The 132,536-nt window shown below is 40.8% G+C and overlaps 5 protein-coding genes across 13 annotated transcripts in view; 1 reads left to right on the top strand and 4 right to left on the bottom strand.

The window, feature by feature from the left end:
- Nucleotides 1-9,593, bottom strand: part of hmbox1b (homeobox containing 1 b) — a 21,407-nt gene extending 11,814 nt beyond the window's left edge. For 2 of the 4 annotated variants that reach the window (XM_015028369.1, XM_015028372.1), the window contains exons 1-2: nt 9,280-9,593; nt 4,237-4,923 (exon numbers count right to left, since the gene is read on the bottom strand). In XM_015028369.1, the coding sequence (XP_014883855.1) occupies nt 4,237-4,913 (677 nt within the window). In that variant the 5' untranslated portion in view covers nt 4,914-4,923; nt 9,280-9,593. Of the gene's footprint in view, nt 1-4,236; nt 4,927-9,279 lie in introns of all 4 variants that reach the window. The other 2 variants (XM_015028371.1, XM_015028370.1) reach the window with 2 other exon arrangements.
- Nucleotides 9,594-11,455: 1,862 nt separating this feature from the next.
- On the top strand, nt 11,456-94,332 carry disp1 (dispatched homolog 1 (Drosophila)). 4 transcript variants are annotated; one of them, XM_015028361.1, is made up of 14 exons: nt 11,456-11,788; nt 13,416-13,513; nt 13,657-13,795; nt 37,980-38,052; nt 65,512-65,575; nt 69,906-70,595; nt 84,859-84,888; nt 85,253-85,376; nt 86,007-86,134; nt 87,488-87,582; nt 88,604-88,701; nt 88,799-90,388; nt 91,369-91,632; nt 91,725-94,332. In XM_015028361.1, exons 4-14 carry the CDS (start codon nt 38,022-38,024, stop codon nt 93,477-93,479), a joined length of 4,869 nt encoding a protein of 1,622 aa, XP_014883847.1. In that variant the 5' UTR covers nt 11,456-11,788; nt 13,416-13,513; nt 13,657-13,795; nt 37,980-38,021; the 3' UTR covers nt 93,480-94,332. The 4 variants fall into 4 exon arrangements, with proteins under 4 accessions (XP_014883847.1, XP_014883846.1, XP_014883848.1 ...); XM_015028360.1 differs by lacking the exon at nt 13,657-13,795; XM_015028362.1 differs by lacking the exons at nt 11,456-11,788; nt 13,416-13,513; nt 13,657-13,795; nt 65,512-65,575 and adding exons at nt 60,901-60,964; nt 61,481-61,552 and having other exon boundaries at nt 37,978-38,052.
- Nucleotides 94,333-99,637: 5,305 nt separating this feature from the next.
- LOC106944991 (toll-like receptor 5) lies at nt 99,638-107,198 on the bottom strand. Of its 3 annotated transcripts, XM_015028358.1 has the most exons (7): nt 106,594-107,196; nt 106,158-106,221; nt 105,235-105,294; nt 101,980-104,257; nt 101,300-101,388; nt 100,333-100,598; nt 99,638-100,207 (listed from the first exon to the last, which is right to left on the bottom strand). In XM_015028358.1, exons 3-6 carry the CDS (start codon nt 105,280-105,282, stop codon nt 100,335-100,337), a joined length of 2,679 nt encoding a protein of 892 aa, XP_014883844.1. In that variant the 5' UTR covers nt 105,283-105,294; nt 106,158-106,221; nt 106,594-107,196; the 3' UTR covers nt 99,638-100,207; nt 100,333-100,334. The 3 variants fall into 3 exon arrangements, with proteins under 3 accessions (XP_014883844.1, XP_014883845.1, XP_014883843.1); XM_015028359.1 differs by having other exon boundaries at nt 99,638-100,598; nt 103,819-104,257; nt 106,594-107,198; XM_015028357.1 differs by having other exon boundaries at nt 99,638-100,598.
- A 1,433-nt stretch (nt 107,199-108,631) lies between these two features.
- Nucleotides 108,632-111,489, bottom strand: LOC106944989 (thrombomodulin-like). The gene has a single exon (XM_015028354.1). It carries the CDS (start codon nt 110,589-110,591, stop codon nt 108,945-108,947), a length of 1,647 nt encoding a protein of 548 aa, XP_014883840.1. The 5' UTR covers nt 110,592-111,489; the 3' UTR covers nt 108,632-108,944.
- A 751-nt stretch (nt 111,490-112,240) lies between these two features.
- LOC106944990 (thrombomodulin-like) lies at nt 112,241-116,345 on the bottom strand. The gene has a single exon (XM_015028356.1). It carries the CDS (start codon nt 114,966-114,968, stop codon nt 113,352-113,354), a length of 1,617 nt encoding a protein of 538 aa, XP_014883842.1. The 5' UTR covers nt 114,969-116,345; the 3' UTR covers nt 112,241-113,351.
- Nucleotides 116,346-132,536: the final 16,191 nt, after the last annotated feature.

Genomic DNA, 132,536 nt, shown 5'->3' with positions numbered 1-132,536 from the left:
GTTGGAGGTTCACCTTCCAGTCAGATCTACAGTCAGAGCTCTGATACAACAGCTCAGATCAAAGTCCAGACCTGAATCCAAAAGAAAATGAGGAACAGAAAACACTGAAGCGTGATTATAGTTTCAGAATACTCCGAGGGTGTGAATACTTTTCCCCAGCTGTCAGAGCTGTCATTCATGAGCCAATAATTAAACCCTCCCGTTTTATTCAGGCCTCCATTTTGACAGCTTCACCGCATTTTTGTTCCTTTATGCATAATGAGCGCCGCGTTCCACAGGAACACAAAGGCAGCCGCTCTATAAATGGAGACGCAATCAACGTGTTTTCAAAATGTCTTCAAGGCGACATTTCCACCGACTTAATACGGAGGAGGGAGAAAAAAATAAATAAAATAAAAACATGCAGAGACTTGCAGCTGAGTGCAGTCACACAGTATACCCAGCCTGCCTTCTGGCATCCAGTCAGCCCCTCTCCTCCACTTTTCCTTCTACATATACATTTACACATTCGCAGGCGTAGGACCACCGTGGCCCCCTGACTCGCCTCAGGGGACGGAACGTGTTCAACGTTTGCTGCGTTTATCCATAATAACACGTAGAAAAGTTAATGTCTCCCACAGGAAGGCCCCCGCCCAGCTCCAGGCGGGCTCAGTCACAACGCAGCACGCCCAAGAATCCTCGACCCGAGAGCGCGTCACGACTCTCGACATCGATATATACATCCTCCACGTCGGGCTCTTGTGGCACGGCTAAAATTAGAGCCTGGGAAAAAAAAAAAAAGCTGCTTGTATTGACACCAGCAAATCAATGTAGCAAGAGCTGCTGTACAAGACAGAGGAGGAAGAGGAGGAGGATGATGGGGGGTGCCAACGTAAAGACCCGACCCCTGCAGAGGAGGAAATAATGCAGCTTAAGGGAGGAATGAGAAGGGCAGCCGGGTTCTGCTGACAAGTTAAACGCTCCCAAAAATCTAACTGGATCGGCGTCAAAGCAAAGGTGTTTGATGTAGTCTTTTATTAATCTTTTAAAAATTATTGTTCATCTTTAGTTTTGTTTTAATTAAAAAAAGGAAGCTTCTGTATTTAATTAGGACAATATTATCAAAGTAAAATCTTAGAATTAGGCCTGTTATGATTAATTTTACTTGGTGATAAACGACAACATTGTTTTGAGATCATTTAAGGGAGATAATGGCATGATAATATAAGTTCACCTTCATTAAATTCTAATGAACACTGAAACCGGAAGACATTTAAAAATCCAGAATAAATAAACAAAAACAGAAACAATAAAATCAATTCTAAAGTCTCTGAACAAAAATAATTATAACATTTTAAAAAATGACTATTTGAGACTAATTCAGCAGATTGAAGACCAGTTTTGATGCAAATGAGAAAAAGAGAAACGATAATGAAAATTTAAATTATTTAACAGGTTTTAATTTACCATGTGATCAGCTGATTTATTGTTTACTGTGACAGGTCTACCTACAGTAGAAGATATTTACTATAATACCAATTATTGTCGCTTTGCATTCCACATCTATCCAGGAACTTTCACTCAAAAAAACAAAAAAAAAAGCTGACTTGGCTGCACCTAAAAGTGCTTTTAATTAATTTAATAAATGTGTCTAAATTCAGCAAGCATCTTCAAAGGAAAAGGCTGCTATATTTCGATTTTATTGGTCAGAAATGACTGCATTGAGAAATTTTGCACATTCTCTAAAAGTATCCATTAGAAAAAAAATGGAACCACTTTGATTTCTGAAAAACCCTTTTAAAGTTTTGTATAATTTACACATCCCTCTCCAACAACAAACAGCCTACTTTGAGTATTGTTGAGTAGGTACAGCAAGGCCCTCTCCTGCTCTTCATAATGTGCAGTCTAAAGCAGAATGAGCGATGGGACGGGCGGATGGCGCCCAGGACCCGATCGTACAGCCGTGTGATAATCAGGATGTAGTGTGAAGCGCTCCGAAGGAAGCAGGAAATGACTAACACGTGTACCGTGATAGATTATGAACACTGAACCTTTCAGGCTAATGGGCCTAATTAACTCCTCGCCATGTCATATGATGAGTGGAGTTTCATGCCTTGTTCCCAGCTAGGTGCGGAGCAGAATCCTCCCTTATCCAAAACCAAACAGCTGCGTTTGTTTTATTCGGTTTTTTTTTGTTTGTTTTTTTAAATCATCTCCTCTCTGAAGCTGAAACCATTTCAAATGTGTCCCAACTTGTTTCACTAATATTTAATCAGCGCTCGTGCTTCAAGGCTGTACTTGCATCCAGCAGAGCTTTCTCATTTGTCAAAATGTAACTACGTGACCTACATAGGCCTCGCAGGAACTACGGATGATCTGCGTGATCCGTTTTAATGACGCTCGCACATTAAAACCCCCCTACACCCCTCCACGGCGAGCCGCTCCGGCTACTGGAACCGTTTCTACTGACAGAAATCATCTCCAGAGAAGATGAAATCCATAATGCAGCCGGACTGCCGCGGCTTAAAGAGCAGCACCTCTTCATACGTCTAAATGTTCAACTCACTACACTGGATTCACCGCATCGCTAAAGTTTACATGCTTTTTAACGTGTTGTCATCTTTAACAGTTTACACTGGACGGGTTTATATCGAAGCACATTCTTGAGTTCTGGGCTGTTCAAACAGATTTAGTAAAAATAAATAAATAAAACAGCAAGCAGTAAATACTTTGTTCTCAAATAAAAAGGTTGGATCTAAAATTAGTAGACAGATTGTGCAGCTGCAAATTCAATATAGGAGAGCTTTAACAGGGCTGCCAATAATTGTATAAGTGGTAGTTTGTCCATCATCATCAAGTGGATATAATTAAAGCAAGGGAGAAAAAAAAAAGCCAAAGCCTGTCTGTTGCAGCATCTAAAATGGGAAGTTATTACAAAAACTAAAGTGACTTTTTGCATCTTAAATGGGGCAGTAATATGTATTTTCTAGGCACATGAACATTTTATGACAATAATATAACTGTCACCTTCAGTTGTTATCAAATATGACTTGCAAAAATATTACTTCATGATTTAGAGCCCTGAAATTGGGTCTCCGTCTCTGAAATCTCATTCTCTTTCTGAAACTCCGCCTTCAGGAAGTCATCACAACATGGCTCCTTTATTAATCCTTTAACAACATTTCTACCAGTGTTTCACTGAGATGAGCTCCTACAATGAGCTCAGCAGATGTGCTGTTCTACCAGGTGTTTGCCAATTGCTGCTGGCTAGTCTGAAGGAGCTGAGTTGGTGCTGCTCTGTGAGGCAGAAGCTCAGAAACAGCAGCTAAGAGGAGAAGCTTTGTCCTTGAAGGCGGGGCTAGCTCCACATGGGCGTTTTGCACAGCTAAGTGGTTGCCATGGAGATCAAAGGATTTCTCAAACATTCATGAAAGAATCAAAGCAACACTGCATGCATGTTTTTGATTATGTGAAGATCAAAAAAGGTTTACTTTACATAATACTGCCCCTTTTAAATCAGAGGAGCAGTAAAAAGGTCTGTCAGATGTTCATTTAAGCTCTGAGAACAGACAGGATGTCATTTCACATTTCTGCTGTTTTTCCCATGTATGAGGGGGGAAAAAGGCATGATTCATAATGATATACCATCTGTAAAGTAAAAAAAATCATATTGGGACATACCTAATAAAAAGGCCTCTCAGAGACTGTGCAGTCTGATGCACGGTGTCTCTTGTAGGAAGGCCAAAAATAAATGCTTCTATAATTCTAGAAAGAAAAAAAAATCAATATTGGCTTTAAAAAGAAAGCGAATAAAAAATGCAAGAAAAAAAAGAGCTAAACCTCTGATCGTTGCGTTTCTATGGCTCTACATTCAGACACCTCCAGACAGAACTGGTGTGATGCTGAAGCGACGTTTTACTGAACACGTTGTCTTGGCTTTGAAAAGAAATAATGGTGCTCCGACATCAGCTGCACTTCAACAACCCTGAGAGAAAATGTGCTTCTCTTCTTTTTCATCATGAACCTTCAAGCTTAAAAAAAAGAGCCATCAATGTCCCGCTATTCATGATGAAAATGCACCGAGAGTAAAAGCAAAAATAATGAAAACTCAACAGAAAGGTATTTAAAGCTGCTCTCAGAAGCACTTTATGTGTTCATCTGCTTTATTCTATCAAGGTGTGAGAGAAAAAGTTTGCAAAGTAAACAGTTTGAGACCAAATCCCACCACCCCCACATCCAGCTGCCACTACCACTCACCTCATCAGCTCCTCCACCTTGTCATCCACGTCCAGGTCTTCTTCTGCAGCTTCGAAGCCGAACGCCCTGGACGCCGCCGCGCTGTTCACCGGGTAGCGAGGCGGGGACAGCTTCCCGTTGGGTGTGGCCGCCAGGCTGTCCCGCCCGTTCTGCGACAGCGCCACCAGCGCCACGGGCGACGGCAGCACGGCTGAGGGCGGTGGCGGCCCCGGGGGCGGGGACGTGTCGTAGCTGTTGCTGGGCGACGGGGACAGCCCCCCGCCGCTGTTGTTGAACTGCGTTTGCGTGGCTGTGGAGATTTTGGAGGTGGTGGACGAGGCGACGGCGGCGGCGACGACGAGGGAGGAGGAGGAGGAGTGGTCGCCGCCTTCGCCGCCGTTGCACGTCGCCGAGGAGGAAGAGGTGGTGGTGGTTGTTGCCGAGGCAGTGGCGTTATTGTTGAAGGATGTGGCGGTTGTTTTGGCGACGGAGCTGTTGGCCCCGCCTACGAGGTAGGTGGACGAGGAGGAGGAGGAAGAGGTGCGGCGGCCGAACTTGTCGCCGTGCTCCCGGTCCAGCCGGTCCAGAGTGTCGAGCGCGTGCAGGATCTCCTGCTTCGTCATGCCGGTGCGACGCAGCCGCTGCAGCAGGTCTATCTGCTCGATGGTGAAGCGCGGCTCCTCGCTGAAGTCGGACATCCTGCTGCTGCTGCTGGGCAGGAAGAGACAAACAGGAAGCACAGGCGGGAAGTTCAGGAAACTCACAGGCTGACAACGTGGGAGCACACAGGATGTCAGAGGATAAGAAACAGTCGCATCATGGGGAGAAAAAAAAAAACGATGGGAGGAGTTTGAGGAATGATATGTAAAAAGGAAAATTACAAGGAGGAAAAAAAAACAGCAAGAGTTGATAAGAAAAGAGAGCAAGATAAAGAAGTGTGAAAGAAAAAGAAAAGGGAGGGGCAAGGCAGAGGGGGAAAAAAAAAATAAATCAGCTATTTTTGGGAAGCGGCAGGCAACACGCGCAGCCTGCCAGAGTCACCTTGACAGCTGATGCTATCTTAACATTCAGACTGTCGTTCTTTAAGAGCTGCTCCATAATCCCCGCGCGCAGCGCTGCGCCGCGCCACCACCCACGCTGGATGCTTTTCATAAGCAATTTGCTGGACTCCAAATCAATGCCTCTGGAAACGGACTGCGGCAGAATTTTTTTTATGTTTTTTTTTGCCGTGTTCGGCGGCGGCCCAGCCTGCGTTGACATGACGACTGCTTTAAAAAAGAAAAAAAAAAAAAAAGGGGTCACCAGCTCCTCACTACAGTTCTGTTACTGTGGAGAGTGGGAAAGCGACGGGAAGATGTCGTTAGTCATCTTGGAGGTCAAAAATACAGGAAGGGTGCAGCTGAAGTATTCACACCCGTTTTTTTGTTGGAACTGGATTTTACAAACCACAACCAAGTTCTGCACACTTAGAAAGTGAAAGGAAAAGAAATACATTGTTCCTTATTCTTTACTTATTAAATCTGGAAATGATTTAAGAGTTTGAATTCCACCCCCTTTACTCAGATGCCCGTAAATAAAACCAGCTGCCTTAGAAAAAGTTTCCCACCAACACAACCTAAACCAACAAGCCTAGAGAGGAGCACATCAACCCTAAATCAGATTTTTTTTCTAATATTCAACCCACCGCAAACTTTTCACAGCAATTTGAACAGACCAACTCCAAACCTTTCACCAACAAAACACACCAGATAAATAAAATCAGATTATTGCCATTTTTTGAAACGCTTGCGGTCTTAACGGTTATGTTGCATTTATTCCCACGTAAATCACTTTAGTGTCATTTAAGTCAGATGTGCGTCCTAATTCTGCACCAGAAGAAACCAGGCGCGGCAAATTGGGATGCAAACAACAGCTGAAAAGAATAATTGTGACTGGGCTTGTCACAATGAGCAATAAAATTAATCACATGATAAATTAAAAATAAGCTCAATCATTTTTATTGGCATGTTTTATCATTTTTCTCTTTCTACCAAAAACTGGAAGACAAAAGTCTTTGGTCTCGACTCGCCTTTTGTGTTTACATAGACTTCATAATTTTAGTTGTTTAATCTGTTTTGTTTATTTTGGATAATCAAATTGTTTTCTTATTCCAGTGTTAAATGTTTATCGGAATTTCAAATTTATTGATTTCTGAGAATGTGTTCTTGCTTTATTACGCCATTATCATCACATGATTTGAAAATGGGCTCAAAACAATATTATTGTTTATCATAATAACTTCTGGCACATTTTATCATCCAGAAAAATTCATTATTGTGACAGGCCTAAGTCTGAACTTATGAAGTCTGTCAGTGAAGCGCATCACATCACAATCCCCCCTCTCATAGCTCTACCAATCTGATTTCCCTACATTAGTTGCAGTCAAAGCTCCATAAAAGGCCGTTGCTATTGGTTGTTCTTCTTTTGTCTCATGATCTTGTGACAATCCTGTCGACTCCTTTTCCTGAATAAACTTTAAAACTGATCCCATATGCTCTGCTGCGTGATGTCAACGTTCTTCTGTGCATGCAAGTCGGTTGGGCTGCAGAGCTCCACAGCTCAGGTGGAATAATATGTTGACGGGACTACAAGGTGCTTTCTCTCTGAACTCGGAGTTTCAGAATTCCCAGATGGAAATACGACAAAAAAAATGTTTTTGATAAGAATAAAAACTTCTTCCAACTGTGAAACTAATCTCAGTATTAAATATGGCTAGTGTATATATGATAAGCAGTGAACGTCTCAGGGATAAATTATGAATGGAGGACTCCTTACAGTTTATAGCTCATTAAAACAATTTCCCATATAGTTCTGTGTTGAGTGTTATATGGAAAATCACCTATTAGTGAAAGTTCCTCTAATGCTTGAACGAAGAATATGGACAGAAATTGATTTTCTGGTGTGTTTGCATTGCAAACACTGGTTAGCAAGAGCTTCCATACAAACACAGAACACAATGTTGGATCAAAGCATGAAACATCCTTTTCTTTAGCTTAGAAATCAAGCACTTTGCTGTCTGAGGGGTTCTGTTCTGCTAAATAAATTCACAAAAATGTCCCACAAACAAACCTGAGGATTTTGAATAAATGTGCGCTCTGATTAAGCATTAACCAAGTTAAGCATTCACTGGTTTTGCTAGTCAAAACGATGTCCAGTAGAAGGAAAAACAAAAAAAAAACAAAAAGAAAAAGTCACAGGAAAATATCGGATCAGATTGGACCCCGTCAGGAATGCAGGGTTCAATTTTTTTCTTCTTTGTTTTTTTTTTAAAATAAATTGTCCACTTCTGTTCCACTGTAAACGATTTAAATGTATGACTCTGATAAATAACATCTCCAAACAGGAGATCCCTCAGAGTATTTGGTTTGATTGTGAGTCAGGTCACTGAAACATGGATCAAGACATCAATCAATAGAACCAGGCAGCAATTTGAGTCTTCATTAACTGATCAATAATGAAATTATAGGAGTGATTCATGCATTTTTATGATTAGCCATCTTCAGAATTCAATAATAATGCCAAGCAATCTTCATAAATAAATTGGTACAAAGTGAGTACATGGGTACAAAATAGCTGTTTTGGCAAATCCTAAATCTAAATGGCAAAATGTATGGGAGGGATGAAAAAGTTATTTTTAATCTGAATTTAGTTTTCCCAGACATTTATTTTTACACGTTTTTATGCAGTGGAGATGATGCATAAAATATGTCTAAAGATAATATTTCTAAAAATATGTACATTATATTGAAATTATAATTATATCTTCATGTTATAATATCATAATATAAGCTCCTTAGACATTTCTTTTTAGCAAAATTCTTGGTTCACTTTGAGATATTTCTTTTAATCTGTTTTTTATTCATTTAACTGGATTTATCCATTGTAAATGCTCATTTTGTTTTGGTATCCCTTTGATAAATATATAAAAAGGGCATTATAGGTAAAATCCATTATTGTTACAAAAATGTTAAGCTGCTTTCCAACTTGCAACTTCTGATTCAGTGTTATCACAGTTTAAGAAAAACATGGCTCCATTTCCTAATTTTAACTTAAAAATAAAATAAAAAAAACTGGTAAACATCAGCTGGTTTCCACTGCATGATTCCAAAGGGTGATGTTTTAGTTTTATTTGTGGAAGGACAACAAAAGTGTTTTTCCAAGTATTGGGATCACCTTAACTTGTTAAGTGGCATTTATTATTATTATTTTTAAACTAACAACTGGTCACATGAGGTTTTCTTTTTTTGTAATGTTCCACTTTTGAGTATATGTACCTACATTGAACAGCAACATAAAGAAAAGTAAAGAAGTTCCAATTATGGCTTTTGGTTTGTCAACCCAAAACCAGTGGGCACCATTTTAACTCCTTAACCCTCTTCCTAAACTTCCTAGATACGCCCCTGTTAGTAATGGATAATAATGCTAACTTCAGCGAAAAATAATCAGAGGTTCAGGTTTCTGACACATAACATACAAGCTACGTCAACCGTACGCACCTTGTCTTCCTCCGGTTCTGTCCGAACCGACCTCCTCGGTTCGTGGTGCCCGTTCCATCCATGTGTTTTTGTTTTGCTGACTATGTGGCCCGCAGTGACAGCGCCAATGTGTCGCTCTGAACAGCGGAGCTGCAGGCACGCCGCCCCCGGCGTTGATGCCAGTTTTCACGCCCTTTGCCCAAAAAGCTAACGACGAGTGAATGTTTTTCCGTACCAAAATGAGCCACGAACAGCACAAACATCATATCAGACACATTGCAACACGTTTTGCACGTCCGACTTTACTTCATTAATGCGGTCCCGTTTCTGAATTGGTCCTGACAACAGTCCACTGGCACCACAGAAGCCGCCAGCCAACTCAACCCGGGTTATTTCGGTCGCAGAGAGCCTTTGAAGTGATTAGCATAATGTGCTAGCCGTGCCAAAGCCGCTCCTAGCTGCCTTTAGTTAGCCGCCATCGCTGGCTAGCGAGCGTTTCATATTAATAACATCACTTTCAGTGTTGGAGACAGTAAAGTACATGACTTACCTCGGTTCAAATAGCCCACTTCACCATTTAACTTTAAAAGTAACGCACAAGTCAAGCGGTGTCTTTTACTGCTGCCGAATTATAACGCAGTTTGATGGCAGTGCCCTGCACGACCCTTTTCCAAGGATTTCTAATCAGAGGCGAATTATTTGCCTCTCCGCTTTGTCTGTCTGACAACAGCCATATTGACAACTAACACCTTCGAGGAGCGCAGAGGGAACTGTAGTTTTACTCCCACAAAGGCCTTTATAACACGCGGCGGCGTTCTCCAGGCGAAAGACTACAAATCCCGGAAAGGAGAGCGAGGTGGAGCTGAGGGCTCGCGGATCTACAGCTGTCACATCAGAAGCAGAGGCGGTGCGGCTTTTAATGCAACCGACAGCAGGCACCAAGCAGCGCCAGGCAGCCAGGAGGAAAGCTTCTGGGAATGAAAACAGCATCATATACTCCACAAAAAATGTTCTGTTGCTTAAAAATGTAGGAAGGTCTTCTTGTCCGTACATTAAAAAAAAGGTGAATTACATTTAATATTTTAGTGAAGTGGTATAAAATTGAAGTTTGCTATCAAAAGAGAAGACAGTAACACAGACTAATTAGAGATGAGGTGAAAGCATACAACCACTGTTTCGTGGTTCTGAGCACCCCTGTAATGTCAGTGTTTGATACAGCCCTTATGAAAGAGTATTAGTGATTATATCCAGAAAACAAATCACTGCCTTTATGCACTAAACCTCCACCAGGAGCTAAAATAAATAACTATAAAAAATGTTTTTATATATTTGATCCAAAAGAATGTTTCATTATTTGATTTTGTTCTGGTCACTCCCTTTGCTATTTTATATGGAAAAATCTGGAGCAGGATTACCGTGATTGGAGTAGAAGGTTTCAGAGAAAACAACAAAAAAAAAAAAAAAGAAAGAAAGCTCTGGGGCAGAGCTGCATCTCGAAGGCAGGGCTAGATCCACCAAGGCGTTTTACACTGAATGGTTGCCATAGAGGCTAGAGGATTTCTCTAACATGCATGAAAGAATAAAAGCAACCTTCCAAATGTTTTGAAACATATATTTTAGTTTTGTTATGGATGTGAAAAGACCAGGTTGTTGACCCAGCTGTTCAGCAGTTAGACATATGGAATTAAACAAGGTTTAATTCTGGAATGTGCAGAAACCAGGTGGCTAACTTAGTATGCAAATAAATCGGACACTTCTACTGAAAAACAGAGGTCACTCATGTTAACCATTAATATTTTTCAGCCTGTGCCTGTTTTGAATTTGAGGAGCTGGTGCAGTTGCATTTTATTGTTCTGTTCTCTGCCCTGCAGGCAAGCAAGCTTTAACTCCATTTGGTTTTCTTATTTAGCTCTAAGTTACCCACTTTATATCAAAGTTCATCAAAAACATTTAATTTGAAAATAGGCATCAACATAACTGCAAGAAGACATACATGGAAATGGGCTTGATGTAAATGTATAGCTAGTTATCACTAACACCTAAAGAAAGTGGCCAGTTATTAGATTTATACGGTCAAATACTTTCTCCACTATGTGGAAAAAGTATTTTTTGAAAGCTGTTTTTTTTTCTCTCTCTCTCTTTTTTTTTTTTTTTACTTTGTATATTGACATTGATCGTGTTTTGTAAATGTGAGGTATGACAAAAACAAAGAAGAAATCTTTAAGGGGAAAACCCCCAAATAAATCTCGTCACTGAATTTTGTTAATGTTAATAATTTGCAATACAAATCCGAACTGCAGTCTTGTGGTTATACCGCCCCCATGTGTCCACAAGTTGAAAGAAACCGCTCTACCACCAAGCTTGTACGCAATCTTCCATGTGACTTCTTAAATTGCTAGTTTACAGATTTTACATGTAACTTGTTCATTCAAATCATTAACAGACATTTAAATTCAAATGCCAATTGTAAAATAAAGCATTTTGTCTTTGAGCTGAGACGTATTTACTTCTGAAGTAGAAGTACGCTCTCTAAAATCTGGGGGGAAAAATGCTCAAAACTGGGCAGACAGGGTTACTTTTCTAAATTAAATGAGTTATTTTTAGTCACTTCCATTCATTTACAGTTTTTTATTTTGCTTAGAGTTTTTTCTTTAGGTTTTCAATACGGCGAAGAGCTTTGAAAGGCATGTAGCGATTGGCTCGAGATCAGGACAACCACGTCTTGCGCGTGCTCTACCAACTAACCCTTTATAGTTTTAAATGAACATTAATTATATAGCCAAAAATGAAATAATGCCACAAAATAAATCACTTTTCTGATCTCCAGGATGCAATAAGGTAAACTACCCCCTTTTCTAGTACCCTTCAATCCTCCCTGGGCTGCACTGCTGTTTCCAAGTGCAGCTCAGACCTCAGTGCGCAGCTGCCCACCCAACATGGTTTGAAGATTGAACTTAAGCATCCGGCAATAACTCCATCTGGACGACCAGGAATACTTTTCCCCATCCCAGTTCTGGCACCGTCCCTGCGTTCGGCTTTCGGAGCCCGTGGCAGTCCGTGTGAGTATGTAGTTCGGCGGTGAAAGGAGCCGCTGTTCAGCCAGCAGCCAGCTGTTTTGGTCAGCGGTTAGCTGGCTAGCAGAGTCACTCAGCTAACATAACCATAGCTAGCGAGGTGGGGGTGAATTCAAGCTCCATGTTGTTGTTTTTTTAAAGCTGAAATGGCGCTAATATTCAGAGCTGGGTGATAGGAATGTGTTTCTGAATGTTGTCCCAGGTTCCTGTGAGCTTCAGAGGAAACGAGCCAGGCTAGCTTCGACTGGGTCAGCTGTGATTTGACATAAGGCCGAAGCTACAATGATAACATCATAACTGGCTCAAATGGATAGAAAACAATACTCTAGGCTAAAAAAAAGATAGCCAACTTCCTGAATCTAAAGCCTACTTATGTAAAAAAAAATTTAATCAGGTGCTGCTGAGTTAACTTTTAACTTTAAGAATAATACTGGTTCACAATGCGTATTAAATGTTCACTTTAAGGCTAAAGCCACATATAAACAAAAATGTATGAGGCTCATTGTGTGTTTGGACACCTGCCTGTGGCAGCAAGTTATTTCCAGAAAAACTAATTTTATCACCTGGATTTACCACAACTCTTTTAATTTATGTTCACTTTCTGAATTTTAGCTACTTTAACTGGATTTTTTTTTTTATCATTTAGTTTTTGTGATAAGTTTGTAATGAACTTATCCTCATCATATAGCTCTCCAGCCACAATTCAGAAAACTTGGAAGTGAAAAACAAAGTAAATTGTTTATATGTCCTAATATTTTTGTTGCGTTATTCCAGCTCAGTTAGATGGTCTTATTATAAGAATCTGGAGACATTTCCAAGTTTAGCTGAGCCTGTTAGAAGAGATATTAAAACCAGATTTTCTGGGTTATTTTCCAACTTTCTGACCTCCTTTTGTAACCTGATTCACTAACTCTAATTTTCAGAAGAAGTAAAATGCTTGAAATGGTAACGTGCCATAATATGTTTTGCAGGTTATTTTAAAGAGGTAGCGAATACTCCTGTCACAATAATTAATCGCATGACCAATTAAAATGTGCTCAATCATTTCCATTCTAATGATTAATACTTCTTGATGGGAGATTTTGTTTACAGAGACTTCTTAATCCATTTTATTTATTGTTTCGATAAATAAAACAAAAAATTTACAGTTTTTGTAAACAGAACAAAAACAGTAAATATTTTTGTTCTATTTACAGTTTTTTTTTCTGTCATTTAAAACCATTCTTTACAAAATTAAAGTTTATTGATCTCTGATGGGGTGAACTTGCAGTGTTAGGCCTTTTATCAATACTTGAAAATGGTCTCAAAACAACAGTATTACTGTTTATCGCAACAACTACTGGGGCAACTTATTGTACAGCACATTTTTAATCATGACAGAAACATATTAATGCGTCAAAGCATAGACCCCTTCATTTTGTAATAAATCAAAGTAGGTGCTGCTGGTTCTTGCACTTATAGCTGTTGGAATACTAAGTGTTTATTCCTTAATAAAAAGAGGAAACACATTCCTGTTTTTCCAGTATCTGACCTGCGATCAAAAGAAAACTGTCTAGACAATTGATTGGTACATGTCTAACTTAACATTTAGTTTTTGCTTTTCTCTCATCAGGATTCCTCAGAAGCTGCCAGGTGAAGTCATCCTATTGCCACAGGGCCAAAAAAAAACCCAAACAAAAACAACCCCACAGATCCTTCCGAGAATTCACAGTAAGTAAACAAAAACACGCCTCGATTGTTAATTTCACGCTTACACTCACAGTGTGAACATGTAATGAATGAGAAGGAGAAGAGACGCACCAACAATAGCCTGGAGGTACGCTTTTACTCCGTCTCGCTCCTGTGCGTTTCAGAAGAGAAGCCACTAGAGGCCGCTCTCACGCCTGGTATTCCCTCTGCTCAACTGGGTATTCCTTGTGTTGCTTTTAAACCAAACAATGTCCATCAACAAGTAAACATCATCTACAGGGCTGGAAATCATTTACTGATGATGTGAGTAAAGAGACTTCTGTTTTAACACTAGAATTGTGCGTGTGTATGGGTGTGTGGGTGTGTGGGTGTGTGGTCTTTAAGTTGTTGTGGAAGTGTTCTGCCTCCCAAAACAGTACATCTGCTGTGTGTTTAGCCTAATTTCTTTCCGCGGTGATTGTTCAAAAGCGGTTTTGTTTTGAGCGCTCTGTGATTTAGAAAAGGAAGCGTTATCTTGAAGATAGCCAGGTCTGTCCCGTTCTGAGCTGCATTTCCCTCCCTCCCCCCTCAAAAACGACTTTGAATTCCTCACGCTGGCCTCCCAGTCCCCTCAAACAACTGGCCGGGCCAGCTGTCCATAACAGCTGCTTGATATCTGGTTCTGGCTCCTGTCTGCATCTGGCCAACGTTCCTCCGTGACCCCCTGTTCATCTGCAGGGCAAATCTTTCTGCTTCTAAAATTGGTCTCGATGCTATTTTTGATACCATTTCGGCTTGTGCACCTAATCTAGCGTGTGTGCGTACTTTTCTTTCCTTTTTTTTATTTTTGATGTTCGGGATTGAACCCTGCCGTTACCTTTTAGCTCACAACTCTGGTATTTGTCCTCATTGTCACAAAATTCATCCCACATGTCTTCTGAGCTTTAATAGCCTGGTCTGAGAACGCATTTATCTGCTGCTCTGATAATACACAGCATTTTTTCCAGATGTTTCATCCTGGCTTGTAGTTTGAAGGAAGATGATGCCTTCTCGTTTGTATCGGAAACGGAAAGTTGGGGAAGAGGTTGGAAAAAGTTAGTAAATCGTGCGCTGATTTCTAAAGAGTAATGCATCAAATCAAATTTAGCTTTTTGTCATTTTCTTTGAACAATAAAACAGTGCTTTGTTTCTGAGATTTGTTACCGATTAGTGTGAACAATCCTGCAAATTAGACATTTTAATTATAATGGCAAAGTAAATGGTAAAGCATGACATCGCTCCGGTAAGGTAAGGTCGTTTTATCTGTAAAATGACTTTACCTTACCTGTGCTGTATAATTATAGCACATTTTCAGCAACAAGGCATTTCAGAGTGCTTTACATGAATTAGAAGGAAATACAAACAAAACAATAAACCAAAGGAAAGAACAAAAACAGAAAAAAAACCCACAAAAAAGATGGTAGATGGTGCTAAATGTTGATGTTGATCTAAAGTATATAAACTAAATGCTCAGAATTAGACAGAATAGATCTGCCCTTATGGACTGGGGACCCGATCTATAATTTCTTTTCAACATTGGGACCAGTACAGATATTACTATCGGATCGGTGCATCTCTACGTAAGAAGTTGAAAGTTGTTCACTGACCAAATGACCGATGGATAGAAGCAACTTTGTAAATACAACCTTGAACTTGACCTGGAAATAATGAATAATTGTTTTTTGGGGTCTATTTTTGTATCATGTGCATCATCTTTTGGTTATGTCATGCATGACCGTAAAATGGTTGAAGGAAGGTTCATTTTCACGTGCAGACCAACAATCTAGCGGAGGTTAACCCCGTCGTGTTTTTTTTTTTTTTTTTTTTCCTTACTCTACGTTTCCACACTCCGGAGTCACGGTGGACGGATGGAGCTGTCGAAAAGCAGCGTACCTCTCGTTCCGTCGTTGACGTCTTAGTTGTTGGTTTTGTAATTTATCCTGGCCCGCTCTCGGCGGCACAGGGGTTAATCGTGTTGGGACTCGGGTGCCACAAGGAGCATGACCGCACACTTGGTGGTGTCTATAATTCAAACTTTCTTTGATGTGGAGCCAGAGGACGAAGACACCGTTGGATCCCGCGGACCCCTGTGGCACCAGCATTACTAATCTCTGTCTGTCTTTGTGGAGACAAGAAACTGCTACAAAGCGTGGATTTGTGCCGTCCGGTGCTGACAGCTTGGCTGGACGGATTGTCGTACTGGGAAGGGATGGCGGGGGGAGACTGTCTCTGGACCTCGGGAGACAAAGCCCCTCGCTATCAAGCCTGTCGAGTTAGACTTATAGGAGACAAATATTTTTGCTTTCATTAGGATGAAATGCTATCCAGGATTTAAATTTCAAAGTTTCAGTCTTGGCCTGAGAACAGCAGACTAGCCTCTTTGTCAAGAGCATAACAATCTGTATTAGCCAGAAAAATATGCAATATATTTCTTCTTAGAGATCAGAAATGTAAGAATGCCAGTAAGTAGACAGTGTACCAAACAACAATGAAGAAAATCCTCCCATTGCCTTGTCGCTAACTTCTTTTTAAATAGCCTCCCTTTGTGCCCTGTGTGATGTTATGGCAATATTATTATTATGGATTCAAAAGATATTTGATTAAGTAATTCTGCTTTTTTTTGTTCTCCCAAATATCCTTCCCTGATTTATTTTTACACCTATTTCAGTAAACAAAATGGGTATTTACTGAAATCCAGCATAACTAGCTAAAGTTGTGCTTGCAAAACTAGCTAACTTTGGCCTCTTTTTTATAGTTTAAACTGCCTGTTGCTGAATTGTGTCATACAAATAAACTTGATTTGACTTTTTTGTCCTGTTTTTACCAGTAAATTCAGATTTTCGTTTTGACCTCGGCTCCTTTTTTATAGACTGCAGCTTTCTGCCTGTATCTTGACTAATCCTAGATGACACCAGGCTAACCTAAGCAGACAGAGTCATGGATCCTACCCCAGAGCATCCGTCACATCAGCCCCTAACTCAACGTTTTTATGGTGCTCGTAATGGAAAGCAGGCAGACTGATAGGCTTTTTTTTTTCCATCCAGTCTCTGGGCTTGAGATTAAAGAAATCGATTGGTGCTCCCTGAATTCCAGATGTGAAATATTACTGGCTCTGGACTCTGCGCCTTTTTTTTTTTTTTTTTGATTTCCAGAGGGCCCCATGAGGGAAGAAGTGCTCTGAAAAACGCACCACCACTTATCTGCGTTTTACATCGGCCCCGGCGAAGAACTGTGCCGTATCACTGCTGGCACCACAGCTGTCACTGTTCATATGTGAGATATACTGACAGAAACCAAAAAGGAACAGGTGTTGCGTATTAGTGCCACTGCTTTCCTCTGCCCCCCTCTGGCAAAGGGGAGGTGTAAAAAATAAAAAAGAGTTGTGGTCAATAGAGTTGTCAGAATGGATCATTGTAATATATGTCTTTTTTTTTTTTTCTTTGCCCTGAAGAGAAATAACGGGCACAGAAAGAGAAGTGGGGTTATGTGGTGGTGGGGGGATAATGTAGATAATGCAGTTCAGGTGGAATAAGCCAAGAGGCAGATCGGAAACATGGGAATCTCTTTGAACGTTGACATTTTCTATCCTGTTGTCTCTTCTCTGTAAGTTCTGCTGGACTTTAGTATTTCTGTGAATATCAACCACAGATGGAAACTTGGAACTGATTTTGACATTCTTGTTTTCTTGACGCAAAAGATGAGCCGCAGTCATTGTTTTGAGTTTTTCCTTGACATAGACAGTCTTTTCTCTTTATTGCAATGCTCAACATTTCAATATAAAACTGAAACTGTAATTGAAACAACATTCTTGCGGTTTTCAATCTTCTCTGCCAGTAGCTTAACCAGACATGCAACCCTATTAATGAGTTAATCTTAAAGTTGATTGATCTTATCTATTCATTCATAAACTATTTTCTTAAAATTCTGAGTTTTCCCTTGAATCAAGAGGGTTGAGTGTCTTTCCACAACATAAATTTCAAAAGTTTTTATATGCTGAATTAAAAAAACATAATTAAATATAAACACTTTTTTGTCAGCTGTATTAAATACTGTCATGAACAGAGAAATATTCATACAGGACTGTCTGTGGTTGCTGCTGAAGGAATACTAAAACTTCGCTCCAAGGTTGTTGATTATTTATATTTCAAAACAGAACCGGATGTATTTTGCATCCCACACTGGACTTTGTTTGTATCGTTCCACTTTTCAGTTCTGGTATGGTTCTGCCATCTTTATTTCTGTATCAACTGGCTTCACTTAATGATGATCAGCAGCGCCTGCTGCAGGATGGCAACCAAACTACAACCCTAAAAGAAGGTCTAAGTAGATGTTTTTTTTATTATTATTATTTAGAATGGTTATCTTAATTCGTTCACATGATACCCCTAAATCAAGCCAGATGCAGCTATGATGATCAATAGAGAAGACGAATTAAAGGATGAATCGGATTAATTGTGATGAATCAATTATTGAAATAATCAGCTTTAGTAATCGATTAATTGTTAACTGGAGTTTACAGACTCAGAAAAGGCCATCTGCTGATGAAACAACATATTCATAGCATATATGTATATATATAATTTTTTTTTTTTTTAGGCATACGTTGACATAAAACTTCTGTTTGATAAGGTCAAACAGAAGACATTTTCTTATATTCACTTGATTCAAATTCACTAAAAGAATGCTATGTTATTGCAAATGGGCAACAAAATGTTTCATTTCTTGTTTAAGGGAATTTAATAGATTTTTTTATTTGCATCTTTTAATGTATTTACAATATTGTATAAAAAGTCATAAGTGATTACGTGAAAAACCTATAGAATGTGCCAATTCTTTTATCGGATTAATCATCAGAATACTTGGTAACTAAAATAATCTTTAGTTGCTGCTCTAATGACAACAGACTTTCCATTCATAGATCTGCACTGTTTTGTGTTGCTCTTTCTATTTTTACCAACTAAAACACATAAAAGTTCACGTCAGTGATGAATGCTGCTATAACCGTGTCCTTGCATTGTTTGTAGTTGTTGTTTTTTTTGTACATTAGCGATGTTAAGAAGGTGCGTTGCGTCACTGCATCTGTCCTTGGTTGGGCGGCTCTTCAAAACAAATCCCCAGAGTCAGTGCTGGTTCTCCCCCGTGGAGCGCAGCCTCATTAGGGTTTGTTGCCCAAACTGGAGAATTCATTCTGGCTGAAGGAACAGCTCAGTACTCTCTCCCAGAGACACATGTTTCTAACTGAGGCCTGACCCTGCAGCTTTGGGCCTTGTCAAATCAGATTTGGCTCAAGTGCCTTCCAGTCATGGGCTCAGTTACCTCTGAACTAGACTCACTGAGGCAGCTATACAAAAAAAAAAAAAAAAAGGACTCACGGTTCTGATAAATGCAGAGCTTATTGAGAAAACAGAGATGTTACCATCACAAGGTTCCTGATAAATGTGAGGCCAATGCTTGGAGCCGATTTTTTTTTTTTTTTTTTTTTTTTTGCCACAGGGTAGCAATCCTGAACACATCTCATTAAAATGGATCGAAAAGAAAGATGATCTGCATGTTGCAATGGTCCAGTCTTGGTCAAGACCTCAGCTTGATTGAAATTCAGCAGCGGAACCTGAAGAGAAAACAGTTGATGAACTACTGCCAGCAAAACCTCAGTGAACTTAAGACGTGCTGTGAAGAAGAGCAGGCCAAAATTCCTTCACATTCCTCTGCCGGAGATTGATAAGGTCAAACAGAAGATGATTACTTTAAGTTATCTCTGCTGACGGTGCTTCTGGAGGCTCTGCAAATACGGCCTGGTCTTACTTTTTCACTTACTGATGTGAAATGGGATTTAGCTTTACTCTACGTTTACAGGTTAACTCAGGTATTCTCTCTAAATCCAGTAACTCTTTGGTCATCAAACTCAAGATATTCTAGTGGCCACAAGTCAAATTAAATTAAATGTGGATGGAGAAATCAGATGTTTTATTATCAAGGCAGTGATGAATTTCAGTCATGCGTATGAAAAATATTGGACTTCTGTAATTGCTTAATTTCAGTGTTCTGTTTTTTGGCCCAATCTGTATTGATGATTTTGTCCCACTTGACAAAAAATTTGGACACATATGCTGATGAAGATGCTGGTCTCTCCTCCCTTTTTTCAATAGAGACTGAAACTTAAAACATTTTTTTGTCTTTGCCCTTGTTTTCTGCCTAGTATCTATTGTCTCTGTCTATCACAGCTGATGTGAACAGAAGCACGCTGTGCAACCGCAATAACAGTCCACTTTGAATCACAGTACAAAGTAATATTTAATTAAACAAAGAATTCGGGCAAAAGCTTTTGCCTAGAGGATTTTTTTTTTTTTACTTTTATTGAAGCATACCTGGAGTCGCTCCATCCCTTGTCAGAATCATCCAAATCCACACCTTGACGCATCGAGAAATAGATTTTGTCTCCCCTTCCTAACATACACATTAGTTATGGCCTGGTTGTTTTGTTTTGAGGCATACGTCGACATAAAACTGTAACGGTTTCAAAACCAAACCATTGGTACAGGTCAAACCCAGGTAAATATGTCAGAGAACCAAATTTCCTTCAGCTATGCAGAGAAGTCACTTCACACTAACTCCATGACCTTGTCACTCCCTCTGTTTTCCTTTACATTTTGAGAAAACGCCGCAGCATTGAGTTAATTCAATCCGTCAGATAAACCAGCCCAGCCTGCCTCACTGAGGGCGTTCTGCTATTTTCAGCTGGATGCCATGGCATCATCAGTCATGTATGGGATTACTTTTCATTAAAAGAAGGGTTGGTAAGTGCATTGACCGACCAGACTATCAATGTCACCTTGAATATTGTTAAGCTAGCTTAAAGAAAATGCTCACATCCCCCGCAGTAGACGACAGCCGAACACCGGGAATGTGAGGGTTTTTTTTTCTAGGAATACACAGTGGTAATAGATGGCCTGTATGTTGCTTTCACTCACCCATGAATACAGTGATTACCCTGAGTACAAAGAGTCCTCAGAAAGCCTCATGTACCCTTACAGAACTGCTGTTATTGCTGAAAAGTCTTTGCTTTGTTCCCTCTGTGTAGATGGTGCTCTATTAAGAGTCCACTCCCTTCTGATTTTCAGCTTTGAAATCCCAACTCCACTTTGTGCATGTATGAACTACAGCAACACCAGATCCAGTCCAAACAGAAAGATCTGTCTGTGACGCGGATTGTGACGCAGCTCCGGGTTGCCGGGGTCTTTTAACAGAAGCAGGGAGGCAATGTCAGTGATGTGGTCTTTTTGTCACGTTGTCCAAAGGGTAGGGAAATATTGTATTACATCCAAAAATATCACTTATCAGCTATGAGACCAATAGAATTGTGGTAAAAAATAGATTTTGTAAAGAATTACAGTTCCAAGTCCTGGGACTTCTGAATATATTCAAAATGCTCCAAAACTGGTTTTAAAATAATAAGGTTGTATGTCTTCGCTTGCTCCAATTTTCAAGTATGCTTGAATATTGTCGACTCACCCACTGAATATATTTTGAATAATTCTTTGATATTTTGTTATTTTAGAAAAAGCAGGTAGCTGTGCTAACCTAATACTAACTAATTTAAGTTACAGAATTTTATGCACAAACCTATTTTGTAAATGTCTGTCACTCGTGCCAAAACTCATTTCATTCCATGTAACCAGGTTATTCAAACTGGTCTTTGTTGCTGTTTTTCATCATGTGGTTCCAGATTTGTTGTGTAATGTCATGGTCTCCACTGTTTTTGAGTTACAAAATGTTTAATGTTGAAGGTAAGTTTGAAAATATCACTGGGTAATTTTATTGGAAGATGTTAATAATACCTAAACACCAAATACAAAATCTTAAAAAAGACAAATATAAAAAAAACTGAAATAAATAAACAGACAAAGCTTAGCCTGGTGGGGCCACAAATAAAGCCTGGTGGCCCGCCAGACTTATTATACACCGGGGGAAATCCTGAATGTCTTCTAACAGGAAACTAAATCAGTCTCGCATCATGCAGTTTAACAGAGTCCATGCCGTTTAACTCAAACTGTCTGGCACGTCAAAATCCACGTTTGACATTTTTGAACATTAAAAGCTTTTCTTTCCTAAAAATAAACGTGGGATCTCTATCGGCTGCCGCGAAACTGCCGGTTAGTCATCGTTTTCTCACACAATGTCTGCATTTAGTGCCCGGACCTTTTTCACAGCCTCCGTAGAGACCCATAATGCCTCAGTGTGCGCCGCTTGGGAGAGAGGAAAGTGGCAGCATTGTTGGACCGTTATGATCACAGCTGGAAAGCCGGTTTATTCTGATGATCTTTTTCCTCCTCTGCATCACTGCCAGGAGGAACGAGACGTGTGCAGTTTGCCTGAGTCTGGAGGTCTTTGGGGGCGGGAGGAGTGTGAGCTGAGCAGGAAGTAGGAAGGACATGCAGGAAGAGAGGCTGCACGCTCTGATAAGAACATCAATACGCTCCTTTATCGCCACACATCAACTCCTTGTTTGCTGCTCTCTTAAAGGAGCTGCGTAAAACACTTTATGCTTCCCTGCTTTCAATTGTTTCTGGTGTCCGTTCCAAAATATACTGATTGTTATGTTATTTTTCTTTTTAGATTCAGGTGTTTATCAGATACACTTGCAGTTGGGCTGCAGTTGCCACTAAATACTTCCTGTATTACCACATACTGTGCACTTTTCAATAAGGTTATAACTGTATATGCATATGAAAAGTAGACTAGTCACAATAAATCAATTAATTGCATGATAAATTAAAAAGAGCTAAAAAAAATTTCATTTGCATAATTAATCGTTTTTTCTTTTTTCTCTCTTTCTACCAATAATTGGATGACAGAAGTTTTCAGTCTGGTGCTTTGGTCTCAACTAGACCATTTATTAAGGACAGTTTTGATTACGGAGACTTCAGTTTCCGTTTTATTTGTTGTTTCTGTTGCTTTTTTTATTTATGATGGATATTAAAAATGTCTTCCAGCTCCAGTGTTAAATATTCATTCGAGTTTAAAGTTTAATGTGCTCTTGCATTATTATGCAAGCAAAGTTTGTTATTGTGACAGCCCTATCCATATGTTGTTGTGGTTTCGCTGTTTTCTTTTCTCTCTTTCTGCAGGTTTAGAGACACTTTATTCTTCTCTGCTTTTGAACGTTTCTGTTGTCCGGACTCTTTGCTTGGAAGATCAAATACTGACCACTTTTATCTTCAAAATGTAACTTTTTTTAATGCAAGTCATAAAAAATCGTCCTGAACAACAAATATGAATTCTAACTCTGAATACTTTTTCTACTGGAATAGAGAAAGCTGGGGGGGGAAGCAACTTTCTGTGAGCCAATCAAACAACAGTTTTCTCTCTCTGTTCTCAAAAATGTCTTCCTCCCTCCGCCAGGACCGTTCTGTGCCAAAAGGGATCCAAGTGTGGTCAAGGCAAAGTTTATATTATGAAGAAGTTAGGACTCGATTATCTACACAGGAAATCTGAAAACCTCAATGGAAGTTGCACTAAAATCAGAGTAGATACTCCCAATAGAGTGTAAACATCTGAAATAATGCTAAGGTTGACGAGGTCGGTGAGTTCGCCTTATCGTTTGGCTAAGTGTAACCTTTTATAGTTTGTTTTTGATCAAATTGTTATATTGAGTTTAGAAATGCATTGATTAAGCATTTGATGATATTTTCTCCACTTTATCCATGATCGCACCCCCCCTCCCTGAATGGAGTCTACGAGACTGAAGCCTCAATAAAATACAAAGAAAAAAATGTGCAAACGTAAGGCATATTTGAGACTCTCTGGACTGCAAAGTATTTCACAGATATATTTCAACTGCCCTCTTTCATTTTTCCCCCCCACAATCTATAGACTGCAAATCCTTATAGATTTTAGCGAGGTGTGTTTATAATTACCTACCAGGTCATTAGAATGACAGAAAACAAACAGAATCTCAGTTTTTTTTTAAGTACTACTTAAAAAAAATGTCATTTTAATGACATAAAATTGAAACATTGGGGAATAAATGATGGATTCATGCAAAAATGATTGAGAAGAGAAAACGTTTTTGTTTCAGCTAACATTGACACCGAAAGATTGATTTGTAAAGCTGGTGAGCAACATTCACATCCTAACCACGTATTCATTTCATTTGAACTTTTTCATACATTTCCTCATTATAACCACAATTTCAATGTTTTATTGTGGTTTTTTGTGATAGACCAAAACAAAATGATGCATGGTTGTGAAGTGGAAGGAAATGATTGATGGCTTTTCAACTATTTCAGTGCTGACCAGTCAATACTAGCAATTACAGCTGGAAGATGTTTGTTTTGGAGGCGAAGTCTCTGCCAGTTTTCAACATAATTTTTGCTTATTTATTGCAGCAAAGCTCAAGCTCATCCAGATTGGATGTAGAGACTTTTGGACGTTTATTTTTAACCCTTGCCACAGATTAGCTCTAGGTCTGGAGTTTGACTGGGCCATTAAGTGTTGCTGGAAGGTGGATCATTCTCTGCAGCGTTGAACAGGCTTCCTTCCAGAAACATCCTGTGTTTAGTTCCAACTTGTTTTCCATCAGCTCTGACCAGCTTCCCTTCCCTGGTTTGCATTATAGGAGCTATTTCTCAGTGCAAAACATTGTTAAAGTGTTAATAAAGGAGCTATGTTGTGGTGACGGAGGGCGGAGTTTCAGAAAGAGCAGAAGTTTCTTAAAGAGGCAGAGCCCAATTTCAAGGTGTTAATTTATGCTGACAAACTTCCTGTAAGCCATATTTGATGTCTATACATACAGCATTTTCATAACAACTGAAGTTAACATTGTAACTTCTTTGTGCTATAAAATGGCAGTGTGTTTAAACTTCTTCGCAACCTCACCCCTGACCCGTCAGCTGTGTTCCTTGGTCTTCATGTTGCTCTGCACACTTCCAAAGCTGATTGGTTGCTCTTGATTTTGATGATTTTCCTTCAACTTCATAACTTTGCTACTACTCTGTGTTGGTCTATTAATTCAAATACATTCATTGAACTTTGTGGATACAACAAGATGAAACATGAAAACGTCCTAGGAGTGAGAATTTCTGGTTTTCATCTTGCTCCTCTGTGTCGGTCCCTTTTTCTCAGTGGCTCCTGTCGTCTCTTCAGCCAGACTCCTTATAAGACGTGACAGTATTTTGTTTCTTCCTTCGTCCGGAGTAGTCTTGTGTTGTAATCTCTTTGTCCATCTGTCGTTTCTTATTCCGAGCTCTGAATCAGTTCCGTGTAACAGTTTGACAGACTTTGTTGTCGCACAATTAGTTTTAATCACGTTCTAATCCTATCTAATCTCATTAGCATGAAGTTTTCTCTCAGTGTTTGCTTAGCTCTCTGCTGAAGTTCTGGATTCTCCTTTCTCTCTCTCAGTGCCGGGGAGTTTCCTGTCCTCCATGGGGGATTAAAGTTGACGAAAAGCACGTTCTGGTTGATGAAGTTGTTCAGACACACCTGCGTTCGAACAATCCCATATGGTGCAGCGATGCATGTAGGCACAGGCATAGCCGTACATATCGGCACGAGTGAACTACAGCAACATTTGGCTTGCATTTCCGCAGCAGCTTCTTCTGCAGACGGTAGGGAGAGGATGAGATTGTGACGGAGCACTTTAAAGTTCTTTGTCTTAAGTAGTTTTTCCATAATACTTTTTTTTTTTTTTGCTTTGGATTCTTGTTTGACCTTGACGTAGGAGCCCAGGGTCCTAGCAGTTCCTTGCTTTCTTTCTTTGCTCAACTTGCTGGTTGTTGGCAGCTTGTTGGTCCCTGCTGGATGGTTTCATTGGTCCCTGTTGGATAACAACGTTGAGTAAAAGCAGGATGTACAAGCTGCTTTAGATACAAGCCCTTGCTTTTTGTTGCAGTTTCATTGCACAATCCACTTCTCCACACTATTTCTGTCCTTTTAGTATTTCACGAAAGGATTTTAGTTTTTGCTGCACGTTTACTGCCCACAATGGTAAGTACGTCCTGTTAAATCTGCGTCTGAGCTGCCTTAATTGTTAATGTCGTAGATTCATCATTGTTTAAGAAACATTCCTCAGAGATTTTGGTCTATTTTAACAGGGTGTCTGTGAGGCCATTGGAGGTAGAGTGAACTCATGTTCAAGAAACCAGTTTGAGATGGTCTGAACTTTTCAGATACAATTTTCTTTCCTTTTCGGGGCTGCCATTTTAAGGGGTTTTTTTTTTTTTTTTTTTTTACAGATTATAGTCTGGTAGATTCAGCTCGATTGGAAACCAAAATGGCAATATTTGTTAAATTTTCAGGTGGTGGGGTTCACTTTCACAGTGTGCCATGTCAAACAATTCAAACACTTTGAAAAACCAGTTTACCACCCTCACCTGTGGTGGCGCTGCACCAAGAGACACTGAAGGAAACACAAAAATTCTGAAGAAGACATTGAGCCAGGCCAGCTGTAGGAACCCATATGAACTGATTAGATCCCAGTTGTCGCCCTTTGGTGGCTGTTATAGACATGCCAGGTTTTGCTCTTAAAGAGGCAGCATTATGTAAAACTTTTTCAGCATTGTTTGTTATTCCCTCTTCAGAAACATACCTGGAGTTTTGCCTTGATTCTTCCTCATTCTCATGCATGTTTGAGAAATCTTTTAATCTCCCATGGCAACCACTCAGCCGTGTAAACACCTGGGTGGAACCTAGCAGCGCCTTCCAGGTGCAGCTCATCCTCAGAGCTGCAGTTTACAACCTTCACAGCTCCCACCTCTCATACCAGCCCTTCCCCAAAACTCCCCCGCTTAGCTCCTTCAGACTAGCCAGCAGCAATTAGCAAACACCTGATGCAACAGCGCATCTGCTGAGCTCATTGCAGGAGGTGCTTCTCAGTGCAACGCTGGTAAAAATGTTGCACATGAGACATGTTGTGATGACTTCCTGAAGGCGGAGTTTCTTAAAGAGACAAAGGCCCAACTTCAAGGTGTTAGATTACAAAGTAAAATTTCTTATATAGTTATTTTTAAAACAACTGAAGTTAACATTGTTACTTGATTGTGCTATAAAATAGCACTATGTGCCTGGAAACTTATAATTCTTCCCCTTTAAATATTCTCTTTCTCTTTCACATTGTACTGTGATTGCTAAAATATAATAGTTTTCTCCCATGTCAGAATTTACTTTTGTAAGCTTTTTAGATGTTTCTTAATCAGGATATTGTGACAATGTTGTGAACTATGGTTGCACATTGTTAGGAAAACATGTTGTGCATCCAGTGTGCAGGGCGATTTTTAATATTGCTTTATTACTTTTAAAAAAAATGTTTTAAATCTGTAATAAAACTTTCAGTAATACACGAAGGAAGCAGGAAAAGCCTCTCCTATGCCAGTGTGAACAATAAAGTCTGAAAGACGCACATCTCAGTAGAAAATCCTACAAAGCAAACAATGTGACATCATGGGGTCTGAACGCGAAACAAAAGCAAACAGACAGACCTGTCAACTGTCTGACTGAGCAGCAGGATAAAACCGAGAGCTGTCCCAGAAATAGAGGCTACAAGCGTCCCACAGTCTACTAGACCCAAAATAACAGTAAACAAGCCCTACCTCGAGCAGAACATGACGCATGGAAAGTAATTAAGCGAATCCTCAAAGTCCACACTCCCTCGCCTGGTTTAGACTTCTCTTTTTATGGATAGAGTAATGCTCATAGGGCAACAAACAGGTGATTGAAACGTGTAAAATAACTTGTTTATAACACTGTACAATGTAGACTTTTGGAAGAAACACATAAACAGAGCTTTAGCTGTTTACTGCACAAGACGGGTAAACATGTCAGTCTTGTTCCTTGTGGAGAAAATAATTCACTTTACTGAACAACCTAACTATGACAGAGCATCAGGGCCACGCAAAGAAAAATTATAATTAAAGCTCCGCGGAGCCTCAAGCGGCCCTCGCAGCCAAGCCTAGCCACCGCGGATGTTCCAGAAAAATAGTCATAAAATTACAAGAAAAGCAATGTTATTACGACTATTCTTGTAATATGACTTTGTTTTATTTCGACTTTAATCTCACACAACTTTATTGTCATAATATTGTTATCTTGTAATATTGTGACTTTGTTCTCAGGATATTAAGATTATTCTTGTTTGATTTCGACTTCTTGTAGTTTTACTATGTTCTCAAAATTTTATGATTTCATTCTCATTATTTTGACTTTATTCTCATATGACCTGACTCTTGTAATATTATGTCTTTATTCTCATTTTATGTTGACTTCTCATAATTTTATGACTTTATTCATATAATTTTAACTTCAGTTTCATATGACTATTCTCGTAATACTATGACTTTATCCTGGTTTTATTTTGACTTTATTATTCTACGACTTTATTCTCTTCACTGTGACTTTGTTTCAGCTTTATTCTTGTATGACTTTTTTCTCATAATTTTACACTTTTGTTTTTTTAGTGTGTCTCTAATACTCCGGTATAAAAAACTACTTTTTCTTGAGTGCATGTTATGTTTTGGTAGTACCGGTTCATTCAGCTGCATTTCCTGGTTCTGACTTAGCAGATCCCAAGGTTTCAATAGGTGGCGCACAAAGAATGACCTCTCCTGCTGATATCCGTTCTTCCGACCTTCTTAGGAGCAGATAGGTTCCTCTCTCAAAACATCAGCATTTGCATATAGACACAGACTAGCCTCAGTGAGCTCGTCCAAGTCTTACATCAGCCAATTGGACCGGACTCATGATTGCCCCCAGCTGCCAAGCGCAGACGTGAGCCTTCTCACACAATGTGTCCGCAGCTGTCAAGGTCAGCTTGAAAGCTCTTTCCTGCACAATTTTTGACTAGAGAAATGTGTTTGTCCATATCATTGTGGGCTTTGGTATGTTGGAGGAAAAGCAACTTGCTTTGATGGTACTGCACCTGCTTTTTTATTCCTTAAAGGGGCAGTACTACGTAAAGTCGTTTTTTGTTTGTTTTTTTTTTTTTACTTTTATGTCATGTTATGATGTTATTCCCTCATCAAAGACATACCTGGAGTGTTGCCTCGATTCTTTCATGCATATTTGATAAATTCTTAAGTCTGTACGGCAACCATTCAGCTGTGCAAAACGCCTGGGTGGACCTAGCTCCCCCTTTGAGATGCAGCTTGTCCTCTTAGCTACAGTTTCCAAGCTTCAGATCGTCCTCCTCACAGGGAGCATCCCTCCCCTGTGACTCTCTCACTAAGCTCCTTCAGTCTAGCCAGCAGCAATTGGCAAACACCTGAAGAACTCATCATACAAACTTCTACAGTCCGAAACAGGATCATGGAGACCCATTGCTGTGAAGGCGTGCTGAAGGCGGGTGTTGGAGAGGATAGGAAGTTCTTAAAGAGACAGCAGCACAATTTCTAAACGTCAGATGATGCATGGTCATATTTTGTAAGTTATTTTTGATATATTCAGCAGTTTCATTAGAACTGAAGGTAACATAGTTACTTAATTGAAATTGGACCTCTGTCTCTTTAAAACAACTGCTGCTCTATCTGAAAATCCGCCTTCAGGTAGTCATCACAACATTCCTCTATTAACTCTTTAACAACATTTTACCACTGTTTCACTGAGAAGTAGCTCCTGTAATGAGCTCGGCAGATGTGCAGATGCACCAGGTGTTTGCTAATTGCTATTGGCTAGTCTGAAGGAGCTGAGTGGGAGAGGTGCGGCGGAGTGCTGCTCTCTGAAGTGGGAGCTCGGAAGCTTAGAAACTGCAGTTTTGGGGAGGAGCTTTGTCGCCAAAGGCGGAGCTAGGTCCACCCTGGTGTTTTTCACAGCTATGCTTGCCATTGGAGACTAAAGAATTTCTCAAACATGCATGAAAGAATTAAAGCAACACTCCATGCATGTTTTTGATGAGGGAATAACAAAACATGATGTAAAGCCCCCAAAAGTCGATTGTACATAATACTTGCATGTTGATAACAATGTTCCATCCACTTCACAACTGTCCACTACTTTTTATCTTATCACATAGAATCCAAATAAAAAAGTTGCACTTTGTGGTTTTAACATGACAAAATGTCAAACAATTTAAAAAGATCCAGAGATATAAATACCTGGCATGGCACTGTTGGTGGAAATGTCTACTGTAAAAGGTTTAAAGACACGTGCTGCTTTACTACTCCCCCCCTGCTTTTAAATGTGTAATCATAAGAAAAGAATAATTGCCGCAAAATGTTCTTCACCAAGCTCTCTGAGTAGCAGTAATAGTTGTCATTAATAACGGAGTGTAATTTAATAGACAGACTGTATGCAGGAATCCCGTACAGTTTACTCCAACATGAGTTCCTGTTGGAGAGCACCGCGGCCTGGTCTCCGTCAGCTGTCAGGGGTTCTCGTACAGACCTGGCCTGTGCTGTGCCATCGGCTCTCTCGCCGCAATCACAGCATGTTTATGGACCTCTGGAGGCTCCGCGCTACAGGCCGGACTGCTGTGTCATTTTGTGGACCTAATTATGATTTGTGGACTTGATGCTTTTGGGGTCGGCTGCATAGTTGTTGTTTTTTTATTGACCAGCTCTTGGTGAGGTTAATGTCGTTGTCATTCTGACGTCACGGGTGGAGGTTTCCGTGACGTCGTCTTGAGCCATTTGAGACCTTCTCCTGTCGTTCCAGTCACCTTTGGAAGACGGTGTTCAGTGGAAGACAGTTTATAAATCGATAAACAGTTCAGTGTTCCTTTTGATTTAAGAGTAAAGCTGGACGAGATGAGCTAGAAGTTTGAAAATGATGTCTATAAAAACACTGGCCTTGCTCCTATAATAACATCTGGATCTGGTTTTGGTCAGTACCCTTCCCAGAATACTAAAGCAAAGCGGACTACCTCTTAGCTGAAGGTTTGCCTAACGGCTTAATAATTGAGTTATTCCTCCCGATTCCCACAAATTCTTCAAAAGAATGGCTCACTATTAGAAAACTGCTGATTTCTGCTTCCCTTACCCGTGTCTTGTGCCCATCCTCCCAACATCCTCTCTTGTTAGGGAAACAGACTGCGCTTTGTTTTTGCAATTATCACTTGGGCCAAAACCACGTTTCTGAAGCCCAAAGGTCGCAACAACTTGCCCTTTGGGGTTCTGTTTAAGTGCCACTTAAGACCGCTACTGTAGCTAATCACAAGGATTTATGAAGTGTATTGCCAAGAGACCAGCGGACTGGAGAGCAGTTGCTGGCACCCTGCTAAGGTGTTACAAACCCTCTTTTCTTTTGTCTTGACTTTCTTTTCCATCTTCTGTTAAAGCTTCCGATTGATGGCAGCTGGTGAAACGTTCTTTGTTCTCCATTTGTTGGCTCTGAAAGAAGGTCCGTTCCACTGCCGGCACAAGACTTTTCTTCCTCCTGCCGATGCTGGTCATTCCTTAAACAGTCCTGCACAGAAAGCTTTAGATTGATCTTGAGAGGACCCTTTACGACTCCCTGATCCATCCAATCACATTCCAGTGTGGTTCTTGTGAAGGTTTTGTCTGTTTTGCATAATTCCAGGTTCATGTCCAACCATTAGTGCTTCCAATGTTTCCGGTAATTGGGAGTTTTCAGCAGATCTTACTGGTGAGAGGTGTAGATTGGGGTTTGGAGAATAAAGAAGAAGAACACAAGCGAAAAGTGTTCTTAGTGAACTTCAGAAAACTTCAGAAGCATGTACTACAAAATCCAGATGTTGACCCCCCCCCCACACACACCCTACCCAGGCACATGCACACACACCCAACCATCTTCATAGTTACCATCACAAACTTGAATCTATTTTTAGGAGGAATTTTATGTGATTTTCAATAACCTCTACAAGTAACAATTTGAAACACATTACAGAGTGTTCTCGCAGCATGTTGTTGCCAACACCATGTTTCACTTTGGGTATTTTGCAAACCCATTGAATAAATTAGAGTATTATTGAAAAGTCAAATTATTTCCCGAACTTGAAACGCACTGTATAGATTAATACACACAAACGAATGATTGAAAACCTTAATGAAAAATATGTTTAATACCAGTTTGAAGGTTGTCAACTTTCAAGTGCTTTTAATGTGACAAATGAACCTCATTCAAACATACAGTTTAATTCATTGAATAACTGCCTTTTTATGTTAATGTCTAAAATATCAATGTTATTTTGAAGTCCATATTACCCATCCCCATTTTTTTCCTTTTTAGGGTCTAGTGGCCTTTATTGAACAGATCGTTTATTTAGCCATAAACACACACAAAAATATTACGTTTTAAATTTTATTTTCTTAATATTCCACTTTTTAAAGATGAAAACAGGAACTCCTCAATAGCTCCTTGCCTTATCCAGGGGAATATATCTGTCTCTTTGCTCCTCCTACTTTTGTTAGCCTCTTTAAATCTCTACCCGATAATGCCTTTGGTCTGGTTTGAGTGAACACAACAACAGGTCAGAGCTAATGAGCTCTCTGTGAGGAATGCAATGTATAGGCACCCCTCCACACACACACACACACACACACACACACACACACACACACACACACACACACACACACACACACACACACATACGTGCACACGCGCGCACACACACACACACGCGCGCACTCTTCCCCCTCCACCCTGTGGCAAATGCCATACTCTTAGATACCTACAGCTGGGGGTTGGCGGGGACACACTTCCCATTAGATTCCTTAAAGAGGCCTGATTGGTTGAGAAAATGCCAAAGAGAAGTCAAAATCACTTCAGATTCTGCCTCGCACAGCTGTGTGAATGCAGGAAGCAACGGTACCGGCGCTGATGAAGAGGTTAAGTCAGATTGGGGGACTGCACTGGGAGGGGGTGAGTTGAATCGGGATTGCAATTAGTTTTACCATTTGTTCACCTTCCTCACTCTTTTTCTCCTAATCCCTCAAAGTCCCCCTTATCCATAAGTGACCTTTGCCATGGGAGGTCGATATTGCGTTCCTGCAGGATGACCTTTGGTAATGAGAAGGTAGGTTAACGGGCGACCTGGAAGCACTTTGTCCCCATCTCCTGGGAACTCAAACAGTGAGCATACAAAGGCACACAGCAACAGCTGCTCCATCCCTTGCTCTTGTTTGGAAATAACAGGAACATAAACACCAACCACATCCCCATGAGCGATGTGCTTGAGGTGTCATGGGCTTCTACAGCAAAGAAGAGCTTCCCCACAGCCCTAAACATTTTGCGTGTGGGACAGAAAGTTCAAAGGTGGTCTCATCTGATTGTAGCCCCTGCTTCGATGTGTGTGCTGTGTTCTCTACATGAGTTGAAGCAGACTGTAACCGAAACATTTGATGTCTTTGATTCTGAACAGTTTACCACATGGGTCATATTTAGGGGTGAGCAATATGGACTTAAAGTTTTATCATGATATTTTGTGGTACTATGCTGATAATAAAAATGACAATAAGAACTATTTGTCACTTATTTTTTAGGCAGTTGTTTGGCTGTTTGACTACATGACACAAAAACAAAGATACAGTTCACACACGATTTTGTAATATGCTTCTTTTGGACGCCAATCACGTGTAGGCATGCACCAGTCCACTTTTTTCACTTCTGACACTAAATCTCAGATATGAGGCTGATATAATATATGTATCATATGAACTGATACCGATCCGATAAAACAAAAAGTGCTGAATTGACTTCAAACATTTCTATTTTTAAACACAAATATACATGTATTCAATCACAAATTTATTTTATAACTGTGCACCAGTACAGCACACTTAAATACATCAATATCTTGACAACCTTGGTCAAACTTGTAAAAACAAGTCAACTTTATTTTGAGTTGTGCTTTTAGAATTTTTCTTCAGCATCAAGGCCAATACAGATATTGATATCGGATTGGTGCATCTCCAGTCACATGACGGAGCGTGATTTATATCACTAAATTGCTCATAGTAACTGCATTCAATCATATTTTCAAATGTATTGATATTTATTGAAATTCTCATTTAACAAATGGCAAAGAAAATATCAAAACTAACAGTCCCACAACAATACAATAAATGTTTATAAGTGCCCACCCTCAGTCACATTTGTTGGGCAGCACACAAATGCACGGCACACCTCAGAGGCACAACTTCTTTTTTTTCCCAGATGCATCTTCTGAACCTCTTGGCTGCAGATAAAGCATGGATACAGTATCCTTGTTGACCTGTAGCACATCTGCGATCATGAACTCTTGCATGCTCCATGTTTACTCCTTGGTTTATTGGCGTAACATTGGAATAACTCAGCAGACAGGTGTGTTGGGTTGATGTATGCCCTTTATCCTGAGCAAGAAAGTTTGCTTTAAGTAGGTTAAATCAGGCAGCTCCAACAGTTTAAATTATTAAAAATAAATTGTGGTATGATTCTAAACCAACCTTCCCCTCTCATCATGAGCCTATTTAGTCACCACGGCCTGCTTTGGTTTGCCCTTGCCGTTTTGGAGTCTCTCCCAGCACTGCTGCTTTCATCGCTGTAGATCTTTCATGCCGATATGCACATGTAATTTGATACAAGCTTAATCTCCCCCCACCTCTTCTTTTAAAATCTGACTTGTCCCATTGCAATTCACATATCTAGCAAGAAATCACACAGCTGAAAAAAGACACAAGTGGAGACAGGAGCGGGTAGAGGTTTCTTGGCTGGCATCCATGTTTTACAAAGACGGCTAATCTACCTCTGTAACGGGCCATGCAATTCTTTTCTTTAACTTGAGAACCTGAAAAAAGGACTCCCTGCCCTCTTTACACATAAATTTATCACATATTGTACACCAAGGGAAAATATCACGAAGGGCCAAGTGTACACGAAAATATCTCCTCAAAAGTATTGATGTCGTCTGCGGGTCCAAAAACTGTATAGTGAAAGCGGACTAGTTGAAGTGCAATATAAACATTGTTGTCCCAATGCATTAAGGCATAAAACACACCCACAAACTTCTAACCAGTCACACAACTCATCGCACAAAGTTGTGTGATGAGTAAAACTAGCCTCCCTGCTAACAAGATATAGCTATTTTAGTATATCATTGAGAGACAATTTTTGTCGCTTTGGATGAAGCATGGGAGAGCCTTGGCCTGGTTAAAAACCAGCCTCTTGTTTTATGCTTTGCTTCTTACAGAGAAGCAAAGCTTCTCTGTAAGAAGCAATAACTTCTTCAATAACCCTTGGCTATTGAAGAACAATTCCTGAGAAGTCCAGCTCAATGGGAGACAATCCAAATGGAACACTGAAGGGAGATGAGAATTGAGTGGAATTGCATAGAAGGCAATGGCCAGGCAGGGAGAGCCTTAGCTCATTATAGAAAGTTCTCTGTTCTCTAGTCGTACCTTTTTTATTGATATGCATAAAAAATCACTGTTAGAGCCAGAAGTGGGGCTTGTTCAGACTCCTTTGCTCCAAAACAATATTTTTATTATCTCATCTGCTAATAATTGCATAGTATTTGAGACAACAAATTATAAGGTCCTGATTAATCTAATGTCATGTACAAGTTACCTGTACCCTTAAAGGTCACACCCCTTTTTCAGGGCGTAAAATATACAGCACTGACAAAGTACACACACAGAGTGGTGAAAATGAAAGCAAGCGGGGCGTGTTGAAAATTCATGTGACTAAAATATCAGATCAAATGGATAGTGGAGTGATGGAAACCACTGATGGTTTCATGTTGTTAGGATGTAGCTCTCCTTAGGGCCTTGATACAAGCAGCTGTTGTGTTCCCTCCTACGGCAGGATGGCCCACAGCTGTTGTTACTGGTCCTCGAGATCCAGCAGATCGACACTGGGGTGAACTTCAACACCAACCTGATTCCACTCATGCTGAGTTGTGAAAAGACAGCGGGGTTTGTTTGGCTATGGGTGGACCTCAAACCCGTGCAGGAAGTTCAAAAACCCACATTGTAACTTATCACTTCTATGCACGGGTGTGATGCTCACCTTTGGGAATGCAGAAAAGAGATATGTTGCGAAAAATGATACAAGGGCGAGTGTCTGAGGCTGACGACCTGAGCCTAACTTTACAACAGCAATACAGATTCTCTGTTACACAGCCTAACCTGCGAACGGGGCAGGAATAAACCAGATTTCAGAGCTGTCTTGTCTGTCTAGAAATGGCTTTCACTCAGAGGAAATGAGTCTACGATACACAGGCATTGCTCAAATTCCTCCCCTTGTCATTGCTGCTAAAGCAAATAATGGCTTAGGGGGAAGGATTCCGCCACTGAATCAACAGATTGTTTGTATCTTCACAGGCTCAAAGGGAACATTTTCAAGGTTTTGAAAATGTTAGAGCTTTTTTTTCCAAAGGAGATGATTGCTTGCCTCACTGAATCCATGGGGTTTCAGCATCTCAGTTCAAGGAGATATATGGATTTCACCTCTCGGGATTGGAGTGACTCGTTTAAAAGACACTGGACATTGGATAATTTGCTGCAAACCTGCCTGCTTAGGACTACCAGCAATGTGACTTCCATTCAGACTGGAATAATATCAGCATGGGAGCAGTATTTTTTGTTTGTTTTTTTTACAGCGACAGTTACATGTTCATGGTAAACCACATTAATTTGAGAGAGAAGGTCAACAGGAGTACAACATTATTTATGGAGGATTTCATGTTTTAAAGGAAACCATTTTGGACAATTGAGGGTTCAAGTTTTAAAACCAGACCACGATATGTTTTAGAGTGAACTCTAACACATTAGCTTAACAAAATGGGTTCCCTGAGACTGGTTCTATGTTTTCAATGCTACATATCAACATATTTTTAAATTGTTTTCTCTTGTTGTTTTCTGTCTCTTGATTTCCAGCCTTTTGTCTTTTCTGGTTTGGATAACCTTTCCTCAAACTGGAAGGACTGGTTGAAATTTAAGCCCTGTTTCTGGGTAAAGAAACTACCTTTGACCTGAGGTCATTCCTCTAAATTGGCTAAAAGTTCCTCTTTTTTCCCCTCCTCCTGTCCATATTGAATTCTTAAACTGTGTCTAGCTCTCTCTTCTCCATATCGACACACCTAAGTAATTGGTGATGTGGACCATATGTTTGGCTTGAATGGCCTTCTGTTCTGTAAAACCATTAGACATAGTCAAAGATATATTATAACCTTGTTATTGGGCTACCTGTCGCTGGCTGGGTACCCATCACATTTAGAGGGGTTAAGCCTTCCAGTGCTGTTTCTGTTTTCCTGGCCTTCTCAGATGGTGGATCTGTCAAATCAAACATATTACTTCAAGACACAATGGGTATAGATTTATCATTGTGGGTAATCTTCACAGTTAAATGACCTGCTTGGAACTTTTTAGCAAAGCAGGGGTATGAGGTGGGTGTATGACCTTCCAGCTGGATGGGGTTGGGTGAAAAACGCTTGCATTTTTTGGGAACTTATGTTTTATGGGGTCAGAGTTTAGGTTGTTGACTTGCCATCCGGCGCTGGTCTTTTCGCTCCTTTACCGTTGCGTGCCTTGGTGGTCTCGGTCATGTCACACAGTGTAAAATTGAGAAGTTCACTATTTAAGTTCAGCAATTTTAGTTTGCTCATGGTAATGGTTTTTCATGTTTTGCAGGACTAAGTTGACCCAAATGGGGTTCAAACCCAGAGTTAATGGAAGGGAGGCATGTTGTAAAGACTTTGAAATAGATTTATAACGTCAAATTATAATGAGATTTTAGCAGTTGAATTATCTTTATAATTAATGCAAATGGACTATTTTGAAAAAAACCAACCCAAACAGTCCCTCCAGTTTTTCGCAGTTTCATGATTGTGGAAATTCACAACGCTAATATACAGCTGTGAGTTTATTGCTGATTTCCCACAAAAATGTTCAAAAACATTGGGCTTACGTGACAGCTAACTCTCAGCTGCTGCATGCAGTATTTTTTGTTCTACTACACTGCTGCATCAACCTTACTTGATGTCAAGTTATAGACTGTGATGGATATGGCGAGAAACAAAAATCACATTTACCGTTGTACATTTGCGCAAAGGGTGGAGCATGGTTATGGGTTATGCCCAAGTCTGCTGATATTGACGTATTGAAGTTTTTTTTTTAATGGTTTTATTGGCTCTAGTAGCCTTTGAGAGTGGTTAGACAGGAAAGTAGGTCATGAGAGAGGGGAAAGACATGTGGCAAAGGTCATGAGGCGAAGAATCAAACCTGCAGCGTCGAGGACTAAAGCCTCCTTATGTGTGTTGTGCTTTACCCCTGAGCCACCACAGCAGCCCATATTCAAGTTTTTTAAAGAATCAAAATGTTTGTGTGCCCAGTCTGACTGATCTATATTGGTGCTTATTTTCTCTGCTTATGTAGTGGATGCATTTTCCTCTTGGTAAAACCCAAGCTCTCTGCTTTTTAACTACTGTTGATTGATGTTATAACCTGCGGAGTATCAATAGTAACACTTCAGCCTTGATCAAATTATGAAAACCTGTATTAAATAAAATGATTAGAGACAGAATATTCTCTTTGTTTTTCCACAGATCCAGATGTGAAAGCCTCAGCTGGTCTGAACACATGAATCCATGCAGAGCATGTTCCAGTGTCATGTTGCAGGTGAGACACGCTGATCCAAAACAAAATCCCTTTCACCAGATGTGTACCAGATAGGTCAATAAATCTAACATTTTTTGATCACAATCTGGAAAATGTCCTTCATTTTTTTCCCCTTGATATCAGAACATTATCACAACAATAAACACCTTTATATCGATCTGGATCAATCAGTTCATCTGTTCTATGTAAACTGTATTAGCTAAATTAAAATTTGTATGCAGTGTGTGAAAAGGGGTGGCTTTTGACTGTTTTCTATCAAAAACTCTCTTGCTTCAGCAAATTGACCATATCACTTGGGCATGCGGCAACATTTTCCATTTCCTATCTAAAAATATCAACAGTCCTGATGTTCTTACTGCTCATAGTCTTGCCTCTCTATAAAGTCTGGTCATCTACGAGTCACAATTTGAGATTACGATGGTGGCAATTAATCTTTGGCTATTATTGTCGGCATTGCAACATCCTTAGCAACAATAATATTGAAAACTGCGGCGCACACTCGTTATGATAACTGCCTGCCTAAATGGTTGCCACATGACCAAATAATAAACCAGTGGCTCATGAGCAATATTCAGCTGTTTCTTGTTGTATTTTTTGCCGACAGTCTCTGTTTAAAATTAGAGTCAACTGTTTCATGTACTGATGCTGATGACTGACATAAATTTTTTTAATCTAAACTTATTTTGACGAATTCAGAAAGTAAATACTCTCGTTATGTGGAGTATTGTAATATATTGTTTCTCTGTTCTTTATAAGGTAAAACTTTGAATCTAATAAGTTAACATTAGCAGGTTAATTAGCCAGCCTGCAGTCTGCTGCTTAACAGACATGCCACTCATAATACTATTATGACTAAATTACTTAAAAAGATAAAGGTTCACAAAAACAAACCACTGCTGTTACCGGTCCCTAATGGACCAGAGCATTTCAATTTTTAGGTTCAGTTAAATGACCTAAAAATGTTTTTGTAAGGCAAATGACAGAAAACCAGATGTGTAAAAACAAAGCCATCTATTTATCATAATCACAACCTTTCATGCACCGTTGTCAACATAATACCAAGAAGAGAACAAATATTATTTTTGATTGATCTTGTTCAATTAAAGCAAACCAAAAAAAACAACAAAAAAACATCACACCACTGAAGAAGGAGCAGAAGCAGAGCTGACTGGATAGTGTAGCACAAATGCTGTCTTTGAACTCGATCCACAATCAAATTGAAAAGCCCATGTTTAAATAGGCTTTCGCATTCACCGTATATTCATTCTGACAGGCTTGTCTTGACTTCATGTTGTGAACAGCCCTTTAAAAGCCCGTTATTATGAACCTGACGTAAAATCCGCCCACCTCCTCTTTATGTGCTGGAAAAGTCAGACCTCTTTCATCAATGCCCCTTAATCACAAGCAGCCTAATAAAGAAAACATGCAAGGAGTCAAGAGCCGCTGCTGGCCTTCCTCCTTTCACCATGCCTCTGTCTGGCAGGTCCAGACAAGCATGCTGTAACAAAAAAAAAAAAAAAAGCTGAAGATGTTTGTTCTTTACCTGACAACAGCTGGGTCACTGACACTGAGCCAGGTAGTGATATTATTTACCTCCAGCTCTGTCTGAACAGACTATCCAAAGTTGGAAGAAAAACCATTTTTCAGTTAGCTTCTGGCAGCACTGATGTGTAAATTGTGGGCAGTTCTCCTCTGAAAACATGTTAGTTGATGTGTGATTACAGCGGCGTCAGGGTTGTGTGGTCATTCACAAATTTTCTGTAACAAGTAAAATAATACAGAATCCAGGGTGATCTGGATCTTATTGGTTTTTTTAACATTTGATTTCATGCTGTGGCAGAAGCTTCAGGAAGCAGTGGAGAATTGGACGCTCAGGGAAACCCCAGCACAAACGCACACAGATATACACTTTTCTCCCAGAATCTTTCTTCCTTAGCTTTTGTGACACACAAATAAAATGATTACTTCTATTCAACTGAGGACTTTGTGTTCCATTCATTTTAGTAGCTGCATTTATGCCCAACCCAGACATTTTCCCTAACCATTACCAGTGTATTCTTAGTACCTCTAAACTGAACAACTTATGTATCTCTAAACCCAACTTATGAATTTAAATTTTTTTCTTGTGTGCGGTTGATCACATTTCCAAATGTATGTGATGTATGTGATCTCCTGTGTAAGAAATGCAGGCAACCTAAAAATGTCCCTCATTCGCAGTAGAGGGGGCAATAACAGCGTTATGCATGTAGCGAGTGTGCTCAGCGTTTGCGGAAGTTAACATGGATGGTAATGGTGGAGAGATTTTAAAGTTGCTCTCCAACAAGCGCTTGGACATTAACAATTTAATCCGTATTACTGTCCACCATGGTTGCTGTTTTTCTTCACGCGTCCACGTATGAGGACACAGAATAGTGACGTTTGTTGAGTTGGCACCACATATCCAAGTGGTCTGGGTTGCGTTTGTAAAAATTTGATCTGTGTTGTTCAAACAGACATGAAAAGATCAGATACAGCTCGCGTAAGGCCAAAAAATTTTTTTATTCGGGCCACGTCAGCCTGCAGTGTGAACATAGCCCAAATCTTGGACTTAAATTTGGTCGGATTTCAAGATAGCCAGTAAATTAACTCTCACACAAAGTGAAATTTGTTTAAAAAAATTAAATAAAATCACGATAAATGAGAACATATAGCAACTCAAAGCACCCAGGGTACGGGTTTAACCATTAGTACTGATGACACTTGGTCTCATTGAAACATTTGGGTCTGTAACCAATGACTGATTCACCCTCCCCGGTCCTCCCTGGCAGCTGTGTTGACTGTCTCATGCATGGGAACCCTTGATTACGGGGCTGACTGTACTTTTTGGGTCGAGTCTGGCAGTCAGTTCACCGCTCTTCCCGCCGCCGGCACGCACGCAGCACCCAGTCCTCCGCTTTGATCATGGCGCGCTGTAAACGACCGCTGCTCCATCACCCCATGCCTCAGGTCATCCACCGGGCTTTATTGGCCTAATGAATGCCTCGGCGATGTTTATCTGTGCTGTAACGGGTCTGACTGAAAACGCCTCCAGCAGCCACTTCGTGTCCAACGAGCTCACACTTTGGCAGACAGTTGTGTGGCGTGCGCTTCATTAGAAGCCTCAGCTGCGAGGGCCGCATATCATTTCTTCATTAAAGTTTATGATTTGTTGATTTTAATAATCTGTTGTGTGATTGTTTGGAGAGCATTAGAAAACCAGCTCTCCTTCGGTTAATGGGATACAGGTGTTCTAAAATGACATCAGTGTTTGAGCTCAGTTGGAAGTGGTTATATTGCTGAAATATAATTATATATATATTTTTTCCCTTATGAAAAAACATCCAGATGTGATTTATGATTAACCTTTCTCTGTGTAATGCATAAAATATATTAACATATGATGAAAAACTGCAAATGTTTTGGACTATGTAAATAATATGTCTTGAGTGATCAATAACAGATGCTTGAATTGGATGCATTATGGGCATCAGAGTTTAATAAATACTCGAGTTGGCATTGAGCCTCTCAGCCAGTTTAAATATTGACAAGACATTTGGCTGTGTTTTGCATTAGGTCTTTGCCTGTGACCAGCAGCTTAGCTGTAAGAATTAGAAATTGCGTAGCTTCAGGAGTTGAGTGTTGATGTTTCCCCAAAGGAAAATGACCAAACCCTCATCATCAGTGCTCTGTTACAGGCATATCTGAGCATTTCCTGCCTGTTTTATAATAAAGCAAAATATGTCAGGAGTAATCCTCCAGACTTTAGCCTTATATTATCACAAGAGAAAAATTATGCATTAATGCATGTTGACCGGTTCCTTTTTAATGAAGAAGAGGAAGTTGTTGTACTTGTACCAGATGTGGTGTCTGGTTAAGTTTGGAAGACATATTATGGAAAGTAAAAAAAAAAATCATCCTATGTCAGTTGGCGCAAGGTACTGAAACAACTTAAGACCAAATCTTGATGGAGAACAAGACTTGTAACATGAACAAAATAAGGCAGAGTAAGAAGAATGAGCATGTAAGAAAAAGGACAGGAAGAATTACACACTTTTCTTTCTCTTCTGATTCTTCTTCATCCTACATTGTCACCTCATCATCTTCTTCTTCTACTCTTTGAATCCACATCACACCATTTCCCACACTGGCTGTCACTGGTGTTTCAATGGCACATCTCCATAGGTTGCTGAAACACAAGGCTGACGTAATAGTTTTTTAGTGCTATAAGCGATACAGTGCCACTGGTTAAAACTGATGGTGCAATGAAATGTTAAAACCCAACATTTCAGACTGTTATTGGTATATGCACTGCCTGGCCAAAACCCACCACCACAATCTGGATTTAACTTAGTAAATGAGTACGAACCTCATATTGGATAATTACTGCATCCATTGTCTTTCAGCTGACGAAATGCAACAAGTAGGTTCTCATGATTGACAGACGTGGAAAAGAGGTTAGTTTGTTTAGCAATGATCAAATAATTTGCATTAAGCAGAGAAACATCTAAGGAGATTGCAGAAACTATTTAAAAAATTGGATAAAGAATTGTCCAAGGCATTATCAAAAACTGGAATAAAAGTGGGAAAATGTGGTGGATTGTGACTGGCGATCACTTATACGTTTGGTAAAATCAAATTGAAGAATAAATGCAGTAAAGGTCAGGCCTATGTTTTACAGTGAAAGTAGGAGCATTTCCACATGCACAGTGTGAAATGAATTCAAGGGATTGGGACTGAAAAGCTGTGGAACCGTAAGAAAACCACTAATCAGCGAGGTTAACCAGAGAAAATAAGCTACAATTTGCAAGCGAGCAATGGACGAGGTCATATGGACTGAGGAGTCCAGAGTGATGGGTGCATAAGGGTAAGAAGAGAGGCAGATGAAGTGATGGACCCATCATTCCTAATGTCTCCTGTAGAAGCCTGTGGGGGCAGCTCTATGGTCAGGTGTAGGCTCAGTAACATTACAAACTGACCGACGGCTGAATGGCCAGGTTATTTCATCAATGGACTTTTTTCTTCTGTTATGGCATAGTCATATATTAAGATGACAATGCCAAGACTCATCAAGATCAGATTGTCAAAGAGTAGTTCGCACATGGATCAGTCTCCGATCAATGTGTGTGACCTTAACGGGGTTAAGGTCAGACCTTAGCCCCGTTGAGAAGGCTTTGCACAGTGGTCAGACTCTCCCCATCATCAATACAAAATCTTTCTGAAAACTAATGCAATACTGGATAAATTTTGACATTCCTGAAGCTAATTGAAACAATAGCTATGTTTCCATTACAAGGGGGAGGGGAAGCTTTGTTGATATTCTGCCAATGTTGAAAAAACACAATTCCGCAATTGTAGTTTTTCCATGAAATAAGAATCACAATGAAAATCACACTAAAGGAAGTTTGTTCATGCGACATTATTAAAAGAACATGCCGCACCAATATCCTCCCACCACTTGCTGTTGTCTTCGTCTTTTTCACCAGAAGTCACATGACTTGTGAGATGTGAAAACAGTGCAGTTTTGTGAAATGCACTAAATTTGATACAGCTGAAAAACCACCTCATCCAAGCGCAAAAACTTATCGATAAACGCCCATTCATCCATTTTCTGTACACCCTTATTTCTAGTGGGATCAGGAGGGGTGCTGGTGCCTATCTCCAGCAAACGTTCTGGGAGAGAGGCGGGGTTCATCCTGGACAGGTCGCCAGTCCATCGCAGGACAATACAGAGACAGACGGGACAAACAACCAAACACTCACACCTAAGGAGAATTTACCTGACAGTCATGTTTTTGGACTGAGGTTGGAAGCCGGAGTACCCGGAGAGAACCCATGTATGCACGGGAAACATGCACACTCCATGCAGAAAGGCCCCGGGCCGGGAATCAAACCCAGGACCTCCTTGCTGCAAGGCAACAGTGCTACCAACTACACCACTGTGCAGCCTTATCGATAAACATGTCTTTTCAAAATTGCAGTGTTTTCGTTAAGCAAATGTATTTTTGGAATTCTAATTTGTGCAATTGTGAGGCCAGGCAGTGTGTTTAACTTCCGGTTGGTTTAGGTCGAAGTGACTGAGTTGGGGCTTGGTTTCCGATTTTCCACTTGGCTTTTCTAAGTCTTTGATCATTTGCATGAGACTCTTGTATCTACATGAGTTCATTCAGTCGCCTGGTATGTGCTTTCTGTCAAAATGTCAAAATCTGGTATTTCGACATGTCGGTACCTGGTGCTGTCGGTTGGCGTGGTCAGAATTTCCCTCATCACAAAAACACAACACAAAGATGAAGTTCCTATCGTTTTAAATAAACCCTAAGAGAAAGCTGCATTGAAACATCACAGTTCTAACTTGTGACATTTAATATTCTCTTGAGTTCAGTCTTCAGTTTGCAGAGCATGCAGGCTCTTATCATGGCTCCGTTTGATCTTGTTTGACTAAGTTCTTTGGCTCGTAGATCAGTGAGGTGTAGTTTCACCAGTGTCATGTAGTATTCAGCCCGTAGTCTGAGAAATGTTTGCTTTGAATTTGCGACAGGTTAAGTTCCGATCCTCCTTTTTTTTTAGAGAGAGAAAGTGTATCCCACACGCTGAAAGAGGGGGGCTGCAAATGAAGGAATGGCACAGTTGTTGTTTTAGCAGCTGAGATTTTTTTTCTTCATACAATTTGCTTTGATCCCGCTGGTTGGAAGCTTGATCCATACATCTGTGTCTGACACTTGGCCGACCTGCCGTGTGTGTGTATGCGTGAATGCTCGTGTGTGCGCGTGCATATGTGGATGCTTATTTTCACTGTAACGGGTATCCAGGCTGTTTCTCCTTCTGAGAAGTTACAGAGAGAGAGAGAGAGGTCGTGTGTGGATGGAGCAGCTGAAGGATGAAGCTTTTAACCCGACGGTTCAGATGATCATATTTTTAATGATTTGGATTTCCCGCTCACATCTCTCAATATGAATTTTATTTTCTTATTTTCTAACCTTCTTATGTATTTTATTGGGGTTTTGTGTGATGAGACCAGCACAAAGTATGACATGGCTCTGAATCTGAACAAAGATGCCAAAGACTTTTCAAATTATGAAATAAAGAAGTCTGAAAAGTTTGCATTTGTAATTTCTTCCCTTTGATGTTACCCCTAAAAGAAAATCTTCTTGTGCTGTGCCCACTGCTCAGTGAGAGGGACCAGGCTGTGAAACAAAGAGGTTCAACAGCGTAGGCAATTTAAATCTGTCTTTAAATTAACCACTGCATAAAAGCAGATGTTCAAGGCCTCTGGGTTTTTTAGAGAGCTTTAGAGAACAATAGCGATATTTCTTACTATTCTAATATAGTACAACCCCACAACAGTCTTGCAGACAAGACCCTTCTGTTGTCCTGAACTGGCCAGACTGAGAGAGCATTTATCAGAGATAAAATCAAGAGGTTCATGGCAACTCTGGAGGAGCTACAGAGATCCACCACTCAAGTGGGAGGACAATGACTAGCAGTCCTATGAAGGGAAAAGAATCTGTTGAAAAACATTTAAAATGTATGTTCATAGTGTATCCTATCCAGTTTGAATGAGCTTAAGCTAATTTCTTAAAGAAGTATGGGCAAATATGCCAGTCTCTAGCTATGCAAAGTGTATGAATACTTTGGCAAGACAATTTGGTTAATTTCGGCTTCTTTGGTTGGATCTAGAAACTAATGTCTTATGTGTGCTTAGAAAATACCTATTGGGTTTCTTTTGTGTTGAATTGGATTAGTTGGGAGATGTAGCCCAAAGGGACATGCATATTCGTGACACCGTTGCGTCTTTCTTTTAGGCGGCATTGTCTGATGTAGAGGATCGTCTTCGGACCATTGTCCTGCGAGTTCCGCTGGTGGTCCCTGTCGTAAACGGCTCTCGAGGAGGAATCCCTTTCTAACGTGCTCTCTCCTTCCTCCAAGCCTGCGTCTCTTTCTGCGGTCGACCTCTTGACTGTCTGCGCGTTTCTCCGCCTTTCATGTAGCCCCTCTCGCTGTCTTTGTCACACGCCCACATTCGCGCACACAGGCTGAGCTCTGTCCCAGTGCAAAGCTAATCGCATATTGAGGTTTTTAGGTGTCTGTGGGGAAAGGAAAGACCCTGCTGGCTTGTCAGCGTCTCTGACCTCTCTGTCACAATGGGTCGCTCGCTCTCCTCCCACTCGTTTCCCTGCCAAGCTGGGAAGAGTAAATATTTATCAGCCCCCATGACAATGAGCCAGCTTGGGAGAGAGAACCTCTGACTGGAGCTCAGGCATGGCCCCTTGGCAAGGCTGATGTCATTTAGGAAGGATCGTAGGGAAGTTGAGTTGGAACCTCGGTATGCAATACACAATTGAAACATAAAAATGCTCTCAAGGTAGCAATTTGTTTTTACCAGGCAGATCCTCTGTACTTGAGTGGTGTTGGTTTTGGTCCATCCTTTAGAGGAGTAACTTATAAACTCCTGTGAATACTGGGAATCCACTGTGACGTGTGCTATTGGCACAAGACCTCGCAAAATTAAAAGACCACAATATTTCTTGTCAAAAGAAAATCACTATCACAAACCCTCATACTCTTTCTGTTAGTATGACTAAATGTCTATACTGTTTTGAAGAGGCCTGGAAGCAAAGGTAATTTTGAGACTCTTATTTTCAGTTCAAATTCAAAAATACTTTATTAATCCCAAAGGAATTTTTGAAATATGAAGGGGAAAGACTTTGATTAGTAGATTTGTAGGCACTGTAAGAATTGTACAATAGGTAACTACAATTGATGCTAATGTTAGAATTTGCTTCGGAACCTTCTGAAGCAAATTCCAATTGGTATTAAGCTAAAGGGCTAGTTCACTATTATATGTATTTATAATTTCTCTCATCACACCCTCCCCTTTAACTGAAAACCAACAGGCTGCTGCTCAGTATTCTGTCTCATGTTATTCATTGGACTTCCCTCGAGATTATACACTCCTTTCATGCTTTTATCCACTGCATACTTTTTCACATTGCTCTTTAGAAGATCCAAGAGAAATGCTATCCCGTTTACTTGTGCACAATGAAATGTCAATCTGATTTGAGGAAAGAAAACAGCCTAGAACCAAACATCCAATAACATGTCAAGTAGGCCTGATAAGCTTTTTACATGTACTTGCAGTGCAACGGGGAAGTGGCATTGCTGCAGCTGTACTGTGATGAAGCACAGACACAGAGTGCACTAAACGATAAAGGAAGCACCTGTCCCAATGATTGAAACGCAGCGAATTACAAGCAGGTGCTTCCATGCAGGTTCATTTGGTAGGATTTCTTAGCACTTAAGCACTTCCTGTACTTTCACATAGAAGTGCTGGATTTGCAGGAGGCAGCTGAAGTAAGAATACTTCGTAGGCAAAAAAACAACAATAACAAAAAAAAAACAAGTCCGAACAGATTTCAGAATGTATTAAAATTGTTTTGTTTAGCTAAGCCCTGCACTTTGAAAAAATTTAAAAAAAAAAAAAAAAAAAAAGTTCACGTTTTCAGACTTATCTCCCAGCCTATTTTTTTCTTTGCTGAGATGAGAAGAGCACACAGCCACTGAGTCAGCACATATTCCTGAGGCAGCAACCAAATCAAATCATTGTCAATTTGCTCGCTGCTGCGCTGTTGTTCTCCGCAGGCATGTTAATTGGCCCAATAAGATTTGTTTTGGCTGAGCTCCACAGCGAAGTTCTAATATGTCAGATATGGTGTGAAAAAGCGGGGGGTAACGGCCTGGCAGGGATAGGATCCATGTGTGCCAGAGAACTCAGAGTTTATGAGACACTTGACTAACAGACTCATAATTTTAAGATGTCTTTGGTTCTTGTTTGTTTGAGCACATTGTGAATATAAATGGACTTATTCCAGTAAAAGCAAACTAATACTCGTACATTTCTCCTTAGATAGTTCTTGCCAGAAGTTGCGTAGCGTAGACTTACCATTCTCATGAATCTCGCGTGAATTTTTGGCTTTTTTTTGATGAACTTCTATTATTCCCTTTTCCAAAGATAACGCAACGTCCACCTTTGCTGTTTGTTTTTTTTTTAAAGACAAGAATGACCCGCAAAATTGTAAACTATCCACACAAAACGATACATAAAAGCCCAAATACATCATTGGTTAACTGTTCCGCAGCAAGTAGATTTCAATAATCTCCTGCCATACTTCTGTGTATAGCTGAGGATACGGCTTTGTGTTTTGTTGGGCGTTTGTGAACATTGTCCAGTTGGAACTCTCATTTGAACCCAAGTTTCAACCATTTTCTTGTTAATTTTGAGCAGACCAACGTGTTTTTGTAAAAAATATATTTTTTAAAATGACAGGAAATTTTAAAAAAGCACTTGGTAACTATTGGAAGACATTGTTGACAAAACTTAAACACACAACTACAGAGTCCTAAAAATGTTAAATACAAAAAAACAACAACAAAAAATTACAATTAAAATAAATATAATTTGTTTTGTACTTCATTTAAATTATTTGAACAAGCTAATTAATGCTGGTCACATTCAGAGCTGACCCAAGACATAAATGAACCAAGCAGCTGCTTGGCATTTGGGGCCCCCATAAATGCATATTTTGTTTTAATAAGAATGACATTGCTATTAAATTAGATTTAAAGGGTGCAACATACATGAATAAAAATAAATGTTAAATTGTTTATCATTTAAATTTAAGATTTTAAAGGAGCTGTCTAGGTTTTTTTGTGAAAGTGCAAAAAACATAATGTTATATACCTTTAGTTTGTTGTGTTACCATAGCTACACTCTGATGCTATGAGTTAAATTTTTGTGGTTGGGCTCTGGGGGGCTGTTTAGCTCCACATGCGCACTCTGTTGTACCCTCCCCTTGTGCCTGTTCTCTGTCTCCCCCAGTCGAATAGCAATATGAGCCTGTCTGTTTTAAACACACCAAAACGATGGAGTAGAAACCAATACATTTTCAAAGAACTCTACCAGGGTAGAGTTGTACAGCAAGTCAAACCCCCTAAAACTAGCATCTGTTCATTAAAATGACATGTTTGGGAGTGACTAATTATCACATGACTTAACTTTAATCATCTTTTCCCTTTTGTTATTTGATTTATCTTTGAATATGACCAAAATGCAGCTTTCACTTTCTAGCTAGAGTTAGAGGGGGAAAATGGCAGAGAGTAGAAATCCAGCCAAATCCTCTAGTATTTATGTTTTCTGTTAGCTTGGTTTGTAAGGGACAGGATTATACATGTTAAGCGCAATCTTAGCCAAACGTGGCATACATTAGTGTAATGTTCTTGGCCTGTGTTGAACGATACGAGCAGGTAAGTGTGGAAATCATTAAGCGAAGCAGCCTGAGCAGATGAGTCAGATTCAGCGGATGTGTTTCAGTCCAAGGGTCCTGGAAGTGTTATAATCGCTCTGTGTATTCAGTGTGGAAATCATTTATTCAGCGTTAAACCTGTGTATGAGCATCCTGTTTTGAAACTATGTGCAGAAGGAGCATCTCTGGAACATTAAATTTTTTGTCCAGTGGCCTGATCTCAAAACATTAGCTTAAGTCCCAAACCCTTCCCCTTATATTTTGTACATTTGGTTTCGCCATACGCCCAACTGTGAGACTTATTGCATAGCTCCACAGCAATCCCAACACTTACAGATATGACTGTGGTACCTCTTGTCCTCCCATTATTATGACTTTTGGGGCCCGTTGACCCAACGCATGATGTAATTCCATAAGCCTGTCACCACTAATTTCCTCTTCATTTTTAATGACTCTAAGATTAATACCAGACCAACGCTGGGCCTCCGACATTTACAGGGCGTGGATTTCTTTTCCCCTAATTTTTATTTTTTTTTTACTTTTTTCCCCCCCAGTAATTTGCTGTTAGAACAATTTTGTACTGTTTATAAATATTTATGGACATACAGAGACTGTTAATAAAGTCCACACAGGTGGAAGGAAACTGTACAAGTTTTTTCCCCTTATTTTCAACATTATTGGTTCTGTGTGGAGCCAAAAAGGCTGAACCCACCATTAAACATGCTATAATAACGACTTGTTTTCACACATAAGGGAGAAAGGATGGGGGGGGGGGAGTCATAGGTAAACGTACCCTGATTTGTCTGTGGATCATTTCTGCTCTGCATGTGCGGACAAACACACACCTGCATAGCCTCACAACTGTATACACACACACACATCGACACACAGAGAACCACCTGTTGGCCCTTTCTTCCCCCCTGTGATACTGTATCGGTTTGTTTTTGGTCGTTAAGGCTCAGCGACTGCAGAGGGGGGTCAGATGTTGTGTAAAGTGGATGAGCTGACAAAGGGAGAAAGGGGCACCACTATAGTTTTAGTACAGTTGCTTTTTTTCTTCCCACCCCCCCTCTTAAAGCTGGCACTTTTGATCAGAAGAATTTCCCCCAGCAGAGTGGAGGGATGGAGAAAACTCCCGCTGCTCTCGTACCTTCTTCACTCGCCCTCATTTCACAGCCTCGCAGTCTGTCCGCTGTGCTGGACCAAACACAATGTGCGTCTTTGTGTGTCCGGAAGAGGCAGCGGCTTGTACATGGGGAGCGTTTCTGGGACCCATTTGTCAGAGCCTACATTCATCATGGAGCCCCACTGTTGTCAGACCTGCTGCTTTCCCACCGCGTCTCTATTACAGGCTGCTGGTACTCTAACAGACACTCAACACCAGACCTGACACAAACAGTCTGACATACGCACACTCGTCAGGACTGTGCACGCGCAAAATTCTGAGCGCTACTGTACGCTGTACCCTGACAACAAAGATGAATGAATATAAGAAAGTGATCCTGAGAGAGTCAGGCAGCTCAGCTCTACCTAGAGATGTTGGGTTTAGGTAGCTGCTTGAATGTATTGGAGCACCGATATATCAGTCGGGATTTGCTTTGGGAGCTCAGTGATTGGCCGATACTTGCATGACAAACCGATCTTGTCCACATATCTTGTCTACGAGACGTGGGCAATTATCGCGGCATTTATCGTTTATCTTAAGTTTCATATAAAATTTTTGATTTATCGTTGCTACAATAAATTCTAGTTCATGATTTTAAAAAAAGGACTAAAATATAATTTTTCTATTTTCTCCACTGTTTTTTCCACAAGAGCATCAGTAAATTTGAATGATTTAAATGAAGTGTTCATATGCAGCTTAGTGATATAAGTTACAAGTCTTAAAGTATGTGGTGTCCTGAGGAAGCTTATTTCAAATGGGAAGAGTTTTTCCAAGAGTGGGGTTTGTGGAGCTGTGAATTCTGTGTTGTGCAGTCACCTAAACAAACAGTGTTTTTTACATGATAAAATTCTAAGTCTATATCGCCCACCCCTATTATCCACCTCGACAAAGGTCTGAAAATCAGTTTTTCTGATTTCTCTACACCGGGAGAGAGAGTTGACTGACAGGTCTTGACTGCACATTCACGGTTACCAATAATCACCCCACTGGCACCAACTTAGCTCTACCACAGGCTTGTCACTATATTTAGTGACTTTTCAGATGGGAAAAAAAAAAATCTCTATCAGCCAAAATTGGAGTCGGCAGATAGGAGCTGACTCTTGATTGTTCTCTTCAGGTCCAAAGATTAAAACTTCAGTTTTGTTTCTGTTTAGCTGGAGAAAGTTGTAGCATACTCACACATTTATTTATTTTTTTGCTCTAAGCGTCAGACTGGACCGAGACTCAACAGTGAAGCGTCAGTGGACAGCTCCGCACCTCTCTTCACCCGAGTGTCCAAGACATACTGCCACAGATCCGATGAAACGATGACAAAGTCGATTATCGAACTGCGGCCTAGGGTGTCCTGGTGCCAAGTACACATATGGACACCCTTATGCCTGAACATGGTGTTCATTATGGAGAATCTGTGACGAGCACAGAAGTCCAACAACAGAACACCACTCGAGTTCATATCGGGGGGGGGCAGTTCCTCCCAACCATGCCCCTCCAGGTCTCACTGTCATTGCCCATGTGAGCGTTGAAGCCCCCCAGCAGAACAAGGGAGTCCCCAGGAGGAGTACTCTCCAGTACCCCCTCTAAGGACTCCAAGAAGGGTGGGTAATCTGAACTGTTGTTCGACCTGTAAGCACAGACAACAGTCAGAACCCATCCCCCACCTGTAGGCGGAGGGAGGCCACCCTCTTGGTCACCGGGGTAAACCCCAACGTACAGGCGCTGAGATGGGGGCCAATAAGTATGCCCACTCCTGCCTGGCGCCTTTCACCATGGGCAACTCCAGAGTGGAGGCATGTCCAGCCCTTCTCAAGGAGACTGGTTCCAGAATCGGAGCCATCCGTCGAGGTAAGACCAACTATTTCTAGCCGAAACCTCTCAATTTCACACACCTGCTCCGACTCCTTCTCCACCAGAGAGGTGACATTCCACGTCCCAAGAGCCGGAATGGGTTTTGTCCGTAGGGTGTCTGGGCTCTCCTAGGGTGAGAAGCTTGGTCATCTGGGAGGGACTCAGAGTAGAGCCGCTACTCCTCACGTCAAGAGGAGCCAGTTGAGGTGGCTCAGGCATCTGGTTAGGATACCTCCTGGACGCCTCCCTGGTGAGGTGTTCTGGGCACGTCCCACCAGGAGGAGAGCCCGGGGAAGACCCAGGACACGCTGGAGGGACTATGTCTCTCGTCTGGCCTGGGAATGCCTTGGGATTCCCCCAGAGGACATGGAACAAGTGGCTGGGGAGAGGGAAGTCTGGACCTCCCTTCTTAAGCTGCTACCTCCGCGACCTGACTCAAGAGGAAGAAAATGGATGGATGATATGGATGGACAGTTATAATTACAACTCCCTTACACTTTACACAAGTTTTTTCACTGTTCATTAACATATCATCCATCCCTTTATCCATGTTTGTTCTTTGGGGAGATTGGAAAAATCTTTACCTGGACAGTGGTCTCTTCAGGGAATCCTGTCTTCTAATTCCGTTTTCATCAAAGGAGAAGTTGAGTATTCAGTCTCAGCCTTTTCACAGTAAACTTCCCCAGCTGGGGAAGCATCAAAATGAAAAGCATCGAAAAGATCACACCGAGAGAAAGTGCATTCGTCCTGAGAACTACTTTTTTTATAAATCGCTTCCAGAAGGTAGTTTGTCAGAAATGTTCCTCGTTCCTGAGGTAATCAAATATCCACTGCCAAAACCCAGGTAGAAAAAACATGCTGACTAAGATCTTCCATACTAAAAATCACTGGGAGCGCCACAGATGTAACATGCTGTCAGTGAAGATGACGGACAACAAGAATTTCTAGCGTGACATTTGGGCTGATATTGAGCTCTTTGAGCGCAAGCACTGCAGGCGGCGAATTCTGATTTGTTAGGGGATCGAACATTGTAGATATCCTCTTCTTTTGCCCTTTTCTGCAGCACAGAAGTTAAGGTTTGATAGTCAGGTCTCATCTCTTCAGACGAAACGTCAGAGGAAGTTTGCTCTTTTGGAAGATTGACCAAATCGTTCCCTTCTACAGCGGTCTCTCCAAGGGTAACGTTTTCAGACCGATTTGTCTTTAAACTCCAACATTGGCCTGATGAGCCACAGCAAACTTTCCCAGTCGAGGAAGTTTGCTGAGTTTTGCCCGGTCAGAGAAGTTTGCTTCCCAGTTGTGGAAGGATTGAAAAGATAAGCATCAAACTCATCATACTCAGTAGACTCGTCCGTATAACGACTTATTTCAAAAGTGATTACAGGAAGTAGCTTGTTAATAACTTTCCTCACTCCTGTGGTGATCAAATATTCAGCGCCAAAAGTCAGGGGGAAAAACATGGTGGCTGCGACCTGTTCCATTTTTATAATCCTTGTAAATCACTGTGCTAAGGGTCAAAGAGCTGCTTGTATATAACCTCCTGTTTTGAGATCCAAACATTCATAACCTCAGATGTTCTTTGATCTATGTCATAAATCTATGTTATAGATCTATGTCATAGATGAGGTCATAGCTACAATGAGTCTCTGTAGTTCTGAGGGAATGTCTTGCTTCTGATTGTTGCTATGGAAACGGTCAAATCAGTTCTGCATGACTCAAATTATTAACCCTTTGCAACTGCGTTACTTATTCATTCGAGGCGCCATGACGGACATCAGAAGGGTATATTTCAGGAGGCTAGGAATTAAAACGGGGATTTTAATGGTCTTAATGGTTAAATATTAACACGATGATTGACAATGGTATATTAAAACCATTAATTTAAGTAGAATTTTTCATCATTCTATCAGGTTTAAAATTTTGAGTCATACTTGACTTAAAAATATCTTAAAAGTAAAATTAAGTGTAACTTACACACATTTGCTGCTGTTGTAAATTTTGCCTGCTTGGAGAAGAACTACAAAGAAATAATTTTGGTTTAATAATTTTACATATTGGCATAAAAATAGAATAAAGGATGATCCCAAAGAAATGATGCTGCCGCTCCATATTTGATGGGTTGTAAACGACCCACTGGAACACATTTATTCTGTACAGTGCAGAAACGTGAACAATAGACAGAACGCAATGTCTTCCAGCTTTTTCTGTGTAACTGAGAGCTTGACACCAACAGCAGCACAGCGTCAGCAGCCCACATTGCTGATAGCTGGGAAGGAGATAAATGAGTCCATTTCTATACTTTCCTGTAAACTGATTATGAGTCTGCTGGTTTTTCACTTTTCTTGTATTTTAACTATTATACCAACTGGTAAACAAATGCTTATATCTGTTTTTAAAAGAATAGTAGCTTCTCTCTTATGTCTCCATCAGATGAGCAGCATAAGTAGGTTTTGGTGACATTATTATTAATAATAATTAGATTGTTTTTGAATATGATGCAGGATTTAAAATGAACTGATGAAGATGGTTTATGTGTCTAGTGTGTCTGTGGTTCCCTTCTGGATCTGTTACCCCATCAACCTGATGTGGAAGACTATGTTCAGAATTTAGATCTCACGGCATCTCACGGTGTCAATACAGCTCTGTTTTGTAGCAATTCAAGAGCTATACAGCTTTTATCGCTTCGCAAAAAATTAATCAGCACAGAAACTCCAAAGCGCACACACACACACACACACACACACACACACACACACACACACATATATATATATATATATATATATATATATATATATATATACACACACACGCACACACTTCTTTTGTCATAGAACCCATAAGAATTTAAAACTACTTTCACCCCTGGGTTCTCCACATGTGACTTCTGTCAGACAAGTACTAGACCTATCCCCGAATGTTGCTACCTTAGAAATACTAACTTCCATGAATTTTATTGAGATTTTACATGATAGAACACAAAGTAGTTCACAATCGTGTAAAATCAGTCCGTATTTTCAACATGTCTTTCTGTGTCGTGACTTGCGTTGTAAACGTGCACATCTTAAGTCTGTGACTGTTCATACATTATTTATCTGATTTTATTCATCTTTTTCCTTTGGGTCGTCTCATCAGCTCTGACCGTGAAAATTCAAAATGCAAGACCGGATACAGATTCTCCAAGAGAGACTTGAAACGAGTACCATGATAAACTGTCAAGTGTGCATGTGTGTAGGAGTGTGAGACACAGAGAGAAGAAAGCAGCTGCAGACGCCCTGACTCTCGCCCCTCTGGCGCAGACCTTTCCACGGGGAGCAGGAAGGGCTCCAAGTGCCCTGAGCTCAACGCTCCCCGGAAACAGAGACATCCCATCTCCTGCTCCACACAGGCATGCACATGCATAACCCAGATTACATGGATTAATGCATTATACACAAACGGACCATATTAGAAGCTTATCTCCTTTTTTTTTTTTCACTTTATTTAGAAAAATTAGATCATTTAGTTTATCAGTACTAACTTGTAAAGCGTGTTTTCTGAGAACTTATTTTTTTCTTTTTTTCCCCCACCCTTCTTGTACCCATCACATTGATGGGAAGCAGGACAGCTCTTTTAGTTTTACCCAGGCCTGCCATCCTTTCAGTCCCCCCACAGGGACCCTCCAAAGAGCCCACTTGTCCTTCAGTGAGATGACACAGGATGAAGTCACTGTGTTTGCCTTGGCGCCAGCAGCTTTGTCTTCCAGCGCTGCGCCGGTTTGCCAAGGCTCTTGTTCTCACAGCGGAGCGCTGTGCCCACTGCTCAGTGAGAGGGACCAGGATGTAAAACAAAGAGGTTCAGCAGCGTAGGCAAGCTGAAAGAGCAGATCGGTTTTTCATTATTATTGTTTTTGCCATCATTTATTAGCTATAAGTTTTCTGCTTTGCATAGTGTTACTAAATCAATTTTGTTGTCTTTGGTTGAAATTTTGTTAGAAATGTTAATATTCTTTAACTGAACATGTATCTGACTAGAGAGCCATATTCAGATGTATCTTTAGTATATTGAAAACAATTCAGTTCACTTCAAAACTGAAGCTCATAACATCCAAGTATCTTCAAAGAGTCATAGGAGATGATTGTTTTGTAGGTAATCTCATGATTGTGATGACATGCCAACAGCTTGATTTCCGAGTAGCACTGACAAAATTTCCCAAGGACACAATCAGTTGTTGGCAAGCACAGCTAATCCACCTCATTAGCTTTTGCTGCTCTTCTTTAAATCCCTGCCTGGCCGCCTGGTTATAAAGTTGGGCAGAGAGATGTCGTAGTCGTGGATACGACCCTTACCTTTTATGATTGATGGAAGAGATGTTTTAAACTTCCTCAATCTCTCTCTGCTCTGCATCTATGAAGCCCCCTTTCCAGCGACTAAATGGAACTTTGCGGCTATCAGATTGAACTGTTTTGTGAAATGAGATATAGTCTTTAAAAGATTGCTAAGTGACTCTGTAATTAACCTGAAACCTGTGCTGTCCTGCAGACATCTAGCCTGACCATTGATTTGCTGTGCAATTCTACTTGATTCTAATCTCACTTCGCAGCTCTGTCTGGGCCTTTTCTCCCATTGATTCCTCCAGTAGAATTTCTATGAACAATGACGTCAACTTTCTGCACAGTTTTGGATTGTAGTCTGTCTGTAGTTTTAGCAGTGGCAGCAGAGGAAGCAAACAAAACTGTTCAGTCCATGTTAGCCATGCTTCCAAATATGGAATTAACATTAACAGCCACTTTTCTCTTCATGGTACGAGATGGTAATTTACAGCACAGATAATTTCTGGTAAGCTACAAATCGTTTGTCTGGCACATTACATGCGTCATGGCCAAATGTTAGCAATTGGATAAAACCCCAGCATTGCCCAATCCTCCAGGAAGCAATCATTTCTCAACAGCCAAGGGTCCAGGCGCTCTGTACGAAGCCAAGCGAAGTCTGGTTGCTGCCAGGTTAACAGACACCTGAAATTAGCATCATTATTATACACTGTCCAGCATTGCATGTTAATAGATAATAAATCAGCCAATTAGTGGCTGAATTCAGCTAGCAAAGTGTGCCGAATTCATAGCGTATAGCTGACATGACGATTGCAGAAGTGTACACATTTATCCCACATAATCTTCTTTAGTTGTTTGGTGTGTTTGCATCTGGGCCAAATAAGACACCAGCAGGAATGAAAACAGATGGTTGATATTAAAAATGTGTGTTGCAGCACAGTTCTGTGATGCTTTTGGGATGAGACAAAGCTAATAACTACGCTGAAGTCCCTCCTGTTGACAATAAATGAGGGTTTGATGGAAAACAGAGAAATGAACACATTGGAGGATCATATTTAGTCAAAATGAATTTCATCTGTGGGTTTAAGTCTGGATCGTGAAGATCCTCTGAGACGGGGTTAAGTACTGCAGAGGGGCTCGAGTGTGAAGGAAGTTTGTTAATGGGCTGCTTACTTTGACGACACTTTAGTGACACTTCCATCTACAGAGCCCTGAGTTTGCATTTCTAGAATCACAGAGAGGTTTTTCTTTTCTTTTTTCCCCTCCCATCTCCTTCCCATACCCTCATCCATCCTTCTTTGTTGCAGCATCACTCTCTCTTTCCCCCCTGCATCTGTATTTTTGACAGCCAAAAAGTTTTAGGCACAGAGATGTTATCTCACACCTCCAGTAATTTCAGCCGTGGAAAAGAGGGAAAAAAATGTCCAGATTTCCCTCTGAGACTCCTCCTGGAGAAATTTGACACACGGTTGCTATCTTCCAGGTTTGATCACAGTTTTCTTTCAGCATCATGTTAACCTGTATTTGTGTTAGCTCTCCTCTGTTAGGTGTTCAATATTAAACTTTGCTTTCCTGCCTGTAAAGTTGAAAGCACCCTCACTTTAGACGATTGCGCAGCTCACTAATATTCTGCGAGTAACTGAAAGATTTTAAGCTGCGTTCCGATCTTTGGAGGAAGATGTGCGCAAACACTTTCATGTACACGGTGTGTTAGCAACGGCCTTTGAAGGGGAGCCATTCCTCAAAGGCTGCTCTCTTCCTGAAGAGCAAACGCTAACTTTGCTTCTCTCTCTTCAAATATTTCACACGCACAAAACATCTGTCTGTGAAATTCCTCCTACACAGACCTTCATGTCAATTCTCGGCCCCACTTCCCCCTCCCCCCCTTTCAGATCAGACCAAGAGTCTTTTGTAGCACCTTAAGATGTCCCTGTTCTGTTCTGAAGACCCTCCTCATTTACAGGCCTCTGCTTCCCTTCTACCACAGAAGAACTCTGTTTTCATACCACTCCTCACTTAAATCTTTACTTTCTCGGTCCCATCCTGACCCCACCCCAGTCCTTGCCCTCAGACTTACGAGTTTCGAGTGAACTGCGTCGTTTTCCAGGCAAGGAAGTTCCTCTGCTTTTGGAAAAAAGCAGAGGAGATGGAGAAGATCTGGGGGATCAAGGCAGAGGGTGTCCGATGTTAAAGGACAAAAGAGCCTCTAAATCTTCTAACATCATGTGGGATCCTAAAAAAAAACAGACGTAATTAGAAGACTGAACCGAGCCAGAAGTGTACATTAATGCGCAAAAGCAACAGGAGTGAAACAGCTAGCCTCTGTTTCTAATTTCCAAATGCTGGTTGGTCATGTGCCAAGAAGGTTTTTTTTTTTTTTTTGTTCCAAGTATTGATTCTGCATGCATTTGCAAAACCCTGCAGGGCTCTCAGTCTGGCTGTAAAATAAGGTTTACACTTGTTTTAATTACTATATGCCTTGAATTATAATACACAGATGGTCAATTTTATACAAAGCGCGGGTCGTTTTGGCCTGTGGAGTTGTCTACAGTGGGGGTTCTTGGATGAATGCTGGCCTTGGTGGGGCCCCTCTTTCTGTGCCTGGTGTGTAATACACAAAATTGGGCTAATAAGAAGGAGAAAGGATGAGAAGTGACTGAAAAGGATTTTTTCCCCCTTTAAAAAGTAAAAATCTCCTCTTTGTTACAAATAGATTAACTGCTCAGTGGGAAACCGTGTTCACACAGAACTGTTTTGTATTCTACACCGAACTAATTTGATAAAGAGTTTGCACCATCTTGTGAACGAAATGGACTCAAATTTTGAAAAGCATCCGAGATGAGATTTGAAAATATTGAAACTTGTATGATACATCAATGAGGGAACATGTAGGCTGAATGGTGGTAGGAGGGGCATAATGGCTGTAAAACTGCATCGCTAGTGATAAGCGGGAACCAAATCTGTTTGACATGGGACCAGCGTCGTTCCCTGGTACCATTAACTCTGTTACCAACAGTTCAGCACTGCCGGTTTCATTTACTTTCCGCCTCTTCATTTGGGTTCAGTAAGAGGAAGATGAAATTAGGCGAGATACAGGAAGCTGGGGAAATTTCTCTTTAACATACAGTGCTGTTCTGTACTGTAAGCTCATTGCTCTGTGTTTTTCCAGTGTTTGCATGGGTATCTTCATTGAGCTGGTGAGCTTCTATGTCATCTGTAGCCATCATAGAGCTTCGGAGCATCTCAAGACATGGCACTGACAAATAAAAACAGAAGATACATGAAATAAGTGAAAGCAACTGACCTGAACTAAAACAGATCGGTGGGGAATCTTTGCTCCACCTTCCTCTCGACATTCTTCTCCCAGGTGTTGACTGACAGCTCAGAACATGCGTGTTTGGTTGACAGGTGAAAACCTCAGCCAAGAATTTGTGGAATTGCACATGGCTTTGTTTTTGGATAGCGTAATAAAATGAAGAAAAGCAAAACCCAGGGGAGATGGGAATAAACCAATAGAGTTAAAAACACCTTTCAAACTGGTCTGCTCTGGCTGGGACATGGATCAGGTTCAAGAGGTTGCTAAGAGAAGTTTTGCGGTCATTTAGTAAAGCACAACACACGTGTATGGACATCTATCTCAACTCTTGACACCCAAGCACCAGAGGCAACTTCCTACAGGGGAACATGCATCGGCAGCATCAGATATGCATGAAAACCTATGCCCCTATTATTTCCTGTTAAACAACCCACCGGCAAGTTCTGGCTGCCATTGGAGGTTGGCCCCCAGTGATCCTGTTAGGACCTTTACTGTTCAGAAACATGGATGCTTCTGATTTAAACTCCCTTTAGCCAAATGTCTCTAATGTGTGATTAAAAAATAGGTGTCAATGGGGGTGGGGGGATTACTTTTAGGAATATTATACTACACTGTACTTTTTTTTGTTTGTTTGTTTGTTTTTTGGAGCAAAGCTCTAGAGGGAGTTTGGTCCAGAGTCGAGTTGCTCCCACTGAAAAGGTCCAGTCACCCCAGTGCTTCAGTCTGGTATTTGGGACACCTAACACATCAATAGATAAATAAATCATCTTATATCAAGATGTCATGTTCACAGCTCCAACTTGAACTTATCCTCATGCATACATGGTCTACACTGGGGTTACATCTCTACATATTTCTATCTTATAAGTTCTAATCTGTTTTATTCTTTTATTTCAGAGGCACGCCATCAGTAGCAGTGAATTTAAAGCCAAAATGACGGAACTGAGAGTTTCACATGGAGGTAACATCTAAATAACTTGTTCTTAAAGGGGCAGTATTATGTAAAATCAACTTTTTTGAGCTTTACGTCATGTTATGATGTTATTCCCTCATCAAAAACCTACCTGGATTTATTCATGCTTGTTTGAGAAATCATCTAATCTCCATGGCAACCACTCAGCTGTGCAAAACACCTGGGTGGACCTAGCCCCGCCTTCAAGGACAAAGCAGCTCCTTGGAGCTACAGTTTCCAAGCTTCCAAGCCTCACAGATGCCGTGTTACTGCCATATTGTGATGCCTTCTTGAAAGCAGAGTTTCAGAAACAGCAGGAGTTTTTAAAGAGACAGAGGCTCAATTTCAGGGAGTTAAATTTCAAAGTCAAATTTGCTTTGTTATATTTGATATAACATAGTTACTTGATTGTGCTCTAAAATGGCACTGTGTCCCTTGAAAATACATAATACTGCCACTTTAAGATATTAACTTTGTGTCTTCTTATTTGATCATAACAAATAATTAAAGCATGTATTTTATCAGAAGAATGATGAAAGCTGAGAGGAAATCAGATGTCGGACTGAGGTCAGACTGGACTCCAGCGCGACTCTAAAGGTACAAACCGCGATAAGACTTTAAACTAAAACACCTGCATGTATCCACTTTAAAGGCCATCACAGATAACCTTCAAAGAACATCTTTATCTAGAGAGGCAGACTTTACTCGCATGCATGTTGAACCGGAGCGCCGGGCGTCATTTGGACACTTTCCAAAGAAAATTCAAGCTTCCCAGGAAGATCACCTGTCAGCTAACCCAGAACCATGTACAGATGTTTGAGCCAGATGGTTGTGGTGCTAAATTAGGGCTTCCCCTCTGCATCTTATATGCAGTGAAACGTTAACCTTGGCAGCATATAGGAAAGAGGAGAGGATTAAATGAAGCAGAGCCTAGTGTCGTGGCTGGTTGCGGGAGTTTAGCAGGCATCAGCTCCCACTCAGCTTTCAGTCACTCCTCGGGCTCTTTGGCTCCTTCCGGACATGGTCAGGGGCCACAGCGCTAATCAGGTGAGAGATATCCATCCTCACAGCCGAGGTGTCGGTGAGATTGGGTTTCAGAAACCCAGACACTCGGAAGCCAGTGCGAAGTGAGACATTCGTGCTTGGCCTTTTTTTCCCCCCTCACTTAAACACCTTCTTTTTTTATCAATACAAACCTTTAACCTTTTCAATATTCCTTCCATTATTTTCAATCTTATAATAACCAGATATTATTGCACGTAGGGGTAGCTGCAATTCTAGGATTACCTGCCTCCTTTCTTCATATATGTCTGTGCGTATCAAGGCCCACCATCTTAATGCTCTATTAGCTCTTTGCTCATGTTTTTGCAAATCACACAAGTCAGATCATGTCTAAGCTAACAGAACAAAGCCTTCCAGAGGGTTTAAAAATGTTTTTATTATTATTATTATTATTCCTCTCCCGTTTTTCTTTCTTCTCGCAGCTGTTTGAGGTTTTACAGCCTTTTCTCTTCTCCTCTCTCCTCATTGAAAACAACAAGTTTTCAGTTTTGGGGGGCGCACGTCTGCTCTGCTTTCTTCAGTTCAAAGATCGACAGTGAAAGGGAATTGATTGTTATTGGGAGGCAGAGCGAGGATGAAATGATCTGAAAGCAAAATTGGAAAGACGTTAGATTATTTCTGACATCGCCTGCCAAAGCCTTAAACAGTTCAGAGGCATTCCGTCCTCCTCTGCCCTCTCTCCCTCCCTTAAACCTTCGTTTTTTGCTCTTTTTTTCCCCTTTTTTTTCTGTCCGCTAAACCTGTCACTTTGATGAGTTGTGTGCAATCTTTTCGGGGGCCGTTCTGCTTTCACCAGGGCCTCCATCCTTCCTGGTACAGTGCGCGTCCTTTGATGTAGTCCCTCCTTTAGTTCCATGTGGGTAGACCTCGGCCCTGCTCCACTGAAGTTGAGCTTCTGTGGTACGTTTTTTTTAACGCCGTGTTTAAATGTAGAGGATAAATAGCCGGACGCTGGCATTGCAGCTTAAATGCGTTTGTGTTTTATCTGCCGTCAGATGAAATGGAGGCCCAGTCCAACACGCTGAACCCTGTACAACCTATTACTACCAGGTTATTATTATTCCAGTCAACTACAAAGCGCTGCGTGGCTTAGGCTTTAACTGGCCTCGGGGCCAGATGTGAACAAGCGCCTCACTACTGCAGATGATTACACTTGCTATATGAACTGTGTCCTAATCGTGGTGGACAGCTAAAATTAAAGCCAGGTACTGCCCTCCGTCTTCCCAGCATTCCCTAAGATAAACCCAACTCTCCCGCTGAGCACAACCTGAATGCATTTTTAAACTTCGGCTCAACTGTTTTTTTGTTGCTGTTTTTTTTTTTTTCCTTTTGGTATCAAAAGCCTTTGATGAACTGTGAATATTACAATTCTGTGATTCTATGTGATAAGACACAAAGTAGTGGACAGATGTGAAGTAAAATGATACATGGTTATCAACATTAAAGGGGCAGCATTATGTAAAACCGACTTACTTTTTTGAGTTTTTCATCACGTTACTGGCGACCTGTCCAGGATGTACCCCGCTTCTCGCCCTGAAATATCTCGCTGGACAAATGTGACATACGTTTGATTTCAGCCTCCTTGAGTTTTTACTTTGTTGAGCCACTTCTTACTGCAGTTGCAGCAGCTAGTCCATTAGGGTCCATTAGGGTTTGGGAATAAGCAGGTTTTCATCCTGGATCGTCGTTCATTTAGCTTCATCCATCTTCCAGTCAACTCTGATGATCTTTCCTCTTCCTCCTGAAGATATGCGGTAGACAGCATTAAAGTAGCTATTAAACTGAACTGAGAAGAAGCCAACATATCCAGTCAGTCATCTGTAATTACAGTAAGCCGATGTGTCAAGCCTGGGTGCGTCCCTTTCAAAGAGTTATGTGGTTGAGTGTCAGATAATTAAAGACTGTTAACTGTCTCTTCAAGAAAGGTTAATGAAATCCATTATTTGTCTTTTAAAAGTACTATATATAACTGATGTTTTTCTTGCTACTTAATATTTTGCAATGTAATCACTAATGCCCCTTAGTCTTAAATGCGCCTCAAATGTAGTTAGTATACTTTTTGTAACACAGTGGACACCCAGAATTCAACGAATAGCTAAAATCCATGAATACTTAACACCCTCTCTAAAAACATTTATAACTGAATATTTTAATAGTTCACATACCAAATATGCGTTAGAAACCATCTTAGTATGCCCTACCATGGGAGTTAATATCTACAGTTTCCCTTAGTTTTGCTCTTTGGGAAACAGTCAATCAGACGCAGGAAATAAGTGGCCCTTGGGATTGGCTGCTTTTGCAAATGTCAATTGATTGACTATAAATAAATTTCATGACTTCTTTCAGTTCTGATAATGTAGTAATTTTAGTATATATTAATATTAATGTGAACAACACAACATGTATTTTTTGTTTTTCATTAACAAAATGGTGAGAGAACAGTGGTAAATATTTAATGATGTATTTACATAGTTCAACTATAATAGCAGAAACAACATTCAAAGGTGCTAAATAGGCTGACGAGACTAGTTCTGCTTCCTTATTACCAGAGATGGTGTTCAGTTCGCTGTCATAGCAGAAAAATTACAGTTTAGCAATAATCTAAATTTTCAACTAATGGCATCATGCCGCTATGTTAAAGAAATGTAGCTCCCACCCGCCCAAACAGACTAGGACCGCCTCTGGACATTAGGGTCCTCTAGTGTGTGCATGTGTATCTTATTTAGTAAAGATAGTGTCAGTAACTGGGAGTTCTTGAATCCAAGACCAGGTTTTTGCAACGTTTTTCATGCTTATCAGTGTTGGCTAAATATGCCTAATTTTTTGGCGTACAAGTAATGTAAAGGTGTAAAAGCGAGTTGGGAAAAGTTAAGTTGTAATAAAACTTTGGCCAGACTTCTGCAGGCCGTTTGGGCGTAATTTCATAAAAAAAAAAAAAGATATTTACTTAAATGTTACCATTTTAATTATTAATCTATTCCTCATTAGCTGTATGACGAGTAATCCATGTATTCCAATGGAGTTGCTTGTCTTCCGGTATTTTTCGGCGACGCTACGGCTGGTCTCCTAGTAACCATTCCAAGTTGTCTTGAATGTGTGTGACGAGACGCGCGAGCGTTTTGTGTGTCGACTCGTGCCGCCGCCGTGGTAGTGAGCGGGTTAAAACAGACGGTGCGACCGTCCTATCAGTGCTGCTGGGAGCAGTCCCAGCCTCCGCCTTCTCCTCTTCTCCCCTCCGTCCCACCGCACGGAGGGGAGAAGCAGAGCACAGAGTCGGGGCCTGAGTGTGTGTGGCTGTTTGTCATTCTGGCAGGACACACTTCAATGAGAAACAGCCCCTCTCTGCTCGGGACTTGTTGCTGCCGTGTCGGGTTGTGTTGTTTGTTTAACTGCGCTCGCGGACATTTTAAATCGACCGGGCGTCTTTTTTCCCCTTCTTCTTCTTCTTCTTCTTCGTCCTCTTCTTCTTGTTTTTATTTCTGGTGTTTGCGAAGCGACGCCTGCTACGGAGCGTACAGGAGATAAGCAGCGCAACGCCCCGGGAGGCACGAAAACACGGTAGGATACGAGAAACCCTGTTCACTCATTACTCTTTGCATTCTGTTTCTGCAGACTTCTGTATTTCCTCCAGAGGAGGACTGAACCAAAAATGTGCTCAGTTTGGTCCCTTTTGGTTCCATGAGTCTCCTTCATTGAGCGTCACTGGAAGTATAAAAAATAGCTAAACGTCTCACTATATTCTCTTTTCACACCATATTGCCAGATTTCCTTTAGCTCTCACGAGTTACTGAAATTGCCCTTGATATCTGATCTTATCCATCGGAGAATAATCCAACCTTAATGTAAATTTAGTTTGACTTACTTTGCGCAAACTTAACACACTCGACCATACAGACACTCCTATTATTGACTTACGTGGATTTTGAGCATGTTATCTAAAATAAAAATATCAGTAACTGGACAAAAATCTAAGCCAAATCCGAACATGTTCATTGATTTGTAATCAGCTAATCGCTTTAAACATTTGCCATTGTTAAATTCATAAAACCGGCTGTTTAACTCTGATACTCTGTTCGTAGCCTTGAGCCAGCCGCTCCACTTGATATGTTTTAACAACCCAGCTGTGAGTAAGGGCCCTGAGGGGATCATATATGACTAAAAACCACTCCTGACAAACAGAAAGCTGTCAGAGAAAGCTGTATCTGAAAGCCATGCACAGCGGCTGTGCATGGGGGTAGGAGGGGGGCAAGTGCCTCCTGTTGATGTTATTATTGTGAGGAGCAATGTTGTTATTAACAGTCTCTTGACTGATACCTGGTAATTGCTGCCTATTAGTTTTAATTAAAGGGAAGCAGGATGCTTTGCTTTGCCTTCATGCTGCTGCCCTACATCTCAGCATCTCTCTCACACCCCGTAATCATGAAATTGACATGAAAGACAGCAGAAGGAACACTTTATCACCTTCGTTGTTCCAAACCAACTTGCACCGGGAATCATGTTACAAATTGGTGTTTTGGGCTTGTTTAAAGTAGTGAAATAATTCCTCTGACTGTATGTTTTTATTCAAGAAATGGCTGGTTTTTGGAAAACCTGGGGGCAATCAATACTTTGATATAGTAGTATATTTCAATAATAATAATCTTTATTGTCATTATAGAAAGATTATTGCTATTATTATTATAAAATCTGATCAAGTATCAATTGCCCCCATGTTAACCAACCCCATTTTGGGATTGGTTTATGTGGTTCATTTTATCCTTTTTTTAAATTGTAAAAACATGCTAGTAAATTATATTTTCATACATCTTAGCACAATAAATCTGGAAATCTGATGTTTTATGGTCCATTCCTGGTGATCCATTTTATAAATTTTTTGTACATGTTCATTATCTGTAAGAGCTAAAAAAAATTGACATTCAATATATATTTTCAAATATTCTTTATGTTATAGTATTCACAAAATGTTTATAGTGTTATAAAATACTAGAACTCAAATACTTCTAACCTCTCGTCTTCTTCCTGCAACATAAACTTCCACACCGAAGAGTGTTTGCAGTGCAAGTCATCAGTGCTTTTATATGTTGCAACCGCTGCGTGGGAAGTAGATGGGATTTTTAGTTGCTGACCAGTCAAAAATTTTTCGTCAACTTGTAATATTTCTAGACTCTTAGTGAAGACAACAAATCTCTTTCAGAATGCAATTTTAAAAAATCCTCACATGCCATTTTTGAAGCCCAACCTGGAGTTTTTTTTTTGTTCTGGTTTGACTCAGCTCTTTAGTTTTTAGACACAAGACTGATTCTATCCAGAGTCAGTCCAAGATGTCTCACCTGCCTGTTAATGCCTCTACTGGCATTTACAAAGATCTGAGGCCGAGAAAGCAGACTTTTTAAAATATACATACTCTTTTTATACTTTAAGCATCTTATGAATTCAGTGGCAATTCAATGCTTGTGGTTCAGGCTAGCTTTTAAAATTGGTCCAAGCTTTTGACATCAACAGAACCAAAGCGAATGACTTCGTCTGGGTTTCCCTCGGTGTATTTGTAGCTCTCTGGTCTCCCAAGTTATTCCCCATCTCCGCCTCTTTTTCAAAACCTCGCCCTCCAAGCCCACCTCTGACCCCACCGGACTCCCATTCTCGTATTTCGCCACTCGCTCACATTGAGGTATCACAGAGCTCATAGCTCACATGCGTCGGGTGTCGGACGGGAATGGCGGACGCTATGTGACGTATCGCTTGCCACTCAAATGCAAGCGCATCTATTTTATCGCAAAAAAAAAATATTTCTGGAGGTTAGGGTTCTGGGAGAAACAAAAGCCAGTGTGTGCACATATATTGAACGGTTAAATGTGCAAGCATGTTAAGAAAAACTCTTTGAATTCCTTTAAAAATGCTCTAAAATATTTACAAAAAACAAAACATAAATTCTGTTTTTTGACAGAGATACGATCATGACATCATAAGTCATATTTGACTCTCAATGGACACATCAGGATGGTACTTTCAGTGAAACATCTGCATCAACTGAAGTCTTTTCCACATCATCAGCTTCCAGTTAGAAGCTTTATCAGATGATGGCGTGACAGATAAGTGTTCCCCTGTTTCTGAAGAGCTTCTCAAATCACGCCATGATGTAAAATTGGACATAAAATGCTGAACTTACTTCTCTGTGGAATTGAAATCAGGTGTGCTTTTGATCACACAAGCCATCACAGCTGCTTTCTCCTATTATTAGTCTAAACAGCTTCACAAATTGAATTAGTTTTTTTTTTTGTATCTGTAACCCTCTTGTAAAAAAATAAAATAAAAAACCTATAGAAATTTACATTCTAAATGAATGAAAACATAAGTCATAGAATGAGCATTGTTGTTCTTTTGGCTATTTTAGTTATAACTAGGACAAATGCCCTCTGGCAGCAGTGGTATAAAATGCTGTAAAATGCATCGGTTCAGTGTAGTTACCTCAAATTCAACATATTTGGGCCCAGCATGACTGACAGTACAATGTATATGTGGTAATTTATAAACCATAATGGTTATTCGTCATTCAGTCAGCTGTGGTGAGACCAGATGTGCTCCAGTCTTGGCAATTTGTAGAGCAAATCAAGTCCAAATGCCAAGTCACCACCAATCAACAGAGCAAAGACTCAACAAATGGAAAGTCACAGAGAACCGGCTAGCTTAGCCAGCCGGGTCAATAAGACCCGGCTGGCTAAGCTAAATGTAACGAAGCGAAGTTGTAAGGCACATTAAATGTCACATCACAGCAGCTTGATCAGTGTGGTCTCAAAATTTTCAAAACACTGTCTGATAACAACTACATAGCTTTTTAGACATTATCTACTTGTTGATGGTTACAATAAAACTCTGTGGGGGTGTTTGTTTTGTTTAAATGCTCTTCCACTGCTTCTTAAAATGTGGGGAAAAACTCCAGTTGCATTACAAATTACTTTTGAAGTTGGTTTTAGATGGCAGACTTAAATCAGGCATGCAAAAATCAACAACCAGATCACAGTTTAAGACTAAGAGGCGGTGTTCTACATGGCTCAGTATTGGTTTCAAAGTGAATTGTAATTCATTAAAATTTTATTTTTTCCAAGGATTTTTTCCCCATGATAAAAAAAAAAAAAAAAATATATATATATATATATATATATATATATATATTTTTAATTATTATTTTATTATTTTTTGTTATTCCAGATAGTGCTTTTTGCCAAGAGATTAACAAGCACACAAATACTATATATGTATGTATATATTACACACAGGGTTTCCACTACATGTAATTGATCGTAACATACCACCACAGAACAGTAAAATTCACACCTCCAGAGTTAGGTTTTATTTATTTATTAGCCTATATTTGCACACTTACACTAAACATAATAAGAGTTTGAAATTAATTTCAAATATGATGAAACATTTAAATTTAAAAACATTTAGTTTAAAACCCAACACCTCTGGCTTCTGTCTGTCTATTTGCTGGATAGACAGACTCCTCCTCCTAGTTTTTCTTCAGGAATGAAGAAATACTAGAGATGACAGTACAAAGTAGAGGGAGAGAAAAGGTGAAAGAAGAAGTCCTTAAGAAGGTTAAGTAGAATGCATTTTTAGTTCAAGCCTGCCAAGACGACCCTAATGTTTACATATGTTGCATTTGAGCAACAAATGCAATACATAGTTTGGCCATCTCATGTCTGAGATATAAGGCTCCCTGGTTATGCTAGTTATCAGTAGCGTTCTTGTCTCACAGACCACCGTTAGTGTTTTAACAAATCCTAGAAGAAACCCTGATACATGTCCATTGTTTGCCATGGTTCAACTTATTCATTTATTTTTTAAATTGAAGTTTGTGGCATAAATGTGTTCCCTGTCTTCTCAGAAGAGTGACGGTATTGGTCCCAGACCTGCGGGAAAAGATCATGGCCCTGACTGACTCCGGTGGAGACCCGCTGTTGCTTATCAACGGTGGACACCATCCTTTCTGCTCCAGTGGAAATGCTCCTTTAGGTACCAGTACAGAAGACCGCAGCCACCTGGACCCCCTCTCTGCTGCTTGCAGTTGCGACCTCCTGCCACCTGACAGAGATGGAGACATGGCGGTCAGGAACGGAGCCGTGAAGCTGCAGCAGGGAGCCCACGTCCAGAGAGCCTGCAGGCCAGTCCAGAACGGTGGGCTGGTCAAGCTCAACGGCTCTTTGAGGAATCTCCCACCATCACCGGCTGCGTCTCCGTCTTCTGCTGTCACAGACTCCCAGAAGCCAAACAGACTCCACCTGGCCCCCACCCTGTCACCGACGGCGCCTTCTGCTCTCTGCTGCCCCCACTGCCACTTTCACTCCACCCAGTGCTGCCCCTGCGGACAGCCGGACTGCCCACTTGTCCGGAGCCCTGCCGCCAGCCCTGGGCCCTGCTCCAGTCCACAGCCAGGTAGCACCTCCTCCTGCCCCTGCTGCCTCTCCACCTGGACATACTCTCACCATCTTCCTCATCACCAAGCCTCCCCGATGTCTCTGCATCACCAACGCTGGCAGGAGCACCTGCAGAGCCAGATCCGTGCTCCTGGGATCAGGTTGGTGCTCTGTCTGTCTGTCTGTCTTGAATGAATGGTGCTTATGCAGCCTGGAGATGGCTGATGTGTCTATCCAAGGTCTAAAGAAGTATTGGGGAAAATTTTATATATTTCTTGCAAAAATAATGTTTGAAAAATAAAAAAAGACTTTACCTATTATTTCATATATGTATATTAGATACATTTCCCTACCATTTGGACATAGTGAGGAAAAAAACAACCACGCAACTACAACTGCTCTGCTTCAGTTAAACATCCTACAGTCCTGATAGCATCACCATAATTAATATAGAACCATAAATGGCAACAGGATAGGAATTGACTTTGGTTGGCACAGTTTTACTTATTGGACCCACTCCAATATGTTAAAAAATAATTAACATTAACCGATGCCAATGTCAACATATCATTCATTCTTTATTTTATCCATTATCCATTCATCCAAATGTCCAGATTGCGTTTTGAAGCCCTGATCACTTTAGAATTGTACGCAGCATATTCAAAGGGAACTTTCTGGATCTGGGTTGACATTTAAAAAAATAAAAAACTGGATTAGAAATAGTAGAGTTTTGATTGGTTGATACGACAAAGGTGTTGTAGCAACAATAATGACCAACTAAGCATATAAAAGACAGGCCTGGGGAGTCTTGGCACTTAAACTCCTCTGGATGTCAATGTTCCTTTATAACCTATCACACACACGCATCCTTTCAGTCAGGAATTACATTAGGAAGTTTTTCCAATCATTAGGAACCAATCATTCGAAGCAATGGAGAACACAAACAGAACCCTATCATGCTTTGCCACAGCTAACTGCTCCAGTTCAGCTGATGAAAATGATCTGAAGATTATGATTTCCTCACCTTGAACTCAGCCTTTCTTAAACATCATGAGCAGTTCACATGTAATCATTTTTGGCTTATTTGACTGCAGCGATCATGAAGGAGTTTTTTTGAGTGATATCAAGCTTGTGTGTTCAAAATGTTAAGATGCAAAGAGAAACAACAAACAGTTTGCTCATTCTTGATAGCTAAATGGAAGCAGAGTACAAACTCCCACATGAGCTGTGTGTAAACATGTGGTAACTATGCCTTTTCTGTCTGAGGTGGAATTCTGGGCACATTTTTTGGTAAACCTCTGCTCTTCTGATCCCTTTTTTTTAGTGCATCGGTTCTTTCGATTTGCTGTCTGAACCACAGCCTTCCTATCATCCCATTTTAACCCTCTTTAAAGCCTTTCCTGATCACTTGTATAATTCCTGAACAGTTTGAGTGTTTCCTCATGTCAGCTGCTTTTCATTCTTGCGGGGGGACACTGACTTTCCTGAGAATGTCCCCCACACCCCAAACCATACGTTTCATTAAAGAGAGTGGCATTGTGGGTGGTGCTGAAAGATGAGGTTTGTGTAGCCACTGCGGGCACATGCCTCAGTAGCTGGTGTGCTCACGTTAAAGCCTGGGTGGGCAGACGGAAGCAACACTGGTTAGTGTTGCTTCCATTCAGATGCGCCTATTGACCTCTGTGGGGGTTTTTTCCACTCTCTACTTTACTACCTTCACGTTTTCTTCAACTCTATTAACACTCACTCAATCTTTGTTTACTACTACGTCAGAATGGAGAGCAGATGTACGATTGAATGATTCTGTCTTGACTCTGAACCTTTTTCTCATTTACCAGATGAAGCTTTAATGGCCCAGCCTGGGTCTATTTTAAAACTACACCATGACCTATAGAGAACTATTTTCTGGGTGTGTGTCAGATGAGGAGGTGCGTAGGTATTCAGACTACTTGGAATGTTGACGTTTTTCCACATAACTACAAACTTCATTGTATTTTCTTGGGGTTTGACATGAAATGCCAAAGTGAAGTAATGTAATAATTGTAAAGTTGAACAAAAAGATGCACTCTTTTAAAAAAATAACTGAAATGAAAATTTGGTCTGATATCAGTAGCTGATATTAAAGTGGGAGTATTATGTAAAATTGACTTTTTGGAGCTTTACTTCATGTCAACTCCTCCAGACTAGCCAGGAGCAATTAGCAAACAACCGGTGGTATATGATTGACTTCTCAGTGCAACGCTGGTAAAAATGTTGTTAAAGGGTTAATAGAGGACCCATGTTCTGATGACTTCCTGAAGACAGACTTTCATAAAGAGCAGGAGTTTCTTAAAGAGACAGAGGCCCAATTTCAAGACATTAAATTACAAAGTCAAAATTCTTTTAAGTCATATTTGACATACATGGCATTTTTATAACAACTGAAGGGTACATAATTACTTGATTGTGCTTTAAAATGAATTTATGTGACTAAAAAATCACATTGATTTTCTAGTCACATAATATTGCGGTTATGACCAAAAACTGATATTTACCAACATTACATATATTTTACTGTCCTTTCAAAACCTTGAAAAAACAACAACCATACTGCTTCTCTGCTTCAGCTAAATTCCCCACAATCCTTTGGTGCATCGCTGTCATGTGCATCGTTGGTCATGTGGTGCTTGTTTATGATCAAACAAGCACCACATGACCAACCTATTCCCCTCCTGAAGCAAAATATTGGTTGTTTCTATCAGCCCAGTTTTATTTATTGGACCAATATGTCAACAAATTACTAATATCAACCGATACCAATGTTAGTGCCGATTATATCGTACATCTCTAGAAATTTGTATGAAGCAGCCAGGGTGGAAATCAGCACTTCTAAATCAGAGACCATGGTCTTCAGCTGAAAAATGGTAGAGCGTATTCCTTTGGTCAGGGACGCGGTTCTGCCTCAAGTGGAGGATTTAGGTATGTCAGGGTCTTGTTCATGTAAGAGGAAAAAACAGAGCAGGAGATTGATAAACAAATTTGAGCTGCAGTGATGCGGGCTTTACTGGTTTGTCATGGTGAAGAGAGATCTCAGCCAAAACTCTATTTACTGGTCAATCTACGTTCCCACCATTATCTTTGGAAATGAGCGATGGGTAGTTACCAAAAGAACAAGATTGGTCATGACCCGATCTTGACCCACTGCAGCTCCAATGAGTTTCCATGACGAATGGATGTTGTGCTCCCACATAAAATCCAAATAAAATGCCATGAAGACTATGGAGTGACAAAATATGGAACAATTTCAGGGATATGAATACTTTTACAAGACTCTGTCTACATTGACCTTTCTTTCACCTTAAGACCATATCTCTGTTTTACTTCAGCTCTCCACCCCTTCATTTATATCCTTAAAGAGCTTTGTAGAGGTGAAACATATCTTACACACACGTAAACCAACACTGCATACTTTTATTACACTCCTGGTCATTTTGGGAGTGAACGGTCATAGTACATGGCGTCAGATATCAGCCTGATCTGCCTCAGAGCTGTGATCTGCCAGATTAGTCCATGGATTACGTCTGTGATCACAGTTCTCCTGTTTCTCTCTTACACCCCGAGAGTGATACATTGAAATATTAGCTCTCTAGGGATTAATCTGTGTTACGTTTCAGACCTGGTGGGGGATTTTTACGCCCCGGTCCCCGCCTCACAAAACGGTAATCCATTTAACAAGATTATCCTATGCTTGGTTTCCTAATGTTTCTATTTTGAGAGCGATAAAAGGCTTGTGGCATAACCCAAATTTATGAAAAAAGTTTAATCACCACTCTTCCCCTGACCCCCTCCTCTGATTCCAGATATCTGTTTTATACATTAGGATCAAGTTTGTCTCAGTTGTGGACTATCTATTACAGGCAGGTTTAGAGATTTTAGCCAGAGTAGTGGAGAAATGGGTGAAATCCCAGTTTCACCTCTGTTTTAGCCGAGCAGCTCTTAAGCCAAATGACTAAATACCAAAGGGTGGTATTTAGCACCTTATTATTGGTCAATGAGAATGAGCTATTGGAAGACAATTACTCATTTACTGCAGATAAATGCCCGAAGGATGCAGTGCAAGTGTTAACCTGGAGTAAAGAATGCAACCGTCTGCCGTAGCTACAGCCGTGTCGCGCACACAGATAATAACAACGGTCCAGAGCCAGAGCTTTGTAACCAGAGACCAAGTATAAAACAAATTATGTGGCGCCTCAGGGCACCTGAAGTTAAGCCAACCTGCTTCTACCTGCACTGTTGACCCTGCTGGAGTTGCCATGGCGCTCCCTGACACTCAGGCATCCAGGGTCACGTTAAGTATTTAACCTCTCCCTTTCAGACTCTGCTCTCCTGGAGGTAAATGTTTATGTCCTGTTCCCCGATGCCTCCCACAACAGCCCCTGTTGTTTATGGCAACCATGAGTTTTAGTTTAACTTAATGCCTTCTCAAAAAGCTAAATAATAATAATTAAAAAAAAGAAACATGTCTTACTCCCTTGCTGGCGCCTTTTCAGAAGACATCAGTTTTCTTAAGTTGAATGTGTTTGAATATTGAATACATTTTTTTTTGTTCTGGTTGCTATGATGTTACTAAGCTGCATCAAATCAAGAACACACCCATGTTGCAATTATTTGACAGTTATTTGAGGGACCGTTTGTTAAATAAAGCCGTTTGGCATGTATGAGCTAAAATCAGATTAGATTTCTGTGATGCAAGAAGATATTGGAACAGCATTGAAATGTTTTCTCTCTTCTTATTTCTGTGAACGGTCATTAATTCATCATATTAGGAGCAGGGGTCACATCACACCACATTCAATAAGGAGAGCGTCTTTCACATCATATGAGATGGCCACTGAGCTTATCGCCTCGTGAGCTTTCAGCATATATTACTGTCATAATGGAATCACATTTATCTCAGATCATAATAAACATAAAGACCATCGAAATGATAATGATTGGGAAGAGTCTGTTCTTTTTCTGTCATTTTAAAGCCTCTCATTTTTCCTGTGTTTCCATTGACCATAAAATTGCGCAAATTGGAATCACGAGAATAACTACACTTAATGGAAATGCAGCTAAATTTTTTTCTCACTAAAATGTTTTGCACTAGGATGACGTGTTTTTTTTAGCCATATAGAAATTTGTGTATTTAGTAAAACTGCAGTGGAAGCACTTTTTAAAATTTTTTTGCATCATTTGCTTACAGCAGCAACACATAGCTGGCGCCACCAGAGGTCTCAGTGCATCACACAGTTCATCAAAAGTTGAGTTTATCATTTGAAAGTGTTGTATCCACAGCTCTTCTGTAAAATCGCCGACTACAAATTCCCAAAAATGCCACATATGTACCCAATTCCAAATACAAGGAGCTTGTTGCTCCAACATCTGAAAAAGATGTGAGTTTAATTAAATTTCTTATTTAATGGAAGCACCGCAATTGGGAAATTGTGTTTTTCCAACATTAGCAGAATATTGAAAAAGTTTTGCGCACATTTCTAAGGGAAACACAACAAATGAAAATGCTATGAATTGCCAACTTTGAGTCTTCTCTCAGTAACAGCATCCACACTTGTAGGCTGATCAAACAGCCAGAAGTTCTTAGCATCGCCTGTTCACTTAGTAGAAACAACTTTATTTCTCCCCTGAACATTGTCTAATTTCCTTCACCAGTCATTTTGTTGCTGTTTTTCTTAAGTTCAATTTAAAAAGGTCTATGAAGTTCTACTTTCTTACCTGTTTCAAATGCTTCTTTTCACAAGGCAAGGTTTTATTGCCTAACTCACATGTTGTAAAAGTCAGCTGAAATGAGACGACTCCATCTGAGAAAGGCGTTGTGTGTGTATTTATGTGCATGTCTTGAGACTCCAGGGGCAAGTGGAAGGCCTCTGTGAAGGATAGGGAGGAGATTTACAGACATCCTGCAGGTCTCCTCCTCCCATCCTCTCTGCACCGTAGGAGGAGAAGCACAAGGTTAACCAGGGATACGTGTGACGACATCTTCATTCCAACAAGATAATGGATAGTTTTGTTGGGTCTGTCAAAGGAAGTACAAATTTCCTCCCTTTGCTTTAAAAAATACGATTTTCTGGGGTCTATATAAGCCCTGCACATTCTTGAGCTGTTGTGCACAAGGGCTTTTTATATCTTTTTATCAAACTTAGTTGCCATTAGTCTGAGATAAGGGAACTTACTCATCTCTTTCAGACTGATAGACAAGTTCTCCTTTCAGCGCTGCTCATCAAATGGCTTGATCATGTGATCACTAGTAAATGTGAGGACCGTCATAAAATATCATTTGATCATAATGCGTTCTATCTTGGTCAGCATTGCAAAGGAAAACTAGCTATTAAATGTTACAACATAAAAAGGAAAACATTTCATCTAGAAAGCAATAGAACAACTTTTTCTCTGGTTCTCAGTTTACAGTTAACTCCCTGAAATATGTTATCAGCAAAATATGAGTGAAAGAGTCAATAAATCAGAATGATTTTGCTCGCTTTAGTCTAAATCAAACAAAACTTTAGCTAAACTAAAGACCATTGCTGTGTGTATCAATTTGGATATATGTTTAGAAACTTAAGGCAGTTTTGCTTGGACAAATATGTTTCTCTCAATGAAAACCCATACTGTATGATTGGTGAATAGGTTAATAGTGATTAAATATTTCTTAGTTGTACTTTAAAGCTTCTGAGTTTTCATGACCACACATGGTTTGATTTTAGCTAAATATTGAAGAGAGTCTACATCAGCAAATGACTGATTGACACAAGGAACCCAGGCTGAACCAGTCTGACAATGACTGTGGTGTCCTTCTTGTCCATTTATGCAGATACTGCAGGTTGCGGTGTGTGACCGAATGCGTTCACCTGAATCTGTCCTGGTGTTGCAATGATGTGCTTAAGCGTTCAGTTTTTTCACTCCATAAAATTAGGTCATAAATTAACAGAAAGATGAAGTTCCTGCGTACGTTAATCGAGTCAGACTCTTCTATGTCCGCATCTCGCTGCGATTTTGTCTCCCACACCTGTTGGTTCACTTTTGCTGTGGCAAAGCTTCCTGAAGTCATTTCTACAAAATTATTAACTGCCACCTTCTTTGTGGTGTTGGTGAAATACAGTGGGAATTATCTCTTTATTATCGAGTTCCAGTGAACCTAAAATATTCAACTCCTTCAAGTTTCACCACGTGAAGGAGGGGGCGAAACCACAGATCTTTCAGCCGATCTGTGGTGTCCTTAGAAGACCTAGTGATCTTACCAAATTTGAGTCTGAAGAGTTTATATTTTTATGTGGGCTGGCAAATTTAGGTATGATAAAGATTTATTACTCACACATGAATAACTCATCAGTAACTAGATTGTCTTTCGGAGATGAAATGTTGCCTTTGCCTAGACTTGTGTCTAGTTCTTGGTTTACAAATGTGTTTGTGTAATGATAAGTCAATGACTCATTGAGCTTTGAAATGGTTTGGGCTGTGAAAAGGGGAATTTATAGAGAAGTAAAAATGGTTCTAAATGCAGCATGAATCAACAACCTTTGTTTTTGAGAGTGTGGGGTGCTATTATATAATACATCTCTTTGGTGCAAGTTTACTTAATAGTGACCTTGTTTGTTCATGAACAAATGAGCTGTAGAAATGAACAGGATGTGACAGAAGGCAACACAAAAACCCCGATGCCTCCACCTCCACACATCTTCACCCACCTTCTACTTTTTAGACAGTTCCTTATGCAGACCGGTGATTTCATCTGGAGGTCTTATCTACATGTTGCCTTTTAGTGACATCACTTCCCTCGCACAGGATTTACCCAGTCACAGTTTGCAGAATGCCTTTCAAATGTATTCCGACTCCTTGAGCTTTTCCCTATTTTAATCGCATTCAAACCTCAAAGAAATGAAGTCTGGTCCACTTAACCTAAATATATGCAAAATATAGTTCTTATTGTATCTATACACCTGTTACACTTAGTAATGTAATACTGACAAAATAGTGCATTAAAAATGTCAATATAGTGCACCAGTTTCAATCCTTTTTTGTTGCTTTCAGTAAAAGAAAAAAGTTAAATCAAAAATGAAACAAACAACCCCCATCAAATCTTAGCTCACCAGAGTCAACGCAAAAAGACCTCAGCAGAGATATACACCCATATTCATAACCAAAGAAAAATCACCTTCAGTTGGATAAAATCTCTAAGTTTGAAAAATAGGAAAGAAAACATTGGCATTTTTTTGTAAAACCTTTGTGCACATCATCATAAAATGTATTTAATTTTCTCTAGCATGCACTATTTTCTGTTGTTCAATCATTTAAAAACTCCCAAAAATCTGTTGACTTTTGTGGTTGCAACGTACCAAACATGGAGTAGTTTGCTTTAAAACTTCAAATTTGCGCGTGAAGACACGGTTTTCAGTTTATATCCAAGACGGAGAGGTAAGATATCACACAGATGAAGATGTCACACAGAATGACAGCTTGCAACCATTGGCTGCAGCCCTCAAATCCTGACTGTCTGCTTGGAATTCGTGCACGCCCGTATTTCACCTCGAGGAATTCAAGACAGTGGCAGGTGCAGACAGAAAAGGCCATGCTCACCAGTGGCTTCAGTCATCCCAGAGAGCTCCATAAACACACACACACACGCGCGCGCGCGCACACACACACACACACACACACACACAAACACTTTAGCATGAACACATGTTGCTATGAAGTTTTTTTTCCCCCTGCATTTAGTGGCTGAATGAAATCTTATTTCGAGGTAATTAACACAAAATTCTGAGAAGGCTGACATTTGGCAGAAGCAGGAATCCATAGACTGAAGCAGAGTGGACATTTCTGATGCCTTCACTGTCTAAGCCTGGTGGGTTTCCTCTATAACAAGAGGAGGGGTTCTTCAGCTGAAGGGAATTTAACCTGTGTATTTAAAGAGTTCCGTCCTGTTCTTGTGTTTACGAGAGGCCTGTTAGAAACCTGATGCCCTATGAATCACTGTTTGTTGCTTCAGAGACTACTGACCAGGTTGTGCAGCTTTAACCTTTAAATGCCGACCAAGAAGCTTTTTATAGAAAGTACTTTATTTTGATAGTGTTTTAGATTTATGGTGTGTTTTTGTGTTGGAAATCATCAGCCCTTATTGGTCATATCTTAAAAAATGTTGGAAGATTTAGTTGTTCCACAATTTCTGTCTCTGTACTAATTTACACCCAACGTTATTTTTGTAGATGACTTTGCTGGTCAAATACTGACTAAAACACTACTGAGACTTAAAAATCCAATATTTGTCACTTTTCTGTAACAGTTTAATGTAAAGGTTAAGAAGTTCACATGCACTCAGCATAAATGCCTTGAGTTTTGGGCTATTAGTGATGAATTTCTACACCATTTACAAGATCAGTTACTTGTTGGAGTTAGCTGTAGATGTCCTCTCGTCCACAGAGGCTCATTTATATGCAAACACCCCCACTATTATTTAGTTGAATCTCCACACACTTTTGTAACTGGCTAGATAGGAGGATATCAGGAGAGGTATAAAGCGCTGTGGTTTTCTGCCAGAGGCCCAGGATTGTCCACAGATTTTCAACTGGAATATAGTGAAGTGGACATGTTAAATCACTGTGTCCATGCAGTAAAAGTGATGTGACATAAGGGTTAGGGCTAACTGCCAGCAACAGTGTGCTTTTAAAGGCTTAAAGATTCTTAAGCCTTTAAAAATCTTAAAATTAAGGTCTTATGCTGTCTTAAATTTATTAAGACAATAAAAGTCAGAGTCGCATGCTAACATCGAGTTGTGTGACTCGAAGCGTCGAAGCTAATGGCAACTAGCTGCTGATATACCTTTGCTAGTTAGTTAGCTTTGTTCTCTCTGTCATAAGCATAAAGCCATGTTCAAGCTTCATTGTAATGCAACAAGTTCCCCCAATCATCCCCTATATTTACAGTTTTCTGGGTCTTAAATTTCACTCAAGGCAATGATAAAAAAAGGTCTTAAGTTTTAAATTTGACTTGCAGATGCCCTGCACACCCAACATCCTTCAGATCAGCCTGGACATAATGGAGCGTCCTGGTCAACAGTAACAGTAAAACAGAGTATTTTAAGTTAAAATATCAATATCGTTGTTGTTATTTGACATGATGTTAGTATGTCTAAGTGCAGCACAGGATCATAGAGCTGAGCATCGTCAGGCACCAGCTCTCGTTTGCTCCTCTTGCTTCTCCCCTCTGTCAGCACAGTGCTGAGTGAGCGACTAGTGGTCTGTGTTTACCTTATTAATTAACCCAGTGATCCAGAAACACACTCCTCCTGGTAAATAGACTGACAGCTAAAGGAGAGCAAGAGAAAGTTGGGATGGAGGGGCAGAGCACAGATGAGTGGCGATTGAGGGAGATCAGAGCGTCTCAGAGGAAAACTGACACGGCGGCTTGTTGGCTGATAGATTTTAGAGCCTCGTCAGTCAACACCATCCTCCTCCATTACCTTCCTTCTATCTTACTTTTTCTGCATTTCTTTGTTTTCTGTACCATACTGTATGTTTTGCTTTCTCACACACTTCACAAACTTCAGATATATTCAAATGCAGCTGATTCCAGTTGCCTCAATGGATTCTTCATCAACCTTATCTTTTGTTCACACATCCTCAAGTATTCTGTGCGTCTTTCCAGTTGGCTGCAGCAAATTCCCATTGGAAGTGTTGCACAGCGAAATTCAAACCAGACCTTTAGCAGACAAATAGATAGACTTGACAGCACTGCTCTGAATCCATTCCAAGTGTTTTGTTCCCCTCTCCTCCATGTTGGGCCATAACTGTGTCCTGAGGTCTGCAGTTCAAGGCCATACAAGGAAAGTTAACCGACTGTGCACAATGAAAAGACTTGCATTCCCAACACACTTCTTCCTTGGCCATCAGTTCAAAGGCATGCAAGGCAATAGGGATCTTATTTAGTTAATAAGTTAACTGACAGGCAGTTGGAATCAGACATGTTTTTCTAGGTCACCTCTGACCAGAACAGAAAAATCTGATTCTTTTTTTCCCCCTCTCCTTCACAAGCATGTATTGTGACGTACTATTTTTTATTGTGAGGTCAGTGGCTGTTTGATGCAAAAATGGGCAAGGTCTAGTCTTTGTTTTCTGTGCTATCCAGGAATTTGTTGCTGTGAGTGATATGGACTTAAAATTTTATCATTATATTCTGGAACTATAGTTCTATATAGTTATAGCTATAATTATAACTATGGTGATAACTATAATGGTGGCAATTAAAAAAACTAACTTCTTCTCAGTCTTTTTTTAGGGAATTGTATGGTCCAGAGTGCATGGCACAGCAGTTAGAGCACAATAAACACAAATGCTGCTCTTGAAAAAGATTTTAAAGGACAGCAGTTTCATAAAGAACAGTTTTATCACTAAAATGCACACAGTAATTGCACTTAATGTTTAAATATTGTTGGAATTTACTGATATTTATTAATGCTCTCATGAAACCAACAGTGGAGAGAAAAAAAAACTGAGTTTTTGGATTTTTCAATATCATTAACTGGAGTTTAAATGAAATCGTGATAAATCAAAATTCTTCCAATTTTTCGAACAAAACAAGAAAGCATAACCCAAAGTGGTTGTATTTTGGGTGGAATTTTCAGAATGATTTCAACGCTTATATTTCTCAGTTTGGTTTTGATTTATACTAGCTCTGACTATCACGTCTCAGATATTCCAGTTTAATGACAAATTTGGCTGCTTTTAGCCGTTAATCCAGACACAAACTGCTCCATTGATTGAACTAAAGTTTGATGACCTAAAAGTTCTCAGGGGACTTGAACAGAGAGGTTTTTGTCCTGCTCCTCCCTCTGCCGTTTCCCCCTCAGACACTTTTCCCTCTTCTGTCAACCATTTTATCCCAGTCCCCTTATCTCCTGGTGCCCCGCTGTGATCAGGTGGTCATATCTGATTTTCCTACTTCCTCTAGCACACACACACACACACGCATTCCCTCTTCCACTTTTGCTGTTAGCATACCAGACGCACAAACACCAACACCCCCTTCCCATCACACACACACAGACACACACACACACATATCTCCCGCTGCTCTCTGGAGGAGTTGAAGAGATGTCCAGATAAATCTTTAGCAGCTAAAAGCCTTCTGTGTGTTTGCGTGTGCATTTTGGGGTCAATACCACAATGTCACAAAGGGCTATTAGTCAGTAGTAGATAACATTTCACTAACACTGCACATTGGGAATATGGGCTCTGTTGATTTTCAGAAGGTTTATAGGACTTTAATTACCAGATAGATTGACAAGCAAAAGGAAAATGAAAACATGGTTTCCAAAAATGTTTTACGAATAAAAATCAGAAAAGTGTGATGTGTGTTCCACCATCTCTACTTTAATACTTCTATTTTGTAAATCTAATCCATCCACTTGACAGTTGTCTCAGAATAATAAATGTAGAAGCAGATTTTCCTGCAGTCCTACCTGCCAGTCTTCCAGGGTAAGTTTCTACCAGTTGCGCAGATGTAGAGACTGACAGTTTTCCTTAACCTTCTGTGTGAAATAGATCAAACTTTAATGAAGTCTGTCGATGAAAAATGTGTTTTTCTTTTTCTTTTTTTTATGTCTTGCCCCAGATTTTCATTAGGATTTAGTACCGAGCTTTGACTGAGCCATTCCAGCACATGAATGTGGAGGGTTTCCACCAGAGAAGACTAGAGCAAGACTAGAGCAATCCACCAGCATCCCACTGTGTTCTTGTGCTGAAAAATGTTCTAAAATCTTAGAGGTGCATGATGAGGAATCATAATTTGGAAATAATAGTGAGGCCAACAGGCAGGTGCAATTCAATGCATCAACTATAAACCTAGCTTACTCTGTCTTTACTGTCACTGTATAAAGAACCCTATTTAAAATAAAGCCTTGTAATACAGACTTGTAATACACCTGGGAAACTCTGATATGCTTTATGCAAAACATTTCACTGTGGTTAATGTTCTGTATTTAGCTTCAATTACTTTCTTTGCCCTATAGTTCAAATGCCTCCCCACTGCATGACGTTTCCACCACCGTGTTTTAGGGTGTTGACGGGAAGTGCAGGGCCATGTGTAGTTTTAGTTTTCACCATTTGAAGCATTTCACTGTTGGCCATTTGTTATCTCATCTCACTAGAACACCGTCTTACACACTTGCTGGCCAAATGAATAGTTTTGGGAAAACTGTAGATTTTGCAGTTTTTGAGTTTGTAGTGAATATTGGTGATTGTATTCACTTTGAGGTTCAGAGCAGAGTCACAAAAGTATATTAAAAATGTAGAGATTCATTTTTTTAGGTCTATATTAAATATTTGGACTCATGAGAGATTTATGTTTAAGGTATTTCTTCTGACTGGAAATTTTATCAACATTTTAAAGATGCCCAGTTAGAGTTATGACTTGACAGTCTGTGGAGGGAGCTAAAGATTAGGGTGATGACAAGGAGCCATTCAGACATGGAACTTTGTCATATAAGATAAATGGTTAAAAAAAACAGTGGAAGAAGATTTTTCATTTAAGCCTTTTAATGCCATATTAGAAAAACACAAAGATGCAAAGAAACAAATAATTCAATTCATAAATATATATATATACATATATATATATAATTATTTTTGGCAATAAACATTTTATTGCCTAAAATGCAATAACCTCAACCTTTAGTTAAAGCTTGATCATTTGCAGCATTTGTATCTACAGCTAAAAAATATTTCTGTATTTCTAACAATGCTTCTTAGTTCCGTTATTTATTAATTTTTAGATTACCAATTAATAACTAGATATTATTTTTACAGAATTTGAACTAGGTTGAAACCAAATCCACAGTTTTTAAAATTTTTCTTAACTTAAATGCAAAATGTATAGATTTTTTTTATACAGTTTTGGCTTCATTACTGCTCTGAGAACATTGTTCCTTCAGCAAATGGCCTTTTCTGAGTCTGTGTACTGTAGTTAACAATTAATAAATTACTAAGTTTAGTTGTTGATTATTTTAAGAATCAATTCCTCACCATTAATCCAAGGAATTGTTTCAGCCCTGCACCGATTAAAGACAGAAACTGAAATGTAAATCTGCAGGCGTGCTCGAAGGGGTTTTTGATTAATCCTGGTCTTAGCTGTCTGTCCGTTCATAGAGTTGATGTCTGTACCTTGGGTGTCTGTATATTAGTAACACCAGCTGAACACTGCAGCAAAGTCTGGTGAGAAGTTAGCTGGAAATGACTTTTGACAGCAGTGGTCCAGGACCCACGCTGGAACAGACCTCTGCTGCTGAGGACAGGCTGTCCACTCTTTCTCTAAAGTCTCCACAGGTCTGTTTTTGATTGGCTGTTGCTTTGACTCCAGGATGTAAACTTGATTTATCTCCTCCTTTCTGTTTTTCAGCCCTGCAAGGCCCTTTCGATTCCCCAAAAGGTAAGACCTGCCAAAAACAGTTTCTTCTCTGTCAATGTTCTGGTTTTTGCGAAACTCTTCTCCTCCCCTCCTTTCCTTTGGTCCTGTCATCCATCCATCACTGCTCTTCTGGAGCCATCATTCCTTAGCAGTGACTCATGAGAGTTGGAGGAGGGAGTTGTATTTCTCCCTGTACCTGGCCTCCAGTAACCAGCAGCTTGGATCACCTCATCTGTCCATTCTTCTGCAGCCTAACGTATAGCAGGAAGAGTGTTTCGGAGAAGAGACTCATGTTTTGCCGGCTGTCCATAGGGAAGGGGGGCGGGGGGAATTCCCAAAAGTCTGGATGTAAAGTAGGCTGATTAGATTTCTGTCATGTTTCCAGTTATTCTGAGCTGATAGCTGATTGGCCAGTGGTTGTGCTGGGAGTGTGTACGGTGCTCATTGTGATTTGTGCGCTGGTGGGAGTCCTGGTGCCCGACCTGCCAGATTTCTCCGACCCGCTCCTGGTGAGTACAGACACATTGTGTTCTCCTTTTATAATGGAGTTAAAGGTTTCTTGCCAAACAAAGAAGGTTTTAGAAACCTTTCATCTCCTCATCTTCAGTCGTCTGTAGTTGCATTTCCATTACAAATGTTAATGGTCAGCTGTGTTAATGCTCCACTAATGTTGGGGGGGGGAAAAGCATAATTTAACAATTATGGTGTTTCCATTAAATAAGAAATGCAATTAAAATCACAGGTGAATATGTTTCTTCATGTGACACGTCATTAAAAAACGTGCAACCCCATCATTCTCCTACCACTTCCTGTCGTATTTTCTCTCTTTTCAGCCAGTACCAACATCCAGTTGTTCATCACATGACTCGGATGATGTGAAAAGTGCTGCAAAATGCACTAATTTTGATACAATTTCGAAAATTGGCATATTTCCATTAAGTCAATTTATTTTCGAAATTCCAATAAATTTGACCATATTATTGACCACAATAATATGGTCAATGTAAATGCAGCTAATGACATGCTGAGTTGTTTTTCTGCACTGCTGTAAATAGCGTTTGAATATTTAACCCTTTCGGGTGGCATCAGGATTTTTTCATTTAAAAAACGTTTCGCTAAGTCTTTCTTTTTCCCGAAAGGGGTTTGAGCCTCGGGGAACTGCCATTGGCCAGCGGCTGGTCACATGGAACAACATGGTGAAGAATACAGGCTACAAAGCCACACTGGCCAACTATCCCTTCAAATATGCGGACGAGCAAGCCAAAAGGTAACCCCTCACACATCTTGCACATGAGCTGCCCAATCATGCTGACAACAACACTCTTTAGTGTGGAGGTTGTCACTGAAGAAAGAAGACTCCAAGTTAGCTTCCTTTAGTATCGACGAGGGCTTTAGAATGAAATCAGAGGAAGTACAGCCTTTTCAAAGGAAAATACTGAGACGTGTGTTTAGTCCGTTTTTGATGGGAGAGAGCAAATGGAACAATGTCGCTGGTAACCATGGGGACAGTGATGCTGTATCACTCACATGAGATCAACAAAAGAAACACAGAAGATGGTGCCAGCATGACCTCTTCAGCCACATGCTGCCATTTATCTAAAGCCCACCACCATCCACTATGCACCTTTTTTGTGACTTTGTACCATGTTCGTAATATTTCTGGCACATTGCGATGTTTGCTGTTTTTTGACACATATCTCTGAACTCAGATGCTAATTCAGCTAACCTGCCCTCTAGTGTCTACATTGCCCAACAACAATGTCATTTTATTACACACATTAAAACATGCAAATTGGCCTCTAACTTTAGGCTCTGCAATATTTAGAACATACATAGTAGACTGATGTTTTTCTACTATGTGCTTCAGTATCCACTATAACTGTTGATGCAAAATGCTGAAGCCATGTTAAGATATCAAGTCTATAAATATTTAGTTTGGTTTAAAATAAACCCTGTTTTACATTAACTGCTCCCTCAAACAGACTTTATCTCTTTTCCTAGTATGAATAATTAATCAGTGATCATAGCAAAGAAGCAGAGAAAATCTAAAGTCAACAGACCATAATGTTTTTGCTCAAAGCACAGAGATTCACAATAGTTGCATAGTCTCAAATACATTTCTAGTCCCAGCTCACTCAGGGTAATTATTCTGATTATAATGACTGCAGTATTCTGTTCCTGATGGCTGACTTCAACTTCTACCCTCTTTCACTTTTCACGTTGCTGAAGTTTCCAGGTGTACCCATAAGTATTTCTACATTTCTACAGGATGATGAACTTATGGCAAAAATGGAACGTTTCTGCTTTGTAATTTTTGTGTTCAACTACAAAAAAAGAGAGGAATATATCTGAACAAGGTTCCATGAACGCTTATCTGATCAGCTGAGTTGACAGAAATTTCAATTAACATTTTGTGGGACTAAGAAAATGATCTTTTTTTTGCATAAATCCCATCTTTTTCAGTTTAGTATTTCAGTTTTCAGTTGAATTTAGTTCAAATTTTAACCCAAATGGATGGAGGAATCCATTAAGTTATTTTTCCTTCTCATTTCTAAAATTGACCAGAATTTTGCTTAGCAGCTGAATCTAACAGAGTGAATCTCCTGCTACTGTTTTCCAGTCACCAGGAACCTCGGTGGTCAGATGACCACTTTGAAAGAGACAAGCGGGAGGTTGAGTGGGACTTCAGCAAAGAGTTCTTCTGTGACATACCAGGTAAGATTAGCTATACAGATAAGGGAGCACTAAAACTTTGGGTACAGTGCTGTGCTAAAGTTTTTGCATTTTATTCACTAAACTTCAGTGTCCTTGTTTTGGAGCTGTGTAATAGAACCACACAAAGTAAAGGATAGTTTTATAGTGATAGGATAATTATGAATGTGTTTTATTCAACACTTATTTCTCAGCTTCTCCTAAATATTCCTTTCACTTCACTATTACTCCCCACTTTGTGTTTTATCTAATAAATCCCAACAAAATATTTTTAAGTTTGTAACTAGAGAGACACCGATCTGATAAATATCTGTATTGGTCCCAATATTGAAAAAAATTTCTAGACTGAGTATCAGTGAAAATGTGCTCGATGCATAAGGACAGATCTATTCAGTCTAATTCTATGCTTTGCGCGATGTCATTCTTTATTATTTATTTTACACTGATTTTAATTATTTTATCTAGAATTCCTAATTGCACTTTCTGAACTATTTGAAAGAATGTCTGTTGCAGTTTATTTTTCTATGTTTGACTGAGTAGTCAACCTGTTGTTTTGGTCAGTTTATTTATTTTACGTTGCACTTTTAATTGCACTGACTGAACAAATTCAAGTTATATTGTTTTTACATATTTGGCTATACTTGTGAAGGTATGATGGATGTATTTAAGTGTGCTATATTAGTGCAGAGTTATTATATATATTTGTAAGTACAATTATTTCGGTGTTTAAAAAAAAGAAACATTTTATGTCAATTCAGTTCCGTTTTTTTTTTTTTTGTATCAGCATCAGAAGTGAAAAAAGTGGATAGGTGCATCCCTACTTATAATGTGACAAAGTATAAGAAAAGCACACCCATCCTCCTCAGACTAAAAAATGACTCTGGATGATCTTCAACAAATTTTGTACATGTTGTGTTCAAAACTAGTACTGTGAAAGGCAGTTGAGAAAATGAGTTTTGAATGATTTTTTGTCTTTCAGATGGTTTCTTCTTAGAGTTGAGATGATTTTTCTAACTTTCTGCAGGTGACAGTTATTCCAGACTAGTGTTTGCGTCGGCCGAAAGAAAAAGTCTGTGGAATATTCAGGCCATCAAATCAATGTGCAGCCAGGACAACACAAGAGTAAGTCCACTAAACAGTGGAACCCTTCACTGTTATCTCCATGCTGTGTTAGTGTTACCCTCTTTTTGTCTGTGTTTACTTTTCGTGTGCTTCACAGGTGCGCTCCCACCGTGATTACCTGAATCTCTGTCAGCGCACCAATAACGTCTCCTGTTGTCCAAGCTGGACACTGGGCAACTACATAGCTGTCCTCACTAACAAGTCGTCCTGCCAGAAGATCACAGAGCGGGACGTGTCCCACACTCTCAAGATCTTGCGATCGTGCGCTAAGTACTACCATAATGGCACGCTTGGACCTGATTGCTGGGACATGGCGCTACGTCGCAAAGATCAGCTGAAATGTGCCAGCGTGCCCCGGAAGTGCACAAAGTACAACGCCGTGTACCAGATCCTTCACTTCCTGGTGGACAAAGACTTCCTGAGCCCAAAGAGTGTGGAGCATCCTCCAGTGCTCAAGTACAGCATGTTGTTCTCTCCCACAGAGAAAGGAGAGTCCATGATGAACATCTATCTGGACAACTTTGAGAACTGGAACTCCTCTGACGGGATCACCACCGTCACAGGAATTGAGTTCGGAATCAAACACGACCTCTTCCAGGACTACCTCCTCACTGACACGTTGTACCCCGCTATCGCGATAGTCATAGTCCTGCTGGTCATGTGTGTGTACACACGCTCAGTTTTCATCACTCTGATGACAATAATTGCCATCATCAGTTCGCTGATCGTCTCCTACTTTCTTTACCGAATGGTCTTTAACTTTGAGTTCTTCCCTTTCATGAACCTCACTGCCCTCATCATCCTGGTAGGGATCGGGGCCGACGACGCGTTTGTTCTTTGCGACGTGTGGAACTACACCAAGTTTGACAAACCGCACGCCGAGTTGTCGGAGACGGTAAGCGTGACCCTGCACCACGCCGCCCTCTCAATGTTTGTCACCAGCTTCACCACCGCTGCCGCATTTTATGCCAACTACGTCAGCAACATCACCGCCATACGCTGCTTCGGGGTCTACGCCGGCACTGCCATCTTAGTCAACTACATCCTGATGGTGACGTGGCTCCCTGCTGTCGTGGTGCTACATGAGCGCTACCTGCCCAACCTGTTCATCTGTTCCAAGCCCCCACAGCAGCATCAGGGAAACTGCTTCACGCAGGTCTTCTGGGCTGCCGTTTGCCACAAGATCCACAAATGCCTGTTCACCGTCTCCGAGGGATCACGGATCTTCTTTGAGAAGGTGCTGCCCTGCGTTGTCATCAAACTGCGCTACCTCTGGCTCTTCTGGTTCCTTGCCATCACGGTCGGCGGCGCTTACGTGGTCTGCGTGAACCCCAAGATGAAACTGCCGTCCCTGGAGCTGGCCGAGTTTCAGGTGTTCCGTTCCTCTCACCCTTTCGAGCGCTATGACGCTGAGTACAAAAAGCTCTTCATGTTCGAGAGAGTTAACCACGGCGAGGACCTCCACATGCCCATCACGATCATCTGGGGGGTTACACCAGAGGATAACGGAGACCCCCTGAACCCCAAGAACAAGGGGAAGCTGATGCTGGACAGCAGCTTTAACATAGCCAGCCCAGCATCTCAACTGTGGATCCTTAACTTCTGCCAGAAGCTTAGGAACCAAAGCTTTGTCTTTCAGTCAGAAGATCAGGACTTCACTAGCTGCTTCATCGAGACATTCAAACAGGTCAGTACCGCCTCTCCTACACAGTGTCATGGATTTTGTCCTTTTTCATTACTTCAATGTGTTTTATTTGAATTTTAGGTAATAAACCAACAATAAAAGTGCATGATTGTGGAGTGAATTGAAAGTCATACTTTTCAAATTTGTATAGAGAGAAAAATATGAAATGTTATAAATTTTTATTCTGCTTCTTTTACTCTGACAGCTCTAAATAAAATCCTACACAACCTGTCACCTTCTGACGTTACCTAATGACTAAACATTTTAGTGTAATTTTTAGTGTAATTTAGTGAACTTTGCCATCAGTGTAAATCCAGCTGATCTGTAAAGAGGTTTGCTAAAGAACAATAAGCATCATGAAAACCAAGGAACACAACAGACAGGTCAGGGAGGAAGTTGTGGAGAAGTTTAGAGCAGGGTTGGGTTCTACAACAAACTCTGAAGATCTAACAGAGATCTGTATAGTCCATCATCTGTAAATGAAATGAAGATGGCACAGCTGCAAACCTACAAAGATATGGCTGCCCACCTAAACTGACAGCACCATGGTCATTTTGGGGGAGCTACAGAGATCGGCAGCTCAGGTCAAGCAATCTTTCATCAGGCCAGTTATTAGTCATTCACTCAACAAACCTAGCCTTCATGGAAGAGTGGCGAGAACAATCTATTATTAAAGGAAGACGGTAAGAAATCCTGTTTGGAGAAGAAGAAAGTCCTCTGGTCAGATGACATAGAAGATGGAGGGAGTTAAATACAGAACAATTTTGGAAGAAGAAAAGTCTCATAACTTGAGACTGGAGAACAATTTCTGCTTCACAATTATGTACAACTTTGTTTGGCCTTATCACTTAAAATTCCAATAAAATCCAGTTTGTTCTTGTAATCCTTATGAAGATTTTAAGGCATATGACTTATTGTCAGACACTGCGTGTACAGACCCATCGTTGAACAGATACCTTATAGTATGTGTTCTACTCTAATAGTGGATGGAGAACCAGGACTGTGAAGAGACCTCAGTCTACCCTTGCTGCAGTCAGTCTACCTTTCCCTATAAGAAGGATGTTTTTCAGTTGTGCATCAAAAGAGCCATTATGGAGCTGGACCGAAGCACAAGCTACCATCTGGACAGCAAGACACCCGGACCTCGATTTGACATCAACGACACCATCAGAGCCATCGTTTTGGAGTTTCAGAGTACCTACCTCTTCACTCTGGCTTATGAGAAGATGTACCAGTTCTATCGTGAGGTAGTGTTCATTATTATCTCATAATTAATTTGTGTGAGAGTACTTTATACTCAGACTAAATTTTTGCCTCTGGTATCATATTTATATTTTAGGTGGATGCCTGGATCACAGAGGAGCTCCGCTTCGCCCCAGAGGGTCTCAGCCATGGCTGGTTTGTCAGCAACCTGGAATTCTACGACCTCCAAGACAGTCTGTCTGGTGGCACTCTGGTTGCCATGGCGCTATCTGTGACAGTGGCTTTCAGCGTCATGCTGCTAACCACCTGGAATGTCATCATCAGCCTGTACGCCATCTTGTCTATAGCCGGGACCATATTTGTCACAGTGGGCTCCCTGGTGTTGTTGGGCTGGGAGCTGAACGTCCTTGAGTCCGTCACCATCTCGGTTGCCGTGGGTTTGTCCGTGGACTTTGCCGTCCACTATGGTGTCGCTTACAGGCTCGCTCCAGAACCCGGCCGGGAAGGGAAAGTGATCTTCTCCCTTAGCCGGATGGGCTCTGCAATCGCCATGGCGGCAGTGACCACCTTTGTTGCCGGAGCGATGATGATGCCATCAACGGTCCTGGCCTACACCCAGTTGGGCACATTCATGATGCTCATCATGTGCATAAGTTGGGCTTTTGCTACCTTCTTCTTTCAGTGCATGTGCTGCTGCCTCGGACCCCAGGGCACCTGCGGTCAGATTCCCCTGCCCAAGAAGCTGCAGTGCCAGGCCTTCAGTGAAGACGCACCCTCAAGCCCCTCTCCTGAGGGGAAGTATCAGCTGGACAGCAGGGGCGGAGAGGCAGAGCATTACGAGCTGGAGCCGTTGGCATCCTGTCAGAAAACTGGAGTTAAACCAGGAGAGAAAGAAGAGGCGGAGGAAGAACTGGGCACTCGGTTCTGTAATGGAGCCCCTTCTCATGCTAACCACACCATGTCTATACCACACATTCACAGCAATGATACAGGCAGAAAAACACGGCCAGAAAATGGGCTCGTTACCTCACTCCCTACGCCATCCAGGTGCCACTACACTCCCAACAACTGCACATGTGTAGACCCCCCATCCCAGCTTCTACAGCAGTGGGCCCCGCATTCCTGCACTGTGCCTCCCCAGGACTCCCCTTCCTGCCCCCCCACCCCTCAGCTTCTCCATCTCTCAGGTACCGCCAGGACCAAACAGAATGCAGCCCTGTTGCCTCCAAATGTGGACGCGGTCTATTCACATATGGACTGCTGTGTTCACTACGTCCACTGCCCCCTCACCCATTTCCATCACTGCTCACAGGGCAGAGCAGTGGGCCACAGGCAGGGACCGGCCCATACCTGCTATCTCAGGAAGTACTGTGTCCAACCACCCTCAAACCAGGACACCGGCCAAGCTTCGGGGTCACCATCTGCTCCACAGACTCCAGACAAAGAGACGAAACATTTAAGTCCTGACAGTACCCAGAATGGGAGCTCCCAAGTCTCAACGCGACCCAATGGCCAGTGTCTCAGTCCCACTGCACTAACAGCTCATCATGAAAACCAGAGGACGAAGGAAAGCGAACACTGCTGTGATAAAAACCCTGCATCCGCCATTAATACAGACTTAATCACAGACATTGACGTTTGTCATAAAATCCCTGGTAACCAGGAGAGGCCTGAAAGTATTCCCGTCACACGGGAGCAAAGTGTGAAAAAGTGCAAACGGAACTCAAAAAGAGCGCAGGCGTCCTCCGCCTCTCCAAAGAGACTCTACTGTTTTAACAGGACGTTGAAAGTGAAGTGCAATTCAGTTTCAGAGTTTAGCTTGCCAAAAAGCGAAGCCAGTGTGCCTCCTGTTGCAGTGAACACTCAGCCATCCTCTGAAAGCTTATGCTGATTCATGGGTAAAATCGGCGAAATAGCAATAGCCCAAAAATGACTCACACATTTCTGTGCAATCACATTAGATGCTGGGTGTGTGTTTTCACCAAATCCCAGCTGAACTATGAAAGATTTTTTTTATTGTTTTCTACTTATCACTTTTTCACATGCCAGATTAAGTACTTCATTTTTCCAGTGGAACATACTTATAATGCGGTGTCATGTAAAAGATAGATCATCTCTTTACTAGCAGCCATTTGCACCACCACTACACCCCACTGTAGTGTCTGAACTGTGGTGTCTTGCAAAACTATTCAAACCCCTGGATCTTTTCCACATGGAGTCACATGATATCCACAAATTTGAATGTAGTTTATTGGGAAATTATGTGATAGATAACCTCTAAGTAGTGTATGATTATAAATTGGGGAAAAATAATGAATGTTTAACATTTTCTGCCAATAACTGGGGGCATCCATCTTTGCAAAATTGCTCAAGCTCAGGTTGGAAACTGCATCTATTAACATGCATTTTCAAGTCTTGCCATAGACTCTTCATTGAATTAAGCCAGAGTTTTGACTGGGCCATTATAAAGGTAAAGGCAGCTCATGCTTTGTTTAGGGTCATTGTCTGTACCTTTTCCATTTTCAGATGATGAACTGAACCGTTTTATCCCACTTCACAACTATGCTGTACTTACTAGCTGCACTTTTCTATTAGAAATATGCGCCAATATTTGTCGATATTCTGCTGATGCCGGAAAAACAGAATTGTAAATCACATGTAAATATGCTTGTTCATTTGATAAGTCATTAAAAATCATGGCAGCGATGGATGTAAACAGTTACATGAAATAAATTCATAGTTCATAGCCATGGTGCTAGCGCTCATCATCTATCAGCCATCAGAGGAGAAGAGGCGTGTTTCTCACACGTTGGAGCGACAAGCACCATGTACTTGGTAGCAGCTACGTTTGCGGCATTTGGCCATGTCACAGAAGATCTGTGGATTCAACATGTTGAAATGACGCACAACATTTTATAAACTGAGATGCTACGAGAGCTTTGGTGGAGCATTGTCTAAAAAAAAACCCCCAAACAAACCATCTTTCTTCTGCTACTTTCTTTTGTCTTTGTCTTTTCTGCCAGTAGAAACAACCGATTGTTGATCACATCACTTGGGTCATGCAAAAAAGTTTTGCAAAATATGTAGATTTTGTTGCGGCCAAAAAAAAATAATGCCTCATCCTAGCACAAAAACATTTTAGAAAAAAGTGAGTATTTTCAAAATTGCCGTGTTTCCATTGAGCAAATTTATTTTTGCATTTTCAATTTGCGCAATTCTATGGTTAACGGAAATGCAGTTACTGTTATTCCATTACATAAATCCCAGTAAAATACTTTGGTGTTTGTGGTTGGAACATGACGATAACATGAAAAAAATTCAGGAGAATGAATACTTTTGCAAGGCACTGGACGTGCACTTATCATTTTCGGTCGATGATCACGCCAATCGTACCAGTGTGCCATGTTTCACAAGCTGCTTAAGGTGGTTTATGTGTCACCTTCTGTATTTCCGAGAGCTCCGGTTTTGCTCAAGTCTTCACACGTCTCACATAAAAGCTGCAGTGTGTGATTAAAAGGCTTTCTCTTACCCCCATTGTCCTGTTACTGTTTGTATTCCCAGAAGGTATCATCCCCGAGGTAAAGAGTCAGGATGAATACCAGCTGTACACCTGTTTCATTGTCTAATAAAGGCTGGTGCCTTTCAGCCTCTTGGTGTACAACCTGGGATTTCTTCTTGTGTAGACCTGTCGTAAGTCGTCGCAGCAATGAAGTTTTTCATAAGCATTTATGTGATTCTGGAGTCCAAATCCGTGTGCAGTTTTATTCACAAAGCCTCTATTTGAGGATCTTCTGAAACCTTCAACTTAGACGCATCAATAGATGGATGAGAACAACATCCCTGTGCCGAGAGTCTCATTACATTACGTCATGACATCTACCGACAGAAACGCTCTGCACTTACAGGCCGGCTGCGGCAGACAGCTTTAATTACGCGGAGACAACGCTCTGGCACAGAACACGTAGAAACCGAGAAGCTGGTTGCCATCACTGGTGGTTTGCTGCTCAAAACAAATTTATATTTTAAATGAGTTATGCTTTTTAGATTTGGGGAAAAAGCTGGAACAAAATCTGCTGACTGTTTGCCTCTGATCTCTTTTGAAAGAACTTTATATGACCATGCTTTGTTTCTTCCTTGTCTCGGTACATAAAATGTCCTCGAAAGATGTTAACCTCAGGAGTCGGCGGCCTTGCAAAGATGCGTTGACCCACTGTTGAACCTTAGATCAGGGGGGGAGTGGTATGACTTTCATCCAGGCCATTGAGCACAGGACCAGTGACATATTACTGTTCTTGTGAGCCAATTTACAATTGTTACAATTATTACAGGCATTTTGTAGGCATTGTTGCAGGAGCCTGGGGTGCTAGCAATAGTTTTAAAGACATCCCATCATTGTACACCCCTAAACAGAGCTGTGTTGACATTCCACAAACTGAAGCTCTTACTCTAGGGTTTCCCTCGTCATTGATCTGGTTTGAGGTATTCATGAACTGGACCTCACGGCATAAAGAACTTAAAGGTCTCATTTTTGTTAACATATGTGATTTTGTTGCCTTCTTCTAGCCATGACATTAAGCATTTCACAACCAAGTGTAAAGCAGCCACCGATGAGTCAGCTCCTCTAAATGTGAGGTCGTCCTTCTTGACTGGATGAAGACGAACTCCTCCCTCCGGTCAGGGATCAGTATTTGCTTCAAGCTGAAGATTTACAGTATCTTGATGTCTTTTTGTGTGCGAGGGATGGTAGGATGAAGTGGGAGTCAAATCGATTGGCTATGCCAGGTGTGTCAAACTCCAGTCCTCAAGGGCCGCTGTCCTGCAGTGTTTAGATGTGCCACAGGTAAAAAACAGTGGAATGAAATGGCTTAATTACCTCCTCCCTGTGTAGATCGGTTCTCCTGAGCCTTGCTAATGACCTAATTATTCATTTCAGGTGTGGTGCAGCAGAGGCACATCTAAAAGTTGCAGGACAGAGGCCCTTGAGGACTGGAGTTTGACACCTCTGGGCTATGCTTTCAGATATTGAATTAACATTGACAGCCACCTCGTTCAGCTCAGCACTTATCTCTTCACATTGAGGGATGCTTGTTTACAGTGCAGGCAATTTCCAGTAACATTCTTAGCGTCATATTGGTGCATTATGTACATCATGGCCAAACGTTTGCGATTGGGTAAAATTCAGGACTTCAATGGAGTCCCCGCCTCCAGGAAGCAATCGTTTATCAATACCCAAGAGCCCAGACTCTCTTTACGAAGCAAAGTGTAGAACGAGTGGCTGGTTTACCAAGCTACATTGGGAAGAGACCCCAGGGTAGACAAAGAACTAGCTGGAGGGACTGGCCTAAGAACACCTTGCTAACTCTGATAATGAGCTGGAGATAGAGATGTTTCGGTTTCCATTTTGGACTTGCTACTTTTGTAATTGGTATTGTTTTATATCAGTATTTAAAAACTGGGTGTGGTTGTAGAAATGCTCCTCAAGCCTGAAGTCCTTCCTGTTCAACAGTCACTCTGTGAAGGAAAGGAAGGAAAAATAGCACTGTGTTTTTGCTACCGTTTCACTCTGATCCGCCATCACTCCCTCAACCCCAAAACAAACTTACACATACAAACAGGTCCTAGAAAACACATTACATAAGTTAACACCCACACTGGGATTGCTTGATGCCTCTTGAAGGAAACATCTAATTTGGGCTCAGACAGCTCAGTCTCTAATCCACTGCGCCCCCACCATTGCTGGTCTTCTTTCTCCTCAGGAGCTCAATTGCCCCTGTGAAGATGAGTCCACTTCTCTAGATTCCCTGTAATTATATTTGCCTAAACGGAGGTCAAATATTAGTTGTGGCCATGGAGGGGGGTTCATGACGTTACCCCGTGAGGGAGGATCTCTCTCTCCGGCATGTGGATCTGGTCTGACTAGGACCCACAGGCCTGAAATAGCTGTGAGGAGGCCGCCGAGCTCGAGAGCTTGTTTACAGGGTAAACATTTGCTTCCAATTTTCAAATTACGTGCTGGTGGAGCTGCTGTGCTGCTCCAGATTTATGATCAGAACAGCGTTTAATTTTCAGGACACTTGAGCGATGTAGTAATTAATTGGCGTTGTACGGATCGTTTTAGATCGACTCCCTACCCCCGTTTTGGGCTGACAGAGAAGCTTATCATCAACCATGTCAATTATGGAGACTTACAGTGAAAGTTGTACATTTAAATAGAGCATGAAATATAGATGATTGACATCTGTATTCTCTAATGACATTTGATCTGTCAAAAGCCTTTGAAACTGAGGCTTTCATAGTGTATAAAGGTGCATAAATATCTGCAGCAGAATGTGGATTCTGCTGCAGAATCCACATTCATGTTTTTATCTGCTCTCTAATAGAAGTTCTCTTAAGATGTCTCAAGATCTCTTCTATGTGTCCTTTTAGCACTAATAATGCCTCCCAGACATACGGACAATCTGGAAATTCTAGGACTTGCAGCTCAAACCAAGGAGGTGGTTTGAATCAGGAAGATATTTAGGATGCCACATCTTAATCAACACATTAATCAGTCTAAAGTAGAGTAGAGAAGAGCAACAGTAGCTGTGCTTCCATTGGTCCTGAATATAAATTTTGGGAAACATTTCCTGACTGGGACACAATGCTGGCCTTCACAACCCCCTGGAACAGCAGTCAAAAAATCTGTTGGTTCTTGTAGCTTCAGCTGACTGAGAAACAAACTTTGTGGTTCAGATTTAATTTTCTGGTCTCGCAACAGATGCAACATTTTTACAGTTATTTTTTACTGCCTCTTAATAAATGCAAGTATTCTTATCTTTAAATGACCAGAAACTATTGTGCTGTATCAGCAGGCTGGGCAGATGTCTGGGTTCGAATGTGTTCACATTAATGGACTGTCCTCAGTGTATAAGTAGTCCAAGTCTGCAGACTCACCCTATTAATGTTCTGAGCAGCTGGCTCATAAAAGCTGAGAGGATACAGGCGGCCGGGGCCAAAGGGCCGGAAGCTTCCCACTGCCCAGTAGCTTCCTGTTTTCAGATGGATGTGGAATGGAAGGAAACTGGCTGACCCCTTCAGCTTCACCCCGGTCCAACTGAGCGGAGCACTGAGACGGTTTGTGGCTCTGGGATTATAGTAAGAATTTAACAGGGTCATTATTACATGAAGCAGGTTAAATATCTTGATCAGAAAGCTCTAAAACCAAACAAAATGCTAGGATTCACTGAAATCCCACGAGAAACGAGTGAAGATGCAGCTACCGCCATCTAGTGGCTAAAACACAGAGGACAAATTACACATTTGTCCTCTGCTTTTTTTCAGCTTTCACTACTTCTGGTTTCATAGTGGCAGTTTGCGTTACGTCAAGATTACTATGAAGAATATGTAAGTTGATCAAAATGAAATCACAAAAATCTAGTTTGCACAGTTTCTGTCATAAGCTCAGAATTACCAAAGACTGTAAGGAGGTCCAAATGTGCCCGAATCTATAAAAACGAACCATTTTTACTTAGTAGCATTTGAAGTACTTACAATTAGAAACAAATATGTAAATTATTTAATATATGCATAAATTATTTTTTTATACAAAAGCATACGCTATAAGTTGAATCCTGCTGCAACCCAGATTTTGTTTCATCTATCCAGATTTTTGATCACAATCAATGGGTGGGGTTATATCTATTGTCGTCAATATAGTTGGTCTAAAGGGGACTTTGTAGTCCAACCGACCATTCAGATTTTAGCGTCTGGTTCTGTAGGCCACAGGACAGTACCAATGATTATATAGAGACCTGCAGCACAGGAACTTTAAAATAATTTGTTAATTGCATTAGTAATTCTAGGATTTTAAGACTTGCAGTGAATTTCGTATGGGGTGACCAAAGCTGGTTTAGCACGTCCTCTAAAAGAAAGGCCTGTTCTATAAATATTGAAGCTTTGCTAAAACTTGTTTTCACTAAAAGCCTTTGAAACAGATGAAATGTTTATTATGTGACTTTATTTTACCAGCTGTTATTTAAAATCCATTTCCATTCATTTTTTTACTGCAGCCTGAATGCAACATCTAAGTAGCTTGTAATCACTGCCCCTTATTTTTTCATTCATTCATTCATTCATTTTTCAGTGTTTTCTAAAAACAAAAAAGAAAAATTTAAACATTCTGTTAAATCAAACTGAATTATCATTTATTCACAGAACATTTGATTCTGATGAAAGCTCCATCACACAACACAGAAAATCAAACTCCAGTTCTTTACCAAAATTTCCCCCAAAATCAGTAGTATTTATATCCCACTGGTATATTGAAAAACAAAAAATTGGGAGAACTACATCTTCCAACATTTATCACATTGCTACTGATCACTGGTATTGAACTCATCAGCACTACAGACAACAGATGTATACCCACCACCAAGTTAAACACTGAACACATGCATCTTCTCTCCGCAGGTCAAATTCTGATTTGAACGTTCTGAATAAAAACTAGTGTGCGCTGTACACAACAAGAAACCTGCACCACACTGTTCACAGTATCACACTCAATGTTCCCGATTATGGACTGGTGACTATAACTTGTGCAGAGTGAGTAGAGTCTGACTTTGTTGGCTCATAAAGGTATTCCTGTAGAAAGAAAGGCAAACAAAACTAAAGTCAGGTTTAAAGACTTGTTTGAAGGTATGGGTATTTCATTTAAGGCTGTTTAAGTTTAACAAAGACTGAGGTCTTCTTAAATATAAAGACCTTACCTTCACATTAATGGATTCCCTGCTAAGTTGTTAACTCTGATGTTCTCAAGTGGAATCTTCTCTTTAGCAGGAGGTTGGCAATCTGGCTTCACACTCTCAGGCTTGTCCTCAGCAAACTTCTTCACCTTGGTGTCTCTGAGGATCAGCGAGACAAGCCGCTCATAGAACCACTCCAGGTCCTGAGGGTCCTCGGGCCAGGTGAGGTACTCTCTCCTCTGGACAAAAGCTCTGACTGCATTGCACTTCATCAGCTGGTAGTGAGCAACCTTTGGGTTTGTAATGAGCAGATGGTTAAGATAGATGGCGACATTTCCACGCATACATTTCACAACAGGAAACACAGGTGTAAAATGGAATAACTTAGAACAAGGGTGTACATATTAAATTAAGTAAAACTTATTTAGTACATAGTCATTTCACAGGGCGATTTATTTCAAGCGTTTGTTAATTTTGCTGCCAAAAGGCTTAAGCTAAATATGATAGCTTTTGAAACAAAAGTTTCAAAGCTATCATACACTGCTGATTCATGGGTTTCAACTGTGACGAGGGACGCATCTGAAAGTTGCCAGACTCTGGCTCTCAAAGAATGAGGTTTGAGACCATTTTCATGGAGAATCTATGGAATATTAACAAGAGGGAGCTACCAAAGCAACCCGGGCTTCAATTACTCCTCAGCAGGACCACAATATGATTGGCTTCATGCTGCATTGATGCAGTAATTCATGCTTAAATTCTGTCTGAAATATTTTGCATTGGCTGTGTAAAATAATGTAATTTTTTTGAGGAAAATAATTTTGTGTTTAGCTGCAAGCCAGAATCATCAATATTAACAGACTCTTGAAATAATAAATTAAGTAACAGCCACAAATCACCTTTTAACAATATTCTAATATATGGAGAGTCACAGGTATGTTGTGTACCAGTAGTTTGTATTAACCCAGTGTCAGCAGCATAGGATTATACGCACCTTCCCTACCACCAGCATAACCAGGACATTGGTCAGCTCCTCTAACATGCGGCCCTGGGCTAAAGTGAACGCCTCCAAACACCAGCCATCTGTAGGGAGGCAGAAATGTAGTAATTCGTATGAACAGAGATAAAGACAGCAGTGAAACAACATCTGAACTGTGGTAGCTAAAATGCTCCTGTTAGAAAGATGACACAGCTGTAGGGGGTTTTGTTACTTGAAGGGACAAATCAAGAAATCTCTTGGTTTCATACTTTCTGAAATCAAATAAAGCTCACCAAGAAATTAATGAAGGATTTTTTGGATGCGTCTTCTTGGAATTGGAAATTATTCTTAGTTCTTTTTACTTTAAGATATGCCACCCGGATGGATTTCTGTATATTGAGGCTAGGAAAGTGCTAATTTGGCATTAGAATGAGGGAATGAGAACCCCCTATTACCATCTCCCTAAAGTGAGAATGAACATAGAACTTCAGAGAAGGATCTTTGTAAATACAGCTACTTGTAGATTATCTCAGAAGTTACAACTTTACACCTCATTTGGGAGTGACGCTGAAAAAGCTGTTAGATATTTGTTTTCTTCTCATAGGTGCTAAAGACAGATTGACAGAGTTCAGGGTGAAATCAGAAAACAATTGTAGCCATTTTCCCTCCAAATCTCAGTGTACATAAGGCCACACCTTTGAGGAACTCCTTGGAGACGATGCACAAGGTCTTCCTGCTTCCCCAAATGGCATCCCTGATGTTTGACAGATGATCCTCCCCAGGTAGAAAGTCTCTCGCTTCGAAGCAACAGTGGAACAGGTTCTCTTCTGCAAACTGGTTGTCTAGCTTCTTCAACAAGGCGGCCTCCACCCACCTGTAGTCGCTGTTGCTGAAGCACAGGAAGGCATCGTATTGCCAGTTGTTCTCTTGGGCAGGCGGTTTGGGGCCCTCAAGAACCCTGTTAACTACCTTTTTGTAGATGATGAATATTTGCCCTTGTAAGCGGGCGTAAATAATCCTGCTGAGTACGAGGCTGAAGACGAGAATGGCAGAGGAGATGAAAAGAGCCAGCTGAAAAGCCTGAACGTCTTTTTCCTCATCTTCACATGACTCCATGATGGTAGGAAACTCCAATAGGGGAAGATTATGGAAAGAAGCTGGGAACTCACATCTGTATTCCTGAGCCGGGCTCAGGAAGGTCACATTGGTCATGTTCAGCCACTTCAGGAAGTCCTCCAGACCGCAATCACAGTGGAACCGATTTCCAGAAAGGTCGAGGGCGCTGAGCGAGTGGAAAGTCATTGGATCAGGAGAGACCAGGAAATTGTTTGAGAGGCTGAGCGATTTTAGGCTGGCTGGGAAAACACTGGCCTCCAGATAGGTCAGGGCATTGAACGAAAGGTCGATATTTCTAATCGAGGTGAGACCCCTGAAAACCCCATGAGGAAGGGTCATCAGGGAATTGAAGCTGATATTTAAACCAATCAGATTCTGCAAATTATCAAATATGTCCAGGCAATGCCCCTGTGCCCAAGAAATCTGGAGGGAACTGTCATGAAGATCCAACACAACCAAGCTATTATTAGGAGGCATGGAAACCCCTGGATTTATAGTGCACCACAAAATGGTGTTGCCCCCGTAAAAAAAGTACAGCAGACGCTTGAAATGAGTTAAAACGACATAAAGGCCCTCCAGGTTTGTTAATCTGTTTTCTGAAATATCTAAATATTTACTGCTGTTCCACAAGCTAATAATGCTTCTGATGGAATTCAACTTATTGTCTTTTAGGAGGAGGAACTCTAAATTCGGTAGCGGGGCAGGAGATGCCAGCTGTCGCAGAGCGTTTCCTGTTAGATATAAATGATGTAACTGGGAAAGACCACTGAAGGCCTTGTCTCCAAGAACACCAATGTGGTTGTTAGACAAGTCCAAGATGAGAAGCTCTGTCAGATTGCTGAAGGTGTCGGAGCGGATCTCTCCTAACAGATTGGATGACAGGTTGAGTTGTAGTAGATTCCTCTCCAGACCAATGAAGGCGTTTGTCTCTATAACGTTTATCTTATTCCGGGAGATATCAATCATCCCCACATCTTTCAGAGCCCTAAAGACTCCAGTCTTTAAAGCAAAAATCCTGTTCCCTGATAGGTCTAAATTAACAACTGAACTCTCCTCGAGGTCTTGAAAAGTGTCTTTGTCTGGATCAGGCCTGTTGTTATAGGAAAAGTCTTTTCCAAGACTTCCAGAACATTTAAGATGAGCAATTGGAGTCCCCCTGATTGCTCTGAAAAACAATTTTAATGTCTCCAAATTCATTCCACTTCCTGAGATATCAAGGATGTTGAAGGCCATCTCTTTGAAAGGGTTTCCACAGTCCTTCCAGTCAACGTCAGATCTGAAGAAGCTGTTCGACCTCAAGCTCAGGAGGTGAAAATATTTCCCCTGGAAGCCAACTAAGTCTTTCTCACATATTTTCTCAAGCTGATTCAGATCAAGAATTAACTTTGAGAACTTTGTGAGATTCCAAAAGAACTGACCCGGATTGAGTCTCACTATGTTGTTCCCGTAGAGGTTGAGCCTTTCCAGTGACAGAAGTGGCTTCAGGTAGTTTTCTGCCAGTATGTAGTCGGTCAAAGAGCAGTAATCCAGCCAGAGATCTCTTAACCTGACCAGCCCGGCGAACGCCCGTGGCTCCAGCTTAAGGCCGACATTGTCGCCGAGAACCAGTGTGGTCAACTTTCTCTGCCTGAGGAAAGAGTCGTTCCTGATGGTGAGGACTACTTTCTGGCTTCCCAGGTCTAATTCCTGAAGTTCCTTTAAGTCTCTGAGAGAAGTCCTGTTGATCTCATGGATTAAGTTTATATCCAAATATAAGTGGGTGAGGTTGGGAGGCAGAACAGGGACCCAGATGAGGTTCCGGGCGGTGCAGTATGCTTTTTGTCCCCACAACTGGCATGATGGGTGACATGTTGCTGGCTGCAGGGAGAAAAGATGGATTCATTAAGAGTTCAGGACTAAGTACATTCAAGTTTTTCAGACTGCTCATAAATTTGAAGATGGATTAGGGTTGTTCGCCTTTTATATTTTTAACAAAATAGAAGAAGACCTTAAAAGAGCTAAAACAAAAATAAATCTCTGTATAATTACACAACAAGGTATATTATGTGTGAAATTTTTGACTTTGCCGCAATGCAAAACACTTTACTTTACAAAACTTTACAAATTTTACTATAAATTCTGGCAATTTTTTAGTAAAATCACTGAAATTTATAGTAAAGTTCTGGCAGTTTTACCATATAAATACCAATTTTTATTGTGTAAATGTGTACATTTCTGTATTTATATGGTAAAATGACCAGAACTGATGTTTATAATTACAGTGATTCTGATAACCAGCTTCCTGGCACCTTGTCAAACAGGATCTCTTTGTTTCTTCTGTGATTATGATAAAAGGAACACGACATATTTCAAAAAAAAAAGAAAATGAACACAATATGTGAACATATTACCAATAACATTACTGTAAAAAAATATAAATTTTTCATTATGCTTTCATGTTTGTGTGTGTGTGTGTGTGTGTGTGTGTGTGTGTATTATATGTACATTAACACAGCTGCCCTTTGCTCAATCAAATGATACTTTGTTGCAATTGAAATAAATGTATATATATATAGATATAAATATGGATTCACCTATTGGAGAATATTGGACCAATATCAATGTCCATCACATATTAATAATCCTACCACAGCTGATAATTGGCATTTATCTGTGTATTACCCCAACCTTTCACCATTGACATTGCTTCAAATAGAATAGAAAGTAACTGTTTTTGCCCCTCAGTGGGGACGTTTATGAGTAAAGTTAAAAGTATTAATATAACTGTACACTCAGTATGTTAAATCTCTAGAAAATGTGTGAGCTAAGGTCTAAGGTCAATGTTAGACACCAACCTGTAGATAGAAGCCAGCGCAGATCAGCTGAAGAACCAGCAGCCACATACTGTCTTGGACCTATGGAGGACAAACAGTCCCAGTGTTTACTTTGGTTCACCCAAACAGCTCGTGTTATTACTACACTGCCCACAGAGTTGTGCAATCCTTGATTTGTTTGCCCTGAGCGGATATGAAAGTGGAAATGTGTCCTGCTGTACAGATTATTAGAGCTTTGTCGGAAAAATGGTTGATGTTTCAGATTAGCAACTCTGAGTCCAAATGTCCTAGACTGCTTTTCCACTTCGGTTGTTTACTCTTAATATAATATTTCATTTTATGTGACAATATGGAGTTCAGTAGACAAAACAGAATTTCTTTGTTTATGATTTTTTTTTAAAAACAAACAAACAGTTATTTAAAATATAAACAGAAAATCAAACCAAATACAAATTTCTACATAAGCTGCTTTCTACATAAAAAAGAGCATATGTTTATCATTCCAGCGGCAGCAATCACTCGACCGTCCTGTAGTGTGACGCCAGGGGGCGCAGTTTCCCGATACACCCTGACTTTCCCCTTTACCTTAATTAGTTTGCGTGAAAACGCTGACAGTACAGCGCGAAGATAACAATTAAATAGGAAACAAGAATGAAGTCTCCCTTTTTTGCTACAAAATTAAACGGCTCAAATTTGGATGTTACATTTTTAGAGGGAAATTAAATAACTTTTTTTTTAAATCCTCTGATGAGAAAATCCAGATCAGATTTGCACCGAATATGCAAACAGTTGTTGCATTCTGTCTTGTTGTCAGTGACGGAGGAGGGAAATTTCAATTTTGTTTGATTTTTTTGTTGTTGTTTTAAATGTTTAAATAAGAAAAACAACGTAAGAAAAAACAAAAATGCACTGCGTAATTCCTGTTCTTAAACTGCCACCTGTACCTGTGACGGTAGGAGGCGCTGTTTCTTCTTTATGCCTGTAAGGCGTTTCTCCCCTTTTTCACTCCTGAACAGATAAACAAGAACATATAAACAGGACAAATTTGTAATGCTCTTTAACACAATATAAGCTTTACATTTAAATCAATGGACCCTGCGTGACGTCACGGGTTTAGCACATCAGAATATGGCAACTGACTGCTTTTTCCCCCGCTTAAAACTAAATTAATTTATGCTCATCTCTTTATTTTTTAACTACATCTAAAAATATCGACATTTTTGCTTTTATTTCTGATGAGCAGCTTCACCCACCACCCCACCCTCTCTACCTACATAGTGGGCCGCAGGTTCAGCTCAGGTTTAGCTTCACAGCAGATTTACGTTTATTGCGTAATTCGGGCCTGTCTGAATCAGTGAGTGATCAACAGAATCCACTTACTTTAAAGGCTTTAACGAGGTCGTGAAGTGACATCGTCACGTGCAAAAGCCTCCGCTCAGACTTGGAGTGGGACACATTGGGAATGTCTTTCCTCTGCTGCTGAACGAGACGGTGAAAGGAATCCCTCACTGGTGGAAAATTCGCTTAAACGCTTCTTCCAAGCATACTAGTTGCTCCATAGATTCTCTCAGTGTGTGTATGTGTGTGTTTAGAAAGACTGATTTTCCGCTGTTCTTTCAAAACGCACATAACTCGCAATTTCCTTTATGGCCAAAGAGGCTTCACCTTCCTCTTTCTTACAGGTGGCCGTGTTCCCGTCCTGGAGCTTTCCCTTTTCTCTGTGGCTCCATGTTGGCTGATAGTATCCACTTCCTTTCTGCCCCCGAAGCCTCCTCCACAGGCAGGCACTCCGACACACCCGGCAGCAGAACCAGGATGAATCCGCAGGCAGGCAGGCCGCCGTTCCGTTATGACAGATAGCACACAACGGGTTAACATATCAGGGGGCAGCAGCAGGAAAACTAATAATAACTTCCCCCATCACGGATTGTTTGCGCAAAGTTACAGTTTCTCTAGTATTAGATGTCTGTGCAAAATTCAGTGACTGAAGACTATCCTATATAATAATACATTATTTAATTTTTTTTTTTTGTTGTTGGGGTGAAGAAAAATACAGGTTTGATGTAATATTCTAATCTTAAATGTTGTTTGTTTTTTCTTTATTAGCTGTATGCAGAAAACCAGAACTAAAGCTTCAGACGCTTCAGTCTGTGCGAAATTAACTTATAGAAAGTTTTTGACTCTGATGGAGATACTGAAATAAATTAACTTTTTGGTCATATTTTAGTTTATTGAATGGGTTTATAAACAAATACGCAACATAATACAAGCAGACGGTTCTTCAAACCGGTTCAGTTATGCTAACAGTTCTTCAAACCGTCTGCTAATTGTTATCTGAATCAAGATTTAAATACAAAATTAGGTTTCAAGGCAAGTTCATTGTTTAACAATATGATTATTGTTTTTTTTAAAGATTTTTTTTAGCTTATTTCTGTTCGTCTTGTTCTAGTGCATATTGTTAATAATAATAATAATAATAATAATAATAATAATAATATTGTGTAATAATAAGGCTATTATAAGTTTAACCTACTGAAAACAGTAGCAGATAAGTTCTTTATTTTTCCTTTGTTTTGGTTATTAAATGCAGGTGTTGATGAAAACATTGTTGCTGTGACGTGTTTTGTAAATTGTCAATTTCGTTCAGTCATGTTTATGGTTGCCGCTGATTGCTGAAACATTGCATAATTACACAAAATAGCTTGCCATACGCCGTGATTCCTGTTACTCTGCATCTGTTTTTACCTCAAATAAAAAGAGATGCAGAAAACGAGACATGCTTCATCTTCTGGAGATGTTCAAAGTTTGAGTTGTTGTAAAAGTTGGAACCTTTATCTGGAATCAGGACTGATGAGCTCTTCTCACTGAAAACAATCTTTGTATTTTCTCTTCCCCGTCACCTTTACTCATGTTGTAAAAGCTTTACTGTTATTTATATATATATATATATATATATATATATATATATATATATATATATATATATATATAATTATAAGATATTCCCACTTACCTTAAGTTGCTATGGTGACACCTGAATTCCCTTCAAACTGAGACAATGAAGGTTACCTCCATTCTAACACAATATGATCCATGTGATGGTCTATTCATTTAGAACTGTGCAATTATGTGGTTACTTTCAATAATTACAATGATAATGAACAATAAATAAACATCTGTGATCGACAAAATAAGCTACTCACTAAAATATATTTGTATATTAAAATACTTGTTTTCATTTCATAGAGTATTTATTGATTTAATTTTGAATGAGAGGCACCATTTCCACTGTATCTGAGCAAATATGGGCCGAGGAACAGTTCCGTTGCAAATTAATTTATTTCCACCAGATGGCGCACCCAATCTACCACTGGAGACAAGTTAACTGAAAGAGTCATTTAAAAAATCAATCAAAAAGTCATTACGATCATTTACTTGTTCATATTACATTTTATTACCAAAGTAAAAACTGTAAACAGTTATTTTTGTCACTTCATTACATGTCGGAGGCTGTATGTGAGTTGGGCAGTAAATATAAACACGAACTGATTATTATTTTTTTTTTGTAAACCGTTTGCTGCTTCATTTACTCATCTGGCTGAGCTGCATCCTGCCAGACTTCTTCCTCAAAAGTGAGATTTTTATTTTTATTTTTATTTTTTTTGAGTCTGTGCTTCTGAAGGCTCGGCTCGTACATTCATTTACGCCTTTCGTTTAAAAGCGTCTCTCTCCTACACCACCTTGTCCCTGCGGCTGTCGCTCAGCCTCTGCAGGCCGTGCATGTCCTCCTCGGCTTCTTTCAGCGCACCTGCGGCGCTCTCCTCCTTCTTCCCTCTGCGCTGGAGCAGCACGTGAGCCGCGAAAACGGCCAACACGATGATGAACACCGTGCTCACTATGATCCCCACCAGACCCCCGGCCGTCACCGCGGAGGGTCGCCGGGTCGGGTCGGGGTGTGTGGGCGATGTGGGGATGCTAAGAGTGGAGCTTTCCTCGTCGTCGACTTCTCTGCACTGGTCTTCACCCACTAACTTGAAACCGGGCTTGCAGGAGCACACGTACCCGCCGTACGTGTTTCGGCACTCCTGGTCGCAGTAATTAGAGTCGCACTCGTTTATGTCTATGCAGAAGCTGGAGCTCCCCCTTTCCTCTAACAAGTAGCCGTCCGGGCAGAAGCACTGGAAGTTGTGGTTGGGGTCGCACTCCGCGGGGCACACCTGCTTCCCGCAGTGCAGCCTGCATTTATGCGGATCCTTCTCGTCCACCCTGTACCCCTTAAAGCACGAGCACACGTAACTTCCAGGAGAGTTGGTGCACTCGTGCTCGCACGGCGCGAGCGTGCACTCGTCCGTGTCAACGCACGCGCCGCCTACCAACCTGTAACCGCTCTCGCAGACGCACGTGTAGCCGCGTGGCGTATTCACGCACTTGAAGTTCTCCTCGGGACACTGGCGCTCGTCCGCGCACTCGTCGAAGTCCACGCAGGTCCTGCCGTCCGCGGCCAGCTGCAGACCGTGGTCGCAGCCGCACTGATGCCGGCCTCCGGCCTCGTAGCAGGTCTGCTGGCAGTGCAACGCCGCACAGGGGTCGTCCGTGCCCTCCGCCTGGCACGAGATTCTGTTGGCCGTGCTCACGGTCTTGCCCTGCGGGCAGTAGCAGATGGGGGTGTTACTGGGGTCCACGGCGCATTTGTGTTCACACCCGCCTTCGTTTATCTCGCAGTTCCAAGGAGCCCGCAGCCACTTCTTGGAGGTGCCGCAGATGTATTTGGTCTTGGACGGGAAAAGGGTGGCGATGCTTCCACTCGGCAGAGTGGAGGACTGAACATCCTCCACCTCGAACCCGTAGGGAGTCCAGTAGCGCACAGACTGCTCCGCTGCGTGCGGCAGGTTAGTGCAGGGGTCGACGAAGCTGTTCTCGCAGAGGAAGCCCGCTACGAGCTGGTCGCACGGGGTCTGCCTCCATTTAAAGTTCTCATCTCCGTTCACGGACACGCAGCGGGCGGCGGCGCAGCTGTCGTCGGAGTCCGGCTCCCAGTTGACGAAGTCGCTCTCGGTGTCCTTGGTTACCCACTGGAAGCCTCGGAGCGCCTCTGACGGGTCCGGACAGCCGCTCAGGCGGTGCAAGCCGATCCAGAAGCTCCCGGTCAGGTTTCCCAGCAGGACGGTGAGCACGTCGCTGGACACAGAGGTCCGCACCGTCATCAGGTGACTGTTCTGGTCTCTGCAGAGCTGCTGCGCAGAGCTGAAAGTGCTGGGGTCCCGGAACAGGGTGAAGCAAGCATTCACGATGCAGTAGCCGCTGGTCCGCTCTGCTCCCGCAGCTTTTCCCAGGAGGAAAACAAGCATCGGCACAAACAACCCCGCTGCGACGTTCATGTTTGGATCTCAGCTGTGCCCCGTTTAAGTTCTTGCGCGATCCGGTAATCCTTTGACTTGATTGTTTGAATAACTATTTAGGTGGTATTTATAAGCCCCAAGCTCCATATTAGGGCCCGGCGGAGGAAGGAAGGGGCTCTGAGTAACGAACTGTCGGACAGCTCGCTGCCCTTCCACTTCACATCCACAGTTACGCACGGCTTGTACGGGCTTACGCATAACTGTTTTTTCCCCCGAAAGACCCTTATATGTCCTCGTAGCCCCTCCCAACTCAGCCACGGCCATTGTGACTATCCAGTATGGCAAGCAGTTTGTGTAAATATTTGATATTCTGGAGAACTGTCAGCATTATGGCCTTCTTACTCACAGTAAGGTGAGTAAGAACTCACCTTAAACCTTACCAAAAATTTCCAAGTGACCATTAAATATCTGCACCTGTTAACTCTAGTTAACTAGGACCATTCAAAACACTATTTGATCTGAGAGGCTAATTAGTTTGTCTAACTGGTAAAATCCTAAATGCTTTAATTTGTCAACTAGTTGAATTTGCAGCTCACAGTGAACTAGTGCACACATTTAAGGGTTACTACTTAACAAGTACGTCAGTTGTTTGGTATTGTTAACAAAAAAAACAAACTTGTTGAGACACTTACTGCAGAACTTTTGCTATTTGGACTTTTAGCAGCTAGGCTAAAGTGCCAGCAGTTTGTGAAACGAGTTGCTGAGAAAAGTTTCTTTTTATTGAATTGGTTTGAGCAAAAGTGAAAGTAGTGGAGTTTAGTTGTGACCAGAACGGAGGGGCGATACGGAGGTTATTGAAAATTTCCAAAACTGCTTGCCATACTCCAAGTAATCCGTTAATTTGTGTTTGAATCGCAGTATTTCATGATGAGAAATAAATACGATCTGTTGAATATGTAGTGTTAAAAACTTAGAGTCACTTTATTTCTTTTATATGTTTATTTTAAAATAAAACTGAATTGTTGAAAGTATGCTGGTCGAATAATTTGTCAACTAGTTAAATTAGCGATTTAACCTAATTTGAGTCAATTTTTCCCCTAATCAAATTGAGAACTATCTTTTTTACAGTCCTGTAATGCGGACTTGAATCATTCTGTCTTAAAACAAAAAATAGTTTTTTTGAATACAAAAATAAAACATTTTCTTTAGTTTTTTTCATTAAACTATGAATAAAAAAGAAGAGAAAATGACCAACAACGATCATCTGTGTCAGATCTTTGTTGGTTTCATTTCCCTGTTTTGTAAAAACACTTTCATCTGCTGCAGTTTTTTCCCATCTTTTATCATTTTGAAGAGACACATATACACTTCTGTGAACTTTGCATCTTTATTCCCTTTTTATTTATTTATTGACAAACAATTTAGTGGTAAAAATACTCATACTGAAAATGTTAAGTTCAATAAATCATGTAAGAACAAGTAGGAAAATAAGCTTAATGAAGACCTTCAAACAGGAAACAGTCTGGCTCCATGGTGCTGAACGTAATGAGACTTTTTCTATGGAAGTAGAAATGAGTAATTAATGTAAAAAAATAAATAAATAAAATCATAAGAATTACTGGGGAATTGTTTGCTGTCGTCCAAATATTCGTTTGATTTTATACAGATGTTTGCAGCTGTAACATGCTGCTACATGTAATAGCATGTAGCAGCTGCTACATGTAATAGCAGCACAGTTTTACATTCACATGAAGCTGACCGGTGAGAATCAGCCTGGTACAGTAAGGTTAATAGTAGCAGTGTACAGACCATGCTAACGCTAAGTGGTTTACTCGTCAGTGACACTCATTTCAGTTCGTTTGTCACAGTCTTTTTTTTTTCTTTTTTTCTTTTTTTTTACACAATTCAGGTTATTAAAAACCTGACATCCAGCTTTCATTTAAATGTTAACATAAATACCACTTTATATTTATGACTCACGAGTCATCAGTCCGCTCTATTTACACGCTGCGGTTCTCTCCCAATGATGAAATCTGCAGTGTTTGTCAAAGGTCCACAAATCAAGCAGCTCATTTCTTTTTCTTTTTCAGTCACATCCAGTGTCGATCTGTTTTTAGCTTTACATTAAATGTAACTTCGTCAGACAATTAAAACAGAATAAATTTCAGAAATGCAGCAAATACGTGCATAGAATGTTGCATAGTTAGGAAATGTTGGAAACTGCAGCTTGCGCCAACTGTATAGTACCTGACTAGAGCTGGAAACTGATCTAACTGAATATTTTTTAATGGAACAGAATTTGTGTTAATTCTGTTTTTTTAAAGACAAGTACAGAAATCTTAAAGCTGTTTTCACTTCTCACTTCCTAATAGTATGACTTTAATTTTTCAAATATAACGTGGCCAGGATATTTTCTGTCTCCAAGGACAAACTTGGATGCACTGATCAGCCCGATCAAAACACACCGATTTTCTCTAATTAATAATAGGCTGTAATTTTTAACATTAAATGCTTAACAGATTTTTTTTTTAAAAAAGGGAAAAAATAATTTTGGTCCATAAACACATGATGTAGTCTTTGACATTTTTAAAATAAAAATCCGTCTTTATGCCTTTGAGTTTTGTAGTTCCTTCCTATTTTGTTGAATACAGCTACCTTTATCATTGTACCTGAAGGCACAGTTGGGTTTTATATTCTGAGAGAAAAATCGAAACTATCGATATCGACCGTTGGACGTCACATCGGTATGGACATCTGATCGGTGCATCCTCCTCCAGGTGAGCCCGCCTCTCGGACTCTTTACGAGTCGTTTTTAAACTGCTTATCGAACGATAATCTCTTGTAGGTCTCCGTTGTGACCTGCTGCAGGTAGAAAATATCGATGTCCGGGTGTTTTATGGAGTTCAGGTTCAGAGATGCGCAGCGTCTAAACACCTGTTTCACCACGCACGCCAGCAGCGCCGCGCCCAGCACCAGGAACACGGTGATGCCCAGGACGCTGCCTGTCTTGATGTAAGACGGCAGGGGAGCCGGTTGGAGGCTGACCGGCGTGCTGGCAAGATCAGGAGGCGACCCCGATGCGTTCTCCTCCTCTCCTCCGTTCTGCAGACGGACACACTTTTCAGTCCCCTGCAGCCGGTAGCCTTTCCTGCACACACACCTGAACCCACCGGGCAGGTTCTCACACTCGTGATCACAGAGCGCCTGGGATTCGCACTCGTCGATGTCATAGCAGGTGGCGGAGCCCTCCCAGAGGTCCAGGATGAAGCCCTGGGGGCAGTAGCACTGTTGCATGTCCTTCTTCTCCAGCGCCAGATTGTTGTTGCAGATCGCAGGACACTCTCTCTGGCTGCAGTCCTGCTCGCACTCGGTGGGGTTTTTGAGGGACACCCGGTACCCCTCCTTGCACGCGCATTGGTACACCCCGCTGACCTTCTCGCACTTCATGTGCTCGCATAATATGCAGATCGACGCGTTGACGCAGGCGCCGTCCTCCTCCACAAAGTCGTCCGCGCACCTGCACTCGTACCTCCCGTCCAGGTTGACGCACTGCTCGCCCTCACCTGTGCAGAGATCCAACGTCTCAGCGCACTCATCCACGTCCTCACAGCGTCTGCCGTCCGCCGCCAGCTTGTAGCCCTCGGGGCAGCGCTTGGCTTGAACCTGTGGTCTGGTAGCCGTGGGCTCCGTGCAGGAGAAGTTGTTGTGATGGAGAGAACGCGCGACTGGACACGTACAGGTGTTGGAGGTTTTGTTGCAGCCGTGATCGCAGCCACCCTGGAAGACCTCGCAGGACCACGGAGACTGTAACCATGAGGACATGCACAGGTGCTTGGAGTCCGGGTACTGAGCCCCGGACCGTCCCACCAGGGCCACAGTCCCCGGTGGAAACGTCTCAGACTCCAACACGTCAAAGCCCGTGAGTGTTCTGTACGTAACCGACGTGCCTCCGCTGCTCAGAACGGCTCCGCAAACCAAAGAGGATTCATACAGACACAAGAAGCCGTCCAGGGTGTTTCGGCACGGCTCGGGCCCAAACGAGACTCCGGACCCGCTCTCCATGGAGATGGCGGTGCAGTTTGTACCACCGCGCAACCAGAACCTCCCCGTGAACGTTCTCACCAGACGACTCAACACGTTCATCTGCTCGTCAGAGCCGAATGGGATCAACTGTCCGTTCGACTCTTCGCAGGCTTTCTCCGCAGTTTCAAAGTCCGCGGAGTGCTGGAAGCAGCAGAGAGCCCCGGAGCAGCTGGCGCGCTGAGAGGCGGCAGCTTCCTGCAGGAACAGCGCACAGAAAATCAGAGCCGGAGTCGCGAGATTCATGCCTGCGGAGTGAGGGCGACTTTTAATTAGGACCCCCGGTTGTATCGAACGGCTGCAATCGATGATCCGAAGCTGAAACAAGAGTCCCATTTATACATTCCTTGCGGTGTTTGTTCTTGCGCTGGTCCAAGTCAGGAAGGAAGTCCCGTTCCAGAGAGAGAGAGTGGAGTGTGGTCAGATTGCTCAACCCCCACCCTGTCCGTATCTCGAAAGAAAAGTTGCCCATCACAACCACCACACACAAACACACGCATCACAAACTCATAAGGCTACACATTTTCTCACCACCAGATGTACGCACACGAATATTTAATGACATGACAAATAATTAGATTCTCCATAACCCCTTGTCTGCTTTTACCAGAACCGCCCTCCAGTTGCGACCGGCACTGAGATCAAAAGCTGAAGTCTCATGGGAGGGGAATCAACCAGAAATACCAGAGTATTAGTTCTTCGGAATTTGGGAAATATCCCACTCTAATTCATATTAAAAGGAAAACACGATCCAGACCTCAGAGGCTGAATCAGGTCAGTGTCTCTGAGCATCTTGAGGCTGAAGAAGACTGAGTTTGGATCTGATTAGAAGGAGATGACGTGAATGAAAACTCAAAGCCCCATGTTTCTGAAAGTTCCCGATTATTCATGTAGAGTATGAAAAATAACTAAATAGCTTTGTATGTCTACTCACTAAATGAAACATGTTTTCAGTTTACATGTTTATAATTTAACCTTTTATTGAATATTTGATACGACAGATCAAATGTATCTCAATTTAAAAAATATTTTACCCTAACAGCAAACTTCATATTTTGTAGTTTGATGAATACCAGAATGTATTTTTGTTCAGAGGCGTGTCTATTTGTGTCATGTTGTCCAGGTTCCTGCCCCAGCAAAGCAGCTTCATCTCATCTCAGTCCCGCCACCATGTTGGCTTGTCGGTATCATGTTCGAAATGTTTTGGAAGTTTTACGCTCAACGAAACAGGACATGAGCCATCTGAAATGTTTTAATTTTGTTTTTCCAGTCCACAGAACATTTTCCCAACAGTGTCTGGACGTCATAAAGATTTCTGGAGGTGTTGGGTATTGGTAGGGAAAATGTGAGAGATGAGGATTTTGATATTTGAACCCGTCTATGGATGCCATTGTTGCAAATCTAGATGTCATTTGTTGGAGTCATAAAACCAGATTTCTTTACATTGAGACTATGAGTAAAACATAATAGGTACTATGCTTATCGGTTGTCAAAGTGAGTGACAAATATTCCTCCTCTGTACAAAACAGCTTCAAAAAAATCGGGTACAAAAAGGCAAAAGACTGAAATGACCAGCAACTGATTTTCTTTGTCCAAGGATGACCTCTGTTGGAAACTGGCTGTAAACAAGTCTGAGTTGCATTCCACTCTAATCCCCACACACACAGGATAAATTGATTTATTTGGGTGCAGCTTGCCTTGATGCCTAAATGACCCCAGCAGCCATTTTTCAGTAAAAAAAAAATCTTCTAAATTTTGTATTTTCTGTCTCTAACTGTTAGGGTAGAAACAGTATGTTGTCTATGACCAAAGGGACTTGCTCGTCATTTTCCTATTTTGAACATTTGCGGTTTTTGTCATTTGACATCCGATATCAACCATATCAGGGGGACATTTGTTTCCTGCTTTGACAACCAGCAGCTTAAATGGTTAAGACAGTTTTTTTTGTGTGAAGACATTTTACAAAGTTATTATAAATGATAGGTCCCTATGGATACGGATGTGATATCGCTGAGAGCTGGATGAAAATGTAAATACCTCTCCTGTGTGATGGAAGCTAACCAGCTAGTCAGATGTACACTGACTGTGTTGAACAGCAAAAGTAAAACGAAGCAATTCATGCTGAAAGTGTTCATGTCTGTGGACTCCAATACTCTATCAGACATTAGCAGTCTGCTATTTCACAAGAAACCACTGCTGTCAATGGGGCTATATTTGTTCTGCCAGTCAATGTTGCTGTTACTATGTGGAGTTACTTTGGTTAGACCTTCGGTCTGCATCAGAACACGTCATCAGCCGATTTTTGCGGTGACTGTGAGTCTGCCAGGATACTTTTAAAACTATTGAGACATGGAAATTGATGAAACGCATCGTCTTCAATGCTGCTCCACAATTGACCGTCAGACGTTTATATACTGAACTCTTCACCCTTCCTCTGAGTAAACACTAAGGCAGCTAATTATGGCTTTGAAAGAATATGATGGCTGGTATTTCTGATACCTGTATAATTATAGAACCATCTGTTACAATAAATGCAACAAAACCTAGTTCCAGGAGAGACCCTGACTCAGATGGACAAACATCCTTAGGTAATGCTCCTAGAATAGCTACTGAAGTAGGTACAAGAGACATATTTATAGTCTGTATAAATCAGTAATCACTCATAAAGTATTCAGCATATTAGTCTTTTTCCTTGGGGCGGGGGGAAAGCGATAAAGCTTCCAGGAGGAAGTTTGTTGGAACCAGGAGTTTGAATAGATTTCCTTCACCCCCCACAGGATGTAGAAGCCTGCCATGACAACCTTCCATAAACATGTCGGTAAACTACATTTCCATTGCTCCATTTTAGGCGATGGATCGGTCGAACAATCTACAGTTGAACCTTATAGATTTTCTCTCAGAGCGACTCAGAGATGGATGAAATCCGTCCGCATAAGGACAGGATGAAGCACAATAAGGCTGTAATTTGTTATACGCCCACAAAGCTGCTTTATCACTATCAACAAATTGTGATAGAGAAAGGACGTGGCTCCCCCACAGAGGGGTTGGCACCAAAGCCACGGCGTTGGAGGATGTGGTGGGATGGAAGCGAAGGGAAGGGAGTGGACGGGGCGTAAGAAAGGACATTCTTTGTTCACGCTGTTCAAACAAGAAATGATCAAGGTTTTTATAATGAGCAATTGACATTCATACTTTTGCCAGGATTACTGTATTGGGGGTGGGTGGGGACATTATAAAGAGAGAAACATTTCTGGTAAATTGGTAATAATGTCCAAGAATGCCCGGCGCCGTCAGTGTTTCCGTATTGAGGGTGATGTGAGTCAGCAGACAATAACGTATGTTTCCTTTAAATCAAAGTCTGCTCCTTCATCCTTCATTCCAGTTTTCTTTTTGTTTTATCAGTCCAATAGGAAATGAAAAGGTTCAGGTCTTTCATTAAAGCGCTGCTCTGGTTAAAACTGCCTTTCTGTGGCTGATCGCTGAGGGGGCCTCTCTGATTCCCTGATCTGTGTGGAGCATAGAGGCTGCCGACCGGCTACTGGCTCTGGGTGTCCACCTCATCCTGTTGGTAGTGAGCAGGAAAAGAGCACAATAACGTGGAATACCACTGAGCGAGCTCAGCACTATGCAAACACCTTTGTACTCTTCTGTTTCCTCTCATCCTCTGACCTGTTCCTGGAGAGACATTTCATAGCTGCACCATAATCACTTTGTGTGTCTGTTACCAAGAGGGTCTGCAAGGCCTGAACACATACACCTACAGCCTAAATGATAAGGATTGTTTGATTAAGTTTTATTACTTTAGTTCCAAAAGTTTATTCTCTTTTTTCTAATGTTTGCTTGCAACACTTCCTGTACATGTGTGTGGATTATCAACATTTCATACAATTTGACTTCAGTCTCCATGTGCTCTAATCCATCCAGCGCCTCCAGCATCAGTAGAGCAGGCTTATATTGAATAAGTAGCAGTTTGTCATAAACAGCATTTCTCCTTACAACGGTGGAGACCTAAAAGCATACAAAAGGTGCTTACTAGTTTTATTTTGTGTACCTGGTGGGCTACAAGATGGTGGGCTCTCCATAGTTACTAATGATTGAATGCGTACCTTCTCCATATGCCAAATCTGATATCATGTTATTTACTTCTGAGGTATTTGAATGTTAATCTTACCTTGTAAAAAGTGTTTGCTGCAAATCTGCGAATATGCTAAGGACTGCCAGTTCTTACAATTGACTCATTACTAAAAAAATGTTACTGACATCATTGCAGAGTTCAATATGTGCCTTCTCCCTTAAGGTTGAACATTTCGGATTACCTTTGGGTTGGCTCAGGATGCTGCAGGAGTTTTCATCTTCTTCACAGCATAGCACTCTGGTCCTCAGGGGTTGGTGTTTAGTTGTATTTCGGGTCTCATGTCCCTGAACTAACCTTTCAACAGATCTCTGTTCCAGAAATCCTTCTTTATTGGTCTCCACAAACATGGTGAGCCACAAAAGGACATTGCCATGGTAGCTGGCTGTTCCAAGTATCCAAGCATATCTATGGACATTTCGTGGAAGGAAAACGGTGAACTAAGCCACAGTGATAATTGAAGCCACAAGAGTGAAACAAAGTAAACTCAAGAGTTTGGGAGAGAATAACAAGATGTGGACTGGAGTCGGATTTTGCGGCTGATGCCAAAAACGTACCAACACAGATATTTCTGTGCCTGACCTGAACGCCACGTAAAATCTATAAAGTTTGTCAAGGAATATTGACAAAGTATTGACTACATACAATGTGCAGGACATGGACATACTTTTTAGTTGACCCATATTTCTTGATGAAAACTCTTTTGTTGCTGATCTGAATGTAATATTCTTATTTTCTGAGGAACAGAATTTGGGGTTTTCATCAAGTCTAAGCCAGAATCCTCAAAACAACCATGGTGTAATTTATTGACATTGACCCATAGATGTTGGTTTTCCATGTCCAGATCTGTTTGTGCCTCCGTTCCTCTCTCACTGAGCGCCGCCTTCGTTCAGATATTTTAAGGTTCACTGAATATTTCATCACTAGACTACCTTCTGATCTTCAGTGTCCTTCACTTGAGTTTTATTAAAGTGGAATGAAACAAGAGTCAGGGTTTCCATTTTTCGATTAGATGCTCTTTATTTTCTATTCTAAAATCAGGCTCAGCCTGGTAAACTCACGGCAGGCTTTGCTTTTGTTCTCAGAAAACTTTTTACAGTTTTTCAGTTTGATGACAGTTGTCTGTGCGTCGCATGGAGTCAAATGGCTTTCATCAGTAGAGCAGGAAAAGTCGCCTTTCCATGCCAGCAGGGATAACTCGCATGTGACCTCATGCACCTACACCCATGTCAGACATTTTTGGTTTGTCTGCCATCCAGATTCAACCTTCTTGCTGTAGATCACATGTATTAGTGATCTACAGCAGCAACCATTACAACAAAAAAGCTTTGTAAAAAGAAAGAAATAAGGAACAAATGATATTTAAAAATCCAGATTAAAATCATCATAATTAAAAAAAGGTGTGTTCAAGGGCAACTTCTTTCCTTGAGTTAATTTTAATCTGTTTAGTTCATGGAACATCAGTTTACAGCAAATGCAATCTCAAGTCATTTAACAAAACAAAACTTCAGTTCAAATTCAAAATGATCAAATGAATTCCAGAACAACCCAGTTAGATTCAGATCCAGATGGTAATCTAATGCCGTCCTAATCACATCAGTCGACCGTTTCAGGTTCATGATTCAAAGAGCTGCAAAGACTTTGGGAAGAAATAAACAGAAAGAAAGAATATATATAAAAAGCTAATGTTTAAAAGAAGCAGTTCACAAGAAAAGCAAAACGGTGAAGTGTCACTGACAATTTTAAACACCTCAGTGCTTTAAAGGGAGTTATGGAATCGTGAAGTGGCCCCACCTCCCTCTGGCAGCGCTGCGTCCTGCCGTCCTCCTCTGAGCCCCGTTGACCTGTGAGGTTCTCTTGTTCCACTGAGACAGATAACAGCTCTGCTAGTCCTGAGCCGAGGTACACGGGGGAGAAGGTAGCGCCAGACGCTCAATGGCAGGAAACACACTCCCTACAGGACGTTTGTGTGAAGCTTTCAGGTTAAACAAGCAAAAAAAAAAAAAAGTCTTACTCTTAAACTCTTATCAATGTAAACACGGAGCTTTTTTGTTTTATTACCGGTCTGCTCTGCTTGTGCTGGAAACACATTAGAAGATAAATCTTTGTGGAAAATAAAAGTGTTTGCAGGGCAGTTTTGAGAAATGTAAACAGCAAAATATTAGGAATAAAATTCTCCTTCCACTGACATTGAACATTCTGAGATATTTCCAAAAAACATGAACAAACAAAGGATACTTATGAACAGAAATATTTTGGTGATGAAAGATTTTCAACAATTAACCTTCCCTTATGAAGTCAGATTAATTTTTCATGCATGTGTGAGAAATTCTTTAGTCTCCCATTGCAACCATTCAGCTGTGCAAAACACCTGGATGGACTTAGCTCCACCCTCGAGGGCAAAGCTCCTCCTCAGAGCTGCAGTTTCTGAGCTTCGTTACAGAGCAGCTCTCCTCTGTGACTCCTTCAGACTAGTCAGCAGCAATTAGCAAACACCTGGTGGAACTGCACATCTGCTGATTTCATTATAGGATCTACTTCTCAGTGCAACCCTGGTAAAAATGTTGCTAAAGGTTTAATAGAGGAGCCATGTTGGGATGACTTCCTGAAGGTGGAGTTTCAGAAAGAGCAGGAGATTCTTAAAGAGACAGAGGGCAGATTTCAAGGCATTAAAATTACAAAGTTATGTTTCTTTTAAGTCACATTTCATAAAGTATTTTTATAAAAGTAAGATATTTACTTGACTGTGTTATAAAATTGTACCATGTGCCTGGAGAACACATCCGATAACTAAAACTGGTCAAATATTAATGTTTATTTCCATATTGTTGCTGTTTGTGCTTCTATTGGGTTTTGGTCATGTGACAGTGATGGAGTGCAGAACTACTGGGTGTTTATCTAAAGCAGAGAAACAATGTCAGCATCCATCCATCCATCCATCCATCCATCCATCCATCCATCCATCCATCCATCCATTCATTCTCTTTACACCCAAGAGGAACTAAATATATATAATGTATATAGTAACTTTCGTAATTATGAGTTACCAGTGATAACAGGTATTAATATCAGATAACAGTATCAGTCATATCGGTGCAGCCTTAGTTCATCATGTGTCGTCTGACTGGAAGCAGTGTTAGTTCTTTAGATCTTTGTTATTACGCACTAGTTTGTGTTTTGTCTATCACTAAAGAAATGTTTATAAAGTGTCTTTTGCAGACACTAACTTTCTAAAATATAAAATCGGGCTCGTTGTGTAAAGACAAGCTCACTTCTGTCCTTACAGAACTGATAAAACATGGAGGACAGTGACTGGATGAAGCCCGTGTCAGCGCTCTGTTTTCCGCAGTCCTGCAGCCAGTCTGCTTCATTCCACAGTTAATCTGCTGGAATCTCCTCATCTGAACAGGCCTGCTCTCGCTAACAGAGCCAGATTCTCCTCGGCTCGTTTTTCACACTCAGCTGAGTCGAGCCAAACAGAAGAGCCTCAGTGTCCGGGTCTGATCGCCGCATCAGTTCAGCCGCATTTCGTTGCATGTTTTAATTAGATGCCATGTCAACTGTGGACCTGGCAACGGTCAATTTATTGGCACATGTCACCGTTGGCTACATTTCCTGCTATTGTCCTTTATGCAATAAGGAAGCAAGCTAAACAGGAGGCTGAATACTGCAGTGAAACACTCAACACACACTTCATGTTGTCACCGGCGTGAGGTGACAAGAGATGGACGGCAGTGCTGAGGATACAGCAGTCCCTGCAGCCATTGTGTGAGATTTACTTAAAAAAAAGTGGAAAGTTTCAAAATGCTCTGAACATTCAGTAGTATAATATATTTACATACACAATATTGCATTCTACTTGTATCACAAGCTGCGTTTCCATTACAAATGCATGCAAAACTTTGATGTTTTGCCAATGTCGAAAAAACACAATTTTGCAACTGAAGTGTTTCTGTTGAATAAAAACACAATTAAAACTATGTGGATAAGTTTGTTCACAGGGTAGGTCTCTAAAAAGCACAACTTATTCCATCATTCTCCAACCACTTCCTGTCTTCTTCTTCGTGGTTTGCACCAGTGGCATCTGGTTGTTGATGATGTGACTCGTATGATGCAAAAGAAGTCTTTCCATTGCAGTTTTGCAAAATAAACCAATGTTGACACATGCAAAAATAAAACTAAGACGTCAAGCTAACAAGAAGCAGAACACAAGGCAACAACAAAACTAAACATAAATAAACAAACTAATCTGGCAACAGAATGCAATAAACATTATTTAATGAACGGAATACGTAATAAACATAAGTGAAATTCACACAACCAAAAACCAAAACCTAAACACCAAGGAATACGACATGATTCCAAAAGTTGCACTGAAAGGTTATTTTATGTGTATACTATTATTTATAGTAACTTGTGGCTGAACAAAATTGTAACAATGATTTTTCCTTGACCTCCCAAAAGTTGTCATCTTGGCTCATTGACAAGAAGGAATGGCGTTATTGTGTCGGACGCGCTGCTGCCTCTGCCTCCCCTGTTGCTCGTTACTTCAGGGCCCATTCACACGGTTTCCCTCTCAGGTTTCCTCCCTGCTCATTCCGGTCCTACCTGCACCGCCGCTGATCAGCAACGCATGAATGCAAGACGGAAGGCACAGGAACACGGTTTGTCAGTTCCCTCCTGCTGTAGTAAACGGCTCTGCCGCAGAGCGCAGGCCAACTTGGCACACAAGCAGAGCTTTTCTGAACTTCCATCGACCTCAAGAGCAACAATGCTCTCCCTGGATGTTTGAAAAATGGCTGCCGGTGTTCTCGTCCACACATTAATTTATTTCTTTTTCCTCTCCAGTTGTTCATGTTCTTCACCGAGTCCTGCATGTGTTTAGGGTGTGCAATTTTTTTTTATTTTTCTTATTTTTTGCACAGCAGGAAAGCAGAAGTCAGTGCAGCTCTGATAAGATTAAGTCAGGTAATCGTTCTAAGATATTGTTAAAACAACAATATTAGCGAGAAGTCTGCAGTTCAGGAAGATGAAAAAACTAAAGATTTGAACAGAAAATAACCCGAGACGATGTGTATCTTGTTTTTGCAGGAGTTCTCTGTAATTCTTGGAGCAGTGCATCCATTTCCCACTTCCACTGCTTATTACTTTTTTTTTTTTTTTACTCATTTCCATCCTTTCCTGGCCTATAGCTATTTCTGGGAAGCCGTTCTATTCTCTTCAATCCTCAAACATCTACATGCCTGGATGGAAGGACTGGAAATGAGACGGATGAATTTAAACTCTGACACTCTACATGTGATCCGTGTATTTTCCACACTGCAGGGCATCCAGAGATGTTGGATGTAGGGGGGTCAAGAGAACGATTCCCACACATGGTGCACTTCTCTCTCTGAAGCCGTGCTCTACAGTTACAGAGACAGATGAGGACCTTGGTGAGGGACGACATCTTAACTGATGATCCTGAATGGAAAATGTCCCCACTGTATGGAACTGTCATGGACTGAACTCCCTGAAGTAATAGCAGCAAAATGTCACTCTGTGGGAACATCTTCTCTTTTGGAAAGTTGACCCAACAAACTTAGGTTCTTGTCCTGCCAGAAGCTGGTTTCTGACAGACCCTCACTCTCACGCTATAGATTTGAGTCACATCCCTGGTTTCCCACACAGTGAAACAATGTTTTACATCATGGAGGGCTGGAACTTTTTTCCAGGTTCTCCAGAGTTCAAAAACGGAATCCAACAACATTTAATCGATGTTGCCAACTTAGAAACTTTGGGCCTACGAAACAAGTATAAAGAACCCTTAAGCAACTGTTTCTAATAAATTGACTTACAGCGAATATAATATTGTTTTATGTTTTATTAGAGTCTTTCAGAGAGTCTGACATGACATGCAGATAAATGTAGGCAAAACTTTAGCAGTTATCTACCTAGTTTATAATCTTACAATGTGAAAACTCCTCCCCTCGCAAACCTGCTGGAAAATAGCTAGCTAGTTTTCTTGAGTTAGCAGAGCAAGATTTTAAGTAAATGTCTTTTATGTAGCTAATGGCACAAAACCATCCACTACAAAACCTTCCATACTGTGAGATTTTAAACAAACGTGTAGCTACTTTTGCCAAGGTAGCTGCACCTTGATCTCTCAATGTGTTCACCCACTGAGACCTGCTAGCAAAGCTGAAGCTAGTTTTGTTAGACAAAGCCAATACTGGAGCGTTTGCTGTGGCAAGTGATGCGTTCCAGTTCGACTTCCGAGTAAGAACTACAGCGCCGCTCGAAATCAGACTTAGCACTTGGGAAGTATTAGTTTCTTTAGCTTTATTTTGAGGAGAAATTTGATGGACGGAGTCATGTCTGGGTTTCTGTCCTTGACCTGCTGCCTCTTGAACTCAATTTTGGATACAATTATGAGAAATAAAAGGGGAAGTTCAATTTCAAACCTCCTATAAAATTACTGTCAGAAGGCAGAGAAGCTTGAGAAAAATCCTGCTGTTGGCATGAAGAAGTATCTCTTTTAGTTGTCACTTATTAGAAAACTCAATCAGTAGTTATTCTGGATCCTACTTGAAAATCAGAGTTGACCCTTTGAACATCAAAGCTGAGAATTTATGTAAATATAAATTCAAGAATGTTTTTTTTTTTAAAAAGAAACATTGATATAACTTCTATGAACAGAAGAAGTGAGAGGTTGGTTAATTAAATTACTTTTTAGGGAGCTTAAAAGAAAAATTAAATGTTTTTTAATAAAATGTATTTGTTTTAACAGCCCTTTGTTTTATATATTCACAATGAATATATTTGTTTAACTTACACTCTGATGAACTTTTTCTGGCAGAGTTGTTCATATGTTCCTGTTTTCCCATAAGAACAACGGACAGAAACATCAACACAACTGGGCCTGTAGTTGAACGGGTTTTGAACTCCCAAGGAAACCTTTAATCTCCAGCTCATTTTCATCCAGCGTACCCTCGGGAATCCTGCCTCTTATTTACACAGCGCCCCAACTTTTCTGATTCCTAAACGTCACATTAACCAACATGAGTGGAAAATTGCTATTCACCTTCTTTTTCCGGACAAATGTCTGTTGGCCGCTGATAAAATGGGCGTATTTAAACAATGACAGACTGCCGGGTTCAAGGGTGGCAGCAACAATATTTAGCGAGAATAACGAAGTGGAAATCTTGTGCAATAACTCTGGTTTTGTTGTAACGGGAATGAAGAAAAGTTGAATCTGGGATGTGTCAAACAACCCAAACCTGGCTGATATCACATGGGAGTAATGTTGAAGTCGTGTTGGACATGGCGGGATTTCTGCTTTTCACCAAAGAACAAACACCTAGTATTGATATAATAGAGAATTTATGAAAAACGGAACTAATCAGAGCTCATTGTTGCTTTAATATATTTTTAACAGAACTTTTGAGATTTAGCCAAATTTGAATTAAATTCTATGTTCAGGTTTGATATTTATTTGAAACTTAGAAATAAATATAATTTTACACCAGACATTTACATATCCCAAATAAAAATGCACCAACACAGTTTTGTCCTCAATATCTGAAGTCAAATCAGACCAAACTGTTCTTGTTTTGGCTCAGAATGACCAAAAATAATTTCTATTTGCTAAATGTCAGTAAACTTAGTGAAAACATTTTGTTTTGGAATTTTTGTTTCTTTATGAGGTTCATTAAATTCAAAAGCCTACATACTTTTGGTCAATATCGGGGACAACTGTTTTCTAAAATGTATGACTTGGGTCAAACCTAAGCTAGAACAAAAAGGTTTGGTCTGATTTACTTTCAGTCAGTGAGAAAGCCATCATGTTTCCTCTCCCATGTTTGACAGACGGCATCAAGGACTCAACTAGCATCTTTTCATTTGTTCTGCATCTCGTAAATGTTCTTCTTTGGTGTCCAAACACCTCACGCTCAGATCTAATTGTCCATAACGGCTTTCTCCGATCTTCCTCTGTTCTGTGTTCTTTTGCTCATCTTAATCTTTTCCTTTGGTAACCTGGTCTCACATAAGGCTCTACCTGCGAAGTAAGACAACGTTCAAGTGGTTCCAACCTTTGCTCTCAGGTTGTCATGTCCCAGTGAGTGCTAAAGGCCAGGATAGGACTGGGAAGGACGGCTCCTCATTGCAGAAGGATGTACAGATTGAGCAGATGGTTTCATTGAACAGTTTTAACCGATCCTCCGGCTGATCAGCAGCCTCATCCCAGTCAGCAGCTGTGCTAATATTAGGTGTTTCTCGCTGACAGCTCCGGTAAAATGTGGACCTCTAGTGTTGAATGTACTTGGCCAACTCTCCAGTCAGCTAAAAACTCTTCTTCCTGATCGTATTTTATCCTGTTTATAGTTTTCTACCTATCAGGAGGCTACAGAGGATTGTTGTTGAAAAGAGGACGTGCCAAGAGAACATGCTTGTATATTCATTAGTTATGTCGAAGGAAAAGATGCGTGTCTTTGTCATAGTATTTTCAAGAGCTGCTGCCAAAGTTGAGATATATTTTCAAATTCACTTGAAATACAGAGCTGAACCAAAGTCCTATTTTATAGCAAAAGATAAACTCAAATGTTTGGAATGTCTGGATGGATAAATAAGACCACATTTGGAATTATTTCAGCTGAAGTAAAAATCTACGAGTGAACGGCACAGATTGACCTTCCTCTTCTAGGATTGGGATCGGTCGAGGTTTGAAGGAGTAAATCTGAAGTTCAGATTTCTGCTGCGGTCATCGTTTTGTTGTGCTGCAGAGATAAAAGGTCAAGGTCACACATGCTAAAACTTGAACTGCAAACAGAAGTAGAAACAGATCAGTGTTGGTTTTGGTTCCTGAAAAGAATCTTTGTAGACTCGGCGGCTTTGTCTTAAAATAGCAAAACCTGTCATCATGAGAAATGGAGGAGCGAGCTAAAATTAAAAGAAGGGATTTCATTGTTAAAACAATAAAACCTTTATTACAAAAGTATTGGGCAACTTCACCTTTTGCGGCTCCAGCCATTTTAATTCTTCTGAGAAGGCTTTCCACAGAACATTTGGCAAGCCGGACACTGCTGGATGTGAAAACCTGGCTTACAGTCTTCACTCTAATTCACCCCAAAGGTGTTCTATCAGGCTGAGTTTAGGTCTCCACACGAGCCAGACAAGTTCACACCCAGCTTGCACATCCATGTTTTATGGACCTTTGTGCAAAATGATGTTGGAACAGAAATGGGCTAAACTGTTTCCATGAAGTCGGGGAGCGTGGGATTGTCCAAAAAGTCTGTATGAAACAAACAAGCTGAGCTCCCTGCACCAATCCCAGGATCTCTGGAACCCCAAACCCCTGCGTGTCCGTTGGGTTGCCAGGCAGAGAGAGACCTGGCGTGTGTAATACTACTGCATCTGAAACTTAGCAATGATGTCAAAATGCTGAAACACAATCTGTACTTCATTTGGCTCAGATACTGAGAGGAAAAACAACATAATATATACATATGGATTCTACCGTCACAAGGCACTTAAAAAGCAGAAACAAATGACTTACTAGCCTTCCACATGATAAATGCATTAGAGTGGTCTTATTTGTAATATGGAACAGTCTTGATAAACATTTACTGAAGTTGGGTCCTCAGAGAACCGTGAGGCATCTCAATAGACAGTTGTGACGTGGGTTTGCTTTGTTAGAAAAATTATGACTCACCTGGTGAAAATCTGCGCAAATATATACAATAGGAAGTGACAAAAAGGATGCTCCATTACAGGATTAAAGGTTATGGGGCACAAATATTGATGCAATTACTAGAAAATGGACTGAAGATGACGGTCTTCCTCTAACCAGGAACTTGGAGTATTAAACACATCTGGACTTTGCCAGTGATTATCTGGATGAGCCAGACGAGACATGGGAGAAGGTCATGTGGTCAGATCAAACTAGAACAGAACGTTTTGGTGTAATTTTCACTTGCCATGTTTGGAGCAAGAAGAAGGATGAGCAGAATCCCTAAAACACCATCGCATACATGAAGCATGGAGCTGGAAGCATGATTATCTTGGGGTGTTTTCTTTCTGCAAAGGTGACAGGACGACTGCAGTCGGCACCGGACTGAGGAGACGATGGACGGGGTTATGTATCGCAAGATTTTGGGCAACAACCTCCTTTGCTCAGTATGAACCAAGGGGTCTCCAAGTCCAGTCCTCAAGAGCTACTGCCCTGCAACTTTTAGGTAAACCCTGTTCCAACACAGCTGAATCAAATGACTGAATTAATTCTTAAGCATGCCATCAAGTTTGGCAAACAGCTATTCATTTGATCTAGGTGTGTCAGAGCAGGGATGCATCTAAAGGTTGCAGAGCAGAAGCTCTAGAGGACTGGACTTGGTGAACTCCTGCTGTAAGCACTGAAGACGGGTCATAGCTGGATGAAAATGACCTGCAGCTCACAACCAGAGCAACTCCATAATGGCTCCGTAAGAAGAGGCTAGTGCAGCTAGCCACAGATAGGTCACCAGCTTGGCTAGTGGCCTAGTTGGTCTCCAGATTTGAACCCAATATAAAGTCTTTGGAGGGAGCTCAATCTCCATGTTGCCTAGTGGCAGCCCCAAAACCTGAACCATCTGGAGAAGATCATTATGGAGTAAGGAACCAAACTCTCTGCTACTGTGTCTGCAAACCAGATCAGTAACGACAGGAAATGTCTGAACTGTGTGACTGTAAACAAAGGTTTCTGGATTATTGACACATGCGACTCTCCTAGTGATTTTACTACTCCAGACTGTTTCTCACAATTGAGGTATACCTGGAATGAAAATTACAGACCTCTTCATTTTTCTTAAGAGAGAAAACTCAGAAAAAAAAATCAACTACATATCAAATACTTATCAGTGCTATTTTTTATAACACTGCAAACCTTTGAAGAAGGTTAAAAACAAGGTTGAAATTGTTATAAATCTCTAATATCATGTGAATAAAATATATAAAACCGTAAAAATGTGATTTATGTTCTTGAAATTGTTGTTCAAACGTGGATAACTGGTGTCTTGAATATTTATGGGCATCACAGGACCAATGGATTGTTTGCCTGAAAAACCAGAACCGTGGAACTTGGACCAACTACCATCAGCACCTTTTCCATGTCCTGTTCTTTTCCGCCGGTGTCATCCTGGACGGTGAGTACTGTTTGAGTTGGCAGCCACGTGAGGCTCCTCTTCATGATCGCAGCAGGAAAAATGTCAAAGTGAAGCAATCTGTGAGAGGAGAAAGTCCCCCGGAGCATTACAGGCTGGGCCTTGGCGTCATCTGTGACCCGTCACTTCTGTCTGGACCAGGAATCACGGCTTAGTGTGAGTGTGTGTGAGTGTGTGTGAGTGTGTGTCACTGATGTCTGGTTGAGTTTGAGTAGAGAAGGTATTCTCTATTCTAAGGTAGTCACTGAAAGTGACTAAAAATGAAAAGTGACAACAAATTATTAGTAATTCACACAAGCAAAAGTCTTGACGTCATGACCTGCACAATGATATCCATGAACGTATTTCCTTTTTACTCACTGGACTCTCCTCCCACAGGCAGAGAGCTTCAAGTGCTTCCAGCCGGTCAATCAGTTCATACCACATCTTCCTATTCAGAAAAGATGATGAAAAACAGCTTAGTAGCAGAATGTTGACCTCAAGAGTTATTTGTTGACCACAGTGGGAAACCCAGAAATAGGAAAGATGTATTCAGCGTCATAGAACGCATTCACACCGACTCCATGACGTCAATTTGTCATCCTGAATTTTTTTGCCGGATTACCCACTTACTTGATTTGACTCATAATCCTGTTTTGGATCAAACATCGATTATTCTACAATGTCTGAACAACAATTCAGTGCAATGTAGAATTTCATGAAAGCTACTCTATCAATTTTCTGCAATGGCACTCATGTAGTCCACAAATCCATACAAGTCTGGCTTTTATGACAGAGTCACAAGAAGAAAGACATTTGTGAGCAAAATCTTTGAGCATTCGGTTTAAAGTTCGCTGCCAGTCGCACTGGGAACACTGGAAACGTGTGGAAGAAGGGCAAGAAAACAACAGAAGTTTTTGGCCTTTAAGCAAAACTCTGAGCTGAGCAGAATATTAACTCCGAACACACCGTCCCTGTGGAAAGACTCTGCAGTGGCAGTATGGTATGGAGCTAAACTGGGCCATAAAGTTTGTTCAACACGAAAACAAATGAAACTGAAAATAGTTAAAAATGAAAAAAAGATGTGCAACTGAAAAAACAATGTTCAAAACTATGTTTCAGAGTCAAGTTTTTTTTTTCAGTTTCAATTTTCTTTACTTTTGAACAAACTTCATGGCTCCAGTTTAGCTGCTTTTCCAGCAGGTCACAGAGACGGTGGTTAGTGAGTGGAAAGAGGAGTGGAGATGAATAAAAGCATTGCTGAAAGAAAACTAGTTAGAGGCAGGAGAACAACCCAAAAACACACAGACAGAGTCATAATGGTTAAGATGAGAAGCACACACATGTTAAAATGGCCCAGTTAAAGTTCATAAGTAAATTCTGGAAGATAAATGCAAACCTATGTCACAATTTTCTGGTTTTTACTTTGTTGAAATTTGTTGAAATTTGTTGAAAACCATGTGGGTCCTTCTATTTGTTAATCTTGAACACAGATGTCAAACTGAGAGCCGGCATCCATCAACTCCTAGATGTCTCTTTGTCAACACAGCCGACTCTCATAATTAGGTTATGCTTGAATGCACGAGGAAGTAATACAGTTCTTTGATTCTGGTTTGTTGGACTTAGATCAAAAGGTTGCAGCACTCCAAGCCTTCAAGGACTGGCGTCCACATAGCAACATGAGGGTTGGGAATACTTTTGTAAAGCACTGTACTGTACAGTGAGGTTGGGAGATTTGACGAATTTATCGACCGTCGACGACAGGTTGAGTCCTTTACTGGTCATTTTTTTTTTTAAATAACTATTTTTTGGAGGGTTACTTCCCTGATTAAGAACATTGCTTGATTAAAGACAAAAGATGCAATCCACTGAAAAAACAACTATTGCCGCTTTTGATGGTGCACACAAACTCCTTCCAGCTGCAAGCAAATCGAAAACTGTATATTTTGACGACTAACTGACACATTTTTAGACTTTTGTATTCCAAGTTGACAAGTCTGACCGGTGATGTTTACATTGTTCCACCCACAAAAAAAAGTCCAACCGTACAGTAGATTAGTCATTCATTGAACATTTATCTAACCAATCTAACATTGGTTAGATAAATGTTACATATCACTCAATCTTTCTCCATCGTCCTGTCCTACTGTCTTTTTGAGCTTCTTTAGTGTTCTCATGTAGCGTTTGAGTAACTGTTTGGCTTCTTCTCTCATTTTCAGTCGTATCCATTTCCAGAGGGATTCCTTTGGTTATTATTCTGTTTCCTATTTTGCCTTGTTTATTTGATGGTGTTCCCTGAGGTGCTCCTGCTTCCCCACACTATTTAAAATTTTCATGTTAGGTTAATTAGTGACCTGAAATAGTCTGTAATTGGCCGCACATGTTCCTCGTTGCATTTCTCGGCGTCGGCCTCGTGACGATCCGCTGACCTCCCCACCGAGGCCGGCTCCAGTGACCCTGAACATAAATACGCCTAAAACATGAACTTTTGGGGGAAACCCTGTGGTAAAATCTGAGATAAAATCAAACTCACCTCTCTGCTGGAAACTACAACCTAAATGTTTGAAAAATACCTGTGAGACATGAGTGTGTGTTGCTAGAGAAATGACAGATTTTGTC

Source organism: Poecilia latipinna, unplaced genomic scaffold (assembly GCF_001443285.1).
Source record: "Poecilia latipinna isolate Pla-1442-1.1 unplaced genomic scaffold, P_latipinna-1.0 Scaffold122, whole genome shotgun sequence".
Lineage (NCBI taxonomy): Eukaryota > Metazoa > Chordata > Actinopteri > Cyprinodontiformes > Poeciliidae > Poecilia > Poecilia latipinna.
The sequence above is the reverse complement of the archived record's forward strand: the minus strand, read 5'-3'. Positions and strand labels throughout refer to the sequence as shown.

Bases quoted from the DNA above. Each gene is read 5' to 3' on its own strand.
- LOC106944990 (XM_015028356.1), bottom strand. From the start codon at position 114,968: ATGGGACTCTTGTTTCAGCTTCGGATCATCGATTGCAGCCGTTCGATA.
- disp1 (XM_015028360.1), top strand. From the start codon at position 38,022: ATGCAGAGCATGTTCCAGTGTCATGTTGCAG. The intron at 65,576-69,905 runs GTAGGATACGAG...CTGTCTTCTCAG, and splicing joins CCGGGAGGCACGAAAACACG to AAGAGTGACGGTATTGGTCC. The intron at 87,583-88,603 runs GTAAGATTAGCT...AACTTTCTGCAG, and splicing joins GTTCTTCTGTGACATACCAG to GTGACAGTTATTCCAGACTA.
- LOC106944989 (XM_015028354.1), bottom strand. From the start codon at position 110,591: ATGAACGTCGCAGCGGGGTTGTTTGTGCCGATGCTTGTTTTCCTCCTG.
- LOC106944991 (XM_015028357.1), bottom strand. From the start codon at position 105,282: ATGTGGCTGCTGGTTCTTCAGCTGATCTGCGCTGGCTTCTATCTACAG. The intron at 104,258-105,234 runs GTTGGTGTCTAA...TTCTCCCTGCAG, and splicing joins GCGCTGGCTTCTATCTACAG to CCAGCAACATGTCACCCATC. The intron at 101,389-101,979 runs GTGTGGCCTTAT...GCCTCCCTACAG, and splicing joins CTCCAAGGAGTTCCTCAAAG to ATGGCTGGTGTTTGGAGGCG.